Raw genomic sequence first — 113,231 nt, forward strand, 5'->3', positions numbered from 1 at the left:
TCTTGTAGGTTTCTCATAACATTTTCTTTGTTTCATCCCACAGGAAAAGCCTTCAGCCTGGAGAAAGGTATCAAAGAATGGCATACACTATGGGACACACTGAAAATACACCGTGTTCCAAATTATTATGCAAATTGGATTTAAGTGTCTTAAAGATAATTTTTTTATGTTGTGCTATTAAATTTATAGGTGGTACTGTGTGTCAGGACTCTTTCAATCACTACAATTAACTTCAGAGAGCTGGGTTGATAAGTTTCTCTCGTGAGCTCAATTAAAGAAAATCTATTTAAGAAGGATGTTCCACATTATTAAACGGGCCACAGGGTTCAAGCAGAATGGGAAAGAAAAAGGATCTCTGCTGACGAAAATCATCATCGTGACAAGGTATGAAAACATTAGATATTTAACGAAAACTGAAGCGTTATCGTATTGTGAAGAGATTTGTGGCTGATTCCGAACAAAGATGTCTTTGTGCAGATAAAGGAATAATGAGGAAGGTTTCTGTTAAGACAAATTCATCGGAGTAAGAGAGCAGCTGGTAAAATGCCCGTACAAAGCAGCAAACAGTTGTGTGAAGCTGCTGGTGCCTCCAGAACCTCAAGGTGGCTAATTCAAGGTGGCTGTGACGTCTGCAAGAAGATGGTGGAGTCATTTTTTGGGCCGAAATTATGAGGAGAGAGAGCTGGTCGGCTCCTTCAGAGAAAGTGATCTCAGCAAAGTATATTGACTTTCTGACTGATCACTTTCTTTCAGGGTTCAAAAAGAAGAGCCAGACTTTCATCATCTTCATGCATGACAATACACCATCTCATGCTGCAAGGAATACCACTGTGTCATTGGCTGCTATGTGAATAAAAGGGGAGAAACTCATGGTGTGGTCACATCCTCAACCCTATGAGAACCTTTGGCTTTTCCTCAAGCAGAAGATCTGAGGGTGGAAAGCAGTTCATATCAAAACAGAAGCTCTGGGAAGGTATTCTGACATCCTGCAAAGAAATTCAAGCAGTAACTTTCCACAAACTCACAAGTTGAATGGATGCAAGAATTGTACAGGTGATATCAAAGAAGGGGTCCTATGTTAACACCTAACTCGTCTGTTAAGATGTTTTTGATTGAAATAGCTTTTGATTTTAGTACAAGTTCATGACTTGAAAATTATACTGACCATCACTTGCATTGACCATTTAAGAAAATCTGAGAAAATATCACTTGCATAATAATTTGGAACAAGATGTTGTTAACATCAACTGGAGCGTGAGTACCGAGAACTAGATTTAATTTAACATTTTATAAAATGACTGAATAAGAGTTGGTCAGTTGGGAAGATATACAGCAGCATTAAAGCCACTTAGGAATGTGGATATCTAGAACATGCAACAACAATTTCTTGTACTCTCAATGCTCAGGAGTACAGTGTCAATGTGGAGGACAAACGTTCACTAAATTTTCTAAAAACACCTTCAATGTCCCAAAAACGTGGGGAATGCCCTGCTAAATGAATACCACTACCATTATGAAGCATGGTGGTGGCAGGGCCATGCTTTAAGCTTGTTTTTCTACAGCTGAAATATTTTCACATACCAGTTGATCCTTGAACAAAGCCTTCAGCTTTATGCTGGAAAGTGGACGAAGAGAAATTTCGTCTGTTAGCAAAACAAGGATCCAAAGCATACGTCCAAACTATAAAAAGGTTAACTTCTTGGAAAGAATTTTAGAAAAATAAGTCACAGGGCGGCTTCTGAGGAGAACCAAATTAAGAGTTTTTGCAAAGAACAGAGAGCACACTTTTGCAACCACAATATTTAAGTTTTCCATTTTGATTTTTTTTTCTTCTAGAAGATATTAGTTTGTCTTTCCATTGAGTTGTACAGGTTATAGGTCACTATTGGGTTGGAAAATGGTTTGGAACCATTAGCCTTGCTTTCTGCATGTAATAAACCAAAAGAGCTCAAGCAGGGGTCAGTACATCCACTGTTGCTTCACAATAAAATAAGAGCCTGGCAGAGATTCATTTCCTCTTAAACAAAACTTCCTCAGTTAAATTTGTTGGGAGTTTGAATTTTATGGAGTGTTTCAGACAAAACGCAACCAACAAAGGAAAGGTTCACGGGGTCCCTTGGCATAAACAGCTCAGAAGCCTCTGAGCTTGGCTGAATTAAAAGAAGGGAGGATCGCTGTGCTCATTTGAGAGCCCACAACCATGCGCTTTAGAGGACACATCAGGTCCCCACTCTACACCAACTCCCTAGCATATTATCTTATTCTACCTTTGATGACAAAAAAAGTCGCACCTTTCATTTTCTAGCAGTACAATGTTTTGCCAGTAGTCAAAACAAAATTAGTGCTGGTTTATTATTTCTTCATTGTTCATCCGTGCCCACACCGTCTCCAAAATCCTCAGAAAGATGGAGAGAAATTTCCATCCTTTCAGTTTGCAAAGATAAAAATATTTGAAGATTAATTGAAGGTCAATGAGATGAGCGTGGTTGAAATCTAAATATATGTTGTTTCAAAATGAATGACTATCAATCAACTTTATTCTAAAATGTGGCACGAAAACCATAGTACAAAAAAAATCTAAAGCAGTGAGCAATGTTGCACTCCAATAGGCATAATAGGTACAGCTAGTCAGAAAGAAATTGGAATAACTGGATCCAATGTCGTTTCGTATTCGAAATATCCATTGTGATAATGGCGCCATCTTGTGTTGATAATATAGCAGTTCAGAAAAGAACATAAACATCCACAAGTACTATCCCTGTTGCTATTTGAGAACAACAGACTGTCCTGTAAAATAAGGACTCACAATGTAGAATAGAAACAAAACACAAAACTCTTAAAATACAAAAAAAATAAATAAATACATATTTATTTGCAAGACATTGTAGCTAGTGCAATGTCTTGCAAATTAATTAAATGTGTTTTTAACATTTTGTAACATTACAACCACATGTTTCAATTCTTTCTATTGGGATCTTTTGAGAAAGGGCAACACAAACTCTGATTGCCTAACTCTGATCGTTTTCAATTCTTTTTTTGATTTGAAATCTGAGCTTTGTGGTGTGCATATTTAGCTCAAAGTAGCTCAATTTCAATCAAATTGGACATAGAGTATCAGTAAAGATTAATTTTTAAGTATTGCCATTTTAGTAGGTCTGAAATGTGATAAAGCAGTTTAAGAATGAAGTTTTTTTTTTATTTTTATTTTTTTTTATCTAAACTGTTTCAGCGTAGCGCCTGGTCAATGTTTAAGGCCATTGTCCTTGTTGAAGGTGTTATGTCCCCTCGCTGGTCTAAGTGGATTTATGGGACTAACATAAATCTAGATACTGAATGAGGAGATGAGATGGCACTTAAGATATTGTCTCCCAAATATTTGCTATTTTCTGTACAGACTTACGTTTTGCTTCAGCGAGGCCTCATGACGACATAACAAAGACCACAATCCTAAAAGAAAATAAAAGCTTATCTTACATAACTCTAAGAAAGCAGAATATATAAACCAACAAAATAACCTACCCAACAAGCACATGAACAAGCGAAAACTGGGATTAAACAAAAATGCTTGTTTCCCCATCAAAACAGTCTGACCTTAAGTATACATTTTTTTAAGAGTACAAAAGCCATTCAAGACTTCACAAAGGTGATGGTGTAACATAACTCCTTCACTTATTTGTGGAAAACTTCCCTATTTGCCAATATTTTCACTGAGAAAATCTAAAATTTTTAAATGAAAATGATGATTGAAAGCTGAAAAGCCTATATGTGCAATGTTAGTTGGCACACTGTTGGCTGGTCTTTACAAAGCAACCAAACCAGGAGAACAATTTTTGTTCTTTGGTGCTGATTGGCTGTATGCCCAAGAGCGAAAACAGGCAAGACTATGGATGCTTGCTCCTGCAGTAACACTGTCCCCACTAGGCATATTAAGCTACATTAAAAAATTCAATTATATGCCTGTTTTGAGAGGCTCTCAAGTATTCATGGATTTTAGTTATTCATGGACTGCTCGTTCCTAAAGCTGGGTTTACAGTCGAGTTGGCCAGAATAAGGCAGCAAAGTACACATCAAGTATAAAAGCCACATCACTGGTTCAGCTTGCACTCTTAATGTGAACCTCTGAAAGCATCACTATAACTTTGCAAACACCAGGGTCCTGCTGTATATCAGTAACTTAACACACCTTCCCCAAGTTAGCACTAACTTGAAATAACTTTGAAGGACCAAAGAACATGTTATGGGGAAACTGTAGATTGAGTTTGAGTGGCATGATGGGTGGTGTCCATAAGTAGTCATTTTCCACTGTGGTGAATTTCCGGAAGACAGCTTTTAAATCCCAGCATAGGATGCCGGTTACATCTCGAAACAACTAAAAATTTCTGCCGACTTCTTTCGGTGGAAATCACATTGTGTGCTGATGTGTAAACTCCCCAATTCAAACCTAAAATCCTCAACAACTGCCTTGTGCTTGCTTTTTTTTTCTTTCATGCCTTTTCACATATTTCTTGATTTGAGACATGGAAACTAATCTAACATTCATGAGCCACAAGTGTGAACACAACTAAAACATGAAATTTTGTAACAATAATACATGGTGGTGGCTCCATAATGATGTGGAGCGCCCTTCTTTATGATAAGGTGGGAAAAACTTCAGTCAAGGTTTTATGAATGTCCTTGTCCTCTTTGTTAAATGTGTCATCTCCGTTTCCTGCCCATCCACCTGATCTAACTCACACTGTTTAGGATGCAGGAAGCGATAATATGATACCAGCGAAATCAGCCCTAGCAATGAACCGCCATAGATTACACCACTAACCACCCAGAAAAATGTAATTGTCTTCAACTCTGGCTTTAAAAAAAACATTAATAAAGGAGTTGAGAAATTTACAACAGTCCATAAAAAGTAATAGACGGTCATTTCCCATTTGATGTTTTGTCCTTTTGCGTTAAAAAAGGTAAAAACCAGAATGGCACCAATGACGCTACGGTACAGCAGTTCAAGGACACCTGAATGGCAGAAGTCGGTTTGAAGCAAGTGGGCCCATATTGTTCCCAGCAGCCAAAGGGAAGCAAAGCCGACTGTGCTGTAGACGCTGAGGATGAGGAGGAGACTGTAGCTGAGAATGAGACTGGTGATGGTGAAGAGTTTGTAGAGCAGGTAGATCACTGTGGGGAGGCCTGAGGGCAATTCTCGACTCTGGGGAAGAGATTTGCGCAGCCAGATCCGGTAGTCCACCAAAGACCATGCCAGATTAAAGAAAGAGAAGACCATAGACATATCTGCAAGAAAAAGCCAACTAAAAGTGATAAATCTGAAAACATTTGAAGTTAAGAAAGGACTTTGTTATCTACTCACACTGTAAGACTGACCACTCATCATGGCTTTGGCATATGTAAAGCTGTAAAAGAAGCTGAGGCGCACTCTCCAGGAAAGTCTCAAAAAGCTTCAACATGCTCAGATCGGCAGTATCGCTGAACAGTTTATTGTGGTGGGAGGTGCTGGGGCCTTCCTCATCATCTTCCGTCAGGTGTCCATTTGAAGACTTTTGATTTTGAGACATTTCTTGTCCCCAAATCTCTTTGTATCCTTGTTCAAGCAGGTGGTAAGACCTGGCGACAGTGTCAGAATAATAAACTGTCATCATGTGATCAATTCAGTTTCTTCTGCAGCTGTGATGATGACATTACAGCTGCAGCACTATTGAAATTCCAGTTTGCAGCCTGCAAATCCTGGATGCACAACATTAAGGCACATACGTACCTGAGGAGGATTCCCATCCCAAATATGTGCAGGACTAAAAATCGTCGCTTTGGTTTGCTGTCCATGACATTTTTATGCATATCTTCTAAAAACCAGGTGTAGCTGAAGATCTGGTTTACTGTCAGCCCAGTGATTATAAACAGTGCAGTCAATCCACTCTGAACATAGCGCTTTTCTAGGAAATATCTAAAAACCAGTGCAGTATCTGTGCAAATATCCCCTAGGTACATCAGTAGTCCCACAAGAGCTAAAAGCCACCGCCACTTGGAGTACTGCTCATTTGAATGCCCCATTGTTATCACTTTAAAAAACTGGTATTCCTGTTCCTGTTTGGTTCCGAGGACGAAGCAATCTCAGTTCTTGTTCCTGTAAGCTTTGTAGTATGTGAGTGTCATCATCACAGGTGGCTTTAAAATCTCTCTGCAAAAGATATACAAGTAAAATTGATTAAAAACAATTGCAATTTGCAATGATGCAACAACAATTATTTCCTTTGTTTTAGCAAAAAACAAATTAAAAAACTGCAAATGACTTGCAATCCTGATTAGTTTATGTTATATGTTCTTCAGCTTATGTTATATCTTCCTGTTCTTTAATCAGTCATAAAAACATTTAATATATCAGCACAATTAATCACATAATAAGCAAATTATAACACAATGTTCTGGACTCTTTATAGTTAAATCTAAATATTTTAGATGTTTCCCTGCATCTGCATGTCTGATTTCAGTAGATAGATGATCAGCAGGCTTTTTCAGAACCACATTCAAGTGAATCAGGCGTGTTAAAGTAGGGAAACATCCCTAAAACACGCAGCACAACTTACATTGAGGAGCAGGAATAAACAAAATACTACCTTGATCGATTGGTGGCTTTATTGAAAATTGAGGCAAATTCAGAGGATAAGATAATGAAATGTTTCCTTCTATTGCTTTCATATATTGTACTTCCATTATCTTACTTTTTAGAAACAAACTCGTATATCTTAACTTAATCATGAGCTACACTGCGGTTAGCACACAGAAAGAAAAAGCAATACTGCACCCAAAATTGTTCCTTTCACAATGACGAAGCACATATAAGAAATAAGAAAATAAGAAGTAAACTTACAGAGACATAATGTCTGTGGCAGAGGGCTCCACAGTCACAGCTGGAGATTCCACTCCCTGCATTTTTCTTTCTCCTTCCCTTGAAACCTGTGCTAAGCCCCACCTCAGCAACCAGTAAACAAATCAACACTCAGGGCAGACATTTGTAATTACAAAGTACGTGTCATTCCTATGAAGGTGTGGTGGTTGCGTGAGTGTGATCTGCACAATTCCCCTTTACATGTCTGTGTCCATTCAAACGTCACCAGCAAGATTAGCTTAACCACTGATCAGAAAGCAAAAGTAACTCATGAACCGTGATTGAAAGTGTGACGTAAAGTAACTTGCATTCCAAGTTATTAAAGGAAGTGAACAAGTCTAGTTTCTCAAAGGTGAACTCTAATAGGCTCTAAAATAAAATGCAATTCTTGAAGAGCTGCATACAGACACTTGAAAAGCCTCATGTTACTGTGCAGCTTAGATAATTTTCTTCCTAATTTTCTTCCTAAATGCCATGTCCCGTGTTGTAGTGCCTTCCAGAGTGATTCAAAACGGTTTTGGTTAGATGACACCAAAATAGACTTATTGGCGTACATTAAAAGTTCTGTGTGGTGGAAAACTGCAAAATACTACAGAGGAGCCTGAGTACACTTCCCCCATTGTTAAAAGTTGGAGGTGGCATTGTCACACTCTGGGAATGCTTTTCTGTATCAGAGACAGAAAAACATTCTGTCTCTGATAGAAAGACAGAATGTTCATCTGATGGGAAGATGAACAGGGCAATCATACAAGGAAACTGTCCTCAAGAGAGTTGGATAGATCACCAAACCCAAACATACAGCCAAGCTCCAACAGAATATGTATTCTTGTCTTAGAATAGCCAAGACAAAGTCCGAAATAAAATCGAAAATCAAATCGATTCATATTTGTCCTGTAAGAACTGAGCCAGCTGTATGTGTGATATACACATGTACTTCCACATTTGGGGCGATGGGCAGCTAGTCAGTTCGCTTTTGCTTGATCCTGGTTTTGCACTGCATTACTTCCTGTCCTCTACTCTCTGTAAGGATTTAGAGCACAGCTAATTGTTACAGATTCAACCAGTGGATTCCTGTTTAATTATCCCTAGATTTTCATCAGCATTACTGTATGTCAGCATTGTACAACAGCTTCAAAAGCATAACATTGTCTTTTTTTTTTCTTAAATCTTTAAAAGAAATTTCTCCTGAGGCTTCAGCTAGCTTCTAAAGTTTTTGTTTGACAAATAGCTTGAAATGTGTGAGATCCTTATCATCCATTTTACTCTGTCATATCCGCATTGAAATGCCAGAGGCTATGAGGGCTTATAAACATGACATGCTGGATTGGACTTCACTGGCTAAATAACTTCCTGGTATTAGAATCTCAGAAGAGGTGTAAAAAAAAAAAAAACTAAATGTTTTTGTTAGCTTTCGAAACTAAAACTAAAAGAAAAAAGAACAAAAAAAACTGTGCTGGTCCCTCAATTTTGGACATTTGCACTGAATAAATAAAATATATGAAGCCGGGATTTCTTCACCTGGTTACATATACAACACGTCATTTAAAAAGGTGTTGATTTATGCTTGCTTGTTTCAAATGCGGGACCTGTTGGACCAGTTTACCTTATGATGGCGCACCAAATACAGAAACCATCCCTCTCTACAGCTCTCCTTCTACTCCAAACCTCTAGGAAGCGGCAGAGAGCCCCAGCTGTTTCCTCTCCTGTGCGTAAAGAGTCTCTTTGGTCAGGCGCAGAGGCTCGCTCTCTCCGTGGACCCTCCTACCAGCAGAAGAGTGACACGCCATTCAACAGCAGCCTGGCCCTGTGCGTGCAGGACGCGTTGGGAGCTCAGACAGATCACACCATCTGGTAGGGAAGAAAAGCACGGAAAATCGCATCTGCGCGACGGACAGAGGGGAAACTTTTGCGAATCGCGTCGACATGGGGATCCGAAAGAAGACCAACAAGAACCCGCCGGTGCTGAGCCACGAGTTTGTGATCCAGAACCATGCAGATATTGTTTCCTGTGTTGCTATGGTTTTCCTACTCGGGCTGATGTTTGAGGTGAGTCCACATGTTGAGCTGGGGTTGTATTGTTTTTGTTTTTATCTTTATTGCAGATTGCGCAGAGTTGGCGAACGAAAAGAGCCGATCGCTTCTTCCCATCTGTTCTTGCAGCAGCTGACATGGCTGTCTGATCAATTCTCCTCTACTTCCTCCTAAAGAGCCAAAGTTTTCGGTGCACCGTGGCCCCGCGTCGCTCTCATTCCCGCATTCACTCCGCTCATCTGAACGCGTTTTCTGGATATCGGGGCTTTCCAGGGAGAAAACCCTCACTTTAACATTTGGCTGCTTGAAATCTATTATTTCCAAACACATGTCGTCAGGCCCGCTTTTTAACCGCGTATTTTTGTCGGAGTGGGACCCAAAAAGAGAACATCAATAAAAATATATGCAAGTTGCTTGCTTGAAAATGAGACGCAGCACATTTGAAACGCGGTGTCGAGCCCCGCGGTTTGAAGATTTTTTGTTTTGTTTTTTTTGCAACAGCCCCGGTTCGCTGAGTTGATGCGTAGAAGTGTTACGTGGCATTCGCGCAGCGGTCGAGAGGGTTGTCGTCCCCCGCTCGCACCGAAACAGAAAGTTGTCCTTTCTTGGCGAAGCGTGCCTCAAAAAGAGACGGGGACCAGACCACCGTCCACTGTGGACTGTGCGTTGTCTTCAGGTTCACTTTAAACCGCATGTTTGTTTATATCTGTCGCGGTTTCATCCTCAGAAGGGAGCGATGCCGCTTTTATACGTGTTCAAAGCAACTTCCGGTATGTACTCCTTCAAAATAAAGTTTGTGACCTTCAGCAGCAGTGGAAAGGTGCTTTACTGTCGCCAACTCATTGTGGAAGTTGTTTGAATTGTATTCCCCCTTTACGTTTAGTTAATAATGACGCTAATATGTATCAATGTCAATTGTAAATAACTTTTCGCTTAAGCTGCTCTTTTATTTTGAAGTATAGAATTTAAGAATAAAAACCAAGTCATGTAAACAATACATTTTATATGTAAAGCACCATAGATGCGTTTCAGCATATTAGCATATCTTATAAAACTGCATTAATTTTAGTGATTTTAATTAAGAACTGAAACAAAAATATTATGTAAATTTATAACTAATGGAGCTATATGTTAAATGTTTATGCGTCATACTTTTGATTATAAAAACCAAAAAGTCCGTTTCTCAGAACCTCTTACTATCAAATGATGCAAACAAAAACCTTTGGTAATGCTTATGGTGGCCCACACAGACATGGGGAAAACTTGTCAGATGTCTAACAGACAGATAGTCAACCCTCTACAAAAGGAGAATTAGCTACAAGAAGTCACATGCTGATGGAAAGTTCAGTGGAAGAAAAAAAAAGAGTAAAATTCAGGTTGAGTTTCCAGAGCCTTAACATCATTTGGTCTTGGTCCTCTCATTAGCCCAGGACAATGTCAGTGCAGCTGTCCACTAGAAAAGTTTAGGGCACAAGTTTCACTTTTCGATATGAATTAATTTTAAAAATGAACCTTTCAACGGTGTTATAATTTTCTACACATGCATCTTCACAACTGCATATGAACATGTATATCAAGTTCCTCAGTGAAGCATGAAAAGAAGTACCATTACGTGAGTCAAACATTTAACTAGCATTTTTCCCAGCATGCAAATTCAAAACGCGTCCTGGAAATGAACCCAAACTTTTCCATTGTTGGCTTTGCTGCAGCTACATGGGTGATCATAATGTGTAAACGGCTTTTGAAAGGGGACAACTATAAAATGTAGTTCCAGGTTACTTATTGGTCTGCATTTACAACAACGCTGCTTCTGAACATCATCACGTGAATCATTTCTAATTACATGCCCCAAGTATTTTTACTTTACCATCACATCTAGCACTTTGTAGGTTTGCTAAATGAAGTTCATTCTCAGCTGCTGTTTTCATAACCAACAACTGTCTTTAGGGTTTGGCAGCTTATTCTGGTGACTGTAATTTACCTATACTCTACAGCAGCTTGGCTCTTGTCCACATCAGTATTTAGACAATACTTTTTGCTTTTTTTCCACATGTTTTATATTTTTTTAATTGTTTTTTTTTGTTTGTTTGTTTTGTTTTGTTTTTTTTTTACAATAAAATAAACATTTGCTCCTCCAGCTTTATGTTGTTAATACATACTATTCATCTCTTTCTAAATCCACAGGTCACCTCAAAGTTTGCAGTATTATTCATTACTGTCCAGTACAATGTGACCATATCAACAAATGGTAAGTGATATGTATACATAAACCGATACTGGTTGATAACATGTTGCATTTTTGGTTAAGGTCTATGAAGCAAGATTTTCTTTGTGTTTTCTTTCTGGAAGATTTGGATTCCAGAGCAGTACCTGCTCCGGTGGCCTTAAACAAACTTATTTTAAAGCTTTCTCTCTTTTTTTAATTCTCTCTTCCATTTAGAGCTAAATTTAGTCTGCCTGATTTATAAGTTCTCTAGTGGCAAGGTTGTGCCGGACGAATTCGGGGCTGAGGAGTAAAATAGGCCTCACACACAATCCAGTCTCCCAATGCTTTCAAGGTTAACATTTTCTTTGCCAGCTTTGAGGACTATTGAGAGAATCCAGTTTCAGAAAGGCAAGAGTTTTATCTAGGGTCTCTCTACTGACCTCCCTCTGTTTCTTATTTACCACTCATATCTTATTAGATTAATCTTTACTCAGATATACTTTTTTGTGTGTTTGTTTTGTCACTTCTACCTTGCAAACATGTCAATGGTTTTATAAAAGAGAACCTCTCTGACTTTTTCCCCATCAGCTGACAGATATTTGCATCTGCACCAGTGGTAGTTAATTTTCTATATGGCGAAATTTTGCACAGTCAAGACTCTGTAATCTTAATGACACCCTTCGGGATTCAGGGTCATTAAAATTGTGACTCTCCACCCGAGGTGAATTAAGTATGGGGCCAATCCTTTGACCACATCATCTCAGTACTTAGGATTGGGACTTAAATGTATGTTGCAAAAAAAAAAAAAAAAAAAAACAACCTTTGAACGTTTTCGTGTGTGGTCATGTGACAACCACAAACCTCAATGTGCTTTGCTGCAATTCCATGTGATGGCTCAACACAAAGTAGTGCAAGGTTTTCAAAGTGGAACAAAAATGTTCCTTAAAAAAAAAAAAACTAGTTTGACCTAAATTAATGGTGAGCTGGTGTGACTCAATACTTACCCCTGCTATCTTTTTAGAGTAGGTGCCTATTAGCTGTAGCTCAATCTCAGTCTGTTTTGATAAAGGTACTCAGTTTGAAAATTTTCAATTGTTTTTAGATCTGGACTTTGACTTGGCCATTTTTGCGTCTATTCAGCGATAGCTCTTGGTTTGTGTTTAGAGTTGTTGTGCTGCCAGATGGTGAACCTCTGTCTCAGTCTGGAATGTTTTGCAGCCTTCTACAGGGTGACTTTCAGAATTGGCCTGTATTTAGCTTCATCCATTTTCCCATCATCTCTGACCAGATTTACACACACAAAAGTGTTTTTTTTTTGAGTGTGTATTTGTCTCGCATAAGAAAGATCCTAATGAAATAAACATTGCGGATTCTGGTTGTGATGTAATAAAATGAAAGAAGACTCATGCAGAAGTCGCTACATATTAAATGTGAATGGGTCACCTTGACTGACGAAAGCATGAGTTTGAAATTGTGGTCGTGGCGTTGACTCCGAATGACTGGTCTGTGTCTCAGAGGGCCCAGAGGAGACGGCAGTGAACCACTTCCACCACGGCATCAAGGACCTCGCAACCGTTTTCTTCTACATGCTGGTGGCCATCATCATGCATGCAATCATCCAGGAGTACGTGCTGGACGTAAGTGAGAAATTATGGAAATATCTGGGGTTTTTTTGTTGTTTTTTTAAACCTCTGAACTGTTTCACTTCAAGTCATTTCTCTTTTCTTTTTTTTTTTATTGTGTCTCTGCAGAAAATCAACCGAAAAAAGCACTTCTCCAAAACCAAGCACAGCAAGTTCAATGAGTCAGGCCAGCTCAGCGCCTTCTACTTGTTCTCCTTTGCTTGGGGCACGAACATCCTTCTATCTGTAAGCCCACCCTCTGACTGGTTTTGTTTTTTGTTTGCTTGTGGTTCAGACTGAACATTGTATTTAAAAACTTTGCGCTCTTAGGAAAACTTCCTGTCCAATCCCGTCGCCCTGTGGGAGGGTTATCCTCATGCGCTGATGCCGTAAGTTGCCAAATTTAGCGACGAGATGCGAACGAAAAGCAAGAAGAGTGTGTGGTCTTTTAAGGCATCTCGCTCTCTTTCAGATTCCAGATGAAATTCTTCTACATTTGCCAGATGGGATACTGGCTACACGCTCTCCCAGAGCTGTATTTCCAAAAAGCAAAGAAAGTAAGTGTTGCTGTTTGGGCCCCGCAGCTTTTTCCTGTTTGGCTTCCTGGGCCGCGTGGTATTGTTTTGAAGAATTATCCTCTTCATGCTGAAATGAATGTGCCAATCCCACTCTGGTGTAAATATTTTGACCTCACTCCGCCTCCTCCTCTCTGTGTTTACCGTTCAGGAGGATATTCCACGGCAGCTCGTGTACATCTTCCTGTACCTGGTCCACATTGCTGGCGCCTACATTCTGAAGTAAGCGTCACCTCTGAAGCGAAAAGTCAGAGCTTAGGGTGAAATTGGTCGTATATTTCTCCTTCTAAAAAGTCCTCCTTGTCCCTTTCAGTTTGAACCGACTGGGTTTGGTCCTGCTGGTGTTGCATTATTTTGTCGAGCTTCTGTTCCATGTCTCCCGTCTCGTCTACTTCAGCAACGAGAACAGACAAATGGGGTGAGTTCTGTATTTTCAAATCAATGGATTCGGATGGAAATAAGATTTTGTGAACTTAAAAAAAAATCCATCTTTTTCCTTTGTCATAGATTCACCATCTGGGCTGTCTTGTTTGTGATTGGACGGCTGCTTACCTTGTCCCTGTCGGTCCTCACCGTGGGCTTCGGCCTCTCCACCGCTGAAAACCAAGGCTTTGATTTGGCTGCAGGAAACTTCAACATTTTCTTTGTGCGGTAAGTACATCTGACGATACAAAAGAGAAAACATGTTTTTTAAATATGCTGTTGATAAACAAGAATGTATTCTTGTTCCCTCATATTTAGTCAGATTTTTTTTTTTTCCTAATTTAGGTCAGGCAGCATTACCAAAATTAGTTCTGTTAGTTAAATGCCAGAAGAACTGGAACATAAAAAAAATCAAATAAAAAAATAAATAAGATGATGAATAATAAATGTTTTTGCCACTCAGAGAACTGATTGTTAATCTAATCTACTAGGATGACCGTCCTGTCAGCCATCTGCTTCACGCAGGCCTTCATGATGTGGAAGTTTATCAACTTCCAGCTGCGGCGATGGAGAGAGCATGCCGAGGCTCAGACGTTGAAAAAGAAACAGGCTCCTGCTAAGAGCAAGTCGAAAAAAGACAAAGGTGGGAGGGCAAGAAACACCCAACTACAAATAAACTGTGAGAATAAAAGTGCAAAAATGCTTTTAGCTAACTCCTTTTTTTTTTTTTTGCAGCAAACGGAGTAAACGGCGTGAGCTCTCATAGAGCCGATTCACCAAGATCAAGAAAAGAGAAGTCTTCATAAGACATAAAGAGGAGAAGAAAAGTAAACATTCCTGCCAGCCTTCCTCATCCCGCGTATCTCAAAGAGCCGCCTCTCCCAGGGTCTTCTCGGCTGTGAGCAGCTGGCTGATTCAACGGCTCCTTGACCCCAGACCCAATGTGCGGATTCACCTTCCCGCACAGGACCGACCTCCCAGCTGGAATTCCCAGGGCCACTCAGATTTGCTTTTGCTGCCGATCGTCCAGCTCACAATCAGCTCCAAATCTTCCTTCTGTGGTATTAATTAAAAACCAACAAATAAACTGAGGGAAAAAGACCTTATTTAAGAAGTGCCTATTGATGTGGGTTGCTTTGGGGGGGGTTTGGGAGGAGGTGGTGTTTTTTGTACAGATTGTAATTGTACCAAATCAGGAATGATCACTTTATTTCTTTTTCCCACTTCAGGTCATTAAGTGCTTTATTGAAATGACATGTATTCTTGTTCTTTCACCACCATATCTTGTATTTATACACCAACCAGCTCATCCTGATGCTGTCCTTCTCTTGGATGAATTCCATTTTACATTTCTCCTGCATTCCCAAGATCGGAGGTTGTATAAAGTCCTGTTATCTCCAGCCTTTGCCCAGATCACACTTTAGTCTTTTTTTTTTTTTCAACCACATTAGACATAAACAGACACATGTAGATAGAAAGAAAACCATTGAATAAGCTTGGAATAAGAGGATATACAAGCAAGCAAATTAAACGAGTACATTTATGGTTCAGTACTGTGCGGAACTGCCAGCCAAGAAGAAGAAAAAGATAAAACGAATGGTAAACTAATGTAGCATTTGATTACTGGAGTAGGTGAAAAGCTTTGTAATCACAACATGTTTGTCACAAACTTCTTTAAAAGTTGCTGCAGTTGTAATCATGCTGTTTTAGACACATTGTGCTTTTAGATTTTAATTCTGTAGCATCAACGAAGATACAAATCAGGAAAAAAAAAAAAGAAAAATGTTTTTGTGATTTGTCCAACCTCTCAATGTTAAGAAGTAATGTTCTTATTGTGTTTGTTCCATTATGGATTAACTTACCTGTGGGTGTGTATATATATCTGCATATATATATATATACACACACACACATTTATTGTTGTAAACCTTTACTCCCTCCCTGCCCTCCATACTGAGAATTGACTGTGCCAAAAGAGCCTGGCTAACTACAGCTGACCATATGCCTTTTACTTACACACCACAAAGCATTATAGGCCTGTCAGCTGTACTTTCAAGACTTTGTTACCTAAGTAACACAAATGTATTCTGAAGAATGAATTCTTAATTTTAGGCATACCGTTTAGTGAGCTACAATAAACTCCAGCAGTGTTTGTTTCTCTCTACTCGCCCTGGGGGTTTATCCTGTAAAGAAATAAAATGATCTTGTTAAAACAGAAGCATTCTAGATTATTTTACTGTATGTGTCAAAGTCCAATTAAGACCTAGTGATGATCTAGTGCACTAAAAGTAGCTCAGAATATATATCAATTGTATCCAACATCAGTACCCAGGTCACTGATTTTGCTGTGGTAGAAATAATTTTGCGTAGCATGTAGGTTAATAGCCGGTGTAGTAGAGTAATAGAAAGCCAGCAGATCTAATAGTCAAAATGCTGATTCTATATAATTGAATCATGAGTTGAAAGGGCTTCTATAAAAGTGTTAGTAGTGTCGGATGGAGTTCAAATCAGCGAGGTTTTTCATTCGGTGTAAAGTGGATAACTCTTATTTCAAGACAGAGGCAGCAAATATATATGTCACTGGCTCTGGAGATGTTTTTCAGCAGCAAGATAGCAAGGAAAGATAAATGCAGCAATGTAGAGAGACATTCTGGATGTTAATTTTTCAGCCAGACAACACGGCGACCAAGATTATAGTGGCTTTAAAACCTCTCTGTGAATGTACTGGAGAGGTCAAACCAGAGTCCAGGCTTGAATCTAACTGAACATTCCTGGAAAGTTCTGAAACAAACATCTCCCATCCAATCTGCTGGAGCTTGAGAAGTGCTGCAAATAAGGATGGGTGAAAATCCATAAAGATGGGAGTGCTAAGGTTGTGGCAAAAGGAGTGTAGGTGCAAATTGATGTTAAAGACGGATCAACAAAGTGAAAGGCAAAAGCTGTGAATATTAAAGCAAATGTGATTTTTTTTTTGTTTGTTTTTAATAAATTTGCAAAAATCTCAAAACGTTTTTGAACATAATTATAATGGGGTGTTTGTGTATTGAATTTTGAGAAAAGAGTTTAATGTGACGCAATTTGAAAAAGTGACCTAATGAGCCATCTAGGTTGTACCTTGTCCTGTCACTCACCCAATGACTACTGGACATAGGCATCGAGACTCAGCAATAATCCATAAGCATGCACAATGATGGATAAAACCCAATGACTAAAATAATGGGAAATGGCACAGGATCTTGTGTACTGGGGGAAAAAAATAATATTCTTGTTTCTGAGTCAAGGGATTTCAGCCAGACAAAGTGAAAAACCAACTCAGTTTACCGTGAAAGCATTGTGGTGGAGAAATGCTGTTTCTCATATTATGGAGTCAGATGGGATACATGAAAATGCTTGAAGAGCATTCATGTTGATTTGTGTGGAGGAGAAAATGCCGTGGAAATCCATATTTCAATTAATCTCAAATGTGTCAGTGTACGAGAAACCTCTTGTTTTCAGACCAACAAAATGAAAATTTATGGCGTGGCCAGTCCATTCCAGAGCCCTCAATGCAATTGAAAACTTGTGGTGTAACATCAAAAATGCTCTTTCTGAGGAAAAACCAAAAAGATAAATAAAAGAAAATCAGGGGAATTGTAAAATGTAGTAAATTATAAAGTGCTAGGAACTTCCACTGGGTTTCATAAAATAAAGAGGAAATAATGTGATGACTATTATTATCGCTATCATCGTCATCTTCGAATGTCTTCATAGGACATCATTCTAGGCCACAAATCCATATTTGAGTAAATTAACGTTTTTATCAGTTTCCTGACTGATCCCAATTCCCACTAAAACATTTTTCAACCGCACACAATGAGGACATGACCTTTGATTTCAAAGGGAAACAGACCACTAGGTGGTGCTGTTGCACAAAATTTGGCTCAGAAGAACCCCTGCTCGCTTGTTTGGTCAATAGACATTTGGTCAAGGAGGCAGAATATATATAAAATATATATGTACCTGTATAAGTACACGGTAATTGTTAAGGATCGGTAGGCTTTGTAAAAAAAACATTTTCAATAGAGAACTTTTGGTCGGTTCACAGACCTGTCAACCAAAATTTCACGAGCAACTTAGTTAGACAAGTGTTAATCATTAACAGAAGGAACGCAACATTTCAGTGATTTAATCAAAATAAGCTCCAACATCAATGTCGAGCGTTTTAGTTTGATGCAGCTCTTGCAACGCCAATTTTACGACATCGCATAAATGTTAATGGTCTCAAAATTTACAACTACTTTGGTGAGCCTGAGTAAAATAGTTGCAATCTTCTTTAAACAATGAGGTTTTTTATTCTAGAAGAACCACAGTCGAGGGTGTGTGTGTGGGGATGTTATGCTTAGTATATCCTTGAAACCACAACATCCATAAAAAAAATTTTTTTTTTGATATTGTACAGTGGCGACCATAAGAGACCGTCTGCAGATTAAATGTCGTCAGAGCGATGCTGATTAATCAAACAGCAAGTACCGTAATCCTAACAGGTAAAGCGCCTCGGGACTGCACAGGAGCCCCCCACCCCCGGCGGTAACTGAGTCGATTTGTGTTCGGAGCCCAGTGATGTGGTTTCGTGTGTGTGGGGGAGGATAGCAGCAGCAGCAGCAGCAGCAGCGGCGGCGGCAGCTACCAGCCAGATAAACACTCAGCATTGGTTTGCAGAGCAGGAGTAACATGGCGGCACAGTTAGCCAGCAGAAATGTTGTTTCACTACCGCGAAGGTCAGAGCTGGCTGGGATAAACAGGATTTAACAGTGAGGACTCGGCGGAAAGTTTCAAATCGTAAGTAGTCACACGCCTCTGTGCTTCTGGCAGAGAACGGACGGGCTGTTTTCGTTGTGAAATCCACGATTCGGAGCGAGAGGTCTCCAATCTCGGTTGTGTGTCTGTCTGACAGAGGCTCTCTTGCTTTGGCGTTAGCCTGTTAGCAAAGCGCTAGCTTCTTGGCTAGGCTCCCTGCTTGTGGCAGTCGTGTTTTCTGCAGCAAAACTAAACTAGACCGCAAGCTCGCAAGAAAGACCTCTGCATTTTTCATATGCTGCTTTTATTTCACGTGGGTCCACCCAGCGGTATATAGTCACTCAACCCGGAATGTTAACGTGCACAACACTTTCATGTGTCATTGTTATTTTGTGCTGAGTTAGCGAGGGACCGTTCCTTCAACACCGGGACGAAGTTCGCCAGTTTAGCGGGGACACAGTTAGCATGCTAGCGGTTGTAGCTGCAGGCTAGTCTCGCTGTTTGGCAGAATATGAGCGAGTGAAGACAGTTCCCATCGCCATGTGTTGAAGCGTACATCTATTTTGCGTTTGTTGTGCTTGAAACGAAGCTTCATTTGCGACTTGCCACGTCAGATAAAGTTGATAAAATTGTTCACAGTGCTTGGAGGACTTATTTCTCTTGGCTAAACTGGTGTATATTTTCCTTTTTGGCGAGCGTCACAATGCCTCGTTAGTTCTCACTAGCACTAAAATAAGCTTTCAACGTGTGCGTGGACTCTTCTTTAAAAAAAACAAAACTTTGGTTGCAATGGATTTTATTTAGGGGTATTAAAACAAATTGTCCTAAAGATAAACACAAGGAATAGTACGGCAAGGGCTGTTAAAAACTAAGGGAGAAAGGTCTGAAGTCTACATTTTTACAGTGGGAATAATTTATATGCTGACAGTGCTCCCAGACAACCTGGATCATCATCAGGTCAATAATTGAACAGCAAAGGAACGTGCAAACATTTCAGTCTCCTTAGGAATGATGTGCATATCACCAATGCAAAGAAGAAATAAAAGACATGTCTTATCTGGATTGTAAAAAAAAAAAAAAACCCTCAAAAAACATCACATAACCTTTACATCATAAATCAGTGTTATAGACAGAAAACATGACACAGTAGCAGAGCAGTCAATAGAAGTAAAGGTATTATATGTATTAATCTATCCGGTGTAAAACTGAATTGACAAAAATGTGGTGAGCTGGGTTTCACTTTTACTTCACTTCACAACTTTGAACTCTGTAGATTTGTGTGACCGCATAAAATCTCAATAAAGTATTTCAGTTTGTCGTTGTAATGTGACAAAATGTTATAAAGTTCAAGGAGTGAGTGCTTTTACGAGGCATTGTAAATGAAGTTATCCAGTATACAGCCTGCTGTAAAAGTGCTGCTAATTTTTTGCAAAACTTTTTTTTTTTTATCTGACATAAATGAAAGATGAAACAAATGCATGACATGATAGAAGTTTGGTCAATATTTTTATTCAACATTGAATAAATATAACGCAGTAACATACCCGGATCAGACCCATACTGATGTTTGGTTGAACTAATACAAATAATTCTTACTACCATCTATTTTTGCAGTGTTGGTTTTTTTTTCCCCCGCTCCGTCCCTTCTCTTCCCAATAAACGAAACTTGCCCATGTTTTGCTTTTCTTTAAAGCTTTAAGATGACTCACTCGGATAAATTTGCCTTACCTTGCATGCTGTGTTTCTAATTAACACGCACGCTGCATTGTCGATGCTGATATGTTATACTGAGCAGCTCCACTTGGACTTACGAGTGAATAGAAGGGATGCTTTCTCAAAATGTAAGTCTTTAATGCAGCATGGGGTGATGCTGCTAGGAGGTTTCATTGTCTGTTGCGTTGTTGTGCCTGTGTTTCGTCTTTAATGCAGCATGGGGGGATGCTGCTTGGAGGTTTCACTTGTGTGTTGCGTTGTTGTGCCTGTGTTTCGAGTGCAGCGCTCTCCTTCTGCTTGACTGACTCAGAACTATACAGGCAGACAGCTTGTGTCGTTTCAATGAGTGACGGCACTTCTCTGGAGGAACGCCTCCCGTGGAACCAGTTGAGCAGCCCGTGTTGCATCACTCTGCCCACCTGACGGCGTGTCGTAGTTGTCACATCGCCTGTGCAAGCTCTTGCTCGACATGTTGTCCTGCTGCAGTTTGACTTCAGCTAGTTTTCTTCTGTGAGAATCGGATGTGATTGATTTCAGGCACATCTGCCAGAAGTCGTAGCAAAGGCCAAGATTCATGACGTTTAGGAGAAACACCTTTAGGTTTGTGTTTCTCATTCGGAGCACCTTGGCCTCAGCCAAAGCACATACATTGATTTACTGCCTGGCAGGAAGGTAAACCAGAGACTCTGTGTTTTGATACAGTTATTAAAGTTGACATCGAAATAATATTAAATCGATTCAGTTTGGAGGGGGATAGTATGTTGTGCTTTTCATGTGCTGTGATCTGCCACTATCACAGCTTTTTGGTTTGAGAAGAATATCCACTAGTCGTCAGTGCCAAATGAGCGAAGGTTGAAAAAATAAACTGGTGATCTAGACCCCTCACCTGATTTAATATTACAAACTTGTGCTCTTTTTATTTTGCAAGAAATTCTTTACATTTAGCGGTTACTTTTTTTTTTTTTTTCCACCCAAATATGTTAACTTCCATTTTCCAATAGGACAGTCATTAAGCTGTGAGTGTCCTCAAGCAAGTTCATATCAAAATAAAGAGTGTTTCCTGTTGTATAAGTTGCTGTTCGTGAAGACAGGTGTGACTATGAAGTGATGGCCTGTTTTCAGTTTTTTGGGAGATGCCATCAGGCTGTTATTTAAAATGTCTTGGTGTTTCATCGCAGTCCCCTTTCTCTTCCTTTAGAAGGAATAGGGGCCCACAGCATCATAGATGTGATACCATAGCATACCATACTTGGGTTTCTTTTACACCACACTCACTCTCAGTGTTTGTTGGCAAAAACTCAATCTTCATCTTGTCGGACCGAAGCACAAGGTTACAGTTAAAGCTGACACACTGTACATGTTTGTTTCTTATGGTAGGACAGACAATGTTTTTCTTTCCCGACATTCCACACAATCAGCTAATATGTAATATCTTTTGTGAATAGATGGCAAACCCAACATGCCACTCTTGTTCTCTAAAGAAATATTTTTGGAGATTTTTTTTTACCGTCCCCATCATCCTCTTGCATTGTTATTTTCAGCTTTCTGGAAAAGAAAAAAAAAATTGGACATAGGTACATTTAATTGAATAGGATTTTTTTGTAGCTATTTCCTGATTTGTTTGCGAAGATCAACATGTCTAATTTTCATGACAAGTCGTCTTGTGGATCCTGTTTTCATAAGTTGCTAAGAGAAACACAATGTCATATATATATATATCCTGGAAACCAGGAAGTGCTAGGTTCCTAGACAGACTACTAATTGTAAAGTATTACAAATGTTTAAGCTGGATTTTTTTTAAGGATTTTGTTTGGCATGCCAACAAATGGGACACTAGGATTTTTATTAAAAAAAAACAACATATTTTTCTTAACTTGATTTTTCTTCTCCAGTCACTTAATAAATGTACTTTGTACTAGAATTAAAGCTAAATTTTGAAATATTTTTTTACACATTTACCAGGTGTGATAAATGTGCAAGATATTAAGGTGAGGAAGAAGATTTAAGCTTTTTTGTGGGTATTTATCTCAAATGACTTTAAGTTTACGGAAGCAAGTCAGTCTCGGTAAAGCTTTTTGCTTGCAAAATATTCCCCTAATCTTACTTGATGCCCATTTGGGTGTATATGAAATACGGGTATTAGAGAAAAGCTTATGACATCTGTGACACCTCCCAACTACTCAGAAAGAATGCGGTCCTGTTCACATTCAAATCCACATTCCTCCAGTGTCGAGGACAGCTGAATGTCCGAGGTTATTTCAAATTCAAAGTGCAGGAAGAGTCGCCTAAATAATAATGTTAATGTGAGGGGGGGACAAAATGGAATATCCTTTTTCAGTGAAGAATGTTAGTCGGGTGATGACGAAATCCATGCAAGCACTTGTGCAAATATTTGGATGTTTACACAAGAAAAACTGGCTGGAAGTTTTCTCACACTAACTTGGCACATGAATGTTTCCTCAGTCATTCTCTGACTGGGCAAATTGCTGCAGTAATAGCAGCAGGTTTGTAATATTTAATCCCATCAAGTCACATGATTTAAATGTTGCTTTCTGAATTCTTAACGTGTTTTTCTACCCTGGGTTTTAAATTGATTCATAGCAGCATCCATATGCTTCCTGCTATGTTTTGTATAATAATAATTTTAATAAATGAAGCAGCATTTTCTTCTTCTTCTGAGTACCTGGCCAACAAACTTGTGGCCATGTGTGCAATGACTTGCTCTGTTATAGGTTGCATTGTTGCACCACCTGAGTGATGCAGCCGGCTAATCGTTTGACCCTTGCTCCGTTTCAGAAGCGGCTGTTTCGTTTGTCTCATACTGTTGCACTACTCTAATAGTGCAGTACACACACCAACAGGTAGCAAGGAGGGCGTGTTGGAGAGAAAAAATGTAACCTTCACTGGCATCCATCTGCATGGTGAAAACTTATGACTGTGCAACACCAAGGTGTATACTTTGATACTAGTAACCAGTCCTTAGCTACTTTACTATAACTGTTTAAAATAATAGTCAAGTCTCCATTAACACGGTGCTTTATATTATGGTTTATGTCATTCATACAAGTTTGACGTTTCGATTGCTTGGTTTTCTAAGCTATGACAGTTTGATTAATTTTCTTGACCAAACCTGAGAAATATAGAAAAAGACACCCAGAAGTTACAGAAAAGTGATGTCACTACTTTTTCTAAGCTGGACTTCAGCGTTGCGGTATAACAGAAAAGAAATGATTGTCAAATTTGAGTCCATAAAGTGAAGATTTAGAGGGCATTTGATGGAGCCAGGAGAAAAGCATGAACATACCCCAGATATCTAAAAATCTGCCAAATTATCGATAGATTTAGCAACACTATTTTTAATTTACCACAGTGACAAATAACTGTTTGTACCTAACAAAGTTCGGAAATTACATCAGCTTTCAGTTTAGATGCTTAAAATTTTGATTCAGTTTTGACCAGCATTGAAACACTTCCTAACAACGTGCCAACATGGCCGTCTTTATGTTGGTGCTGTAGTTGTAGAAGCCTCACTTTTATTCACATAATCAATTAATGTTTATCTCTTGGAAGTTTAGCTGTATAACAACCATTTCTGCCTGTAGTTTTTCTGTCATTGCATGCACGACTCGTGTTGCCTGGAAAGGTCATTAAAATACTGTAGTTTTAATACTTTGGTTCATTTAGCTCGGACACAGAAAAATATAAGGTATCTATAAAAACTGAGTAAAAATAAGGGAAAAGTTTCAACATAACTACTGTCCAGTTATTAGAAATGATTTACTTTGGTCCGAAGGAATGTGCAGAGAGGGTTAATCGAAGAAAAATGTTCAAAATGTGAAGGGATGGTTATAAAGCCAAACAGCTGCTTGGAGGAAGGACCTAACATAACTCTCCTTTGTACACCTAAGATGCAGCAGTTTGTATCTGAAGGAATAACAGTTCAGTAACTGCTCACTCCTGGGTTGGGAGAGATTGTCCATCAGTGATGTTACTTTAGCCAGAGTTCTTCTATTTTCCCCCACCTGCACTAGGTCTATTAGGCAAACCAGAACAGAGCTGGCCTTCCTGATGAGCTCATCTATCTGCTTCCTTTCAGCTGTAGCTAAACTGCTGCTCCAACAGACAACCCCATAAAAGATGGCAGATGCCACCACAGAGTCAACGATGGTCTTTAGGAACGCCCCCCTGCACACCAAAAGACTAAATATTTATTTGGTTTGCAATTGCAGCTCAAGTTGAGCTTTTGGTTTTCTTTTTTGATGACATCATTGGTTTTAGAACTCAGTACACATTGCTGACTTTGTTTGAAAGTCAGCAATGCATATGTGAAACTGAGAAATCCTCCAGTCGTCTTGGAAAATATACGTATTGTTAAGTGTTGGACTTATGGGCCTAAATCAAACATTCAGATTGTTAAAGATAAGTAAATGGCCACTGAAATGAAATAATTAGTGACTCAGAAATGTCATGTTGACCAGTGAACTAAGTTACACCCACACTCTTTTGTTGACACATTTTGATTCATGAGTAGAACCCTGGAGAACTGCAACCGTCTCTGGTGCTAATGCCTGTACGATCAGTTGTGAGCCAGACAGCCCCTCTAAAGTTTTCTCCTGTACTCTTTTTAAAAGAAAAAAAAAACCTGACTTAAATCTGGACATTCATGAACTAAATGCAAAGGATTACGTTTTTACTTCATACTCTGGCCAGACTACTTTCACATTTAAAGTTGACACATTGGCTGTACTCTGTTAAAAGAACAAATCTGCAAGGAAACACATGCTTTCTACTCCAGCTTAGAGACAACAGGCCTGCCTGTGTTGTGTTATCTGCCCATCGCAGGCTCTATAAGGTCCTCTCTGTGTTCTTGACATGATGCACCTTCTCCCCATGTTATCTGCTGTCTTTGTCTCGCCGGGCATCTCACCCCGCTTCCTCTGTGTTTGTGTCGTCATGGAAACAGGCGTGTGACAGGTCTTGGGTGGGCGTGAGGGCTGAGCTGTGGGGTAATGGCCAGGTTTTTCACAGCGAGGCGGAGGAGAGGGGATGGCGAAACGGCACGGTGAAGAGACCTCTTAAAGCAAGGCAGCGGTTGCTGATGGAAAGCCGAGAGCCGCTTCGACGTGGAAGGGAAGAAGTGGGGATTATTAACTCCGTCTCTGCTTCAGCAGCTGTTCTCATTGTGTTATTAGCCAGACTTCAAATTAGGTCCCCTTATCTGTCTGTGCCAGAGTATGACAGGACTGTCTGAATATCAGATTTTTGTCTACCTTAGCTAGTCCCCCGCATCCCAAAGTCAGTTGCATTATTATCAAAAAGTGAAGCAATTTTTTGTATAATTAAAAGTTTACAAGTTAAGGTTCATATTAACAGTCAAGCAAGAGGAATACATGTTAATTGGCTCCATGGTAAATTGTTCTGCTTTGTCTAGAAATGAAAAGGAAATGTAATTGTGCCTTTCTCCCAATCAAATGTTCTTTATCACCAGAACTTCTGAATATCCCTATAAACTAAATGCATTGAATCATTAGCAGTTGCATATCCTTTAACTGGGGCTTCGATTAAAAGCATTAATTAATAATAATAAACAAATAAGGTGTTTAATCTGCACTGTTGATTGTAAACACACATCTGAACAAATCTTAGACATCCTACTGCAAGTGAACGCAGCACTAAATGATCAAGTTAAATGGCACACCCTCCCCAGTGTTTGGTAGGTGGCTGGGAGCACTGTGAAGTGATGAGAGCAGCACCGTTTAATGATGATGATGATGTATGATTAAACAGCACTAGATAACACAAGTGCTAATGAAGTAGAAGTGACAAGAAGCGTTATCCTAGAATAAACTTTAGCGGTGGCTATTACTAAACATTTCTAACACTTAAAAAAAAAACAGCAAATATATGTGGTGAGAAAATGAGACATCCCAGCAAGGTGAGAGGACAAACAGCTGAAGAAGTAATCACAGCCTGTCAGTGTCACCATACAAATATGTTTCTAATCCACACTGTACTTTTTTTTCCCTTCTTACTGTATTTCTGTTTTTTTTGTGATTTCTATAGCCTTCAGGCTGAGCTTTTATGTATTCTTGTGTAGCATGAGTAAAGTGTGTATCCTTTGAAATCAACTAGTTGACAAAGAGGAAGGAGGAAACGTACAAAACTAAAGAAAACTACAAATATTAAAAATTCCCAATAATATGAAGATTAAAATGCAAGCAGTACCAAGTGATGATCTCTGACTATTTATACTAGCACATCAAGGTGCTCTGCCAACTCAATTTCTATAGAAGCTGTAAACAGAAATAATGATGGAAGGTTGAGGATGCAGTGATAAGAGGTCAGAATGCAGGGACATGTGGACTGTAGCGCTGAAATCTAATTAATCATTCACATTAAACTTCTCTGCAATTCAGTAAAATCTATAAACTGTCATGTAAAACTGGACAATCATGAACAACACCTCATCATAAAAGGATATTTAAATGTTCTCAGCTTTCTTTTTTCTAAGAAATTCATTTTTCAGTCATTCCCCAACTACAATGGAGAGCAAGGTTTTTGTTGTCCGTGAAGTTCCATGAATGTTTTTTTTGTTTTTTTTTTAATTACCAAAACATTGAAAGACATGAGAAAATTAGCTGAATTCAAGTACAAAAACAACAACCACAGGCAACTGTGTTGCAAAATTAATTGGGGGGCAACTTCCTTCCTCCATCTAAACCAATGAGAAATGACCACAGCAGGCACAGTGATGGTGCATAAATGATTAGGACTTAATTTGCAATCAGGTAAAGTGATGGTGCCCTTACAGCTATTGGTCCTACTCACTCATGACCTTTAAAACCATGACCAACATACTTTGGTCATGGTACATTCACACATTGACATCATGTGTGAATGTACAGTTTTATTATAGGCTGATATGCCTCTCATAGCAGCTAAGGTGCTTTCGCAGCCAAATTAGCTTAGGGCTATGTAGGAATACAATAATAACCTCCTGGGTGTACCATGATATTCCTTTGGGCAAAAATCGTGGCTGAAATGTAATAAACGAAAGATGGAAAGGCTGAGTAGGAAAGAAGTTGTTTTATTTCTGTGAATTGCTCTAAATTAACATCTTAAGCCAATGGTTGCACTTTGCCAGGACTTTGGAAAGAGCTCTACATAAAAACAAGGATGTGATGCTCTGTGATGCAAGAGACTGAATGGGTTGTTCATAAGATGATTGTTTCAAGTCTCTACTGCTAAAGATTGCTCTGCAAGCTATTGAGTGTTCTGTTGCACAAACTGCCTTTGCCCTTTGGTTTTGTTTTTTGCTCAGAAGTTAGCCAGAGTTGGACTTGTGAATAGTTGCTGGGCTCAGGATTTAGCAGAATCCCAACCCACATGTCAACAATTTGTTGCAAATAGTTGAAATGTTCTGCCTTATGCACAAAATTTCAGTCACACCAAGTTCCCTTTGCAATTGCAGTTCTTTCTACTTGTACATTTGCTGATTTGGCTTCAAGTAGGTACTTGAGTTTCTGAGTGTTATCAAAAAATCTTAATTCCAGTATTAGTGATTTGGCTTCCGAAGAACTTGGACACCTTTGAACTGTTTCCTATTTATTTTTAGCTTAGATTTTATTTTGATATTTAACACAGTGCATCATAAATCTTGCTATGAAACATAATAATGGTAACATCATTGTTATTTTATTTTCCCAGGATGAAAAGGTGAGCTGGACTGAGTTTAATACATCAGTGTATGAACATCTTCTTGATTTTCTGTCCTTGTATACCAAGTTCAGTCTAGAATTCCCTTTTACACACAAAAACATTAGGAAAACATGAAATTGCATTAATATTTCTTAATAATAATACAATATTAGTCATATAGTTAGCCATACCGATATGAGTATTGGTATATTATTCATGAATAAATCATATAAAAGTGTCGTAAACACATGGTGACGTTTGCAACACTTTAGTGTATGGTATTAAAAGTATTTCCAACAGGCCAGGTATATTCTAGGTGTGTAAATTATTCATCCATGTAGATCCATTGGCATTGTGATCTGATATATTGAGCAGTTTTGATATAACTCATAGAACATGACATTAAACTATAATTAGTACGTCAGACCTACACAGAGATTCAACCTGGGCTCCAGGAATCTTGAGACAAGCGACCGTGCTACTCCACTTATGTAGGTCAGCCGCGGCAAATTGCATATTGATCTCTACAGCCAAATTATAGTATTGTCTACTTCTCATCGTTATGAAGGAGCCCCTCAGTCAGGTTGGCTTGAGTGGAGGAGACAGCAGAGATCACATGACCGTGTAGCAGTGCTTCCGCAGCTGTTTTCCCTTATGTTGCAAGCTTTGCGTTGTAGATCAGTACAGTAGAGAATATATATATATATATATATATATATATATATATATATATATATATATATATATATATATATATATATATATAGATATATATATATATATATATATATAAATGTGTGTGTGTATTAAATGTGGTAGATTTTCATTCTATTACAGTTGGGGTTCATTTTTCACTGCTGTGGTAAGACAAAGAAAGTGTTTAAATTCTGCATATGCTGTTTAATATCAATGTCATCTGCATATGAGAAGAAGCTTTTAATTAACGTTTGTCAGCATGGGGTTGTCAGCGGAGATTCTTTCATCTTAATTTGTTTGGGTGAGCCCTCTCCCCCCACCCCCTCATCTTTTCAAATGCAATGAATCCATGGCACTGGGTGTTAGCATGTGCTTGGCACCATTCCCACTGCCCAGGGTGGAATCCTTGGCACTCGAGGAGGGAGTGAAAACTTGGATTGAGGAAGCTGCCTGCTGGAGTTTGACTGGGTGGTCCGAAAGTATGCGGCAACACGCCACCCTTTAAAATAAAAACAACCTGTACAGAGTCTTCTAAAGCGATGGGGCAAACGGCTTTGAACCAGCAGTGCAAGTTGGACCGCTGTAGCATGAAGTGACATGTGTAAAGCAGCAGCTTTTCTCTATTGCTCTTCATAAAGTCTGGGGAATAAGGGGATTCAGACGCAACTTTTTCGTTTCTGCACACGTTGTGAGAGTCGAACGCTGACCAGTGTGGATCCTATGAATCCCCTCAACCCCCACCATCAGAGCAGAAAACCCTGCTCTCTCTCTCTCTCTCTCTTCTCCTCCTCCTTTCATTCTGATGACTCACAGTTTGCACATGTCAACTGTATAGCATCTATATTTGCTGTTTTAAAGGGGAAGTGATTATCCTTATGCAACCTGTTTACTCCTCCGTACAGTATAGTTAACCCTCATTTCATTAGGCTTACATTTAATGTAAATTATTCACGAAGCAGTGTGCTTCTGTTTGTCTTTTCCTTCCTTATTTACCGCAAACATCAATCCTAATGAGCCTCATATTGACGCTTCATTAACTCGTGTATGCAATGTTAACTTTCCTGATGAGCACAATGTTGCATACATTGTAATCATGACCAAATTCACTTCATGTATTTGAAATTTTTTTAAAATTATTATTATTATGTTTTTTACTAATGCATTGATTATGCATTTCCTGGCCTTTATCAGTTTGACATTTTCTGTGGCTTCTGATTTGCTGATTTCTGGTTTTGACATGGTTCAGTTTTTTTTTTTTTTTTTTTACCTAAGGAGTTTAATGCAAAAGAAGAAAAAAACAAAACATTTGCTTGACTGTCTGTGCACAGCAATAGGTGGGAGCAGGACAGAATCACATTACTCTTTGTTCAACATAGTCGAAGCTTTCCTCTGTCAGTCCAGCACTTTCTCTTGACATTATTAGAGGGACTTCAAACTGCAGGAATGGTTTAAAAGATTGTTAGACCCTGATGGTGGTGACAATGCCTAATAGTGTTGTTGCACCGAAGGATCTGCTCAGCGCCTTTTTACATTTTCATGTTCAGTATTTAAAGGGCCGCTTTGGCCTACTGAGTCCATCCTTTCAATATTTGAAATTAAAAGGAAGTCTCGTGAAATTCTACAAAATCTTATACGACAGAATTCCTTGACCCGGCTGTTGCTAAGGAAGGTGCTTCACCCGACGTCTTCCTCTGTCTCGTCCAATTACATGTTCTGCCGTCAGAGCAGCAGCACTCTTAATCAGGTAATGCCGGGTTTTAAACGTGCTCCAGGGATCGTCACATTGCTCAGACTGCAGCTCGGTAGAGGAGAAAACGATTGTATGGTTTCTGTCGTCACGTTTCTGAAATTCAAATTGATCTACTACTGCTAAGTGAGTAATTTATGCCTGACGGCGTCCTCGGCTGATAAAATGACAGTTATGTCATCCGATTCCCCTGGACGCACCCAAAAACACACACAAACATGGTACCTTTCTTGTTTTGTTTCACTTTCACTGCATGCCCTCGGACCCCAATGGGAACTCATTCCTTGCAAACTGATTAGTTGGTGGACACGTCCCCCTTTTCTATGCACAAAAGATACCCGATATGCAAGGCCAGCCATTCTTAAAATACGTCTCCATTAATTTTGTTCACTTTCCCTCCTATTGTCTCAACCTCCTACACATCTACCTTTCGCTGTGACTCATCCTTTACAGCATGTCTTTTACAACTCATCGCATCAGTCCCATTATTACGCGTAAACATTTGTTTTTGCTGTCGCCGGGATCAGATAAGAGAGCTAGCTGTCGCTACGTAAACCACACTTGTAGAAACTACTGCATCTGCTGTCTGCATGTTATTTAATAGGTTATTTTTGTTTCTTGTTCTCCTGCTCACCAGCTTCACCTTCCTGAAATTAAGTAAACACTTCCAGACTTTTTTGAGACTCCACCGTTGTGAAATAAAAGATTGCGTTCAAGATAAGTGTTTTATTGTACCACATTTCAAGTTGGTAATGCAGAAGAAGTTAACCTAGATTACGTGTCTGAGAGTGATAAAGTGGCAGATAAACTTGAAAGGTAACACAAAAGTTTAACACAAAAGTGTGCCTTTTTAGCAGCTTTGATCCTTCTATACTCGAATCCACTCACAACAACCAGTAACACCCACATTAGCATGCTACATGTTTCATCTGATGCACAGCTGTGGTGAAGCTTTGACTCTAATTCTGATTTCTCTCCTTTAATATTAGGCACCAGCAATCTTTAAGCTTTGTTCATAATAAAACCCTGCAATGCCAAAGTTTTAAAATGCCAAATTCTAAAAGACATTTCACTTAGGAAATATGAATAGCATGTTGATTGTTTGACCGGTTGGATTAGATACGATTACATTCAAGCATACCTTTCTATTACATATTAATTCCAAAAGAAAAATTAAGTTATAACTCATATGATCCAATTTTCTTCAGAATTGTTGTAGATGCTGATTGGAGGAAAAATCGCCAATAGCAGTCTGTGTTACAACAGCTGTAACGAAACCTCTGACTGAAGACTTTAGTTGCATAGTAATCTCATGAAGAGACTGCTCAGTGCCGTCCTTAACTTTGTTTTTACGAAGACTCCTTCTTTTGGCAACACTCTCCAGATCTTCAACAGTAGTCTCAAATAGAACCAGTTTTCGCTATCAGCCTGTTGAACCTGTTTTAGTCCCTGACTCAGATGCTTCTACCCCAACAGATGTTGGCAGAAGAGATGACGCTCTCCCTTCAAAGTTTACAGCATCTTGCTGCAAACTTTGAAGGATTTTAGCCTCGTCAAAAAGTACAGTCCCCTCTCGTAGATGGTTCTGTTGCTGCCTTTTGAGTCCAGTTTGTGTTCCAGGTGAACATCCAATTATTATTCTCCTTTCTCACCTATACTTCTCCTCCTATAGCAGAAATATGGTTTCTGTTTCTCTTGAAATCTACATTGATCACGCTTGTTTTCTTCACATTCAAGATAAGATGATTGTTCCTTCACTATGACAAACAAACCGCCAGATCTGCATATCTCGGCTTCTTGTCATTCTCAGTCATCTGTGTATTTCTGCAGATGACAGCATTCTGACTTGCACTGGAAGTCTAAGGTGTACAGAGTGAAAAGGAATGGTAGGAGTACAGCCCCTTGTGGTGATCCTCTGCTGCGGACCACCAGGAGTAAATCTACGAATCAGCTGCTAAGTTTAGCCGCATTAGCAGGTCACACTGTACAGCCTTGCAGAGGGTTTCTACAGAGTCTATAAAATAGTTTCTTTCAATTACAGGCCTCAAAATACCTTTGTGTGTCCAAACTCTCCTGTATATTTATTACATCTTAACATTATACATATGATCCTTCTTTATGTTTTATGACAAATGCCCCACTATATTTGTTTTGTGTTGTTCTAATGATTTCTGCTGTTATTGCTCCTCCCTAAAGAGCCCATGAAAGTTGGCTTATTGTAGTTTAAAATCAAAAGGTTTCTGTCCTTTTTCTTTAATTCCACCAGGCGCTTAACTGTAGGAAAGAATATTTGCTGACGTTTGTCTCCGTAAGCAGGGCTTTTGTTTGTTAGTTTTGTTTCACAATTGGTAACATGTTAATAATAATCATGACAATGCCTTACTCTCTGTAAAACTAGTTGAATTAAGATGATTTGAGTATGCCTGTCTCCCCCTCTATAATGACCTTTCAACATGCTGTGTGTCTTCTAAAATCAATTTGGAGAAATCCCGCAAGAAATGTAGTTTGTTTTTATATTGCACAATCTTGTGCTGCAAGATTTTGATGCACACCTGCTCATCAGTCAATAAACGCGGTGCTCTTTCATGATAGGACCAACACCAAAGATAAAAGGATACCACATCATGTCTCACTCATTTTCTTTAGACTTTCTTTCTGGTTTAAACTGAAACTTGGCATAGGAACAGCTGGGTAGAGCTGCAGCGTTCATCTTGTGCTTCTGATCTTTAGGGCTAACCTCTCCTTAGAGACATCCAGTTTGACTACATTCCTCTGAAGTATGTGTGTATGGAGCAAATGTCAGATGTCTTCTGGTCGTTTTTAAAGGCAGGTTGAGCTGAATGCCCTGCAGCAGAAAACCGAGATGTGTATAAAGTTTCAGAAAAGTTGAAATTACTGTCGTATTTATCTGCAGATCCCTTGTTCTTTGCTTGAGCTCTCGCTGTGTCTTCCCGTTCTGCAGTCTTCCGGACATTTTGGGCTGTAACTTTTAGACAGTGGGTGTGTTGTCACCAGCCTATGACAGCTCGTAGGAGTGAGGACTATAAAAATGTAGTGATCACTGCAAATCCCTGTCCCCTCCCTGCTCTCTGCTGTCTGTTTACACATCTCTGCTGCGCACAGACACAGTCCTTCCCTCAGCAGAATGGGGGAATTATAAAAAATAATAAAAAATGGTTTTGAATCTGCTGATTCGGCAGGGGCTCGGATTCAGAGGTGTGGACGTGGTTATCAGCTCTTCACAATTTAACCCAGATGAAATTGTCTGGAAGTCTTTATCTGATTTCCTTTTTTGTGCTGTAGTTGGCTGCGGTGTACCTACAGCGAGTCAACAAATGCTGCTTGTTTTTTTTTTTTTTTTCTTCAGCTTTAGGCTAATGCCAGCTCTATTTTCGGAAAAGCATACGCGTTTGACTGCAGTTTGTCTCACCTTCCCTGATGGAGCAACCTTTATTGATTAAAGTCAAGGAAACTGATGTCAATGAAACCTTCTTTTTAGGATTGGAACTTAATGCCAATTACTTTCATTAGAGTAGACATCAGTCTTAATTCTTATGCCATTGACAACCATTAGTGGGCCATTTAAAAGGCACTAGAAGAGAGCTCTATTGTGATTAGCCGCTTGATGACCTGGCCAATATGGTCATTTTCTGTCCTGTTTTATGGGAGCCTGAATTACTGATTCAGCAGCTGTTAGCTTAGCTTAAGTTTGGTTGGGTTGGTTTAAGAGCATTTTTTACAAAGAGAGTCCATAACTGGAAGAATGAGAAGTTCAGACTGTTTGATCGGACTAATCTTGTATCTTTGAATTTGAACAGAGAGACTAAAGATAAAGCTTAAGTTTAGATTTGCATAAAGCAGCAGCTCTGATTATAATTATTTTTTTTTGAAGAGGACTTAACCCTTACATTTCACTGTTTTTTGATCTAATAATCTGGCTTGGAAAATTATTTGGGAAAAGTAGATTGTCTTCTGTTGCACTGGCAAATCTTTTCATCCATCACCTAGACATGTTCTATATTTATATTGCAAATGTATGCTGTTGCTTGATGCACTTATAGGCCAAAGTAGTTATTTTCTTTTAGTGCACAGTTACAATAAAACAAGGTTTGTTTACCCTTAATTCTTAAAAAAACCAAAAGATCTCTTTTGAAATAACTGTTTGGTAATATCAGATCCACAGTGCGCTTTCATTTATTCTTTCTTTTTTTTTTTTTTTTACAGTAATGCTGGATCAATAGAGTGCTTTCAGCCTCCGATGTAGTCTGTCGTATGGTCCAAAGATCAAGTCTGGACTGTGACTGAGCATGTGACAGAGTTAAGTCTTAGAGGAAATTTCTCCATAGGAGTCAGAACAAATTTACTAAGAGAAAGAGAGCAAGAAAAAGGTTGAAATAGTCACATTTACATAAGCATTAGTTTAGATTATTACTGTTGCGTTACTGTCAACGGTCATTATAAAACTGCATTGAGAAGTTCTGTAACTTGTTAATTTTAGCTATTTTTGTAAGGCACTTGCAAATATATGTCATTTTCCCCTCTTGTGGCTTTCTGGTCCTTTCTTAGTTTGCTTCACAAGTAGAATCTGTTTACTCTCATGTCATGTCAGCACATCACATCATGTCAGTGGTTTCCCCAGCTGGCTCATTTGGCATGTACAGCATAAAGCAGAAGTATTGATTCCTGCTTAGCATTTAATTTTGTAAACAGGGGTTCTACGTAAGCCCTACATGTTTATAACACAAGCATAAAATAGAATGCAAAATTATTGTTTTGCATTGGAATTTTTTTTAATGTATTTTTCTTGCTGCAGGTACAGGTTAATTTGTTTATGTTTGTCTTTTTTGGCTCAATACTTCTGGCCAAAAGGATTTAAATCTGTTTTGAGCTGTTCAAGTTAGCTCAGTGAGTTGTTTGTGTACAGCAAACTTTGAAGACGGACACATTTGTTATTGGATTCTCGTTTGACCTTTGAGTAAGTCAATTTGTCAACATTTAAAAGTCTCTTAAAAAGATTTTTTAGCACCAAAGTGAAACAAGTTTCCCTAAAAGATTTACCGATACATTGTTTTATATTTCTTAAAAAAATATCAAGTTTTTAAGAATATACTGAAACTGTCCTCACAATATAATAATGCCACCAATTTGCTTCATTCATGAGTTCTAAGTATAATTTCTGAAGGAGTTTTCTCAATGATGGCACACTTATATTTGCATATTTCTTTCTCTGTAAATCAAGATCTATATTTGTGGAGCTTACAGTTCAAGGCTGGCAGCTAAACGAAATGAGTGGCCATTTTGGAGGCATCTGTACAAACTTACAGAATTGTTCCTTGAAACTGGTAGTAATTGAAGGTTTAAAGCAGACAATTGAGTAACTTGTGGCTGTAAAAATAATAATACAAAAAAATTTATTTGTCACTAATCCATTGTTGTTTACATGAAATCTATCAAGGTTCATGGGAAATCATTGACAAAACTGCCTGGCTGATACAGCAGAAGATGTAGAGCACATTTCCCTTGCTGGACTCGTGAGTCGAACTGTCAGGCAGCTGCAAGCTGCTGAGTTAGCTGCACATGTGCCGAGTTGCTGTGTATGGCCCCTCAAAAAACCCTGGTAGTGTGTGTGTGTGAGCAAAAATGTTTTGAAGACATTGTGGCATTAGGTTTTCACACATTCCAAATTCAACCAAAAACAATGCTGTTTGCACCAATGTCCTCTCCCGGGGACTTCAGATAACACTTTAGCTGTTCCCTGGATTTCATTACAATAGCTAATGAAACAGAAGAAGTCTTGCTTACAGAATAAATGTTACACCTAGTTCTCTCTTGTTGCCGTGTTGTTAAAGGATGTGCTCCTTGGATGCTTTTGCATGACACCGGTTCATTGCCATTGCGGAGAGCTCATTCCAAGTGTTGCTGTTGTTTCTCCCAGCAGGTAGACGAGAGCGATGCGTAAAAGTTTCCAGGCTTCATCATCTTGCAGCAATGGCCTGAGAGACTCTCTGGACTAAGACCACGGTAAGAAGAGCAACGGCAGCCAACTCTCTGCTGATGCAACTCTGCTGCGCAATATGATGAATGCAGTTTATTAGTACAAATGTCGACATGATTCAAACACTGAAATGACAAACTCCTGCTGTTTTATGATCTTGCATTGTTGGAGAAATAGATACATTTGGGTGAGCCTTTGGAGATGATCTTGTGGGGGGGGGTTTGTGCCGCAACATTTGTTTTACAGACCAAAGCAATGGAGATTTTGCAAATCCATCTGCTGAAAGATTGAGTTTGATCTAATATTTCCACAAGGTTTGATGAATGTGCTCCTCTGTATTTCATTTTCTGATTTGACAGTTTTTGTAAATCAGTTTTGCAAAAAAAAAAAAAAAATTGTTTCATTGTTTGCTTTCTTTAGTTTTTGCTCTTTACCTGGAAATTTCTGGATGTTTAAACAATCTCTGTTTAGTTTAGCTTTTTTCAGCCAACTTGCTGAAAAAAATTATCTCTAATTTATTCTTCAAATAAATCACAGGTAAAATATGTTTTTTATGACTTTCACATTTTATTTTGAGCCAGAGCTGGACGGTATACCTGAAAAACGTATACACAAGAATTTCATATGTGGAATAATTGATTAGTTTTTTGTTAAGTATCTGAAATGGAGCTAAAATGGTGACAAGACATTTTCTGTTGTATTCACAATTTCCTCTTGAGCTGTTCTGCTCATTTGTTTTTTCTTCATCCTATTGTTTTTTTATTTTTAACAAGTTACTAAGGATGGAGGCAAAACCTTTAACTGATGCTGTGCAGGTGGTTTCTAGGAAACCAAAGAAAGTGAGTTACTTGATGCCTTCCACTGCTATTTTCCCTCCACCAATTGTTTCTCTTCATATCTATTTTTTCCTTCCATGTTGGAAAGCAACTGATTCATTTGACGTATGGAGATCAGACTGGTACAGTCTATAGTTCAAAGTTTTATATTGCAATCTGCTCATCAGGCAAAAACCTTGAATCATTGTAAAACAAGCTTTTTAGTGTACACACTACAATAAGCAGCGGGGTCAGTAGTGGATTGATAATGGCTCCGATCAATTAGGTAATTGACCCTTGCAGATTAATTTGGGATAACCCAACACATCTAATTTCCCTACTGCTATCAGTAAATCTTCCCATAGCGATTAACCACTGATGGATTTGGACTACATTGTTGTTTGATGATGCATACTCATAACAGTAGTCATTTTTGGTCATTGCTTAAATGCTAAGTTGGCAAATTGCCATTGTGATTTACATATCCAACCATTGTACTCCCCAGTGTTTCTCTGACTACCAGATGCTGAACCGTCTGCTTCTCATCCTGCGACATCCTGGAGTTACTGCCGCCATTAAAGATTGATGAGTGTGATCAGCTTTCAGTAAATGTGGGGCCTGGCTTGTTGCTGGTCTCTGCCACTTTAGTGCCATTACCTTGCAGTGATTCCAGAGGAAAGAATATCTTGAGTGGGACTAAGTCGTATAAAATGTGAACAGTTTTTCTTTTTCTTTTTTTTGCTTGTTGATTTTACTCATCGGAAGAAGTTTGAGAATTTTCCATTGACTTTGTGTTCTGAAGGACAGTTGTTGGGGTAATTAATGGTGCAAAATAAATTTGAAATGGGCTTCAAGTAGATGTTAAAATTTACGTTCCTTGCTTGCTCTTTATTTGGTAGCCTGGATTAGTCTGGTAGAGTGATCTCTTATCTTGCATTATTCAGACTACAATCAAAGTCTTCTGTCTTTTCTGCTTTAAGCTAGCAAACATTATGATGAGAGAAGAAAACATAAAATTGCAGTATATTCTTAGTTATTGGGAAAGCGTTACAGATTGTAATCATCCAACTTTTTTTTTTTTCCGTGTATCCGTGTATCTATTAGGCATGGACAAAATGGCAGTGAAAATGAAAGTTCTTGCAACTACTTGTAAGCAGTGTTTGATACATGACAGTTGAAATATTACAACATTCCAAATATTGTACTCCGGTTGTTGTTGGTCTACGTAGTCTGGTGCACATGGATTTTGCACTGATGATTTTTTTTTGTTATTGGACAGTTTAAATTCAAGCTATAAAGTCATTCATATTATGGACTCAATTATTTTGTGACTTTGGTGACACAGGAATATGAAGTCGTGTCACTATAATGCGTATGAAGACCTTGAATAACATAAAGGTCTTCAATAAAAGGGGGACCATGTTTTTTTTCTCAGATTAATAACTGCCGAATAACACAAAGTAGTCCCAGTAGACCAAGTAAAGTCTGATATAATCCAGCACAGTGACAGAAAGTCCCTCCTGCTTTTGCAGACTATTTAATGGTACGTCATAATAGACTGTTTCAAATTAAGGTAAGTTAAGGTTCTTAACTCATAGAGAAATTTCATTTAATAAATTTACAAGTTCTGTTCTTAGGCCATAAGTCTCATGACAGTTTGTTTTTGCTGCTGAGGCAGTTGGTAAATAGTTGCACACCAGAACAGAAATGTAAACTTTAGGCTCATTTTATAAAGTCACCTGATTTATCAGTGTTTTCTGGAGGCTTTGTTGAAAATTGGAGCAATCAGCTTGAGCCCCTGGCATTGAGCCCCTGGCATCACCTTGACCAAGTCACAATACACAGTACACCTTTAGGCTTTTGACTTTCATTTTTCTGCTGTCTTGCCATTTTGCTCTGCCTTTCTCTTGACCCAAATCTGATAGCCCAACATCTGGTTCAAGGTAACGGCAGCTGTCAGCAAGGCCAGAGTTCACCACAACCTCCACCTGTATTGAATTCTGTTGAAAATGATCTTGTTCAAATCCATATTTGCCTTGAATAACATCTTGCATGAATCCAACAAGTTTGTGTGTATATTGGCTCTCCCAGCGCCTCTTTTCACCCTGGCAAAAATACTGGGGCGTAAAATGAGAAGACAAGTGTCCTCTGGGTCCTTCTTCTGTCATGATTTCCTCGTCAGTTTGTGGGAAATAAATTGCCTGTACTGCAGGCCTCTAGAAGCACTCTTTATCCGTGCACTCTTGCTCCCCATGTCCCTCCTGGGGCCGGTTGTGTTGAGACGCCATGTGAGGACAAATTACACACCAACAAGACATTGTTCAGCCCCACCGAGGTTCTGTGCTTTCTGGACGGGTCCTCGTTATAGCAGTGAATGAGACTACAAACACTGCCCCAATAGCTTCTTATTCAGTGTGATGAATAGTCTTGCCCAGCACCCAGTGAGCTCCAGAAACACTAGGTGTGTCTCTAAACAAAGCCATGTTAAGCCACAAAATTACAGGAACGGCACACTGGCAGATGCAGCCTCTGCTTGGCAATTTGAGACATTTCTTTCTTCCATTATGTTATGAGTTCAAATGGGCAAATCAGTAGTTTTATAGTTTTTATGGCAGTGTGGTTTTGACTATGCAGAACAAGCATCACGAGTCGTTGTGAGAACTATGCAAAGATGAGAGAATTCTCAAGAAAAACTGTCTTGGAACTGCTAAGTGTGTCCTCTGGTGTGGTGTTTTCTTGGCTGTAAGTGCAGGTGAATGTCTGAGTTGGATTTCTAGGGTGGAGAGCCATCTGATGGGGCAGGTTACAAGCAGGTTCTAGTTGAGTTTGATGGGAGGGAGCTCGGTTGCTTCCGACGCTTTGTGCAGCGTCAAACCATTTGTCGTCCCCAAACTTCTCCCTCTCCAGACTGGTTGTCTCCAGCTCAATCCTGGGGGTGGGAGGGTCTGCTCATCTGACACTCAAGTTATAAGCAATGACACACACACACGTATGGCTATCGTTCTAAAGAGCACTCTGAAAGTCAATTGATTTCTCTGGAGATTTTGTTGGGTTGTGAAGTAATATTTGCTATCTTTTGCCTTTAGCCCTCTGTCAGAAATGTTGTTCTGTCTGAAACACAGCTTTTAGCTTCTGAAAAATTACCAGTGTCATTTTCTTGAAGTGGCGTTGTGGCTCTTTAAAGTGTTTTTAATCCACCCCATCGTGCAGCCGTGGGAGTCGGTCACAGATATGATAAAGATGGAAAATAAAATTGCAACAACGTGAGAATTGTTCACACCGTCAGCCCATCAGCTTGCAGATATTCACCGTCTGTGTTTATGCGAGAGAAATGGGAAGGAGTCTAAAGTAGAGACAGTTATGAGGCTTGTCCGAGATCCAAGCTCGGTTTCAGTGTGGGGACTACACAGAAGGGCATTGCTCATATAAACCTCATGACCCTGGCATCATTTCCACTCAGTCCTTCAGCCTGTGCTTTCCCAGACAAAGCTGCTGCTTTGCCCGGAACACATAGAAGATAACCAGACGACGTGTCCACAGCATTTTATACCTAAAGGATAAAAATACACTTCAACTTAACACTTATAAATCATATAATACATGGTGAGCTCTCAGCTGCATAGCATTATTGTTTTATTTTAATTGCCTGTGAAGAGAATTGACGCATCGTCTTGTACTGCAACAGTCTTCCTGGAGTGCATTTAGTCTAAATAAAAGCTGATATCACTTGTTTCCTTTACAGTGTCCTTTGCCATTTCTTGTGACACTAAAAGAAAATATGTCATGGCCAGCGGCTCTTTCTTTTGGCTGTTTGGTTTTGCGGAACACTTATTTAGTTGTTCACAGATTTTATTTTATTTTTTCTTATAGTGCAAATTGCTTGCACTGATGACTGATGGAGCAAATGTCCCAACTTGGTGTAATAATGAATTAGAAGAGTTGATGGCTTGATGAGCTTCAAATTTAATAGTTGCTTCCTAGAATATGCCAATCATTCAAGAACATAATGAGGTTACTTACCCTACCCATCTATAACCTACTTATCACTGCCAGTGACACCCGAGACAGAAGTAACAATGAATTGCCTTTTTCCTGTGCTATCCTTTAATCAGTCGTAATCTTTTTATTTTGTATTATATAAAGGAGGGCTTAGTCTAAGGATCTGTCATCTGTAGAGTTGAAACCAGACAATTATGATTACAGAATAAAGACATCTAAACAATTATTTTTTTTGTCTCTGAACACCTCAAACATACTACTTCCTTATGTGACATCATCACAGGAAGAAAACTTTGGACCGCCACAAGTCTTGCAGAAAGATCCTCTTCACCTGCTATTCTGGTTTAAACAGTATGGGGATGTCTACTCATCATATCATTCAGGAAGGAGAAGAAGAGATAACTCAACCCAGCAACAAAAGCAAACTGTGCCTGCTGAAGCTGATGTGTCATTATTGACATTGAAATGAGTGCTGTACCGACGTGAGCTGAAAGGCCACTCAGAGAGGAAGAAACAGGATTAGTTTTCAAATGCACACAGTGAAAAAGAACCCTAGGTTTTTAGACATAGTTGTTTTTGTAGTCTGATAAAGATCATTATTGCATTAGAAGTAAAAATGGAAAGTTTGCCAGCTGGAGAACGCCCCACTGTGAAGTAGAAGCAATATGTTGTTTCTGTGTTTTGTTGCACAAGTGACTGGTGAAGGTCATTTTTTATGCATTTCTTCATAAGAATGAGGGACGCCCATGCTTTAAGATATTTTCGGCGGTCAGAAAATATCCTATCATTTACTGACTGGTAGTGTCCATGAATTTTTAAATTGTCCCCAAGAGACATAGAAGCTTTCAGCAATTTTCTTGCATGTGACTCTTGTTCATATTGGGTCTTGAGGCTTTGTAGAATTAGGGCCTGTTTCAAGCCAGGTGGCAACTTTAGGCTGAAAGCAGACATAGTTGCATTTCTTTTACCCTGTGAGAAGTTGTTTCATACTCTCCTGTGAATGTAAGCACATTTTTACAGCATATTTGTTTGCTAATGATTTCCCAGCAGTTACTAGCTTGCCAGCAGTCCAGACTCCTCCTTTTTTATTTTCTAGATGTGAACCCCCCCACTAGTCTGCCTGTGTTCAGACCCCAATCCCCTTTCCCAGCTACAAAAGCAGTCAGCAGCCGGCTTGCCAGGCTGTCTGGTCGTCTGTGTTAGTGTCATTGAGACGTGCTCGGTACTTCAAGTCTCACTTATTTGTCTCAATGTAGAGTGACCCATCATTGCTGCTATGTCAAGGAGATGGAGGCAACCAATCATATCTGGCTCAGCGAGGCACACACAGCCAATCAGAACCGGAATCCCCATGGTAACTTGTGCTTGAAAATCCAGCCCTGGCCAATAAAAATGGAGAATGGCACTTGGCTATTAGAGTTTAATGGCCGGCTACCATTAATAAAATGATATAACCTCTAATATTGAGTTTGAGCTTTTCAGCACACTTGCTCTGCACAAAGACGTTGGTGTTCAAAATAGCAGAACAGCCATGGACTCAGACGTTTGTGTCTTTTCACTCGCAGTACTGGTCAACAAGGGAACTCAAGACACTTGTCAAAAGGACATGTTTAAACCATAGCCAAAGGTTTGACTTCATTCATGTCAAGCCAGTTACTACTGCTAGCTTTCAGCGGGTCACTCCAGGGCAGGACGCAGGCAGACTAAGGTTTGCATGGCCACTACCTCATTCATTATTTTAACCAGCTTCTGCCAGGCTATGCTACCCTGCTCTCCTCTAAATACTGGTGTTCTCCACTCTGTTCCCTCCTTATGTAATGGCAGAGCAACAAGTGGTGTGTGTCATAGCTGTTTCCATGGCAAGGGTAGCTGAGACTCTATCACAACACAGCATGCGCCAGCTGTGGTACCTACTCTGGAAAAGACCTGCATGTTCTCTTTTAAGGGTTTCATTTAAGGTTAGTTCTTTTACAAGCTGAAAAAGAAGCTTGTAAAATATTCAGTGCCTTGCAGAAGTATTCATGTCCCCTGACCCTGCTGTTTAAACGTTATGTCTTGTTATTGCTAACTGCATCCTTCAGTGGGGTTTGTTTGGATTTTATGTGACAAAAACATTTAAAGTGTGGCAGACATTTCCATTCTGTCTCCCTTTATTCTGACACAGATAAATAATAATCCAGTGCAACTAAAAGCTTTAAAGTTCCTTTAAAGGCTAATTATCCTGTTGTAGAATTTTCTTTTATTTTAAGTGTAAATACAGATGTTCTTCTAAGGTATCAGTGGTTTATTGTAGTACATTTGTGAATTAATGGCATTATGGGGGAAAAAGCAAATAGCTTAGGAACAAAGTTTTGGAGAAGATCAATGAAGGGTTCGGTTACAAATATCCTAATCTTTGAGTGTCTCTTAGAGTACTGTTTAACTCATCATGTGAAAATGGAATAAAAAAAACAAAACAAAAAAAAAACATGCAAGTAGCCAAGAACTGCTCCATTGTATCTCTGGAGCAGCTAAAGAGAGCCACAGGACAGGAGGTGGAATCTTTTAAGTTGTTGACTTTTATTTGTGCGCACCAAAAGCCATTGTTGAAAGCATTAAAAGTAGGCCTGTCAGGTTAACAAGTTTTTCTGGACGGTAGATTAGCCCAGAAATGATTGCAATAAGCAAGTAATATAATGGTAGAGGCATAACAATGCAAGAACACGTTCTCGAAGATCAATAAACTTTAAATTTTAATGAGTATCCAACATTCAACACTGGAACTGGAAGACATTTAAATATTCAAAATAAACAAGCAAAAACGACAACAAAATATAAAAAGAAATAAATAAATTATGAAGTCTCTGTAAACAAAACTGTCCTTCAAATGAAGGGCTAGTCGAGACCAAAGTACCAGACTGAAGACTTTTGCTTTCCAGTTTTAGGTAGAAAGAGAAAAACGATAAAATTGAACAAATAGAAGATATTGAGCTTTCTTTAATTTATCATGCGATTAATTGATTTATTGATGATTGTGACACACCTAGTAATCCCTGCTGAACATTTATCAAACATGTGGAAGAGGGTGCTCCGGTTAGACGAGACCAAAGTAGAACTTTTTGGCCCGCATTCAAAATGCTGTGTGTGAGAAAACTAACGATGCACCTTACCCTGGAGACTCCCTCCATTCTGTTCATAACTATGCCTTACTTTGGTTTATTCTATCACATAAAATCTCAAGAAAGTACTTTGAGGTTTAACAACATCAATTGCCTTGAGGAACCTTATTTACATGCTTTTTGATATAATGCCATTTTTTAAGGCAATGAGTTTTTACTTTCTAATATACTGAAGGTATCCTTCTATATATTTGAACCTGAGTCCATTAGCTGCTGACAGATTTTCAGAGGATGGTGGTAATTAATAAGATATTACTCCACTTTGATTAATAATTGATGGTTTTTCATTTAGTGCCCTCAAATTCTGCTTGTGGTAACTTGTAGATTGAGAAGGAGCAGTTCTAGCTTTTGAGAACACTTTATGTTGGTTTCAAGAGCATAACCTATCCAACTTCAAAGCTTTTGTTTGCTGAATCTGTTCAGTCATTTGGAAAATTTTATTTTTCTCTGTGTAGGAAATCATATTCATTGTTATTCAAGGGACAAAAGTTGAGTCCAGGTCATTAAATGTTTTTTTTTTTTTTTTTCCGGTCACTCTGCTCTGTCAGGTCAATAATAATAAAAATAAAATATTTATTGACTATTATTCGATATGCAACTGTGGCCAGGAGTCTGCCTCTCTACTCTGTTGAGCATCAGCTGAGCACATCAGAAGGGCAGCAGCACCCACTGGGCGCTGACTTCATCTGTGATAGTCAAGGGGGGAAATCTGTTAGCTTGTCATAGAAAGCATGTGATCTTTCGATTAAACTCAAAAATTGTTACATTCAGAATTCGTTTTGATAGTAGAATCTTCACGAAAGCCATCGTTCTCGTGTGTCTTGTTTATGCCAGAAGTCATTGAATAATTGAATAAAATCACTTTGTTTAAATAGCACCAAGCACAAGTCCTCTAAAGTATCAAATGTGTCTAATTCATCCATTGATTATCATGTGAAAAAAATTAGGATACGCCTTGTAATTTAATAACATTTCTTTTTATAAATATTCACACAACCATGTTAAAATCTATAATCTCTGGAAAGAAATGTGATTTATTTGCAATATTTAAAAGGTTGCCCCACTCCTAACTTTCTTGAGTAAGATGTTTGAGATTTGCATGATGCCACTCCTCAGTGATGCCTGGTACATAGCAATGGACTCTATATAGGAGACCATTCAAAGCAATGGTCTCCTATATAGTGAAACTTGGATCCAATTATAATTTAGTAAAATAAAAATGTACGGCATCTGGGAAAGCATTATCCAAGGAAGAAAGGACAGCTGATTGTGACTAACTTTGGAGCAGTAAACTCATTGTACTTTTTTTTTATTCCAAGTTAAATTAAATAAAAGTAAATAGCCTTTTACCTCAAACATTTTCACTTTCAGCTACCTCTCTGCCACATTAACTCTTTGTGCTTCAACTGTTTGCTTCCCTCAAGAGACTCACAAATGTTTGAGCAAAAAACAAAACATTTTATTGTACAATATGAGAAGTGACCCCAAAAGACATTTCAAAGTAGGCAAGTGTTATTTCCACATAACCTCAAACAGTAGAAGTTCTCATTGTTGTGTTTTTGATTGACCTCAAGTCTTTTCAGGTGAATGGCAGCCGTACAGTGACGCAGGCACACATTACTGTAAACTCTCTGTCCTGAATGTGAGCTGGCTTCACTTGGTTTTGTGTAGCGAATGGGTTTTTCTCGACACACGGTTGAGCGCACAGTCTGTTGCTGCAGGCGAAGCGCGGTGCTCTCATTTCAGTCTCTCTGGGGAGAACTGTGCCATCGGAGAGAAATGATTGAATCTCTACCTCTGCTCCATTTTCACTCATTTCTTCTGGACTGGATCAACTTGTGCTTCCAGCACAGACTTTGTGTATGCGTGTGTGTGTTTGTATGTGTGTTGTATGCAGATGGCCATATGGGCCCTCACTCAGTCCCGCATTGTCATCCTGTTATACCTTTTGCTCACTCAGTTAGCTAGTGAAATTGTTGCCTCACATTTAAAACGGATGTCCTGTGTGTTTCATTTGCAGACGCTGATATGCATTGATGATGAGTGGAGTCGGTGAAAACTCATCTGACCCTGCGAGGGCAGAAGCACGAAAACGTAAAGAATGCTCTGCCGAACTCATAGGACCCAGGTAAGCTTCAAGAATGACTAAATCCTACTTGCCAACTTATTTCATCTCGCCCCGCTACCCAGAGATTTTAGTTTTTCTTGTAAGTAATTTGAATTACCAGGCTACTGCAGATTAAACTACTTTCCTGCTGCTGACGATTTCAAAACTTAAAAAGGAAACTCAGGAAGCATTGCAGGTCAGTTTATCCAGCTGCGATTTTGGACTCTTGCAGTTCTGTTCAGGAAATTTCTTACTCAATTTTACAGAAAATTATGAGACATAATCACTTTACTTATTTTAAAAGCAGCCTTTTAGGACTCTGTATATTCGATTTTGAAATTGGTTATAATCTTGTATTTCATAAATGTCAACTACTATAAATGTGCATGCACAAAAATCAAACAATTTTGAACAATCAAATTCTGTGTTTCTTTAATTAACTCTGTTGAATTAATTTAAAGTACAAAGCAGTTTGTTTGCAGGTATAAAGGAAAGTAGGTTGGGATGACAGAGCAATGTTTGGATCTAAAATAAGGGCACAAATTGACCCAGAACCATCAAGGAGCCTGTATATAATGAATTATCTTTTCCAGGAGATACCAGGAGTTTTTACAGGAGCTCTGATGTCCTGTGTAAACATATCTACTTTCTTTCACACAATGGCCTACAACTTTTTTTTGTTGAGCTTGTTTAGGAAGGTCATCTGTGGTGCCACATGTAAGAACTTGTTGATAATGAATGTTAAACTGTTGGAAAGCGCTTTTATTTCCCACTTAAATGGTGCCAGAGTAACAGAGTGTAAGAAAAATACATTTATGGGTTGAGCAACAGGGTTGAGGATGTGGGTTGTACCCATGAAAAACTTGGCAATTTCTCCCTGCTAATGTGAAACATCTTTAGGTGGAGGCAGTGTGATGGCGAGGGGCGGTGCGTTCCTCGCTGGAAAAATGAGGCTTGTTGTCCTAGGTCGAAATCTCAGTGTGGAGGTATACAGAGATGAGGTTCTGCAATCAGTGGCCTTCACATAAATCCACTCTCATGGACTGAGCTCTATCCTCCAAGATGTCAACCTTTGCTCACACAGCAATTTAGAGGGGAGAAGATGTAATGGCCTGGTTGCAGTTCTGACCCTTAACCACAGTGACCATCTGGGGCATCAATTTGGGTGTGCTTATAATACCAAAGCGACTAACACAACCACATTGACAGTCTTGAGGTTGAAGCTAGGCTAGTATTGTGCAGGGCTGAAACGATTCATCAAAGCTATTGAGTAATTCGAGTACCTTGATTATTAGAAGTCCTCGACACATCATTCAATTACATTTACATTTTAGCGCACTGTAATCATATTATTTTTTATTTTTTTGTTTTTGCTTTTGAACTTCATGTGTGTGGTGTGCAGCGCTTTAATGAGCTGATGAAGAATGCTAAATGCAGTTAGCAGAGGCACAGAAAGCTTTCCAATAGTGCATCCTCAATGCGGCAACACCTCAGCAGGAAACATTAAAGTGTAGGTTGGACCTAAACAAATCAAATCCAATTTGATCAAGCCTGTAAGTGTTGTGTCCAAGCCTAATTCAACCTGACTAACTTTAGAGGCCTGAGACCAAAGTAAACTTGACATACTACTTTAAACTGCTGCTATCAGTTTAACATACTGACAGATCTTTGACTTTGTGTTATGTTGGCTTATTACTGTAACTTTCCCTTAGCTTGTATTGATATCTTCAAGCTCCATTTTCTCACTTCTTGTACTTACTAATAAAGAAAAGTAATGATGTGAAAAAACAATAAAAAATAGATTAGAAATATGTGTAAAAATAGATTTTTCATACTTCAAACTTGAGACTGAAAGTGAAGTGTTGCACAAAAAGGAAATGTTTAATGTCTCAATTTAAGTTTGCTTTTTAATTTTTAAAGTTAATGTAAAATAGTTTTACTCTTTAAACATATTTTTTTCATACTTCAAACTTGAGACTAAGAGTTTGATTGAATAATTGTATAGTTTAAGTGTATCTTAAATGTGTTTTCTTAAATAGGAAATGAATTGTTTACTAGCATTTTCTCTGTCATATATTTCTTTAAGTAGCTACTAGATGCTCAGAACAATCTGTAAAATACTTGATTACTGAAATGATCATTTTAGTGTATGACCCAGCTAGTGACCAGCCTTAAATTTATTCCTAACTAAAATGGCGAGAAGTACATATTAAGTGTGCATCATCATAAAAACATTACTAAGCATTTTGAAGGTTTGCTGTGAAATCCTCAGATATTTAGCTTGGTGCTTCTAACTACAAAAATGAACAATACAGAAAGATTAAAGGAGCTGTCTGAGCTCCAATATGCAGACAGCATGGTGGGAGATTTGAAGAGTTTAAAATCAGAATCATTGCTGTATTTAAAAAAAAAAAAAAGGTACAAGTGGAGCATAATTAAAACAAATGCAGACATGCCCACATCTGGTCATGTCAACCCACTCTTCCTTAACACAAACTGCCACATGCTAAAAGAAACCTTAAGAAACCCTAACGTGTCATCATTAGACTTACAGAAACTCTTGCCATTGCTGATATAAAAGTGCATTCCTGTACAACCAGAAAGTGAGTGCAGCAGAGGCAATGTTTGCTCATCAAGAAAAATGAACTTAAAGCTGAGTTGAAGTCACGCTATTAAGGCTCCCGTTGAGTTCATGGGAGCCGGGCAAGTGGTGTGGCCTATATACTTGATGCATACTTTGGTGCAGTATTTTCCTATCATGAGTTGTAATGGAGAGTTCCTATACATGTCAGTGCAGGTGAACCTGCTCTGCAAGAGAACATTCCAGATTGTCCAGTTTGAGTGAAAGGACCTGGAGTCGCACCAACACAAATGGGCGGGGGTGGTACATTTATCACATATTGCCTCTGTCCTAGTTCAATGCAGTGACTACAAACGTAGCTTGAATATTGCTAAAGCTAAACAAGTGAAAGAACGCGGGCTTTTGGAACAATGTTCTTTGGACACACGAGTCCAACACTGAATTATTTAGACACCAGCATCTTAAGAATAATCCAAATACATTAGCGGAGAAGAGCTTCATATAAACTGTAAAGTATGGAGGCGGAAGAATTGTCTTGTGGAGATGCTTTGCTATAGCTGATCCGCCCCAGTTCAAAATTAACAGATGGAAGGCTCTGGAATGGAGTAAAGTCTATTTATTCTTTTGAGATACTGTGGCTTGAAACCCTTTTAACATGTTACAGCTTCAAGTGCAGAGTGGGAGAAACTGGCAGACGTCTTGAAGGAGCAACTTGCTAAAAGTTATTCCAACCGAGTAGGGTACTGCCGGTATTTAGGAAGGAGGGTGTAATTTCTTTGCTGTAGAAAATGCTTGTATTTTTTTGTTTAATGTTATAATTTTAAAAAAGATAAATTAGCCATCTAAGTGATCTTTTCTTAATTAAAAAAAAAAATTGATTGGCTTTTCTAATTTTTCCACCATTGGTCTCCCATTGCTTTTTTACAACTGTTTTCCCCTCTTGTTGTTTTATGTCTCTACAGTCCCAAGCGGAGCAACGAGAAACGCAACCGCGAGCACGAGAACAAGTATATTGAAGAGCTGGCAGAGCTGATCTTCGCCAACTTCAACGACATCGACAACTTCAACGTCAAACCTGACAAATGTGCAATCCTGAAGGAAACTGTGAAGCAGATCAGGCAAATAAAGGAGCAAGGTACAAGTGACAGTCTGGTTTATGCATTCTGAATGAACTGCAAAAAAAAATTTATTGGCCCCAAATAATAAAAGTGAAAGCTTGATCAGGTTTATATTGAATATTTTGAATTTACAGCTCGTAGTGGAAAAAAAAACATGTTGCTAGATGATTAAGTGACCATTTTAAGGTTTTTTTCAAAATGCTTTTTTCAAAATGTTCTTTTTAATCAAGCAAAGATCAGTGGGGATATTCTGTTTTTTCTTCAAGGTTGCTTCAAGGCTAAAATTTCCTCCTGTTGTAAATTTAGAGACAGATATTAGCTTGGTCCTTGCTTTTGAGAAAGCATATCTTATTCAAAAAAAAAAAAAAAACTTGGCCTTTTTAAGATGCACAAATAAAACCAGTTAATAATGTTTTATTTGACTCTACGTCTGCTATGTAAAAGTGACTAAAGTGACACAGAAATCCCATTCCATATCAAGCCTTCTGCATTCACTTAGAGCATAGCAAACGAAGGGCTGGTTCATCCTCTCCCTCTCTGTCCACTATACCCTGGTGGTCAGGCTGGGGAATCTTTTTATAGCTGCTTATAGATGCTGAACGTTGTGCTTTGAGGGAATGCCTTAGGTTCTTTTAACTGCACTTCATTTCTCACTCTATGGAAGGGTTGTGTCAGATGTCAGTGCTACTGTGAAAAGGTGCAGTTTAAATCAAGTCTTTTTTTTTCCCCTTTGGTAAAGGTCTACAAAAACTTTATTTTTTCCTGTGGATATTGATGTGGTACAGTACAGGCCATTTTCTTCTAGTCACACTTGAACATGGGAAAGGCAAGAAAAGATAACTTTTATGGAAGGCAGATGTGTTATATACTTGTAGGTGAGAAAATGGGTGCAATAAAAGAGCTACCTGCCTGAATCTACATATATCTATAGTCAGACTTGGCGAGCTTAAACGACATATTGGCAGATTTAGGCAAAATCTGTTAGTGTGATTCACTTGTTTATTCACTTGTTCAGACACCAGCTTTTTTAATGGTATTCTATTTTTAGATGCACCTGTAAGTAAACTAAAATGTTTGCCATACAGGAATAAAAAGTCTCAAATTTAGAGACACTTGCAGAAACTCTAAAATAAGCCAGATAAGTGTATCTTACCACCCACCACATCATAAGGAGGACAGAAAAGGAAGTAAAAGAAATTTCCAAGCTTATAATTAGAGAAGTATTTCAAGATTGGGCTGGTCAGGGGTCACTTAATCTAAACATCGGCTTATTCAAAGGCGCTGTAGGAAAAACATCTCCTCTTCCACAGTCACAGGTCTGAATGTTCCTTTTTCCAGATTCTACACTTACTTTAGCTAGAACAGTGTGTTTTGAGGCGTGGCAAGAACTGAGCTTTCAGGCAACAAACACTAATGTGGGTCTAATGGGAAATAAAGGGTGAATATGTGGAAAAGCATTTAATGCACACTGTTTAGTACAGTGGGGGATCTGTGATGCTGTGGGCCTCTTTCTCTTCCTGAGATGTCCAAATAGAGATTTGTTGTAGACGCAGATTTAAGGGGTAAAAAATAAATAAAAAATCAGTGTTTTTAAACATATGACCTCATGATCTTTCAAAGTTTATATATTTTACAACTGTCTTTTAAACAATTTTTTATTGCTTATTGATACTATTGGCTTTTTAAACATTTATAACACCTATTTGAGTTTAGTTAAAGAGAAGATGGTATTAGAAGATCTAGTATGAAATTGTGATGCTCCAAAATCGTGCTCTAGTCTTGTTCTCAAAAACTAGGAAATGGTAGAAGAAGAGTGCGAGCTAAATGCTTTTTTGTTGGTAGGGGTGAAAGTAAATGTGACACTAACAATGTTGTAAAAAGTGAACATAGTGAGCCTATTTTTAACTACTAAATAACTACTCAAATTCAAGGTCTGAAGTTATCCAGGTATCCAGTGTGATGTTATGCTAATGAAATAGCTGATCGATTAATTCAGTGTGTGTGTGTAGGTAGGTAGGTAGGAAGATATGCATGCTGGTATATATTTAAGGGAGCTTCTTGCATGTTTTTGTGCTTTTCCGCTGTCGATTCAGCTATAAGTTTCTGAAGTTTGAGGATATAAGCCCTGTAAGGTCAACCAAAGAGGAAGTTGGGGTTGCATCCAGCCACAATGTTATGAGCTCAAAATAATAGAAGTAATTAGTAGATGAATGTTTCCCTCTTCAGTGTAATGATTAACACAGAAAGGATTTTTCTCATCTCATTTCATGTAAGAAAAAATATTCTTAGGTAAAATTTTAAAGCATCTTCTCAGACTCAGACAGGTCTACCTCCTGAGTGGAAAGCTACCAAAAATATTCTAAATGAAGGAAATGTCATTGTAATTGAATGAGTGGGGTTTTATAGTTGTGGCATTTATGACCTCAAATAATTCTCCTCATAACTTGGGCTGTAAATTAGTCAAGATATATTACGTTTTCTTACTTTTTCTTTGCCTTGTTAGTCCATAACCAGATGAATACAGCAGTGTGGAACAGGATATTCTCCTTATATCATTTGGTTTTGTTTGTGACACTTTACCTTACTAATTCTTAAAAATGTTTATGAAAGATAATCAAATTTGATACAAAATTCAAATGACAGTGGTATAAAAGAAAAAAAGGCATTCTACACAACTTATCCATAGTTGAAAAACTAATTATAGATCTAATATTAATGATAGGACTTTGCAATATCTGCCTACAGGCAACTTTGCACAATAAAGAAAGCAAAAAAATGCACCACTGTTCTGTAACTTAATGAGCTTGTAAAACATATATGGTGCCCTGTCTTGCCAGTTTATGATGTAGTTGTTAATACGTTACACAATCCTTTTAATTGATCAATCGCTCCTGCTATCTGTGGCACCGTGCCACACTTCTGCAAAGAGACAGAAAGCCAGGGAAGGCAGCCATGACAGTGAGTGATGGGTCTGCACTCAGAGCAGCTGTGTTGGTCTGCAGGACCCCACTGGGCCTGGATAGGTCCTGCTGATGCACGGATCATTAATGCTGGAAAAGATTAATACTCGTCTGTGGGCTGTTGCACAAACCCGCAGCGCAGAGGGAAACCTGCATTCGTGTCAACTTTCACACATCCATATCCATAAAAAGGAAGAGCGTGATTCTGTTTGCTTCTCACCACAATCTTTTGTCACCATATGGTCAGCTCTCTCCTTGGCATGGTGCGCCCGTTAAATGTGCCCCCCCTCACCCCCCAAACAGCCCACTCATATTCCGCCTCTCATCGTCTGCTTGGAAAGTAGGGCAGCCTACGCTATGAACATAAGGCCTCCCTGCATGTTTATTAACCCAGTCACATGGACAAAGTCATAACTCCTTATTTTAGTTACTGAAGCTGAGAGGAATCTCTAATTGTTCAAATCTAAATTAAATGTTTGGTGGTGGTTTTTAAGGGTTTGAATTTTTCATGTTTCTTTATTAATTAATTTTTATTTATTTATTTTTTTTATCTGTTGTTGCATTAATTAGCATAGGTATGTTTTTAGCAGGGATACACAATGTATCAGCATCAACATCAATATTGGCCAATATTAGTCTTTTTGTCCTGACCACAACTTTAGTAGGAAGCGTTAAATTAGAGATCACCTAATATTCCCAGATCTGGCAGGTAGTGGTTGGAAACCAACTCTGTTCTGCCTTCCTGTTATGTATTTACTAATATTATTGCCCTCTCTCACTTTATCACAGCCTTCATAAAGGACATGTCTACAGATATTATAGAAAAGTTTCTGTTTAAAATTGATTTATGCATCCTTGTGTTTCATCTGACTTAATTTTAGACGGCCAATGATGTTGAAAGCGTTGATCGGTCGACCACGCTAAAATTCAACCAGTTTTGGTCACCGGCCCATTTCTTTATGCATCTATAAATTCTATCGAATTAGTTTTATCCTAGTTACTGGTGAATTACATTTTAGTAACATGTTTCACACATTGTGCAAATACAGTATAATCTTGGAGTCTGTTCTGTTGCAAGGAAATCTATCTTTTTCTCATTTGGTGAATTTTCTAAATTTGTTAATGTATTTTGAAAAGCTAACTTTTGAACTTTAGATAGTTGAATCTAAGTTCATATTATTATTGATGATAACATGATTTAGTTTGTTTGTGGTATTGGATAAGTAAAATGTTCTACCCTTCCTGGGAACAATTTGTTCTCCTATTTTGTACATGAGTTGTTTACACATTCTCCGTGTTCCATGATAGCCTTTTTTTTTTTTTTGCACATGACAGTGTAATCCATCCACTGTCTGTCACCAGTGTGGCAGTCGTGCGCTCTGACACGCTCGTTTACAGCAACCTTTCACTTTGTTTGCCGAGCTGTGCTTGGGCTGGAGCCACGGCCGCATTGTTTTCACAAAGGGACCGAATGTGTTTGCTTTGTTACCAGATGGATACTTGTTAAAATCCCTGTCAGCCAGTGACCTCTTTTAAGTATGTGGGTCGACAGCAGGGGGAAATGCAGAATTGTTTGCCTGTGCTTCTTCTCTGTGACCTCTAACTTTTGTCTTTGTGTTGTTGTTGTTTTTCTCTCTCTTCATTATGAACTTGTTTCAATGGATCCCTGTATGTGGCTTTTGAGTTTGTCTTATTGATTTATCTAATCACAGAAAAGGCTGCAGCAGCAAACGAGGAGGAGGTGCAGAAGGCTGATGTCTCATCAACAGGCCAAAGTGTGATTGACAAAGATGCCTTGGGACCAATGATGCTGGAGGTGGGTGGATTGCATTTGTATTTTTCATTCATGATGTAATTTGCAGTGCCTTGCCATTTAACATTTAACATTTTCTTTTAACGTCCTCGTTTTTTTATTGAAATTATTTTAATATATCCAGTCTATATAAATTTTTGGTGCATATCTCTCAGACATTAAGAGATTAAAATGTGGACTTTATTCTTTGCACAGTAACTTGGATTGTACTTTTCTAGTCTTACAATAGATTATTAACTAGATCATTTAAGCACAGTAATAATCTCTCAAGTAAACCAGTGTTTCTCAAGCCTACTCCTCAGAGTCCACTGTTCTTTATGTTTTAGGTATGTCTAAACTGACTGTATTGCCTCCACAGTAAGCTTTCATATGCTCTAGAAGCCTGTTAATCACACATTTGTTTAAGTCCGGCTTGAGGCAGCAGGAAAACCCCTTACAAGATTGGGGGATTCTGAGGATCAGTAATTTTAGTCATTCCCTTGTAATTCATGTTGCATGTTTAGCATTACTGTCCCACAAGAAGGAGTCTTGAGTCTTAAGTCTTTTGCAGCCCCTAAAAGCCCTTCCTAAAGGTTTGTCTTGAGTTTAGCTGTATCCGTAGGTTAAAAAGTTCAGTCTTGATTTCCTGCTACGTCTTGTTCCACACGTCTGTTGTGCCTCGAACCACAAAAAGTGATGTTCTTCTCGCCATCCTTCCATTATTGTCAGATTTATGGAGAGATTGACAAATAGTTGTCCTATGAACAGATTCTCCCACCTGCAACTTCTCCAGAGTTACCATAGTCTTCTTGACTGCCCCCAAAAAATAAAGTTCTCCTTGCCCAACTTGTCAGTTTGTGAATGGCTTTCTCTTGTTTTACTCTTTCAATGTAAAGATGATGTTTCCGACCGAATCCTGCTTAATACTTCTCCAGAACTTTAACCCTGATGCGTCTGATCATGTCTCCACAGAACATCTGTATTCATACTGAGATCAAATTATACTCGGGTCCAAGATTTCATCAGATACTCCACTTAATAGTGTCACACTAAGTGAAATACTCTACCGCAGGTCAACTCACCTCTTGAAATTATGATTGATGCCTAACGAAGAGTACCATTCACGGAGAACAATCACAGCTGTGCCAGTAGTGATTATGTCAGAGTGTAGCTGTGTGAGGCTAAAGCTGCCAGCATCTTGTATCTGCCCCTGATTGGCTGTAAATCACCAAGCTGAGCAATGGCTTGGTTGTACAACAGAGAGCCTCTGAAGTGCTTACGTATAATGGGAAAGAAAACAAGAGCTCATCGAATGAATCAGTCCATTGAGTCCGTCCTCTCACCCATTTCCGCCCTCCCCGGCTTGCTCAGGTCTCCCTCACTCCCCCTCCCCAGCTACCACCCCTCATCTTCCCTTCTTTCGCCTCTAGATCCGTCCTGTCATGGAATATTTATAGCACTCCTGGTCCAGCGTCACTGAATCGACACAGTAACTCGCGGCTAAATATAGCCCAACGCAGCCTGCAAGCTTTCCCATCTGTCAGCAGTCCCCAAAACACGGCGATAGGCCATTCACACCAGCTCCGCTCCGAGCCGCGATCCTTTCCGCGATCCTGGACTCATTACAGGCCGTTCAGAGGAGAAAGGCCAGCAGCAGAAATACACATCCCCATTTCCCTTCACCCCCACCCCTCTGAGACTCTTTGCTCTCCAAACACAGAGAGATGAAGAGGAGTGTGGGGAAACATTGTGCCGCTCTTTTAACCTTCCGTGGACAGATTCATTACGTCACATCACTGTTACGTATACAGTGCCTTAAAAAGTATTCATATCTTCTTTTCCCAATTTTTTGTTGCAACCATAAACTTCAGTGTATTTTGCTGGGATTGTATGGAGTAATGAAGTGGATTTTAAAATCTGTAGTTTGTTCTATATGTGGAAAAAGACACTTTAAACAGATGAGAGCAGCATTTTCTTCTTTTTTTTTCAAACCTGATGCTTATATTTCTGGATAAACCAACCCAATGCAGAGAAGCCTGGTGGGTGAGGCATAATGTTGTAGGAATCTTTGCTTTCTTAGAATGTACTAGTAATTGTTTATTTTTATTTTTTCATGGTTTTGTAAATCAGTGGAAGGAAATGTATACCAAAAGACTTTCCACTTCGTTTGTAGGGAAAGGTGGTTCTGCAACGTATTAACCCCAGGGATCCTGAATACAAATGCGCACCAAATTATTTTATTTTTTCATATTATTTTTAAAAATATTCACTTTCATTTTATAATTACATAGTTTCCACACACTTTTAATGTCTTAATGCATCTAAAATTAAATTCTTAAATTCTGAAGTCTTAAATTCTTAAATTCATTTAAAAACTGGACATTGGCCTTAAATACTTTCATCACAGGTCTTAAATTTTGTTGTGGCTGAAGTTTTTAATCTTGTATATCCTAGATTGTTTTATAATCTAGGACTAAATAAGACCTTAAATAAGTCTTAAAATCTTAAGATCTTCTTTGCTGTTGATCTTTCACATAAAATCCCAATAAAACATTAAATATTTGGTTGACACAATCTCCAAAATCTCAACTTGTATGAATACTTTTACATGGCTTTTGCACCATCTTCAGATTGCTCATTACCAAACTCTATTATTGTCATGTTGCAGCAATATATAGGCTGTAGTTATTGTTCACAAGTAAATAGAGCTGGGAGCAGGGATTGTACAATTATTCCCAATGTTGCCGTTTGGAACACATTGACTTGCATTGGCTCAGCCGTCTCTCCAGTGTATATTTAAGGAGGGCACTGTAAATTAAAAGTATTGGCTAACAGCATTGAGCAACGGTGTCTGGAGGAGCATTAGAGTTGGCACTTCGCAATGTTTATTCTGTCCAGTCCATGTTCTTTCCTCACACAGGATGGACTTGCACAACCACGTTGCAGTTTGGAACAGGCCCAGTTAATGCACTGATGGATGAGGTAGCTTTGAGTTTGTTTTTAGATTTGGAAGTGTCAGAGCAGGCGAGGGAGAACCTCCATCATGCTGTAATCTTGGATCAAATGGAAGGGTTCAGCGAACCTTAACATTTTGTCTGTGGGGGTGTTAGACTGTGTGGTTTTGTAGCTATTTCAGGAATGACTGAAAATAAATGTATTGTATGTCGCGCTAAAAGTTTCACAATTGTGTAGTTTAACTGTAGCGATTGATTAAGCAGAGCTGAAGAGCAGATGTCTTTGGTTCTATCGTGACACCAGCTTTACAATTGCCAATGTTCTGTTCCTGAAGGCTGTAGGTGATTTGATGGCCTAATTGACACCAGCTTGTGTGTAATGGCTGACCTGGGGCTGTGTTCTTTCAATTAAGTGCTGCTCCTCCTTCTTATGCTTTAATCAGCCACATGGGTTTATTCTGCTTTTATCAGCTTCACTGATGTTCAGCTTTTTTTAAGCTGGTACTAATTGTACCAGTGGTTTTTCTGTAAGCATAATGTAATAACATACAAATACCAGAGAAGGCGTTTAACATAAATGAGGGTTCAGTGTGTACTCCACTTTTAGGTCGTGGGTCGTTATGGGTACGGTCCAATTGGAAAATGGCAGATAATTCAAATGTTGCTTTCTGGTTTCTCTGAAAAAAATAAAGAAATCTCCCATATTAGACAGGAACCTCTTTAGTTATTTTTGCAAAACAGTTAAAAAACTTTCAACCACATTTTGCTCCTCTAAAGGCTAAATGACAAACAATAACTTGTCGTGTATTTAGGATCATTTAGATAAAAGTTTCAATTGGTTCTTCATGCAAGTTAAACGTCATAAATTATAAAACAATGCAAAATTACAAACTAAAATTAAATTTGCTTAAACTAAAATAGTAAGTTACTTATCTTGTTTAAACATTTTGGTGGGAGGTGGAATGATGCTTCCTACAGTCACTTAATTATATGAGGTTTTGTCTTGCCATACGCCACTCTGCTGCCATTTCACCACAAACTCAAGTCTTGGCAGGGCTAATTTCTAATCAAGCAGTTTGTGTCATTATTAGCTGCTTTTCTTGCATTAGTTTGGTGTGGAGAGCTTTTATATAGAAGCTTGATCTATAATATTTTGTGTTGACAGTTTTAAATATGAATTAGAAATATTATATTTGGAGTTTCTCGAGGCTGCTTTCTCGACTCACTTAATGTGTCTTAATGAATAAAAAAAAAACAATCAAGCACACACCAAACTTAACATAAATGGCTGCATGTTTGTAAAGTAATAGATTCTATTGTCATATTGGTCTATAAGGCATAGAATAATCTTAGGCTTATGTTTTACAGTGTTAATTATCTATCTCTGATATCCCCTTAGGAGCTACAACTAGAACTAAATTAGAGGAAGCATCATTTAGACTCTACGCTCCTCCACGCCAACATGAAGTGTCCAGAATTTGGTGGCTTCTTTAAATTGGGACTAATAATCATTTGTTTTTACTGCAACTTTTAGTAGCTGCTGTTTTTGAGTGCTTTCATGCTAAATAATAGAGATTAAAACCCAGTAGGTCTGAAGAAAAACACAATTACTTGCATCAATAAATTAAAGTTGCAGTTTTCCCTTGTCTGAGGAAAGGAGAGCATATTAATTGTTGATATTCCCCCTTTAGGCCATTTGCAGCAGGGTTATTAACATAGACTGATTAATGAGGGTGATTACTGCGCAAATAAAATCCTAATTATTCATGAATTGTGTTTTTGTGAGGAGGAACTTTGTAAACAAACTCTAAACCGTCTCTTTGCCCCTCCAGGCCCTCGACGGTTTCTTCTTCGTGGTGAACATGGAGGGCAACATCGTGTTCGTGTCTGAGAACGTGACCCAGTACCTGCGCTACAACCAGGAGGAGCTGATGAACACCAGCGTGTACAGCGTGCTGCACGTCGGAGATCACGCCGAGTTCATCAAGAACCTGCTGCCTAAATCCCTCGGTTAGCCCTCGGCTTATTCTCCCTGCCAACAAATTCTGCCTCTGCTCCGTCCACCTTGTATCACCTGGTGCTTTTTATTAGCCATGTCGTTGTGATTTAAATGTTTATGGTAGTTTTTCAGTGCCGGAAAGCTGGCTTGTAAAAAAAAGAAACACACAAAAAAAAATGCAGTGTGCAAAGATCCTAAAAGTTCTTCTTTTTCTGTTTTGCTGATGCTCAGCCCAGACTTTTTCCTCTCACTCTTCTCCTCATCCTCCCTCGCTTTTCAGCTAATTAACTTCCTTTTTTGGCTTCTCTCTCCTGTCAGCAGCATAATGCTCTTCCTACATTCTCATTTTGTGCCCTTCCTTCCCCTTCTCTTCACTTTTTTTTATGTTTTTCTCTCATTCTCTGCCACACACCCCTATCAAGATCCTCTTTTCTTGTTCTCAATTTCTTATACTTTCTAGCCCACCCATTAAAGTCATGCTTTGTGCTTATTTAATGTAAACAATACAACTGTCTGTGCAATCCTCAGCTCAGGAATCCACTCCCCCCTCGTCCCCATATCATCTTGTTCCCTCAAATTACAAGATGATATAGCAGTGAGCTTTGTGTCGCTGCATCCCGTCAGGAGCTCCGAGTTCTCCTCTGCTGGTGCTCCGGATTGAGGGCTGAGTACCCAGCCATCTGGGTGGGAGAGCTGCGCAGAGCAGAGTACCCTGGAAATGATCACTGGGCTGTGTCCCAGTTACTGGGAGATTATCAATGCACTGAATGAGATCACAAACCAGATGGAGTGTGATGGGAGTTTGCTATAAAGAAATGAGTTGGCCATACATGTCTTTTTTATCTTGCTTGTCGTGCGTGTGTGTCTCTGAGTGAGTTATTTTGTGTCTGTGTAAGTGTTGGACAGGAGAAGAAAGATGGGCAGTGATGTTTTGGGAGGACGTGCATATGGAGGCCTGGCTGTGATGCACTGCTGTGGATGGATGGCTCAGGGTTCCAACTGCTCATTAAAACCGATCTCTACCCAGCAACAGCTCTCCTCTTTTTCGCACTTCCTCTGCCTTCATTCTCTCTACGTTGCTCTCATTATGTCTTCCACTTGCAGCGCGCTCGCCTCCTCTTGGCTCGCTCTTTGCATACTTCATGTTTCACTGTTCACTTTCAGTCACAGGGAAAAGTGTCCTCCTACCCCACCCACCCCCACCCTCTTGCAGACTATAAAAGTCTCCTTTGCCTCACCTCTCTCTCTCTCACTCTCTCTCTCTGTCTCTCTGTCCGGCAGTCAATGGCGTCCCATGGTCCAGCGAGGGTCCAAGGAGGAACAGCCACACGTTTAACTGCCGAATGCTGGTGAACCCGCACAGCGAGAACCAGGACGAGTCGCACGAGCCCCAGCAGCAGAAATATGAGACCATGCAGTGTTTTGCAGTGTCAGAACCCAAGTCCATCAAGGAGGAAGGAGACGGTATGGAAGTGGGGAAGAGATGGATTGGAGGATCAGTTGACACTAAAGTAGTGACCTTATAAAACAACCTTGGACAAGATGGGGGTTTTATTTTTTAATTTGGCGTAACATTTTGACATATCTGCATATTTCTTACTTGTTTGGAAGTGGCTATAGATAGAAAATAGCTATAGCTACTTTTTTTCTACATTTGTAACTGGGAATGTGGATCTTGCATACTTAGCAAATCCGTAACAACTTATTAAGCCTGATACAGACGTGCTCAAAGCAAATAATGATGCAGCAGCACAACTGAACAGTGAACACATTTAAACTCCAGCGTTTTATTTGAGTACATTTCTTGTTTTATTGGAAAAAATTAAATGAAATGTGTCAATGTGAAAATTTGATCTGGAAATCTGGCTTGATCCAGACAGGATGCCTTTTTTGAAAGTTGTCTGTTTCAAACGGTTGCAAGGGCAAGATTAACATGGCTCTTTTTTCTGCTTAGGAAGAACTGGATAAAAGAAGTGATATATAGAATTTCATAGAAATTAATCATCTTAGTTTTATATATATACACAAAAGAAAGATGCTTTTTGTTGCATTTGTTTGAAAATTGGTTTTAGAGATTAAAACGAAATGTCCCAATAATAATTTTAAAATCAATTGTTTCTCAAAATGAAATTGTTTAAGTACACCCCATCAAACTGAAGGTTTGCATTTATTCCTGGCGAGATGGAAACTACTTAATGGGACTGATTTATGTCATTCATATTGTTCAAACTCAACATGTAAAGGAAAGTGTTGCAAAGTCATGACCAATATTGACAAAATACAACTTCTCAGTATAGACCATAAAGAACTCAAGGTCAGGGTCACTCCTCATTACAAACGAGGAGTAATGAGATCCTTTTTCTAAATGAAAATAAATGATATACATAATAACAATTAAAGGATATTTTTGATATAAATGTAAAATTGGATAAACATAGCATTACTCACAAATAGATAATCGTAATAAATGGGCTGTTAATGCTGTTTGTGTTTTCATTAAGCCCCCTTTTTTTAAATAATAGTATTGCTTGCATATTTAAATGATGGTTAATGCTTCTTCCCCAGTTATTTTATGTGTTTGTGAATCGCTGAATATTGCAAGCCCCTGGTGGCCATAATCTGTATCGCACTGTGATAAATCCTTCAGTCATTGGATTGTTGTTTCAAACTCGATGCCTACAATACTTTCACGTCATTTTACTTCTGACTGCTAAAATTACGACCTTTGAAAACTGAAAGAACACAGATTTGTGTCTGTCACTTAGAAATGAGCGTACGGCAACAGAGGACACTTTTCTGTCTATGCTGACTTTACTAGATTAGGCCCCTTTGTTTCTACTGCATTACACGAGCGCTCTTTACATGACCTCCAACCAGAAACGCTTTCATTAGCCTAGAACTATGAACTACCCGACATAAAGGGCCAATGTTGCCAGCTGTTTTCCGGCAAACATGAGAACATCTCTGGCTGAAGGTGTGAGAATGATTTCGGGCATTTCAGCACCAGAGCACGATCAGCGGTTACAGATGGAGGAATTCGCCACAGACAGAAAAAGAAAGAAGGGAATTGGGGGGGAAAATTAATAGCGATTAAGATCTTTGATGGCCAGACCTCCCATGAGGTTCTATACACACACGTGTGTGTGATAGCCTGTGGCACACATCTCTGCGAGGAACATGAGGGATTGTGGATATTATTGGCTCACAAAAAGTTGGACTGCAGACTTTTTGGGGTCACCCAAGCAGTTGAATTAGCAAAGTCTTTTTTTTATGTGCGCTGAAGAATAATGTCATTACTGAGCCGTGTTGGGCAGGAGGAGGTGCGATGAGTGTGTGATGGCGCTTTAGCCAGGACCAGACGGAGGCGCGGACGCAAACACTTATCAAGTCACTCACACTCCTTCAAAAGGTCACAGTACATCATTTCCCTCGCTAGCAATAGCTGCTCCTCGCTAAAGGAGCAGAGCCCTGATCCCTGCGCTCATTAATAACTGTATTAATTATGCTGCCTGGGAATAACATGCATTTCATTATCACTCCCTCCCTCTGTCTCTATCCTTTATGCCCCCCTTATGTTCCCCTCCGACTCCCTCTTCGTCTCTCCTGTTTTATCCCCGTCTTCTTTGTTCCATTCTCCACCTCCATTCTCCACCTTGTCTTTTGTTCCTGACGTTTATTCGTTCTCTTCTGTTTTTTGTCTTTCTGCTCAGACTTCCAGTCGTGCTTGATCTGCGTGGCTCGGAGGGTGCCCACAAAGGAAAGGCCCATGCTTCCCACACATGAGAGCTTCACCACTCGCCAGGACCTGCAAGGTACAGGGAATCAAATGGACAGCAGCTACAAACTGGCGCATGGAGATCTTAATTTTCATCTAATTTAATACTTGTTCAGGTTGAGTAAAAGAAAAAGAAAAGACTGCCTTTGTGTTGAAAGAAATTTCAAATCGGCAAACATTTTTACTAAGTTTTTAAGCATCGTACAAAGGCCCCATTAGGATTGGACAAGCTAGTTGCAGCCACCCATCTTGTCTGCACTGTGGGAGTTGAAAAGAAAAACTGTTGCTTACATGCACACAGCTGTGTGCACATCACCTGGCCTCTGATGTACTAATGCAGTTTGTGTGGTATGCACACCCACAACCACATCACAAAAAAACACACCTTAATGGTTAGTCAGCGACATGTAGTAATTTCCTGTAGTTTCCCACCCGGGCTTCCGTAGGTGCGCATAAATGGGAGCCTCTACTTACCGAGCTGTCCGTTAGCGCCACACGGAGCACGACAATCACCATCATTTGTGGCATTCAGTTTGACATTTTTTCCCCCTTAGAATGAAGCAAAACATCATGTAAGCTGCCAGACTGCCTCTGTAGTTTTTTTTTTGACGCCTTAGTGATTGTTAAATATGATGTATTGCTGTAAATGGCTCCTGTTATTGCTGCTGTGACAAGCTGGTCCATGTAGCTGTCAGTCAAGCAGGAGGGAGTTTGTCAGCCCTTTAAGCGGTCTGTTGCATCCATTTTAAATGGCACATACTTGAGGGACAATGTGCACCGCTGAAAGTGATTGCCTGTGTCGACACAAATATCCTGGATGTACTTGTTAAACCAGGTGGCAAAACAGTGACTTTTATTCAACCTGAATTTCTCGTTTAAATATTAAAACTTAGCAGCCAGTTTGGGTTGGGAGATGGACGTTTATAAGTCTGTATATCCACAGCTGCCGTAATGTCCCCTTGTGTGATTAGGCAAGATTACGTCGCTGGACACGAGTCTACTGCGAGCGTCCATGAAGCCGGGCTGGGAGGATCTAGTAAGGCGCTGCATCCAGAGGTTCCATCTACAGAACGATGGGGAAATGTCTTTTGCCAAGAGACACCAGCAAGAAGGTTATTATTTTACATGTCTTCAAAGTTGGTCTCAGAACTAAAACATTAAATTCAATATAAATATTTGGATGGACACTTTTCCAACCAGTATAACTGACCATGAGCTGTATTCTAAAGAGGAACGGGCAGAAATGTCTCTGGAGATGTAAAGCTGAAAGACAAACGGTAAAATGGTTGAACCTGTAACTTAAATATTTGAATAAATTGTAACAAAAAGCAGCCAACCATGAACTTCAGTCCTTGGATTAACCACCAATCTATTCTAATACTAAAACCAGCAGGAACAAATTTGTTTTATTTTATTAAAAAAAAAAAAAAGAAATGTTTTTGTGCTTGCTGAAGTGAAGCCTGTTGTGTCTACAGTTCTCCGCCACGGTCAAGCGTTCAGTCCAATCTACCGGTTCTCCCTCTCTGATGGAACCATCGTTTCTGCCCACACCAAGAGTAAACTGGTGCGCTCATCTGCCACTAACGAACCTCAGCTCTACATGTCCCTGCACCTCCTACAGAGGTATGTCTCCATAGCTACACATAAGTCAGAAAGAAAACTAATCTTAACATTTGACTAAATGTTTCAGCGTATTGATGCTCTACAGCAACTACTGTTTTGTTTGTAGGTGAAGAAGGTAACATCTTTGTTGCCTGTGTGTCTAATCTCAACCGCAAGTGATTTATAACTTTGTTGACAGCGTCCTGAATGTTCTGAATTCAATTTAATTCAGATTATTTCCATTTGCTGATCCCCTTTCTCCTTATGCACTGAATTTCCACTTACGTGGGATTACTCTATCCTCTAGTTTGCACCACAAATGTAATAGTAGTTAGATTAGGTTTATAGTTCAAGTGAAGGATTATGTGTTCTATGAAAACAGTTAATGGTAGCAGTAGCTCCCTCATTGGCTCCATCCAGGAAAAAAAAAAACAGTTTAACACAAATACTGAGCCAGAAATACTTTCCATGTAAGGAAAAGCACAGAAAGTACTTCTAAGATAACTGAGATGTGCAAAAACTAAAACAGCCTCTGTTTACTGCAGCTTTCCACTAAAGAGTCTCACCAACAAACCATTTGCACAAACATAAATGAGTAACTTACATGTGACTTTAAGAGATAATAATGACCATTTTAACGTTTTTGTGCTTTTATGCAATTCTTCACAATTTTGGCCATTTTAATGTCTTTCATTTGATTTTCTGTAAAGCACTTTATGAATGCCAATATCTCCATCTATTAAGGAAAATGACAAGAGTATGTACAAAAGTCGACTACAGCAATATATCTTAATGCGATTTCTTCCAGGAAAGCGACACAGCTCTACTTAAAGTCACTGCCGCAGACATGCATGCGTCGGTATTTTTTTAATATATATATATATGAAACTCACTTTTTTTATGGTTTCCGTTCACAATTACATTTTACGGTTTTGAGTTGATAATTTGTCAAATATTAAAGTGAAGATATTTCCTCAGGTGTTCTTTTTTTGTGTGTGTGTTTGTGTTTCTTGTTTTTTGAGTCCAACTCCATTAAAGGCACTTGGGCAACAATCACAGCAAGGAGAATATGAAAGAGCTTTAGTCTATTTACCTGATTATCCCTTCATGACTATATTTATCCTCATTCCTCTGTGAAGTTGGTTGATATTAAGAGTTATACCCGTGATAAGCTGGTGCAGACGTTACCCAGTGAGTCAGTGAAGTGTTCCTACTCAGATCTAATTTCTTTTTTTTTTTTAGAGTGCATCAGAAATACTTGCAGAGATGTAACTTCCCAGTGTGTTGTTGTTTTTTTTTTTTTTTTTTTTTGGTTATTATTGTTTATGTCTCGAAGTTTAATAATTAAGACATTTTTCTATCTGTTCATTTAGAGAGCACCCGGTGTGTGGAATGGGTCAGGACGTAGGTGGACAGGAAACGGGGATGACCCCCAAACCGATGAACCCCACCACACCCTCCATGACTCCACCGACCCCTTGCAGTTTGCCCGGTTTGGGGCTTCAGGGCCAAGACACTACGATCAGCAGCAACCTGAGACCTTTCTCTCCTCCGGGCCCAGCTGGCCCGGAGGAGAGAAAGCCAGCAGCCATGGGGGGCCACATGCAGGGCTACCGCTACGGCTGCCCCCCTCCGCACCCTAACTACACCGGGGGCATGCAGCCGCCACAGCAGGGCCCCAACTGGAGGATGAACAGCCCCTCTCGTGCCAGCCCGAGTCCAGCTGGGGGGCCCCACCCGCCTCAGCAGAACTCTATGCTGTCACCAAGGCACCGGGGCAGCCCAGGGGGCGCGGGGAGCCCCCGTGTAGCCGGGGGCCTGCAGTCGCCCTCTCCTGTCGGAATGTGCGGCAGCGGCCCTGGAAGTGCGGGAAGCACCCATTCTAACAGCTACACTAGCAGCTCTCTGTCTGCTCTCCAGGCCCTCAGTGAGTGCCACGGCGTGGGGCACGGGCCCTCGCATGCACACACACTGGGCTCCCCCGACCGGAAGATGGGTTCCCCCGCTGGGGTCACGCCAGGGTCAGGGGTTAACCCTCACATGATGTCTAAATTTGGAGGAAACCCAAGCATCGCAGGTGGAGCAGGAGACTTCGGCACTCATTCAGAGGTGAATCAGGGACACGCTCAGGCCGAGGGCAACCAAACGGAGCCTAAGGAGGAGAGGGAGGGGTCCCTGGACGGTCACGACGGTCACGACGCTCACAGCCGCCTCCATGACAACAAGGGGAACACCAAGTTACTGCAGCTGCTCACGACTAAGCCGGAGCCCCTGGAGACTCCCCTGTCACCGGGCGGTGGAGGGGAGGGAAAGGACCAGGCCGGCGCTGGGGCCCGAGGCGCCCACGCGGTCGGGAGCACTCACGCCACCTCACTCAAAGAAAAACACAAAATCCTCCACCAACTGCTCCAGAACAGTACATCCCCTGTAGATCTGGCCAAGCTCACCGCTGAGGCTACAGGAAAGGAGCTGGGCCAGGACCAATCACAAGGTGCTGGGAACCCGTCGTCGGGGGCAGAAATCACTCCCAAGCAGGAGCCGTTGAGCCCCAAGAAGAAGGACAATGCACTGCTGCGCTATCTACTGGATAAGGATGACACTGTAATGAAGGACAAGGTCTCTAAGCTGGAGCCCGGGGAGGTGAAGGTCAAGGAACACCCCCAGGTCAAGGTGGAGAAGCAGGATACTGGATACGATCGGGCCGAGCAGGTCAGTGTTTGAAGAAAACTTTACTTGTACTGTGTTTGTGTTCTTGTTTATGTACACACACATCAGCAGTTCTGATTAACCAGACTGAGCTTGAGCTGTTTCGCGAAGAGGAAGTGGGTGATATGTTATGGCTGAAACGATTAATGGTGATAATCAATGATAGAAACAATTGTCATTCAATTTAGTAAACGATTAATCGTTAACTAGAATGTATAGACTCATAAATAGGGAATTTGCTGAAAGAAGTACATCCTTAGAGCAGTAATTAATCTAAATTTATGCAACAAAATATATACATTTTGCATTTAAGATAAAAAAAAATCCTGTCTGAAATTATGTTCTACCTACAACAAAAGGAAAATTATACAATTATTATTCCATTAATAAAAAAATCAACATATATAACATATAACATCAATAAAATTATTTTAATGTAAAGTTGAGCAGAAAGTGCTGAGCTCTTTGCATGTTAGTATTTTTTTTAAATAATCTCTAGAATGTGCTGTTTTAGCAGACTAATCAATTAATCATCTGAATAGTTGATAGAATAATAATTAAGATAGATGGTTGCAGCCCTACCAGATATTCTAAAATAATAAAAATGCACAAACTTCTCAGGTTTTGTCTGCCAGGTCAACTTCTCAATTCTGCAGTATGTGCAGAAGGCCAATTAAAAGCACAACCCTTACAAAATGTGTTCGCCTGGGGTGTGAAAACTTCCTCCCTGTCCTTGCATTTAGTTTAGTCTTTTCCTGTGAATTTGCCATGGCTGTGCTTTATTAAGGCTTATCAACACATCTGGTCCCCTCACCGCCTTTGTGTTGGCAGCAGCCCGCTAAGGGAATCTATCTGCCAGCTTCAAACAACTGTGACATTTGGAGGGAGCTCCCTGTGGTTCTCTTCAGCCATTTGATCCCAGTTGCATTTGGCCGGAGTCCTCAGGTTTGGCAGAGCTGGAGGCGGGCTCGGCGCTGAAGGAGGGAATGGAGGAAAGAAAAAAAGGAGGGAACAGTGAGAGTAAAACTCAGTCAATTTAACAGGGCAGAGGTTTGAGACTGACCTGCTGATGGCCTGTCAATAAGACTCCTATTCGTACAGGAAGCTAAACCACATTACAGAGAATAACACCAATATCCTTCCTCTTATTGATCTCTTCTTCTCATTTTCCATTCCGAATCGGCATCTTTACACGGCAGTCGTGTTTTCATGTAGCAAGTGTTTAGGTGTTCGCATAAAACGAGGTTGGACACGATTTGCTGGATAATGAAAGACTGAACAAAGAAGAGGGAGATGAGAAAGGTGTAGATACCCCCAGGAGAGCCCAGCCTCGGCATGCAGGGTGAAAATGATGAGCCATATGCTCCTGCGTGTTCTCGCTGCTGCCATGGAGATGGCAGGCAGAGCGATCGCTGGGCTTGTAGGACGTACACGAAGAGAATGCAGAGTTTAATAATGAAGGTTTGATTTTCGTGGAGGTGCAAAGCAATAAAGTAAACCCGAACAATGGAACGGATTCTCCGGTTTTTAACAGCAGCAATGAAATGAGATCGTTATTAAAGCAGTCATTCCTTCAGTCGCCGACGGCTCATTCCAGGCTAACAGATTTCATTAATGAGAAAAAGGACATTTGTTAGACACGCACTAATCTGCGACTTCATTAGTCACATCATGTGTGTGCGTGCGTGTGGTTTTCTGCGCTCTTATGGTGAATCGCTGCTTGGCCATGTGTGAAAGCTGACTGAACTAGCTACCGAGAGTCATCCTCTCCTCTAACCTCACCCACTGCTTCCTCACCCAGCCTTACTCCTCCTCCTCCTCTTCTTCTTCACCATCATCATTTCAGGGCTGAATTATTGATGGCCGGGGCAGAGTTAAATGAGAAATCAAATCCCAGTTATGGCTGCGGTTCACTACACGGCAGCTTGAAGCTTGTGATTCGATCATCTATCAGTTATCAACAGAGCAGTAGGTGGACACATTAGGTGGTTGTGTTGAGGGTGTTGTCGCACCTTTTTCGCTCTTTCACTCCAAAATGAGACAAGAAAATGTGTCGCACACACAGGGTTATGTTCCAACAGTCTGGAAAAGTTTAGAATTTACTTCCTAAATATTTTTCACACAAAGTATTTTCAAAAGTGAAGTTATAAAGAGAAAATAGAGGATGTTGGAGTATTTCCAACCCATTTTAGAAATGAAAATAAAACATTAGAAATTTTATATCAATTCATCCATCCATGTACCTGTTTGCTTATTCCTCCACCCATCCCACCACCAACAATCAAATATGTCATCCATTAGTATGTTGAGATCTTTCATCCACCCACCCACTTGTCTTTCTTTCCACCTATTCATCCAGCTTAGGTTGGATGAATAGGTGGAATCTATCTGTCCATCTGCATAGATGGACGCAGTGCTTTCAACATTTTTCAGCCTCTGATTACTTGAGAAGAGCTGTGTAATTTGATCACCTGTCGTAAATAGCTTCTTAAGCAGCAGCCGTTACCAAGTTGTTGCTCCAGTGAAAGAAATGTAATTCTATACTCGCTAATTACCAGAGAAGATAAATAAATAAACATGGCTTGAGGAAAGGAGCTGGGATTTGGATTGAGATTTACCTGCATTTAACTAGTGGAAAGCAGATTTTAAATGTGCAAATTTAAAGCCATCTTGCGTGAATAAAATATCCAAGTGTAGCATGGCGTGTCCTGTGATTTTACATAAACTGTGTGAGCACAATTATAAGGCAAGTCTTATTTTTGAAGATTATTTTTATTGATCACCAACTACAGCGTTAATCCAAGCTGTTAATAAACATCAAACATGAATGTTTAAGAAAGAGAAAGTGAGATTTTGACTTTCTTATGAGAATATTCTTAAGTGTACAATTATTGGGCAGCTGTTATTGTGCAGAATTATTATCCAAACAAAATTAAAATGCACATTTTCCCATCTCATTATTTTTATTTTGTATAAGTGATAATTATAATCCCTAACTCAAAACATTCCAGGAAACATTTCTGAAATTGAAAAAAAAAAAAAATCTGTGACCAGTTTTGACCCTTTTATTCAGCAAAAGAAATGAGCTTCCATTCATAAAGTCCATCAGTTTCCTGACCTATTGACTATCAACTTTTTGTCATCTAATACCAGTCCATACCAGTCCCTGACCTCAACCTATTAGTCTGACTTGAAGTGAAGCTCTGTGCCTGTTCCACCCACTGGTTCTTCCATCTGAGCTGCCAAGAGTCACTCTCATTTCCTCTGTAATATCTTTGAAAATTAGCTTTAAAATTAGCTTTAGCTTATGAGTCTTGTTCAGTGGTGGTCGGGTTTCAGCCTTTACTATCTTGGCTGCGTCTCGTAGCGCTGAACATCTTCTGGCAGTTATGAAATATGATGGACCTGGAAGATGATGGCTTCTGGTTCTTCTCAAATCCTTGGTGCTCAATTTTGTCATTTTTCTGGCCCAGTTGACTATTTGTAACAAAGCTTTTGATTTTTCTGGGATTGCTCTGTTGAAATGCACTGATTTTCCAGAGATGAGACTGAGACAGCAAAAGTGTGAAGAACAAAAACTTTTAATATCACTTGCAAGTGGAGAACGACACAGACAACATCATAGCAAACTCTAGGTGTGTTCTGGGGAGGCTGAAACAATCACAGAATCATATACAGTTCCTTGGCATACAGCAAGTGAGAGTCGTTTCAAATCCCCATTACCAAATTAAGACATATAAGATAAAAAGGGGTACTCTGAACCAAAAACACATCCCTGAGGGGAAGGTCTCCTTTATCTAGCTTTCTCCAAAGCTACACAAATAAGTTGAGCATCTCATCCTGTTCCCATAGTGGGAGTGCGCTAACTATTTGTTATCTCTGGCCTTGGTCCTCCCTTTTACCTACACAAAGAAGAGCTGTACCTATGAGTTACTAGGTACAGCTGGCTAGGAGAGAGAAGTAGAAAAACAACTTATACAACTCAGAATATTTTATACATGTCTAACTATTGTAGATAATTAATTTTGTTCCACAGCTGCTAGATAAGTTATCTTATTTCTAAAATAGCCAAGCTCCATTACTCTATGATGTTCACCAAGTTGATCTTTTTTTTAATGACTCATCGGTGACGGTACTTGGTATATATTGGTATATTATTGTAGGTGGCATTGTCATGTATTTGTCAGCAATATTTTGTACTCATATTTATTTCAAGCTTGAATGCCAGCATTCTTGTAGGGGTAGGGTCATTTTAGTTTGTATACTTGACAGTGGCACTTCTGCTTTACTCGATCTGCTTGCATACGGGTCGTTGATGATTCAGCTCATAACATTTCAGTGCAGTTTTAGTTGACATTGTGCTGACAGAACTTATTGAAAAAGTTGTTTGTCTGTTTCACAAACTTTGCCCTTTGCTTTGAACATGAAATGTAACTATTGGTGTTTCAGCTGTTCTCTGTGCAGCTTTCCAGACAGGTGTCTGTGGGTATGAATGCAGCACTCGGAGCAGGAACCAAGACATGTAGACATATTGTAAACAACATTGTAAAAGGTAAAGATTTCTTAGTGTTAAAAAAAAAACAGAAGCACAAGATGATGCTCATAGTCTTCATTACGGTTTAGCAAGTCACGGACACAAAAATAGCTTAACTTAAAAAAAAAAAAATCAGCTACATGTGGACAGTTGGTGAACAAAACACAGATAGTAGATCTGTCAGGAACATTAATATCAATATTTTTATTTCAGCTACAACTATGTGAATTTGATGGACATGTAGACATGAGTAGGTCTTGAGCTGTAGTAAAAGTTTAGACAGGTTGTAGTGTTGTGGATGGATATCTTCTTAGTACCAACTGAACATTGTTTAAACCATTTCCATTATTTTCTGACCACCATGTCCCCATCTTAAGATAGCTGCTTGAAGCAAGGCAACATGCAATAATACAAAATTCAAGACATCCCAATCCTGTCCGTTCTGTGCTATTAAGAATTAAGTCTGTTAAATTGTAAAGCCAAAAGAGGATCACACCCTGCTATGAGCGAGGTGTATGTGGCCGTCAAGAGTATGTGGAACAGAGTGAAGTGTCTACTTTTGCAGAGGTGTTGGTTTCTATTAAGTGTCAGATGAGTCCGGTTTGGTTTGTAGGAGTAGATGTTGGTCAGTGAGCTTCATCTCTGGCTCACTGTGGGGAAACGTCAGCCTGCTGTTGCTAGGCATGCAAATGTCTCTGAGTGCCTAAACTATGAAACATGCATAAAATGTAGGACACATCAGCAGTTGACAGCTAATTCCTGCAGCATGAAGATCATTTTCTGTCTATGACGGTACTTAAATATTGTTTTCTTTTAAGTAATCTAACTTGCTGTCATCTTCACTATTCAGGAGCTGATTCCACCTTATTTTAAGAAATGAAGCTTTATAATGCATTAAATAAGGCAAATTTTTTCCTGCCTTTCTTGAGTGCTTTCAGAGTGAGTCTAAGACTTAATTGGGTGATAAATGTCTAATCTGTGAGTGCTTTGAGACTGTATATTTACCAGGTTGTGATTTTTTTATTTCCTGCCTCTGAATGTTTGCGTGTCGTCTGTGTTCATACGCTTATAGGTTGTAGTGCTGAGAAAAGGAGAACACGGATTGAATTACATACACAGACATGCACCGAAGGCCAGCCAGTTAAAAGGATTGATAGCAGCAGAACCCATTAAGAGTAAAAGCAACTAGAAATGGAGAGAACTGAAAGTGGGAGGAGAGAGAATCGAGGAGGAGGAGAGCAAACGGAGTGTACAGAGGCATTACATCATTCCTGACCTCATTAGGGCTTTTCTCTCTCCCACCACTCCATCCTCACTCTGCTACTCTCTCCAGGTCTCCTATATATCCACTCGGCTCGTCCTTTCTCAGTATTATCAGCATTGTGGGGCTAATCATTTTTATCCCGTTTATGAGGACCTACCGGGTCTGCCTCTTGTGGTGTGAAAGCTGAGGACCTTGAGCTCTTCAGATAAATATTCTGTCAGACATGTTTGGCTATCCTGCTATCAGCCGTAGCAGTTCCATGCCTGACAAATAAATGTCACTGTATGGAAAACTGAAGTGCAACACTACACAATACCGTGGGGTTGTACTGCTGTACAGTATGTCACGATCTGTAAATATTGGCCCAGGCGCGATGCACTCTGCTGGACAGTTAAGGCCACTGCAACTTATTTACTAAAACTCCCAGTGGCTGCCTTGAAATCATTGCATTTAATTGATTATCTGCTATTTATGTGTTTACATTGACTAAATTTTGCTTCATTTATTTGGTGGTGTTATAATTGTTAGATGTATACTCCTGATAAAAGTCTTACAGCTTAAAAACATTTTGCTGGTACTCGCATTTTGTGCCATTGGACTAATACCAGGTTGAAAGTTCAACTTAAAATTTTTAAAAGATGAAATGGGAGTAAAACGCAAACCAGAGTGGACTATTTCTTATACAACTTATTTAAATTTAAAATGGGTTATTAATCGGCTGATTAAAAGTTTAAGCTATTCGTAAATAGTACCTGCCTTGAAGCTAAAGCTACAGCAACATGTAGCTAGTTTTTAGTGTTTTCACACTTGTTTGATTGGGGACCAAAGTTACATTTGTTTCATTTTCACCTGGTGTGATTTGCTTTCACACTGCACTGTGCCAAACAAACCAAACGCTTTGAAAAACCAGTTTGCCTCCTCGCATGTGGTGGTGCTGCACCAAGAACCACTGAAGGAAACAACAGGAAAACTTTTGAAGAAGACAAAGCACAACTTCCTCCTTCAGAAAATGAAAACAAAAATGGGTTGGCATCCGAGTTTAACAGTAGTAGGATTTCTCTTTTGTTTCTGACTGAAAACAAAAACAACCCACAAACCATTTCTCCCGCTAGTGCTAAATGTGGGCCTGCTTTTGAGGAGGTCTCCAGTCCACTTGGCATTCATATGTGCATTTGAACAGCTCCAGAGTTCACTTCAACCGAACCGAGATCTAGGTTTTTTTTGGTGTACTGGAGCTCAATTGCCTTTTAACAGCCTTTGACTTAAATTCGGTTATCTGGGGTCAGACTCCAATCCTTTGGACCAGAGAATAAACTTAGGAATGAAATATTTCCCAGTACGAAAATACCCAGCAACACAAAAGGAAGTTTGTGCTGTTGGAGGCCAAGATGTAGAGATGCAGTGAAACAAGAGTCCTTACTTGTGTAGTTCAACAATCCTTCCTCACTCAGAGACAGAAAGCTGTGTGCCATAATGATGCTGTACATGCTTGACAGAAAATGACATCAAATTTGTGACAGGCACAAATTTTAAGTTCTTAAGACTATTTCCTTCAACTTCTGATCAATCGATGACCAATCTGTTTGCTTCAATGTAGTTTTCATTAAAAATATATATTCTCCATTTGTTTTGCTCTCTTGTTCTCTTTTTTACAGCTCAGCCTTCAACTAATACTATTGAATTTTAAGAAAATTGTCTATCACTTGTTTTCCAGGCGAAAGTATAATTATTACATTATATATTATGACAAAATAAACTGTCCCTTCAAAATAAAAGTAGTTTATATTAAACAGGAGCAAATGAAAGGTCATCATGAAATAGTTTGTCAGGAGACCTATAGTCTGAAAACTGGGTAGATCATGTTTCTGCAGCTCATACGACAGCTTTAACAGTATCCATGTGATATTGTTAGTACGCTAATCTCATCCAGCTTGACAGTGATTTGATATATCTTATTGTTGGTAAATGAAGGTAGTTTTCATCTTGCATGTTTGCATCTTGCTGTTCTGTCTTCCCCCGGCTAGAAGTTGGTAACATCTTTTATGTAAAGCAAACATCCTGTTGGCCTTTTTAATTTTACATTTCAGATGAGTGAAAAAGCCAGAAGTACATGAAAATACAAAAAAAATCCTAGGAATGATTTGTTCGTTTTTTGTTTTTTTTTATCAGTGCCGTGGCTCCACGAGGCCGCCACTATCTGGAAACCGAGTATCTGTTGGAGGCTGCAGATATTTTCTAAAAACGGCAACTATTTCCCTGACCCTTAACTCCCGACACTGAGCAAGTAAAGCTCTCTCCCCACCTTGGCCTTGTCCTTGTTGAAGATAAAAGCTTGTGGAAAGCTACAACAACTTGTCACATCAGATGATATTCCTTTTGTATTTACATGTAGCCCTGAGTGGTGGTTAGCTCTTTGCTTAAACTTCTTTATTTTACTCCATTATCTGGTTGAAAAACTCTACATTATCATACATTTTGGATTCTGAAACAGGCGGGTTTCAGATTGTGAAAGTCCTTTAATTTGATCATCTCGGTTTTGGCCTCTAAAATGTCTCGAGCACACCAGTGTTTTTCCATACTGCATCTTAAATATTTTGCATCCTCAATTTATTCACACATTTTTTTTTATTCATCAGCTTTTTTTCCCCAAAACATAGTCTTTCCTCTCCTACCAAGACTTGTTTTTGTTGTTTATGAAGGGAGTTGAAATATTTGTGGTTGTCATTCTCTGCCAGCTCATTCACTATGGAAAAAAAGAAATCTATTAACACAGTTTGGCTTGGAAACAGACATTTCAGCAATTGACCTTCTTGGAATGACCGTTGTGTGAATCTTTATGTATACTATAAGAAACATAGCTATACTTCAATTGTTAAGCAAGTAAATATTGGGTAAGCAAGATAACTTGAGTTGTTTTAGTATACCAGGTAGGCCTTAAATGTGCATTATAAAGCTTTATAAAGCCCTCAGTCTCACTTTCAGGAAACAAAACTCAAAATCTGGATTCTTTGAGAATAAAACATTTGCTCTTTTGTCCAAAACTGCCTTTGTTAATTTGAACTTTAAAGCAGTGTGACGGCATGATGCAAAACCACCATACTAGCTAGAGCCAGATTCTTTGGTTTGAGTCCACTTTGATTCTTTGTCATCTGAGCATCAGGTGTCTCTACAGAAGACGTTCCAGCAGACCTCTCCAGTCGAACATCTTGTCCAACGTTCATTAGAACGTTTTGTATCTGTACATGGATGTCTGGCTTTAATCAGTTTCTAATTAGAATCCCACATGCCTCATCTGTTTGCTTTCATAGTCATCGGAGCTTGACGACATCCTGAATGACCTGCACAGCTCTCAGTCGCAGCTCTTCTGTGAGCAGCGGCCAGTTTCGCTGCCCAGTCCCATGGACAAACAGAACATCTTTAATGACATCCTGCAGATGTCAGAGAACAACGCCGCCATGGCGGCGCAGCAGCAATCCAGAGGCCTCGGACCCGGCATGGGTCAAACTAGTAAGTAGAGCTCAAACTCGGGAGGGGGGGACAACAGGAACATTTTTAAGCCTGTTCATTCTTGTTTTTTAGACTTTGGCGCTATCCGACCAGGGCAGCCAGGCAGGGCATTACCAGTGAGGAGTGTCTCTCTGGACATGAATGTCCCCTCACAGCAGCCATCATTGCAGTACCCGATACGGGCCAACAGCCCATACCCTGTAATGCAACAGCAGCAAGGCATGTTAGGAGGTCATGGCATGATGCCCAGCCAGCCTGGTATGGGCAATGCAGGTAAGTCTAAACAAGAGCTCTTCAAGTCAAATCCAATTATGTTATTATGGTCCAACATAAAAAAACAAAAATACAACTGTAGTCCTGAACTGTGACACTTGTGGCTGATTCCAAATTCCGATTAGACACTTTTCCTTCTGCCTCTGTGTCTCTCACCCGAACCCATCAACATCATGACACACTGACTCACTTCCTGTGACAGGAAATAGTCGCCCACACACCAGCGAAGTTTCTCTCACTGCGTCTCCCGCATATCGATCCTCCCCAAGCAACTTCCAGCATTGCTCACGAAAGATTTCCCCTTTCACATCGATCCCAGACCACTGCAATATGTTTACAGAGAACATTCCCCAAAATCTTTTCAGGCCGTTTTCTCACCACTTGTTTTCTCTGCGTCGTTGTCCTTCCTCCCACTCCCACAGGGTTGATGACACAAGGTGGTCCGCGGCCAGCCATGCAGCAGCAGCAGTCGGAGGGATGGACCGGTCCAGCTTCTGCACCTCCTATTGGAGCTTCTGCTCCGGGACAACAAGGAGGCATGCAGGGTAGGATGGTGCCCGGCACCGCTCCGATGAGACCCAACAGCCAGCCAGGACCCCGGCCGATGCTGCAGTCTCCAATAATGACTAATGGTGAGAGCCAATTTAAAAACGTCTTGGTATGAGGGTGCAGAAATACAAAGCTGAATTACAGAGACTTTAAATCTGTAGTTCATAGTATCGCCCATTTGAAGCTGCTTAAGTAGCATGAAGAAGACCTCAGTTCACCCCCTCAGTTTACTAGCTCATCAGAGTTGTAAAGGATGCCATCTTGTGGTTGGTCACGGTGTAGCAGGTGAATTGTTTTACAACCATCATTTTTACCTTTTTTGCTCTTGTGAAAGAGAAATTGTAAAAGTATATTAACAAATATATCTGGGCATCTCTCTAATAATTACATTGACCCAAATATTTCTTCCTTTCTCTTTCAGCCCAAGTTGATATGGATATTAATATGGTCGGCCACCATTTCTCCCAGCAGCAGGCTCCGCCCAATCAGACAGCTCCCTGGCCGGACAGCATGATGCCAATCGATCAGACACCTTTTGTAAACCAGAACAGGTACGTTTTTAACCACAAATTACCTGCTTTCCTGTTCCCAAAAGAAGCCGGTAGCATTTCTGTCTGGGAATTTTCATAAATGTAAACACTTTTTTTCCAAACATTTCTGAAATTCAAGTGGACATTAGGTATTTTTGTTTCCTTTTCCACAGACCTGCACAGCAGGACGATCTCCTCTGCAATCCGAGTCTTGATCAAGGGAGCGCAGTAGATGAAGGGGCCTTGATGTCCCAGCTGTACTCGGCGCTAAAAGATTTTGATGGTTTAGAAGAGATCGATCGAGCTCTCGGCATCCCCGCCCTGGTAGAACAGGTGAGCTTTTCTAACACTGTTTCTCACAAGGGTAATAATACAACTTGAATTGTCATAGATATTATCGAATAAGTCGAAATATTTTGTTGTGCATTTGTATTGTGCCTCTTTTTAAATCAGAATACAGCTACATAAAATCTGGTGCAACCAGCTACCTTCAAACATCACCTTATCAGTAAAGAGAGTCGACCTGTTTGCAGTTTAATTTGTGAAGGCTTCAGAAGTTTCATAGAGAACATTAGTGAATAAAGAGCGTCTTGTAGACTAAAAAACAGCAGACGGGTTGGTGTTCAGGTTGTAAATTCCTAATACAGTACACTACAATAACATTTGAGGTTGTTTTGTGACAATATTTTAGAAAAAGGTAAAGGTTACTGAATCCTTTACCAAAGTGCTGTAATTTTGTTGTTTTTGTTTTTTTGCTCCAATTTCTTACAGATATTCCACTAATGTTGATTGTTTACTGTTTCAGAGCCAGTCACTGGAACCAGACCAGTTCCCCCAGGACCCCACCATCATGTTGGACCAGAAGCCCCCAATGTACGCGCAGCAATTCGCCCCGCCGCCCTCTCACATGGTGCCGAGGGGCTTTCCCGGCCCTCCCATGCAGGAGCCCGGCTTTCACCCGATGGCCGGCCAGATGGGCCCCCGGCCTGGCTACCCTATGATGAGAATGCGGCCTGGACTCAGGCCGGGCGGGGTCGCCCCGAACCAGCCCAACGCACTACGGCTGCAACTCCAGCACCGGCTTCAGTCGCAACAGGTACGCTGCACCACCCTGACATGAAACAACATGCAGCCCATTGATCGACTCTGTACTCACAGGTTTGAGTTATCTAATCGCTCTATAGGCTGACAAATTTGAAGCCCCTGATTGCACATATTTAGACTTCTTAATGATCTTTCTGTATTTGCTGCTGTTATTACCATTATTACCAATTTCTTGTAATTTGCACTAAATATGGTCTGTGTGCATTCATGCCAATTGTTTTTCACCATTGACCTGGACTAGAAATGAAAATTAACCCTTATGGCTAAACCTGGCATATTCATATGGTAGTTTGTATGTACTGCTGTTGATTTGAGAGTAAAACTTAAAAATGAATGAGGAAAAGCTAAATTCAAAGAAATTAAAGAGGAAGTCAGTAACTCTTTCTATTTGTGCTTAAATGTGTTTTTGTGTTTTGCTTCTTTTTTTTTTCCAGCAGAAAAGTCAACCAATGATGACTCAGATGACTGGCGTGTCAAATGTGAACCTACCTCTAAGAGCCAGTGCCCCAAGCCAGGTACAACCACCATCATGTAACATTCCTGTACAAACATGTTCCATCTACTAATTTTGCTTCCTGATACTTCACAATAAACTAAAGACTGAAAGATACCACAGTATATTGCAAACATATTCATACGCCTTATATTTTTTTCCACACTTGGACACATTGCATCCACAGATATGCATTTGTGAAACAGGTTACATTTGACATTTTCTCGACGTCACTCTGACATTTCCTTTTTCCTGCTGTTTCCAGGGAAACATCAATGCTCACATGTTGGCGCAGCGTCAGCGGGAGATGCTCAGTAACCACTTGAGGCAGCGACAGCAGCAGCAGCAGCAGCAGCAACAACACGTTCAGCAGCAGGCCCAGCAGGTCCAGCAGCAGCGCAGCATAGCCATGAGGGCCCAGGGCCTCAGCCTGCCTCCCAACATGGCCGGAGGCATGAGCAACCCCAGGAACCCCCAGGCCGCCCCCCAGCAGTTCCCTTACCCGCCCAGCTACGGTACCAGTACAGGCCTGGCCTCGTCACCTCCCCCACCAGCCCCTTCTCCTCCCCTCTCTCCCCCAGCCTTCCCTCTCTGCCCCCCAACCCTCAGCTCCACCTGCATGGCACCTCCTCTTCCTCCACCTCCTCCTCCTCCTCACAGATGATGATGGGAAACACAAACATGATGGGCGGACAGTATGTGGGCGTACTCAGCCCCCAAATGCAGCACAGTGCCTTTCAGTTTCCCAACTCAGGTACTGCTCCCCCTCCCCCTGCCAGCCAACAGCACACTTCACCCAACAACGCTGTATATGTGTGTGTGTGCGCACTTGTTTGTGTGTGTCGATGTGAATCAATTGGAATGCGTCACTTCCAATTGATGCCGTATGCCAGATTTCTAATTTCATGCATTGATGATCACAATCATCATAAACTGATACAAATGAAGCTGCATATTTTACTCAGTACACCTATAAATGATCTCCAAGTTATGCTTTTCTACTCCACAAGATGGAGCCAGAGGTCAATAAATCAACCCAACCACCTCCCAGTTTGGCCATGAATTCTCTGAATAGTTTGCCGTTCTTTACCTGATTTATCTAATGACATTTACCAGATTTACGTCTTTTTGAGATTTCACCTTTTTTAAAAATAATCTCCATCTTCGCTCTTCTGTTAAAATGCATGTAGAAAATTCCACCTGCCTGTAATTGACCCTGAATGCCGAGACTTTTCCACCTTAAAACACAGAGAACTCTTGTATACCTCGTCTGTTTTGTCACAGCACACTCTTCTTCTTCTTCTTGCATTTGTTCTAAATACATTAAATATATTTGGTTTCTGTGGAACGGGTGTGGTTGACGTGTTTGAATTGGTCCTCCGCAGGTATGAGCCAACAGGCAGACGGGAGTTTTCCCGGAGCCAGCACGCCGCAGAGCCCGCTGCTTTCCCCCCGCATGGCGCACACGCAGTCCCCCATGATGCAGCAGGGCCAGCAGAATGCCGCTTTCCAGGGTTCCCCTGACATGAACGGATGGCCACAGGGTAATATGGGAGGCAACAGGTGAGGACGACCAGGGCATCCAACTGAATGCGATTGTAAAAACGTAAAGACTGAGTTCATGTTTGTGGACCTCAGTGCTTTCAGATTTCTGAAATTTATAGATGGCTTATTATATAAGAGGTTAAACTGAGTGGGTTTTTTTATGAGGATATGCATCAGTGTATTGCTAAATCTCCTGAGATTGCTGTGAAATCTGTTTAAAAAGTGACTTTCTAACCAATTTACGTACATTTCTATTCTTTCTAACTATCAAAGCATGAGAAACAAAAATAAAAACAAGCATTTATTTATTATGTGCATTCTGGGACATGTTGGTACTGCATTTTTTATTTATTTTCTTTATCTTGTGAAAATCCATGCGCACACATTTAATTCAGACAATCCAAGCTAACGGCCTCCGTTGCGTTTCCTCTGCCCAGCATGTTCTCGCAGCAGCAGGCGTCGCCGCAGTTCACTCAACAGAACAGCGGCAACATTTACAACGGCAACAGCCTGGGCCTCAGCAACCAGCTGAGCAGCCAGATGAGCGTCACATCCATGGCGTCGGGGTCCTCACCCGGTTTGCCCTCCATGGGACAAGAACAGGTGAATATTTATAGTGACGTTCTGCTAAATTTTCAGATATAATTGGAGCTCCACTTATTTGTCTAAATGTAGATATTGGTTTGTCACTTTCTGTGGGGAGTAAAAATGTTTATGTACAGTATCTGGTAGTAGCAGCTGAAAACCATGCTCCTCGAATGAGCTTGATTCAAGAAGCAATTACACCAAAAAATTATTATTATTCCAAAAGCTTTTTAATTAGTTTTAAATCATGTCTAAGGTATTTTTAACAAGCCCTGAAAAATATTTCAGGGATGGTATTAGTTGTGATTGATTTGTGAGAGTCCACAATATATTAAAACTTTTGCACTGAGTTCTTGCATTTTTTTTTAAACCATTAAAGTTGTTTCTTGTGTCATGGATTAAAACCGTTCGGCTGAATTAGAAATCTGACAATCGTGACCCAGATGAAACCTGACTTCTTTTACATTCATCTCCGTATTTCTGTTTGAGTTATTCTAAGCACTGTGTTTGGCTCTCTTTCATTGAATTGCCCCGTGGTGAATAATTTACTCCATAGTTTACGTAACTCCTCTGAAGTTCTGCTACTTCTCTCCCAACTTTTAGGGCAGTGATGTAACTGGGCACTTTAAAGTCAGACCATTTAGTTACACTTTTATGTAGGGTGCTGACATTACTCACTGACTCGCATGTTTCGTGTAACAACATCACTCAATTGCTGCTGCGCCCCGCTCGTTTAATGCCCAGCAAGTTAATTTGTCTGCGTTTGTCTCGCTGGTATCGTTAGGCTGTGTATCTGCGATGCTGTTGACCGTAATGCTTTTAAGCCCGTAAAGATCCATGAATATTTAACTACAGTGCTCCTGTTTGATTGCCTGCTGTCCAGAATGTTGCAACAAAGCAGCGTGTCTGTCACTGGACTTACCTCGCCTCCCGGTTTATAGAAGAAAACATATTGGCACTTAGATTATTTCAATTATTTACTGTTGAGCCATTAGTGCGTGCATTTGTGTTTTTCTTCTATTGGTTTTACGCATGATGGTGTTCTCCAACATGCTTTGTAACTCCTATAGTTAGAGAAGTTCAAGGCTCAGAGGTTTATTTAGCAATAAAAATGTAATCCTTTAAACACTCTTAAATACATCTATGTTTTCCATAAAATGTGTTAAATGATGTGTACTTTGCTGTAATTCAGGTTTTTTTTAGATTTCTTATGTAAACGATTATCTTAGTAATCAAATAATTGATTATTGTGATGAACATTTGAATAAAAACTTCCCTTCTTCAGTAGTAGCTACTTAAGCTAGTAAAGAAGAAGCTCACAGATAACTTATCAAGATGAATTTTAAAATCACAGGTACTTGAATCATTCCATAATCGTTTCAGCCCTAGTTAGTGCTGTATTCTGACAGCACCCCACACCGCATTCCCGTCATCCGACCGTGACATCTGCCTCGCTCTCCCTGACCGTCCACTTGAGAGTGCAAGAGGTTTAAGGCATTCTTATGCTCATGAAAAGTTCTCCTCACCATTCCTTATATTTTGCCACGTTAGAAGCTCTTTTAAAGCCTGACCTGGTTTGTGAGAAACTTTCTAAGTAGGTGAAATTCTAAGAAAATTTTTTGAATTTGAGAAATTTTAAGAATTTTGGATCCGTTATGTACACAGGAGCTGAAGTTTAACCTAATGAAACTTGCTGGTACTCTGTGAACAGTTGTTTTAAGTGCATAAAGTAATATTTGCATTTCTTCCACAGAAATTCTGTTGACCCCTTTGAAGCTTCTTAACACGAACCTCAGCGATCAGCTGGTGCAGGGAGCGCGTCGGCCCTTTAAGAATCAAAAACACAAACTCGTAAGTAACCGACGGCCCCTTGGACCAGCCGGGCCGTGTCCTGAGCCCCTTGTCCCTTCCCCGCTCACTCCCTTTTCACCCCAACTGACCCGTTGGGCCCCGGACTGACACAGGAGTGAGCAGAAGGCCAGCCTACCTGCCCGTCCAGCCGCATTCACCGTCGTGTGACTTACTGTAGGGCCCTCCTGGTGGGATACACTGACTTCAGGGAGCAGAGGGGGCATCAGTGGATGTGTTGAATGTATTCCTCTCAGCGGACAGCGGCCATCTACAATCTCATCTCAGAGAAGAACCGAGTCGTTCTCTCTTCACTCATTTGGGACTTTTCCTCATGGGTTTCAAACGGCAGCAGAGACTCCCAGGTCATGTTCACAAGTACGAACGGAGCTCAGTCAGTTTTTTGCCTTTTTGCTGTATTTTATTTTATTATTTTATTTGTATTTTTTTTCTTGTTATGAAAATTAATATGTAGATTGAAGACGGGGCGGGGCGGGGGACTGATCTGGATAAACACTGCAGAAAAATGATTTGAGTGGAATTCTATTATTAGAATAATTTAGTCAAGAGGTTTATATAGTGTATTAAATTAAGTTTTATTTTTCTGTATAGATTCATTTTAATTATTGTAGATGATTCTTTATCCTTGTAGCAAGAAGATTCCTAAAAGTGTGAAAGAGGCACTTTTTATCGTTTTTAACAGTAATGGTTAAGAAGATTCTTCTAATCACCTGAATTATAGATTATAATCTTGGTCCAGCTGTTTCAGAAGATGTCAAAATCAAATATGGTTCAAAATGAATTGTACATACCGATGAGTAAAAAAAACTTTTCTTTCCTATTTATTTTATTCCTTACTGGTCACTACTGCCTCTCTTAAAGCAGAGCAGTTATATGTGCTTTTTTTTTGTTATTGTTGTTCTGTGAAGTCCTGACATTCTGATGTTCTGGTACGACTCGGACTGGGGGTGCAGGTTGTTCTTAGTGGGTGTGCTGTGTATACAGTGTACAGATTATGGCTTGCTTTTCTGCCTTTTAGCATAGAACACAAAAAAGTGGGAAAAAATAAATAAATTAAAAAATCCTCACAGCCATACATTAACTCAAAATTATAAAGAAAAAAAAAAGTGTGCTTTCTTTGTCGTCTGGAGTGAAAACTGCTTCGTTCAAGCTGCTAGGTGCAAACTGTTCGGGTGTGATGTAAACAAGCAATAATTACTTGAGAATCCTTTTCTGTTTGTTTGTTTTTGTAATTTTTGTACAGTTTCCTGAATTTAGAAAGGAAAAAAAAAAAACAAACGTTTTTGCTCTGCGTTTGGATGCAGTATTAAACGCCGTTTTCTATTGCAGTTTGTACCAAGAAAAAGTCAACATCCACACACACACACACACACACACGCCAACACACACAGCGTTCTTGATAAATTATGCAGCCATCTGAGGGGGGCAGGAGGAGCTGCAGAGGGGAGGTAGTTTATTCCCCCCTCGTGATCGAAATGAGCCCTCTCTTCCTCCAGCCTTTTCTTCTATTGCAGAGGTCAGAGTTAAGACTGCACCTGCTCTGACAGACACTTAGCCATATTTTATGACCTCAGGCAATTAAAGTATAAAAGTGTTCGCTGATGACATGCTGATCTATTTCCCCAGAAGGGAATTGAGATCCGAAGCTAATCATCCTCTCTAACCTCAAGAAAGAAAAAGAAAAAAAAAAAAAGCAACTTTTATATAAACTATTTTACCCAGGAAAGACTTTGATCAAGCCAAATGATTCCTCACATTTCAATTGGATTTCTTTCACCTCTTAGTTAACCAGCCCACACAGAAACAAAAAAAAACATAAGACAGAAAATTCCTAAAGATGTCACTGAGCAGGATCTAAATGCAGATGTTCGTCATAAACCAGATTCACTCTGAATGTATTGTCATTGAAGACCTATTGTTCTTTCTTTCCTAACTTGTCGTTGTTGTCACACCATGGTCTTTTCTGCATTTCTTTTTTTTTTCCCTTCTCGTTTCAAAATCTAATTCGAAATCTTGGTCGAATTACCAAGATTTCGACCAAATCTTGGTAAGTTGGTAGGTGTAGGTGCAGCCTCTACACCTGAGCGTGTAAGCGTAGAAGCTGCACACTCACTCTGCTCGCCCTGTGGTTGGTGGCCGTGACTCTACAGGAGATCATACTTTGTTTTTCTTCCCCATTAAATGCTGTTCTGATTGTAAAATCCACCCATGCAGAATAAAGCCTTTAAAAGCCATTTTCTCAAATAGGCTTTTAAAAGGATTCAGAGCCCTTTGCAAATTTCCAAAGATTGTCAGCGTTTTGAAAAGAACTTAAAGCCATGTGGTAGCAGTGCTTTTTTTTTTTTTTTTTTTTTTTAAGAATTTCTTAAAGAAAAAAGAAATTCTTATTCAGACTTTGGACCCACGTAACTACACACTATATTTTCTTCTCTTTAACCTTTGCTTTTGCAGAACTTTAAATACCCTTTTTGTATCGTCTGCTGGTTTCTTAGAGCTAAGATGCAAACCTTTGAAATGCTAAACACCCTAGCATATTGCCTTAGATTTCGTCCTGTTCTTGTAAATTACACTGCTGTCTGTATAAATTTGTATAATGACTGGTTGTACAGTATTTGAATGGGCGCACCACTATTCACCTCTCCTCCGCTGCTGAAAACTGGGTCACTCCGCTCCCCACACAACCACGATCATTGTTCTTCTAAGTTGGGATGGGCTCGTCCTCTCCTCACTGTCGTATGGAAAAGATGATACACAGAGATACTGAAGCAATATGTACTATACATGATTCTTCTGAAGAAAGATCACTGTTGTTTTGTTTTCTTTTTTTTCTTTTTTATCGTTTTGTTTCTCTGCGTCGTCCGCGAGTCGCACTGTATACCTGCATCCATCTGACCTTTGTTACCCCACGGTTGTGTTTGTGTGTGAGCATGTGTGTGGGTGCGTGCGTGCGCGTGTGAGTGTTTTATGCAAAATTAGATATATAAGAGAAGGTAAAACCACAGTTATGCAAGTTGTGAACTAATATGGCTTCGCTGATGCTATTTGCCTTGTAAATAAAGAATTCTGTTAATGCATAATTTAGCTGTTTGCGTCTTTTATTTCACGCTGGTAGTAACTTAAAAAATATATAAAATTTTTACTTTGGTTTTGGATTCCTTCTCCCTGATGTTTAAAGGCTTATAGATGAATTTATTCCCAATTTTATTCACTTAAATCACTGCATAAAGGGAGACGTACAGAAAGGTTTTTTTCACAAGCTTAATTAGCAACGCCACTTATGCTGGGTTTCAGAACAATCATAAATTAATAAATATGAACTTGGTCCTCTTGAATTAAAAAGTATATATGTACACATTGAATTAGCATATCTTTTTTTTGCATCATGTAAGAAAAAAAAATACTCATTATAGACTTCTTGTGTTTTGATATCTGTTGCTTACAACTAATGAGAAGATCTGTTTTAAAAATTAAATTATTTAAAGCCAAAGTACATATTTTAAATCCATAAATATTACTATGATTACTGTGGGGAAGACTGACAACTTGATGTCCTGCTGACAGTTACTGACTCCCTCCACAAGGAGGAAAAGACAAAAGTTCCCTGCAAATGAAACTGACTTTGCTGTTTGCAAAAATTTTAAAGGAAGTTGAGTGGAAGAAAAAAAGCGCACAAGAAAAGCCAGTTTTAAGAGTTCAGTGGAGACTACAGCAAGCATCCAGTAGGCCTATCTGGGCTATAATTCAAAATACTACTTTTGAGATGAAAGTATTTTTTATTATTAGTTTTTTTTTTATAACTTTCATCTAAAGTCAGAGCCCAAGCGTCGGGAGAAAACACGTGGAATCCAAGCTGCAGAGGTCCAGTGGGAGGTTTCCCAGTCTGCGACTTAACGGGAAGCCATGTCATCTGCTGTTGGATCACTTGGGCTAAACTCAACACCTTGTCAGTTCCACTTGAAATATAGGTGGGTAACGAATAGATGCAATGCACGGATATCCTTTCTGAATTGTACTAGTGATATGAATTGCACTTTTGATGATATTCTCATTGTATAGTTTTTTCTGACTAGGGGCTGGCATTGACTCGTTGCAGCCAGACCATAACCGCCTCAAATCTAAAGTTATTATGATCCCTGATCAAATAACAGAGTGACCTCCCGCTGTCGTCGCTTATTGGAGTCGTACAACTTACACTTACTTCCTTACAGCGCGGATATATTCTAGAAAATGACTGCAGATTACTTCAATTGTCGGTTGCCCAGGTGAGTACGAAACGGCTCCCAGGTGGAGAAAAGCAAAGTAAGAAGATCACTGGGTGAGGTTGCGATGTTTAAGGGATATAAGCTGCAAGGTGGGTGAATAATTTAAAGAAGTGTTTATTGCGTTGAGTGGTCGGTGAAATACTCCCGTGTTCTTCCGTCTGAGCACACCAGAGTGCGTGAAAGAAAAAGGTATGGCACTGAAAGAAAAAATGTTTTTCGAGACCTCGTTTAGTTCATAGAAATGTTCGAACTGTGAAATTAAAGAACGCGTGAAATCGTGTGTAGATTAACTCAGTGGGCTGTCCTGCGCAGATGAATTAAGATGCATGAGGCTGTGCGGATTCCTCAGCCAATGAGAGAGGAAGACGCCGTGAAGCATCTTCAGCGGACCTGAACTCACGGATATCCTGAGTTCTGGTCATCTGAGGTGCCCTCAGATGACCAGAGACGCGTCCAGATTTAGGTTTGTGAAGCTCGGCTCTGATGACGGATAAAACCTCCTGAAACGGCTGCGATTGGTAAGCTTTTCTTCGATTGTATTTTAAAACGGGTTTCTAACTCTTTTGCTTCTCCTGATTCTTGAATCGCGTAAAATCTATTTTTGTCGTTTACCCAAAACTGCGATTTACGCACGGAGCATGACGCACGCCAACTCCAGACCCTCCACCCACTGTTCAGTAAATTATTGTTCGGGAAACGTTAAGGTCCATTAAATGCTTCATCAATGCTGACCTCTGCTGCGACCGACTGTTCTCTGATTGGTGTCATGACCCTGGTTTGTCTCTCTATTTACTGGTTCCTTCATGGCCTCCTCACTGCTGTTTAGTTGTGTGAAGTGTGTGACCTCTCAGCTGGAAATATTGCAAAATCGGCTGCCCATCTTTTTTTTTTTTTGTTTGTTTTTTTGAACGGCTGTCTTCAAATGTCCACTAGAATTTCTGCCCTTTTTCAGCCCACATTGAACCAGTGAAAATACCCAAGCTGAATATAATTGAATGGTGGATACAATCTGCAAAAAACAAACAGAAAAAACCCAATTGAATAATAAATTGAATGAATTTCAAACAAAGAAAATAAAAGTTTTTTTCCCCCACACTCACTGAAACCTGCAATTCAAATTAAATTCCAGACTTTTACAGGCAGGAATTCTTGGACCTTCCTTAGTCCATTTAACTAAAAAAAAAAATAGTTACTTGTGAATTTCACGCAGTCAATCCCCCGCAGAGAAGAGTTTAAAATGGCTAAACCTGCTGGTTTGGAGAAGAGATATACAACTTTCGACAAGGGGGCAGAGAATAAATCCTGTTTAATATGCTCCCTCTTCTCTGCTTATCCATACCTGAAAATGAATTCAAATGCATCACTGCATTACAAACTGCACAGGAATCCTGCAGTTTGCCCGACATGCAGGAATATGATAAGACAAGAAAAAAATCTGAATTATGAATTGTACTTTATGTAAACAAATGCAACGGAAGCATGCCCAAATAAAATCAAGCGCCTGTCTTTTTTTTTCCATTGATGAAACGCATTAAACTTTAACACTCGCCTCTTTCTCTTCCCTACATCCCCTGAAGAATCCTTCCCCGCTTCACGCTCTGCGCGCTCATGTCAGCGTCCGTCTCCAGCGTCCCCGCAATGTTGAAGGAGAAAAGCTTCCAAGCCGAGATGCTGAAGGGCAGTCCCGTTCGGGGATTCTTCCCCAGCCCCTATCCCTACATGGACTTCTTCCCCCGGACACACGCCCTCCTCCACCCGCTCAAGTCGCTCGGTCGGCTGGTGTCGGACGCCCGGGCGTCTTTTCCCCTCGGGTTCCCCGGAGGCGCGGCTCCATTCCTCGGCCACAGCGCGCACAGCGCGTCGGGCTCTCCGTACACGAGCCAGCTGTTTCCCGGACACGCGCTGCACCACAGGCCGGAGGAGCTGGCCGCGGTGGTGACGGAGCACGCCGCCGGTCCGCTGTCATCGGACTTCAGCAACCCGTCCAGCGTCCCGTCTCCGTCCGCCAAGTCCTCCAGCAACACACCGCCCAAGGAGAGTCTGTGTCGGCCGAGCACCGTCGAGTTGTCTCCGGAGAAAAGGGTCGCATCCTTTAACTTCAGCGAGGAGGACTTGTTCATGGTGCTTTATGGTTACTCTGGGGGCCAGGAGAACAGCGGGGGCCACGCGATATCAGGACTGACGCTGCAGGAAAATTTAGGTGAGGCGCTTTTTGAATTTTCGGTGCAATTTTCCACTTAATGCACAATTTTAATGGACAAAAATAGTTCAAATAAACTTGCTTCCCCCTTTGAGGGCCAAGGGCCACAATCCAATAAACACGTTTGACAAATATTTATTTAGGCGACAGTTCAAACAAAAATCTTATTCTATCTTTACATTAAAAAAATAAAAAGCTAATCCTTAATTTGATGAATTTTTCAGTAATTTATTTAATAAATAATTAAGTGTTTGCTGAAATAAATTATTGATTTAAGCTCAAAAGTAGCATAATCCCATAAAAAAACTCCACATAAATATATAGATACGTTATCGTTCTGATGAACCTGTAATAAAAACATTACATTGAAAAAAATAAAATAATTATTTATATAATGATTCATAAAGAGAACGATTTATTTAATTAGTAATAAAATAATTTAATATGTGGATTACTAAACAAAACGTTTTTTCTATGTTTTACAATTTTATTATTTATGCAATTTCATTATTTCATAATTCCATAATTCAACACATCAGAAATGTGCCAAGTGTATATTTTTATAGATGGTCACTTATTTGTTAGCTTAAATAAAACTGGAATACATACAGTACAAATATCAGCATATAAAAGCAAATAAATAAACCAATAATACAAATTATTTTACTCAATCTCTCATAAAATATATATATATATATATAATTTTTAAAATATCCATCCATCCACTCATTGTCTGTTCCTGCTTTTCCCTTTGTTGTTATCCTCTCAGCTTCTGATCCCTCCATTTCCCTACTGGACAAAGAAGCTATTGAGCTCCCAGAAGGTAAGACAGAACCATCTATAATATTTTCTAATCCTACGTTATGAGGCGTTTTGAACACCGTTTCTGTGTTGCAGGACTGATCGTCCTCCAGGCTCCCTGGGGAAACACTTACCACTGTGGAATTTTCACAGATAAGGTCAGCATTCCCAAAGGCTCGCGTTTTGGACCTTTCCAAGGAAAACTTGTGAACACCAGTGAGATAAAAACATATGACGACAACACTCTAATGTGGGAGGTGAAGCTGTTGTATTTTTGAAAATAACATATTGCGATCAACTGCTGCGTCGCGTTTGACAGTAACGTCAACCTCTGCTCTCCTCTCCTCCAGGTGTTTGAGAACGGCCAGCTGAGTCACTTTGTGGACGGCAGAGGCGCTTCTGGAAACTGGATGTCTTTGGTGAAGTGCGCTCGGTTTCCCGAGGAGCAGAACCTGATCGCTGTGCAGGTCCAGGGTCAGATCTTCTATGAAGCCTGCAAGGAGATCACACCCGGCCAGGAGCTTCTGGTTTGGTACGGAGACTGTTACGCACAGTTTCTTGGGATCCCTCTCACACTGAAGGACTCCAGAGAGGACAACAACAACAGTGTTTCTCCAAGTGAAGGTCTCAATCTGCAGCTTCTCCAGAGCTTTTCTGTCTTCACTTGATCTGCATTACAAACCACTGACAGAAGTATTTTCTATTTTCTGCAGATTCAGGGGAGGGCTTCAAGTGCGACAGATGTGGGAAGGTGTTCGCATATAAATATTATCGAGACAAACACCTGAAATACACGCGCTGCGTCGACCAGGGGGACAGGAAGTTTCCCTGTCACCTATGCAACAGATCCTTCGAGAAGAGGGACAGGCTGAGGATCCACATCCTGCATGTGCACGAAAAGCACAGACCTCACAAGGTAGAGTGAACTCAAACACTGTGGGCTCGCATTTCGCTACGGTTTTTGAACCATCTGTGTTACGCTGATGTCGGTGCTGAAAGAACAGCTCCCAAGAGTCAGGGAGGCGGCACATTAATCTGGCAATGGATAAATAATACATTTCATTCTCATATTATTTGGTCAAATAAAAACTGACATGTTATATTAACTATTTGCAAACTATGCAATTTGAATGATTGAAACTATTCCTGGCACATTATAATATTCACTAAAATCATTTAATCCATTTTTTTTCTCTTCTTCTTCTGGTAAAGTGTATTAAATGCATTAAATGTCTCATGCGCAGTGCTCCGTGTGTGGGAAGAGTTTCTCCCAGTCCTCCAGTCTTAACAAACATATGCGGGTCCACTCTGGAGAGCGACCATACAAGTGTGTCTACTGCAACAAGGTAAGATGAGGTCAATTCAGTTTATTGGCTCAAGGTAAGAAATAAACAGGTTGATATATTGGACTAAATTAAAAATAATTAGTGTCGTTCAAAGACACAGAAATATTACAGAGTTTACCCTGAGCATTCTGTCAGATTGCAGCTACTCACAAAATAAATAAATAAATAAATGAATAAAAATTAGGCCAAAAAGACAACATTCAAAAGATTGGCATAAAAGAACAAGCAAATCCACATGCATTACTGTAACAAAAAGTAAGTAAATCATTTATTTAAAGGCCTATAATAGTGCATAGTGTGAAGGCACCCATGTTTGTGAATAAATTACATTACTATCCTTAATTATTTCTGTTACACTGCTGTGATCCATCAACTATACACCAGTTATTTTAATTGAAATTGGTCTGATCTTATTAGTTTTGCTCCTTCTTTTTCATTATTTGTGATTTTGTTTGGGATCTGTGCTTTTCAGAATTTGTACATCTACACTTTTCACCCCCTTCCTTATTATGACAGTTGCATTTTCTCAGTCACTCAAACCAGCTTTACCTTTTTCTTACACATTTTCCACCTTTTTTTTTCTGTATACAAATATGCAAAGTATATGCCAATCATTTAAAAGCCTATATGACATTTTCTATGCGGTGTGGAAGAATGAAGGGAAAAGAAAGATTTACGATGTGAACAAAATGCTACACTTAAAAAAAATGAACACCGCATTTAGTTTTCACTCTGAACTATGACGTCATTTAAAAAAAATCTACAATAATATATTGAGAAGTGGCATTTTGTCAGGTTTAAAGCAAGCTAAAAATAAATTACTTATATATATATATATACACCTCGGTAAAGGCTTAAGCCATATCAGTTACACAGAGACTTTACATGTCAGCGCCATGTTCTTTTCATTTCTATCTGCAATATATTTTTTTATATTTTAAACAATAATATTAATAAAATGAAATACTCACAAATACGTTGCATTTGAGAAAATGCTCACAAAGTATTGTGAAGTTCTCCTCGGGTGTCTCGGTCCAGCTCCATGTTTGAAACCTTTTGGACTCCTGGTTTCAAGGCGCTTTCGGCACGCGCCCTGGTTCATTGTTCCGCGCCAAAGGCACGCGCCTCGGAGCCACTTCCAGGCCAATTATCGCCAGATGTTTCACAAAGACTTTTGTCCCGCGAGGTTATATAGGCTTTTCATTATTATTATTATTACTTACGTTAGTGCGAAGTTGTTAACTTTTCGTTTCGTTTCTCGATTCTATTTTTTTTCTGAATTCACAGCATAAAATAAATTTGTTGTAAATCCCTTCACGTGCCTGTTGGTCATAAAAACAGAGTATTTGATTATTTATTTATTTATTTTCATAATTATAATTTATCTCTTTTAGGCCTTTACTGCCTCCAGTATTCTGCGCACGCACATTCGCCAGCACTCCGGCGAGAGGCCCTTCAAATGCAAGCATTGCGGGAAGGCCTTCGCCTCCCACGCCGCCCACGACAGCCACGTCCGCCGGACCCACGCCAGGGACAAGCCGTTCCAGTGCGAGCTGTGCGGGGTTTCCTTTCTGGAGGAGCAGGAGCTAAAATACCACGAGTCAATCCACAAAAGTAAGAATATTTTTTTCATTTGCAAATTGGTTTGCTTATTTTTGTTTTCGTTCATATTAAGGCTAACAAATGTAGCTTAAAAAAAAGGAAGAGGAAACCTCAGAAGCATAAAGAGCTGAATTAAATTGAGGCAGAGTTTCAGTATGTGGTGCAGTAACGAGATCGTTTTAGTGTATTTTTTACTAGAAATTTATAAACCCGCTTGCTTCTTTGTTTTTTCTTTAAAAGTGGAAATTAGGGATACGTCTTTTGCTAAAATATAATTCATAGCATTCTCTTCCTCTAGAGACACAAATCGACACGCTCACTGTTTCTTCTTCTTCTTCGGAAATTGGACTGGAGGACCACTCCGGCCTCCCAGCGAAGGAAATCCAAAAACCACAGAAGAACCCAACTGGGCAAAGATTTCCAAATTATACCGGGCTAACAGTTTTAAACTCTGACTATAGGCCCTGGAACTAGACAACCAAGAAAAAGACTGGTTATTGTGCAGCCTTATTTAAATCCAAACACAACTATTTAAATGGTAAGGCATCTAATTATGTAATGTATAAATGTTATTATGTTGCTTAAAGCTACCGCTCCACAATAGTCTGGTTTAGTCACTCTAGGTGTTATTATTACTATTATTATTATTATGAAAAAAATAACATTCTTGTTTTTGTTTTCTTACATTTAATGTAAACTACATTTCCCTTTTTAATACATACATGTGTTTTATTTTTAAGACGTCTGCAATGTAAACAAGCAAAAGCAAACCAACAACACTGGTCCCCTTTTTCAAGCTTTACTTTTTTCTTCATTTGTGAAAATAAATGATTGCATGAAAAAGAAATATGATTCTTGGTTCATTTAAAAATATGCATATGCAGCATATCAGTTATTTTAACTGCACAGAAATTTTATTGAGACAAATATCTGACATGTTATATTAACTATGAAGTGTTATTATTAATATTTTTTGTGTTTTACAGCGAAAACAAAATAAAACAATCTCTTGTGGTAAAGCTCTACAGGGGGGAAAAAAAACATGGCATCATGATGCGGCTAGAATACAAATAAAATGTAGAATTAAAAACAGAAAAGTCTTTGCTACTCCGTCTCCGGTCACTTGTCTCTGTGGAGTGTCTCCAACTCGTAGCTTGGATGCTCTCAGTAAAATGAAGGAATCCTGCCTGGAGCAAATGAATGACAATAGAACGGGGCTGTAAAGTGGTCTATTGCCTCTCACACTAAAAAGTTCACTATGACTGACATCTGCCCTCTCACTGCATCCAACTGTCCCCCACATGTTTGCCTCAGAACAGATAGATAGATAGATAGATAGATAGATAGATAGATAGATAGATAGATAGATAGATAGATAGATAGATAGATAGATAGATAGATAGATAGATAGATAGATAGATAGATAGATAGATAGATAGATAGAATCCTTATCGCAATATTGGCTGCACCTTCTTTTGAAAAGAGTTCAGGGGTCAGCACCTCGCAGAGTGTTTAACTGCCCTCCTCTCATTTCAAATAGCCAAAATATAGCTGCTTGAACAAGTGTGGATCAACCCTCATTGGACCTGCCCCTCCCACGAGTAGCTCTACAACCCCCACCAAAACCACCATGATGGGGTATTCACTGTGTAAAAACAGGGTGTCCACCCCTTTGTGGTTTCCCGGGATCAGAGGGGTGGAGGAGAAGGACAGAGAAGACAAAAAGAGAGACAGAAGGAGTCAGGGGAGAATGAGCTGCCACAGCTGAAATACTGAGATTGTTAGTGCTCTGTGCTAAAAGAGTGGTTTTACAGCGCCTCCTGTGATTGGCTGATTTAGGACTACGGCATGGGAGAATTTTTATCTGGGTCGTTTATCCGAATTGATTTCACATTTAACCACACAGGCGAGCCAACAGTGCCTCTCTGGGGCCATCTATCAGTTTCATCTCTGTATTAATGCAATATTAATAATAGCCGAGCTCCACGGTTAACGTGTTTGGAGAAGTTAATTCCCTCTGAGACTGGAGCAAGCATAACTCTTTACCAAACAAGTGTAGCACTTTGATACTTTATACCACTCGAGCACGCCACACAAATGCGGTCACAACTAAATGCACCACTGTGATTAATTAATAATGTTCACTGATATAAAGAGCAGAGAGCTGCTGCTGAAACATTCTTACAGATGGAGTCACCTTGTACACTCAGATGTTGCTTATAGTCTGGGCTGAGTAGTCAACAGCTCAGATGTATTAGCGACTATTGATTGGCTAATAGCTGTCAGTGTGTGTGTGTGTGTGTGTGTGTGTGTGTGTGTGTGTGCGTGTTCTTCAAACAGTGATCAGACTTTCAGCTGAGTGGACCTTCATAGTATGACCGCAACAGCTCTCTGTTAAAACATATGCCTCAGTCTGACGCAAAACAACATACAAACTTTCTGATGCTAAAGAAAAAGTAAAACTTCCAGGGATTTCTTTCTTTAGATTCTTTGATTAATGGACGTAGTTTTTAAGAAATTCCACTGGAAATAACATCTATTTGTGCTGGGTAATGTTCCTTATCCACTTTGCAACGTACCTTGCAAAAGTATTCAAACTCCTAACTTTTTCACATTTTGTCTTATTACAACCAGCAATCGCCACAGCAATTTACAAATATTTCCACACATTCTCAGTTGTATTAAGGTTTGTAGACTTAATTTGATCCAAACCATTGTAGGTCTTGCTTGAGGAGTAGTGTTGTCCTATTGGAAAGCAAATCTTTGACCCTGTCTAAATTTCTGCAGGCAAACTCAAACTCAGACCAGCTTCTTCTGTCTCTGCCGACAAGAAGTATCTCCCCAACCTCACGCTGCCACCACCATGTTTCATTATGAAAATGTTTGCTCAAGGGAATGTGTCGTGTTAGTTTCTCCCATACAATGCGCTTTGCACTTAAACCAAAATGCTAGGAGCACCTCATGATGTCTTTTTCCTTGCCAGTGTCCCATAAAGTCCAGATTCTATGAGAGCTAAACTGAAGATTTCTGGGACGTTCAGTTCATCTTTGGGTTCTACCACTCAGTCAAGGGCCATCGCCTTGCAACTTTTACATGCGTCTCTGCTCTGACACACCTGTATCAAATAAACAGGTCGTTGAGTTCATAGTAATGATGTACAGTCGGGATGTTTGTGCTGTTTTTTGAACTCGTGTACATCATGGAAGTGTAAATGTATTGTTTGCTGGTAGGAAAAACTCATGTTGACCTGCCAGTGAAAGTGCTCCTCCAGCTGACCCCAGCATCAAAAAAGTTCTTTACGTCACCATCAGCTGCTAAAGAAACACCCGGGATGGAGCACAGCTTCCCTATTAAGTTTTTTTAAGATTTTTTGCCAAATCCAGTATATCCGTCACTGACAAGAACTAACCATTCATTGATCTGTGTTAAATGAATTTTAGTTTGAAAACATTTCTAATTCAGAGCTCTGTAACTCTGTCGACTTTCTCAGAGAAGACACTTCATCTGTATGACTGCTACTTTTGAAAACAAACATGAGTTGAGCCATTTGTGTTTGAATGGGTCCAATGAACCCCCACGCCCCACACTGTTTGAGTGAAGAAATAAGGCTGATCAGCTTGTGTCCTATACGAAGCATGCGTCGGGTCAGCCGGAGGTGATTTCAGTCGGGTGTTGAGGACAGTGCAGCAGAAGGCCTGCAGAGTGGCTCAGCGGCAGAATGAAAGGCAGATCAAACACTGTCTTCAAAGCCTCTCCATATTGGAGTGTGTGTATCTTCTAGGTGGGATTGATGGGAGAGGTGGGCAGATGGCCTTATCCTTCTCCGTGGGGGGTGGTGTGAGGTTGCTGGGTGCTCCCGAGGGGCAACATATTTGCAGACACACACGTGGCCACATAACCCTGCACCCTCCCCATAACAGACTATGCCCCCTCCTACATTCAGTAGCCCATTTTCAAATCTAACCTGTATATTTCCATTTTTCTCATGAGCTGTTTCACATTTGATGGACTGCAGGGTTTCTCCTTTAGGCCGATTCATATGTAACAGCACTCAGAGGAATAAGTCTGCTTAGGCTGACATCTGGCATTGTTATTCGAGGTGTTAGAAAGTGTTAGAGGCTCCTGCTCCCCATGCGTTGTGCTTTACAATAGTTCTCTGTGTTGTTTTTTGTGTCTTTATGCGCAAGGCTTTTGTATGAACCCCACTGTTATTCCTGAGAGTGATGGAGCTGGCAGTGGTGAAGAGAAGAGCTACTGCTACTGCACCGCTCGCCACTCTCCTGTGAGTGCTCGCCTCTCAATCTGGTGTTTCCAAATGATGCAACTTTATGAACTGAATCTTTGTATACCTTCAAGGAAGTGTTAATAATTGTGTAGAAATGTTTTAAGCCATCCCTAATAACTGTATGCAGTCCTTCCAGTGAGAAAATGATTTGGCATTTACCGTAGAGTTGGGCTTGAATCCACCCCAGCTTGTTGTCATTGACTGAGAGGTTTTATTAAATTTACAAAGCAATAAATGACCACAAGCCAGAGTCAAAACCTAAGTCTCTAAATCCCTGCAAATGCTCCATCAAATTTTGTGTGATTGTTTGTTCCTCAAATCCTAAAACAATGCAGTTCTGAAGTTAGATTTTAATTTACAAAAAGCACATTTCAAATATTTGGATTAATTTAAATTGGATTCATTTTCAAATCTGATAAATCTTTTATATTTGAGGGACCGTCTCAAATGAGTTCCACCAAGATGTAGCTGGTCATACAATAAATTGAGAATGTCAGCTATTTTAAAATAAATTAAAGATCTTTTATGTAGTTTTTAGGTTTTTCTCCATTGTTGCACATTTATCCAGACCTGAAAAACGGCTAAAACAAATTCCATACTTTCCTAGAATTTGTAAGAGTAAAGTGTGTGAGGCTGTAAAACATGAGCTGGCCTGCTGTCTTGCTGGAACAACAACAACAAAAAAAAAATCTATTGCTCCTGAGGGAAGGATTTACAACATATGGACGCTCGCTGTCATCCAGCCACATGCACATCCATGCACACACAAGGTGACCTCCTTGCTTCTGAAGATGTTTGCTTGTTTGTCCACTTAATCCTAACTAGGCTGTCCATTTAGGTGAACACTCAGAGGGTTTCACTAATCCCGAGAATGCTCTTGAAATTAAAATGCCTTCTTGAGGAAGAGAAGATTTCTACAATTTATTTTGAGTTTATTTGTAGTTAATGTAGTTTGATACTAAGCAGCTTGATGGGAAAGAAATAGTGGAGCTCATTCCTCTGGATGTGAATTATCTGTCAGCACGCTTCTCCTTTCCTGTTATTTCCTTCTGTTGAGTGTAGTCTTTTCTCAGGAAGACTCACTGATTTTTATTTTTTAAATTAAAGCACACGTGGGAGCCGTGTTGTTTGGCGCATAATTTTGTGAGATTCCAAATATTTATACACTAAGGATCAGGTGTCAGAAGTCTGCAGTCTTTTTCTTATTAGTGAACACAACCTGCCTAAGTGCCAGCAGGTCATACAAACAAGTCTCAGTGTGAGTGAGATGCTTAAAAATGAAATCAGAGGAAACAAAAACACTGATTAAAAAGAAACTATATTTCTATGGAGAAATCTTGGCTGTATTTTTCTGCTGGATTTATTGGGTTTTGAAATAGTGCCTCACAAAGTTGATGTGTACCTGCCTTGAAGATTTCTCATATATTCTATTCATCTAGGTTAAGGCAAGGATTGACTGGTTTTACTATTTTTTCTCCCCATGTTAATCATGCAAACCACTGATTAAATGTAAACTCTGTATTTTAGCCTTTTTTTTTTGTTGTTTTTGTTGTTTTTCTGAGACTGCTCTCTCACACACACAGATAGTTTGCAACTTATGGTCCTAAAATTAAAATGACTGGTTACCACAGAAAGGCTAGAATGAAACATTTTTAAAATGTGTTACAGTTCTTTAATAAATGTGATCAAAAATGCTACAAATCCTTAATTTCAATCTGTGTGTGCACAAGACATTATTATATTCTGTAGCTTAATTAAAATGATATTGTAATAAGAAATTTGTGTAAAGAATGAAAACATCCTGAAATTTAAGTTAAAATGTTGACCTTTTCAGTCACGGTTTTATTGCCGGACTTCTAAAGAATGATTATATAGTCAATGTTGCCATTCCACTTCACCTCTATTGTGTATTGAACAACTGACCATGACCCCCAGCAGCTCCCAAAGGCCTGAGGGGTCAAAAGACCTCAGCTTGCAGATGTTTCTGCAGCAATACCTCGAGACACAATGACTGTTTAAGCACTTGATGCTCTGCGACTGCCTGAGACATCAGTGAAGCTAAATCATCAGTGAGATCATCCGAACAGAACGAACCGGAAGGATTATGGAGACAATAACCAAAAGAGGACATGGGCACCGAGTGCTCATCCACAGTTGAGAGTATTTCGGCTCATGTGAGGTGTTGCTTGGCCATGAGTGTCTCAGCAATTTAACCGCAGCTGTTTGCTCCTCCCCCAACACTGAGTCATGATGGCTTTTTGACAGCAGCGCAGGAAGACGAATGCCCCTGTCCTGTTGAAACATTCATGACCCCTTTAGACCCTCTACTCCACCTAATGTACCCTAACAGGCCTTTATGACTCCTTTCTAGCATAGCATCACCTTAGTGCTGCTTCCCGGCATCTAAGTTCTTAACACCCAGCCAGCACTGCTCTTTTACATCCTCACATCCAGTAAGCTCTCCTGAGCTAACAAAGCACTGCTACAGAGAGATTTACCATCCACTAAATCAAGCAGCAATTACAGAGCCATGCAAAAGTATCCACACACCTGCAAACCTTCAAACAAATGAATGTTTGTCTAAATTGAGATCTCAAGCAAGGCAGCTTGCAGTCCCATGGCTGGTGGTTGTTTCTGATACAGGCAACCACCCAGGGAAGCATACTGCAGGGGTATGGGGGTAGAAGGAGTGCCACACATGGCTTGACATATATGTACTACTTTCTGTTGTTCTTATAGTAACATGAGAATAAATAAAATCCTTAGTATTCCACATTTTCAGTGAACTGGAAATAGCCCCAGGAAATTGCTCAACTTTCTTACCTATTCCTGATCTTCCACGTTTGCGTTGTGTGCATTCTACTTCACATGTGGTCATAGACCCTCTTTGTAATCTGATTCCAAGAGGATTTATTGATCTGTTAAGATTGTTTCTTTGAAAAAAAAAAAAGCCCCATTAGGGTTAAAGGTTTGACAGCTGATATCAACATCCCTCAGTGTCTTTTGCAGATTTCAATGCATCGGGAAACCCAGACAGTGAAGAGAAATCCTGTGTTTGGAGGAAAAAAAAAAGTATGTGACCTGGAGTAGTTGCTGTTCAAGCATCAGAGATCAAGAAAAAGCTCATTTTAAGAGACTGTTCATAATTGAACAAAATGTCATCTTCTTGTTGTCCAATGTGCTCTGTGTGTGTCCACCCTGTGTGAGAGTCCACAGGAAAATTTGTCACGAACAGAGTGTTTTTACTACTATGCTGGCCTCCCCACTGTGTTTACCTCTCTTGTTTAAAAAAAAAAAGCCATATGCTGAAGGGCTTTGAGTTTCAGCTCGGGTTTCAGGGTGCACCGTCGGCCCCACACAAACTGTGGCATCAGTCAGAACGGATATCCAAGTTATAGCTAAGCTATAAAGTGGAGCTCCATTGATCTGTTTATGCTTTTCTAACAATCTCCAACACATGAGATTCATCTTGGCCACAGACAATCTCCTGATGGCCATTGATTCATCCGGTAACACCAGAACAATTAATTAGGGAGGAGGGGGGCAAAAAGTCCTTATAGAGGCACCAACCATTCCTTTGTAGCAAGACATTTCCATAATTAATGTTTGGTAAAATAGATATATATATTTTTTTTACTTGGACTCAAACAAAACAGACATAAACAAAACATCTCAGGCCATTATTGGCATAGGTAATGGAAGTCACAGAAAATGGCTCAGAAGTCAGTCTACATCTTTGACAAAGTGCTTTTAATGAGAGGAAACCTGCAGAGGCAGCAAGAATTTAACTCCAGACTTTGTTTCTGATGGTGCTGGATGAGGTTAAGCATTGCATTGAAGCATGAACCTTTCTCACTTATCTTGCCTTAAGTGATTTGTGAAGGATGCATTGAGCCAAACATGCTTTATTCTAGAGATAAAATAATGCAACACAAAATAATTTACAACACAAAATAATTTACAACACAAAATAATTTCAGATGTTCCATACGTTTCAAGATATGCACAATGGCATGCCTTTATTTGGTCAAATCATGAACCAGAAATACTGATGCACATAAAATGGTATTTTTAGAGAAACGTGGGATTGAAAATGCCTGTGAATGTTTATGAACTTAATCCAAGCTTGTTTTTAAGTAAACTTGGCTTGCACAGCTACAAAATATACTCTCTTGTCCCTGTAACTGGGGATTATTCAGCAAATCCATGTATAGCCTGAGTCACACACTTTAATCATCATCTGTGTTGATTTCCATCCAGCTGCCAGGATGGAGGCCAGCAGCACAGCAGTTTTCTCCTCTGTCCTTGCGGCGTACGGGCCCAGCGCCTTATTGATCTCAACAAGTAAGTTAATAAGCTTTGGACTCATTCATCAGCAGGGTAGAGACTGGAACTGCACACGGCAGGCTTAATCAAGTCCTCGGTGCCCGCCAAGCATGAACACGGTAATTAAAGGAAGAGGGAACGTGAAGACGAGGGAGAGAAGAGAGGAGCCAGGGGTCTACACGGTTCACCTCGGCGTAAGATAGAGAACCCGAGCGCTCCATTTATAAAGTACAGATTTATGAAGACGGTGGTTGAGGGATGACATGGTTACAGTCATCACTCTGTCTTTCTCTTTTTGCCTTGCATCGCTCTCGCATTAATCTGGCCTGAGTTAATCAGCTGCTGAAATACAGCCGGCCACTTGGTCCAAACAGCAGCCTGAAAACGGGCAATCCATCCCACACTAAGAAGGCCACCACAAAAACACATAAACAAGATCAAGAACCCACCCAACGCCACCCTCGCTTGCAGTAACGCAAACAGTCGAGGAAGGTCACCGCCACCATCATCTTTCTTTGTATTTTCCCTGTCAAAACAGAGGTACAGAAATTACAAGCTCTTTTAGTTTTCTTGGATTTATTTCATTTCATTTATCTTAATGGAGACTGCTGGCCACATTTATTTCCACCCCCGGGTGAAGAAGTGTAAAATAAGTTCTTCATCAGCTGTTCGTCTTCTCACAAGCTTGGAGGAGGGACATTCTCAGTTTTTCTCAATCATCTAGAGTCGTGGATCTTCAGATGTGTTCTTCTTTTCAGCCCTTAAGGTTTGGTCCATTATTGTATCTTTCAGCAGAATAATAATCCAAAATGTACAACCATTGCCAACTCAGTCCTTAGACTCATTTTCCTTTTAGTGTCAAAATCCACCAGATTTCTATCTTACTTTGTACAGCAATTTTAAAATGGTTCAGATGCCGTGAAGTTGACCAATGTTCCCTCAGATTGGTCAAGTTTTCATCAGTTATTAGCATGGTGACATCAGATGAAGACTGTGGTTGGAATGAATTGCTAAATTATTTTCAGTATTTAAATCAATTCACCTAGCTTTGGTAGCTCAATTAAAAACACTGAGAAAATTGTTTATTTTAGAGTGAAGCTATAAAATACCTTTACTATTCTATCATCTAATAATATTGCAGAACTTTGTAGTTTTATCAAATAAATCTCATGACTTAATACCACTCATCAGTCTTCAAAATAGTTATTTTTTTACTATTTTGATTTGTTATTGACCGCTGTTAAGCTGCATTTTGTGGCCCAGAAAGACGATCTTTCATCTCTACTGCATGCTTTCTATGCCCACGAGTTTGCATGATGTACAAGTGCGCCTCTTCTCTCAGGTGTCCTTTTCTCCCCTGTGGCCCATTAGCCTTGAACCTGACCATTAGACTGGCCCTTCAGCTTGTGCAGCACACATCTAATGAAGGCAGCTCCCAGATTGAGTGTCCATTAATTGTGACTATTATTGTAATGTAACCCATCTTGGGTCCAAATGCAGAGCTAAGATCTGGAGGTGTGATACTGTTAGTGTCACTGTGGGTCACAGTGGAAAATCTCCTCCTGGGTTCATCCACACTTATTCTCACTGACCAATGCAGAACATCAGTCTTGCTTAAATAACTAAGTTATTCAAAGCTTCTTCAAGCTTCGTAAATGTTAGGCATTTACAAATGTTTAGCAGTCAGTCAGATGCATGCATTTGAAAAATCTGCAGTTGCATAAAAAAAATATTTCTCTATACCATTTTTTTTTAGATCAAGCAAATTTTATTATTGAACATCCAAAAGTAATTTATTAAATTATCTCACTTATGAAGGGGGTAAAAGCTATTTAAACCAATCTGGCCAGTTTCACAAACATAAATCTTTTTTTTAAATTTGCTGTTAAACTGCGATCAATTACATTTATTGGAAAACTGAGCTCAGTCTTACTAACCAGACCCAAAGCTGGAGTAAATAAACAGTTGCGAATCTTTTGTCCCTTAATAAATTAAATCAACTCTACATTTTGTATCTCTTTAGCTGATATTGAAATATGACATTGACAACAAAAGACATTGATAAAGGGGAAATGCATTTTATTTTCTCTCTTTAGTGAGTTTAACATAAATTAAAGAAAAACACACCAAATGTTCAGACCAGAAAAAAAAAGTGACTCAGAATACTTTTTGTTTGGAAGATGTTTGCAAATTCTTGAACTTTTTGATCATGTGCTTGCATTTATTGAACTGTGTCTCTTACTTGAAGTTAATAAATTTGGAGGTCATCTCCCACATTGTTAGTCCACAAATAGTTCAGTCCTCTCCAGAAAACATTTGACTTGCCCATGTGGGCAATTGCTATTTCTTCGTCTTACATTTCTGACAAACTTCCTTCCATCTGAAGGTGACAGCTGGGGTCAGATGGTTGCAACTTCATCCCAACTGGTGTCAGCATCGCTTTTTGTTGTCTACTTACTCAGGTAGTGATGCATCATTCATGGCAGGATTGATATCTTCTGTTTCAGACAGTTTCTATGCATATGCTTTATGCACATGTTAAGGGTTTTACTTCCTGTTATGTTCGTGCTAACTGCGTCTGTGTCTCAGTTTAAGCTTCCTTTCCATCTCCGCTCTCTTTAATCACACAGTGCACTGGACACTCTGAATGCTGATCTCCCTTTGGGACGCAAACAGACAACCGCAATCACAACCTGCCTCACAGCTCCTAATTAGCACAGGGAGGACATTTCCCAGGGTGAGAAACGCACACAAAAAAGCAACACAGAGATGCCAAGAGTCCAGCAACGGAGCATGCTTTGGGTAGATTTTAATATGTGTGTGGGCGTGTGTGTGTTTTGAACTGGCGCACACTCTGACACTCACGGAGTAACTCAATTACTGCAGGACTCCTTCATAGATCTGTTGGCTTATCTGATGGCCAGATCACCGGATCGATGCAGAGCAGCCACAGTGGGTAGATTTAAGCCTGCTGGTCATCGATGAGGGGATCTGCAGAAGAGACGCAGCAGAGGTGGAAACCTGTCCAGGAGGCTGGCAGACCAAACTCCACAACGTGAGTGAGCGTTGTTAGCTTTTAGGAGAGATATGAGTTTGCAAGGCCTGTTCTGTCAGAGCACTTTACAGTGAAAAATAAATCACTTTGTGTTCATTTTATCCCAGATCCTAATTGCCCAGTGTTCATTGATCTCTGTGTAATCATTGACAGAGCAATCTCTGAATCTCTAGCAAGGGATTCAATTAAAGGCTCGCGGTGCTGATGATTTCTTTTTTTTTCACCCAGCTTGTATAACGCCATCTCCCCCGATGCCTCCAAAGTAACTTTCCCCAATTAATGGTTGGCTAATAAGTAAAACGAATCACCATTTGTTTCTCGGTCACAAAAAGGCCCGTGATTAGACCCGCACTGGACACAAAGCAGCACACTCCTCTGTTTGCATTGAAGTCTTGTATAAAACTTTGTCCCATTGTGCGCCACACTTCCTGGACCATGTCAGGCCTCACTGTCACCGGAGGCTAAATCCACTCCTCTTTCCATCCCCTTTTGTGGAGCAGCACACTTTTGCTGCTCGCTGCTTCTCAGAGAGGTTTGGGGGAAGTTTATAGGGGCGAGGAGGATGAGAATAATGAAGGAGCTGCCACGTGTGACCAACAATGAGATGTCGGGGATTATGGTGAGGACAAAGGGAGTGTTGCAGTAATTAACACCACTCCTGTGCGTGTGTGTGTGTGCTTGAGCTGTGCACCAGGAGCAGAGGGCACCGCTCTGTTAGCAGCTGTGTCTATGCGAGAGATGAGCAAGAATGTGTGTGTGTGTGTGATTGCAGAAATAATTAATAGAGAAATAAAAACTATGAAATTCATGACTTTTATGTTTCTACAATTCTAGATATTCAAAGGCTGGCTCTATGTACTGTGCAGACCATTATTTAATTTCTGCTTTATTGTGTAGACTCATATCAGCCGCCTTTACACTTTTTCAATTTCTCAATCAAATAAATAAAAAGAGAAAACACATTTACTGCAGGGTTCTGTCATATCTATTTTATACAATTTTTCAGTTGTGTGAATAAATGTGGCACTATTGTTTGTTGGGGGATGTTTTGAGGATCTATTTGCATGATGTACAAGGATCTTTTTTTGCTGTTCTTGAGCACCAGACCAAAGATGGTATTTCTGGACCTGTTTTTCTGTGCTTTGAGTTTTCACTTGCATTAAGAAAGCCAATAAAGGATTTTGTTTAGTGCTGGGAATTTTGTCTGTATCTTTGACCAAACGTGATAACATTTACAAAGCTAAACCACATTAATAAGTTAACTGGCAGTGCTTCTTTCAGACTTCTTCTGAAAATATTGCTGATATTATACAAATTCAAATGAAAATACACCCATAAGCATGCCATACATAGAACCGACAACATTTTCCTGGTGACCTTCGGTTGGTTGACCGAGGCAGCAGTAGGTATATTTTGAACTATTTGGGGTATAAAGAGCCTAGATTTGTGAGTCATGTGATGTTCTCAATGAAAGTTTGCCAAGAAGGTGCAAGGTTTTTGTATTGTGAAAGATGTTTCAGAAAAATGTCCAAGCTGTCAAACCAGCAAAGCTTTCAGCTCGAGCTAATTATTTCCGTCCATGTCTCCCTCTGTCTGTTTCTGTCCAGCCTTGTTTCCAGCTTAGGCTGATTAGCAGGAGTGGTCCTTTTACAGTGCAGTGGTGGGGTAATTAGTGGGATGAGCTCAGCAGAATCATCCTCTTTAGGGGTTAAGAAGGCACAGAATCCAGCACCCTTTGGCCTCTGAAGACCTAGGATCTGGTATTCTGTATGTTAAGAGGGAAAAAAAAAAGTCTTCTGAACAAATCTGCTATAGAGGAAAAGTCTGCACTCTCCTCTCAATGTCCCCAAAATATAAAATGCCTGAAAGTCACTTCAGATGTTCAGAGGAACTGAAATAAGCTAAAATGACTTTCCTCTGAACAGATGCTAGGGTAGAACCTTTGTGGCCCAAGGGCCTGAAAACACACATACTTCAGTTTGCAGCTTAAGTTCTCAAAAGGGGCAATTATGTCATTCATATGGAAGTAATTGTCTCCCATGAATATGAAATGTTTGTCAGTCCCTCCTTTAACACCGAGTGCTGTGTGGATGCTTCTGAAGAAGGACAAAAGCCCCAAAGCTATGGTCCATTTCCATTTGCTTTAGAGAAACTGCTTACAGTAAACTGAGGGTCTCTACTGACTCTCCTGAAGCCCTGATCCAAACTCTACAACGATGGACATGATGAGCTAACTGCTAAAAGTCGTCTGTCTTCAGGAATAAGTTGCTATATGTAATTCTCAGCTTGGGAGGGTGTACTTGCATGCTTGAATAATTTGAAAGTTAAAGTAAAATTGGACTTCAATCTGTTTAAGACATTACAATATCATGAAATAATTGTTTTTCTATTTAACTTAAAAAATTTGTAACATTGTAAAATAATTTCAGAAGCCATTACTCCCACCCCCCTTTTTTTTCTTCCAGTTCGCAACCATATTATGAAGTTGTACTCTACACCAAGCAATCAGTTCAAACATGGTAAAATGACAACTTAAATGCTTGCCATTTTAAAAATAGTATGGAGAGAAATAACTGAAAACAATAAACATGCCCTAAGCGGACAGATGAGTTTTAGGCAGTAAGGTGCAAAAATGTGATATTTCCCCCTCACTTTTAGAAATTGGTGGAACAGTTGTCCACTTGCTTCATTGTTCAGGAGCCTGCCTTGCAACATAAAACTGGCTGCCAAAAAAGTGGCGTACAATGCAGCTTTCCTAACAAATCCACCTTGCAGTAAGAGATAAAACTGCAAGGATGTTTTTGAAATAGCAGTTCCTTTAAGACCCTTTCACATTCACCCCTCTCAGATTAGCTTTGAAATTCAGTATATCAGAGCAAATGATCTAAATTTATACCTGATGAGAAAACCAAGACTGTGATATATTAACAGCTCACAACTTTTCATCTTCCCTTCAGAAAACTTGAGCCATCTGTTAAACTTGAACAACGACCCCAAACTTCCAGGTCCATTTTAAGTTGACATTTTATGGGCTCTGGTTTTTTCCTCACTTCAAACACATTTATTTAAATCATTTTAAAAGATAAATAAATAAATAAATAGAAACTGCTTAATTTATTCTGACATATCCAGACCACAGGGCATGACATTCAGCCATTACCATGTTATTGTCCCTCCTAATCAAAGCTGTATGCTATCAGAGATAAAATCCCTATGGGGAAGGGAGCTGTTGGGCTCTTTTCTTCACAAGGCACATATTTGTTAATGTCCCCATGATTTATTAGGAAAGGGACATTCAGACTGCCTTTGTCATGGAGAGACCTGTGCATGAGCATGCTCACTAGGTGACCCGAGGGCCCAGAGGAGAAAGAAAGAAGGAAGGAAGAAGAAGGGGGGGAGCGATGTTTTTAGCATAAGCATGGGAACCAATCTGCTAAGATTGCTCTGCACACCAAGGGGTCTTCTACAGACTTGCACTTTACCAGGGGTCTTTATTTTGGGTCTCTCGCCCCATTGTGCTCACAATTACTACACCACCTCACTGTCCTGATCCACTTGTTTCATTCATATGCGTCAGCGGCGAAGTTTCCAGCTGCAAGCCCCTCTGAATGGTTAAACTAATAAAGGGTGTAGAAACCAGCTACAGACCAGAGAGGCAGTGCCAGAATGTTCACTTAAGAGGGAGACACAAAGAGGACGGCTGATTTTAAAAGGATTCCTCTTCTCCTGCAAACAAATTGTGAGAAAATTGTACAACCGAGGGTAGCTCAAGCATAGAGTCCTATATCTCTGAGTGCTGTTGTAAAGCCATTAGCTGATGAAGCAAGTATTTCTTATTCCTTATTCCTGCACATTTCAATAAAGTAGCACAGCAAGTGATTTCTTAAAATAAAGGGCCCAGAGGAGAGGACGGATGTCTAGGAAGAAGCATCATCGTCATCACTCTGGGCTTCCAGTTACAGATGCAAACGCCTCAATATCTGTCATGTTTACATGTTCCCGTATTCTATAAGGGATGGATATACTGGTCAAGGCTACAGAGTCTACAGGAATCAGACTGAGCTACAGATGAGGGGGGATGGGACTTTCACCAACATGCATGTCTGTGTGAGTTTCTGTTTTATTTCCTTCCGCTCCACGAGCGTCAGACATGGCGAGCACAGACGCAAAGCTTCATTAATGATTCCTGTAATGTCGATCCTGCTATGATGGCTAACAGGAAAGGTGTGGGACACAGGAGAGAGACATTTCAAGGTTAAATGTCATGAGTGCCAGCCCATCATGAAAATGATGACAATTTTGTCTCTTGTATTTCTTGAATCAAATGTTTTCATATATTCTTCCACAATAGTTTGCTCAAAAATTTGGTACATTTCTCCAAACAAAATAATGTGACTGAACCTGGTTTGCAGGCAGCTCACAGGTTTTCTATGAAGTTAAGCTCAGCACTTTGACATAGCTGTTGCTCTGTTGTAATATTCTAATTTTAAATATTTAAATATTGTCTTCTCAGGGGCTGTAAATGGAAAAGTATCATAATAAACAGAATAAAGGGTTAAAAACTTCAGTCTGTGAGTAATTAATCTGTCAAGTGTTGCGGTCTGTCCTCATCATTGTTGGCACCCAGCGCCATCTACTGGTCACATCAGATAACAGCTATTCATTTGGCAGGTTGTTATTGCATGAGCTTGAACACTAGAGGTCAGTGTTGTACTTGTGTCAATTTCTGCATCAATCCAGCCAAGCAATATGGGTATGTTTGCTTCTGGCCCTGGTGAATGGTGCAAACTCTTTCTGCATGTGCAAAAGGTTTTATGAATTTTATTTCTGTAAAAATGATGCAGAAACGACAAGAAAATTGCTCAGTTTAACACGTTGACTTAATCAAATGTTTTGTAAGAACTGTTAGAAATGTTTCAGTTGTAGGCGTCCTCCCCCCGCACGTCAGAATAATTTCTAAGACATGGACACATTAACCTTTAAATAAAAAAGTCTCCACATGCCATCTGCGAGCTCTCCATATGCTCCCAGAGCTTTTCAGAAAGGCCACAAGTCAGCTAAATGTCTCAAGGTTTTTTTTTTCTCTCTGAATCAGTGGCATTTAGTTCACAAAAATGAAACTTCCTGCAGGATGAGGAATCGGGCGTATGGACCCTCAAAACCTACAGGGCTGTAAGATCTAATGTCATTAAAACATAATTAGAAATGTTCCAAATTACACAAATGTCACATTAACAATTCTGAAAGCAGAATGATTTAATCACACTTTTCTCAATCAGCTTTGTAAAGGTCATCTGGTCTGACACCAAGGTAGAATTCCCTTACAATTACATGTGCAAGAATTTAGAGATATAGCAAGAATTTAGATTTAGAAATTAGATAAGAAACCCCAAAGTTGTGCATTTGAGAATAAGGGGAGCAAGGGAAGCCTAGACTATATGTTGCTTTAGTTACACCATCATCCCATTTGTGTTGTAATGACATCACCATGGCAGTGATGGAAGCTGCAAACAAACCGCTCATGCCACTGGATGCTGAAACGCCTCCTTTGAGGGTTGTGGCGTGCATCAGTCCATTTCGTGCTGATAACCTGATGGCAACATGCTAAACAAAAGTTTCAAAAGCCTTGAGATGTTTTTCATTGTTTCCCACAGCTGAGTGGAAAGAGACACAAAATGGCTTGCAAGAAGATTTTTGAATAATGAGGCGATTGTGTGGGAACGCCTTCAAATGTTACATTTTATTAAACCCACATAATATGTTGTTGTGATTTCACGTGAGAGCAAGACAGAGTAACAAGCACAGTAACTGTGAAGTTGATGTAAAGGTCTTGGTCGTTTTAACATATTTCTGTTCACTTTCTTTTGTTTGAAAAGAGTGTTTTATGAGTGTCATTATGCTCTTGTGAGATAAGACCAAAGGTGAACCTTTTCCACCTAAAAGTAGAATATTTAAGGGACAACTAACACTGCAAATCCCATCTTGAACTACTTAGCAAAGGAGATTGCTGAAAAATTCAGTATAGATAGAATTGCAAAGCAGAAAATCCTGCAATTGCAGCTTATAGCTACAGGAAGGAAAGAGGAGCAGAATGAGAAGATGAGACCAGGAAATTTAGGAAATTAATAATTGAATATCCTCCTAGGAAGCCATTTATCTATTTCATTGACAGACATGTCAATGATCAGAGATAAAGATCTCAGAATCATTCAATTCTCTTAACTGCTCACCAGTCAACAAGTATGGAAAAGTGTGCAAAAGATGAATATCTTCAAAACTATTTCAGCTGTGTCAGCAGAAGCGTCTAATCCGTTCTGATCCAGTTGCGGCCATGGAGCTGCATCGGTCTCCGTTTGTGACGTCAGACACAGGCGCACACAGATCGCTTATTGTCCGCGCGAGGCTGCCTGGGACCGCTGACCCGGCCACTGCTATGTCAGCAAGGGTCCCAGCTGTCCACATGACGAAAGAGGCCCACCATATGTGCCGACAAGCAGGCCGAGTTTTAGAGTAGTCTCAGCCTACTTTAGATTGATAAACAGCATTTTTTTTAAGGACTCCGTGTTTTTTTCTTCTTTTATTTATTTATTTATATATATATATATTTTTAAAAATAAATCCCTCGAGCGCGTGTATTACTTCACTCGGCTTCAGATTTAATCAAATGGGAAGAACATGAAAAAGTCGCTCAAGAACATTTATGTCCCGACTTGACTTTAGTGGCGCAAACAGGATAGGGTTTGCGGGCTCTCCACCATTTACACGCCGGCGTACTTGACGGCGCACCGAAATAAGCGGGGTTTGCACAGTAGCGCATCAATAAACAAACAGTAGCAATGGCTGTCTGCTCGCTGTTACCATACCTTTGTTGCTTTGAAGATGAAAAGGCATTGTTAACTCAGACGTGGTGTATTAATGAACTGAATTATGAAGTTTTATTTAAGAAAAGACAGCAGCAGATGGCACATTTATGGCACAAACACTCAAAAACAACACAATTAATAAGGGAGAAAGAAAATACTTTAGTAATAGAAGATGAACAACATTTTAACAAAGTGTCACATCAACAGACATAATAAGACTCAGCAAAAGAAAACAAAGTTTTTTGGACAACTACTAAGGCACTTTGCAAATCTAGCCTTGATGGACCAGGGCAAGAAGATG

The 113,231-nt window shown here is 39.8% G+C and overlaps 4 protein-coding genes across 7 annotated transcripts; 3 read left to right on the forward strand and 1 right to left on the reverse strand.

Annotated features, from left to right (window-relative positions):
* Nucleotides 1-3,012: 3,012 nt before the first annotated feature.
* Nucleotides 3,013-7,282, reverse strand: xkr9 (XK, Kell blood group complex subunit-related family, member 9). The gene is made up of 4 exons (XM_055037284.1): nucleotides 6,872-7,282; nucleotides 5,762-6,181; nucleotides 5,357-5,610; nucleotides 3,013-5,280 (listed from the first exon to the last, which is right to left on the reverse strand). Exons 2-4 carry the CDS (start codon nucleotides 6,052-6,054, stop codon nucleotides 4,655-4,657), a joined length of 1,173 nt encoding a protein of 390 aa, XP_054893259.1. The 5' UTR covers nucleotides 6,055-6,181; nucleotides 6,872-7,282; the 3' UTR covers nucleotides 3,013-4,654.
* A 1,332-nt stretch (nucleotides 7,283-8,614) lies between these two features.
* Nucleotides 8,615-16,768, forward strand: tram1 (translocation associated membrane protein 1). Its single transcript, XM_055037285.1, has 11 exons — nucleotides 8,615-8,935; nucleotides 11,105-11,168; nucleotides 12,642-12,763; nucleotides 12,878-12,994; nucleotides 13,079-13,137; nucleotides 13,221-13,305; nucleotides 13,475-13,545; nucleotides 13,637-13,741; nucleotides 13,831-13,974; nucleotides 14,238-14,389; nucleotides 14,482-16,768. The coding sequence occupies exons 1-11, from the start codon at nucleotides 8,813-8,815 to the stop codon at nucleotides 14,550-14,552; spliced, it is 1,113 nt and encodes a 370-aa protein (XP_054893260.1). The 5' UTR covers nucleotides 8,615-8,812; the 3' UTR covers nucleotides 14,553-16,768.
* A 1,497-nt stretch (nucleotides 16,769-18,265) lies between these two features.
* On the forward strand, nucleotides 18,266-87,267 carry ncoa2 (nuclear receptor coactivator 2). Of its 4 annotated transcripts, none has more exons than XM_055037249.1 (22): nucleotides 18,266-18,564; nucleotides 36,312-36,397; nucleotides 46,364-46,471; nucleotides 49,994-50,166; nucleotides 54,822-54,925; nucleotides 59,688-59,865; nucleotides 61,136-61,318; nucleotides 63,565-63,666; nucleotides 64,601-64,741; nucleotides 65,105-65,252; nucleotides 66,605-67,940; nucleotides 77,044-77,242; nucleotides 77,315-77,515; nucleotides 77,938-78,147; nucleotides 78,486-78,615; nucleotides 78,768-78,927; nucleotides 79,400-79,690; nucleotides 80,133-80,213; nucleotides 80,457-80,706; nucleotides 81,577-81,754; nucleotides 82,174-82,339; nucleotides 84,075-87,267. In XM_055037249.1, the coding sequence occupies exons 3-22, from the start codon at nucleotides 46,380-46,382 to the stop codon at nucleotides 84,084-84,086; spliced, it is 4,335 nt and encodes a 1,444-aa protein (XP_054893224.1). In that variant the 5' UTR covers nucleotides 18,266-18,564; nucleotides 36,312-36,397; nucleotides 46,364-46,379; the 3' UTR covers nucleotides 84,087-87,267. The 4 variants fall into 4 exon arrangements, 2 of the variants coding, with proteins under 2 accessions (XP_054893224.1, XP_054893226.1); XM_055037251.1 differs by having other exon boundaries at nucleotides 80,136-80,213; XR_008606458.1 differs by lacking the exons at nucleotides 82,174-82,339; nucleotides 84,075-87,267 and having other exon boundaries at nucleotides 80,457-80,945; nucleotides 81,577-81,662.
* A 2,793-nt stretch (nucleotides 87,268-90,060) lies between these two features.
* Nucleotides 90,061-95,019, forward strand: prdm14 (PR domain containing 14). The gene is made up of 8 exons (XM_055037283.1): nucleotides 90,061-90,652; nucleotides 91,422-91,475; nucleotides 91,550-91,710; nucleotides 91,804-92,077; nucleotides 92,167-92,369; nucleotides 92,698-92,799; nucleotides 94,194-94,413; nucleotides 94,700-95,019. The coding sequence occupies exons 1-8, from the start codon at nucleotides 90,061-90,063 to the stop codon at nucleotides 94,873-94,875; spliced, it is 1,782 nt and encodes a 593-aa protein (XP_054893258.1). The 3' UTR covers nucleotides 94,876-95,019.
* The last annotated feature ends 18,212 nt before the right edge of the window (nucleotides 95,020-113,231 follow it).

Source organism: Poeciliopsis prolifica, unplaced genomic scaffold (assembly GCF_027474105.1).
Source record: "Poeciliopsis prolifica strain line A6 unplaced genomic scaffold, Auburn_PproV2 SCAFFOLD012, whole genome shotgun sequence".
Taxonomy (NCBI): domain Eukaryota; kingdom Metazoa; phylum Chordata; class Actinopteri; order Cyprinodontiformes; family Poeciliidae; genus Poeciliopsis; species Poeciliopsis prolifica.

Coding starts and splice junctions, on each gene's coding strand:
- prdm14 (XM_055037283.1), top strand. CDS start 90,061: ATGTCAGCGTCCGTCTCCAGCGTCCCCGCAATGTTGAAGGAGAAAAGC. Junction 90,653..91,421: donor GACGCTGCAGGAAAATTTAG/GTGAGGCGCTTT, acceptor TTATCCTCTCAG/CTTCTGATCCCTCCATTTCC. Junction 92,800..94,193: donor AGTGTGTCTACTGCAACAAG/GTAAGATGAGGT, acceptor TATCTCTTTTAG/GCCTTTACTGCCTCCAGTAT.
- xkr9 (XM_055037284.1), bottom strand. CDS start 6,054: ATGGGGCATTCAAATGAGCAGTACTCCAAGTGGCGGTGGCTTTTAGCT. Junction 5,611..5,761: donor GGGATGGGAATCCTCCTCAG/GTACGTATGTGC, acceptor CACTGTCGCCAG/GTCTTACCACCTGCTTGAAC. Junction 5,281..5,356: donor TGAGTGGTCAGTCTTACAGT/GTGAGTAGATAA, acceptor TTTTTCTTGCAG/ATATGTCTATGGTCTTCTCT.
- tram1 (XM_055037285.1), top strand. CDS start 8,813: ATGGGGATCCGAAAGAAGACCAACAAGAACCCGCCGGTGCTGAGCCAC. Junction 12,764..12,877: donor TCCAGGAGTACGTGCTGGAC/GTAAGTGAGAAA, acceptor GTGTCTCTGCAG/AAAATCAACCGAAAAAAGCA. Junction 13,138..13,220: donor TATCCTCATGCGCTGATGCC/GTAAGTTGCCAA, acceptor GCTCTCTTTCAG/ATTCCAGATGAAATTCTTCT.
- ncoa2 (XM_055037249.1), top strand. CDS start 46,380: ATGATGAGTGGAGTCGGTGAAAACTCATCTGACCCTGCGAGGGCAGAA. Junction 46,472..49,993: donor GCCGAACTCATAGGACCCAG/GTAAGCTTCAAG, acceptor ATGTCTCTACAG/TCCCAAGCGGAGCAACGAGA. Junction 54,926..59,687: donor TGGGACCAATGATGCTGGAG/GTGGGTGGATTG, acceptor TTGCCCCTCCAG/GCCCTCGACGGTTTCTTCTT.